At 39.9% G+C, this 139,938-nt stretch overlaps 1 protein-coding gene across 7 annotated transcripts; it reads right to left on the reverse strand.

Annotated features, from left to right (window-relative positions):
• Positions 1–11,140: 11,140 nt before the first annotated feature.
• ELAVL4 (ELAV like RNA binding protein 4) lies at positions 11,141–117,710 on the reverse strand. Of its 7 annotated transcripts, none has more exons than XM_030573453.1 (7): positions 117,634–117,710; positions 63,717–63,957; positions 32,761–32,864; positions 21,215–21,368; positions 20,463–20,688; positions 18,975–19,013; positions 11,141–14,629 (listed from the first exon to the last, which is right to left on the reverse strand). In XM_030573453.1, the coding sequence occupies exons 1-7, from the start codon at positions 117,649–117,651 to the stop codon at positions 14,302–14,304; spliced, it is 1,110 nt and encodes a 369-aa protein (XP_030429313.1). In that variant the 5' UTR covers positions 117,652–117,710; the 3' UTR covers positions 11,141–14,301. The 7 variants fall into 7 exon arrangements, with proteins under 7 accessions (XP_030429313.1, XP_030429309.1, XP_030429308.1 ...); XM_030573449.1 differs by lacking the exon at positions 117,634–117,710 and adding an exon at positions 90,233–90,428; XM_030573448.1 differs by lacking the exon at positions 117,634–117,710 and adding an exon at positions 89,807–89,923.
• Positions 117,711–139,938: the final 22,228 nt, after the last annotated feature.

Here is a 139,938-nt window from a genome sequence, read left to right on the forward strand (position 1 = left end):
GGCTGGAGCATGCTGTGGGGATGCTCACAGGAAGTCCAGTGACCATTAAAAGTTCTGCGAAGGTAGAGTGTGCCCATTGAGGATGGATTCAAGATATTTTAGAGGCAAAAATCTAAGACGTCACTACCGAGCACGTGCAAACTAAGATTTTCAAAGCGTTATAACATTGTCCGGGGTGGTTTAGGGTATAGCTCGTCAATTTACCCCCTTCCCCCCCCCGTGAAAGAAAAGGGAAAAAAACAGTTTCTTGACTTTTTTCAATGTCACCCTATGTCTACTGCATGCTGCTGGTAGACACAATGCTGCGGCAGTGAACAGCAGTATCCTCTCCCCTCCCCTCCCCGGTGGCAGACGGTACAATATGACTGCTATCCATCGTCGTCATCAGCCCGTGAATGCTCCTGGCTGGCCTCAGGTGAGACCAGCCAGGGGCACCGGGTAAAAATAGGAATGATTCCTGGTCATTCCCAGTAGATGGTACAGAACGGCTGGTAACTGTCTTCATCATAGCAACTGGGGACTGACCTCCATCAGCCCCCTCCCTTTCATGTGTAAAGAAAAGATTCTGTACTGCCTGGACTATCATAGCAGTGGGATGCTGGGCTCCTCTCCCCTGCACCGCTTAATGTCCTGCCTGGACTAATAGCAGCTGGAGGCTGCCTGCCCCTCATTTTATCTCATTAACAAGTCAAGTGTTTCTTATTCCTGCATTCTTTATTACTTCATCACACAAATGGGGGAACACTGCAACGGTAGCCCAGGAGGGTTGGGGGAGGAGGGAAGCAACGGGTGCAGTTGTTGCAGGGGCACCCCCTAGAATGGCATGTAGTTCATCATTTCTGCGGGATCTGACACAGAGCAGCTGTGCTCTGTGGTTCTCTAGTACTCTTGCCCCATATTCTAGGCAGGACTGACTATTTTTAGATACAACATAAAGGAGGGAATGACCCGGGGAGTCATTCCCATTTTTGTCTTTGCGCCCCCGGCCGACCTCAGCTGGGGGCACCCATGACAGCAGGAGACAGTACAGAAGGACAGATAACCGTCATCTCACTGCCAATTTACAATGGCACAGCAGACGGTACAGAACGACTGATAACCATCTCTGCTACCTTGCAAAGGCAAATGAATGCTGCTGTGTAGCACTGCAGTACTGCCTCTGTCAGCGGCATCCAGTACACATACGGTGACAGTGACAAAAGGCAAAAGAGGCTCCATGGTCGCCATGCTATGGCATCTGCCGGGGCAATCCAGGGAAAAAGGGCGCGAAATGATTGTCTGCCATTGCTTTCCTGGAGGAAGGAATGAGTGACAACATTTACCCAGAACCACCCGCGACAATGATTTTTGCCCCATCAGGCACTGGAATCTCAACCCAGAATTCCAAGGGGCGTAAGAGACTGCGGGAATTATGGGATAGCTACAGAATAGCTACCCACAGTGCAACGCTCCAGAAATCGAGGCTAGCCTTAGTACATGGACGCACACTGCCGAATTAATGTGCTTAGTGTGGCCGTGTGCACTCGACTTTATACAATCTGTTTTACAAAACCGGTTTATGTAAAATCGGAATAATCCCATAGTGTAGACGTACCCTGAGCTATGCATTCCTTAGTTTACTTGCTGAGACTGCTAACAGGATTGGCCCTGACTCAGCAGTCCATCCCTGTTGAGCAAAGCACTAAATCACATGCTTGAGAGCTTTACTCAACAGGGATAGATGTAAGCATGTGCTGGAGTAGGAGCGGGAGATTTTCAATGGCACAAATGAGGCAAAAGAGACTTCAGAAACCTGGATACATGTAAATAGGGGGAGCAAAGATCCAATCAGCTCCCATCTCCCCTGGGCTGGCCAATAGAAGGCAGAGAACCTCTGGAGGAGGAGGGGCCAGTCCCTGCACTCCTGGGCACTTGCTCCCCTCCTATTCTGAGTCTGCCTTCCAATCAAGTTTCCCTGCTGTTGAAATGGACACTTCCCATTAGATGCCCCTTAGTGACTATCTGTGAGTATCACTGAAGCTCTCCCCACCTGTAGTATTAGGTGCTGACATGGGATAATCTTAGGGAGGGCCAGAAGGAACTAGACTGAATCCTCCGTTCATTTGATTTTACAGAAATGCTCTCTATCTAAATTCATTTTTGATTCCCAGATAACTGATGCACCCAACAATAACTGCATTTGCTTTGAGCCACTTTCAGATTGCAGTCAGATTTATTTATTCAGACATTTTATTTTCTTTGGGAAAAATTGCAGAATACTCCCACTCTCTGTTTGCACTTCAGTAGTCCACAGATGGTCACCACTTTCCTTTTAGAAACATCCCATGGGGACAAATTCACTCTCCCAAGTGCAGGGATAACCATCCAGCTCCGTAGTCACTGCAGTTTCATTAAGTTTTATATTTAACTTTCTCCAAACATCTGGGACCAGAAAGAGTAGATTAGTGTCACAGAGCTGGAACACTACATTGAATTACCTTGTTGGTTTATCTGGTCCTAACAGCAAGAGAAATCCCGGTGCGATAGTTAAGGGTCTGTCAGTTTTTCCATTATAAACCCCTTATTCTCAAGTGCTTATAACTTGGCTGTAAAAATTTGTTCCACCGCCCAAAACTCAGTTTATAGCATAGCACAGAACTGTATTTCATATTTTGATATTGAAAACAGAAAGAGTTTGGTCATTTTAAGCTATATAAATACAAAAGCAGTTAAAGATTTCCCACCTGTATATACCGAACCACCAGTTTTTAGTGTTTTGGGTTTTTTTAAACTCGTAGCTGATAAGATCTCATTACTTTTGGCATTTTAATAGATACCATATTGTGGTTTGAAAATCTAACTCTGCCAGCACATGATATTTTCTAATATACATAAAATACAACCACTTTTAATGCAGCCTTGCAAATTGTTGTGAAAATGTACCAGGCCAGGGACAAAATCTGTTTGCCTGCCTTTTAATATGATTCTTGCTGATGATAAAACCAACTAAGGACATTTTACTCACCCATTCAAAACAAAAATCCCAGCTCTGCCCAGGTGATTGTACAAGAAGCAATTTGCAAGGCTTTCATAATGGATTCTTCCTTTATGGTCCATTAGTCAAATACTAAAAGATAAATTAGCCTGGTCCCATTGGAGTATTTGGGGATCTGGTCTGTTGTGAATCGAGCAAGAATGGGGAATGCGATGTGTATGGTAAGGAGGGAATATCATCACTAGGCACAGCCACGTATTAAGCAACTCTCCACATGCTAGTGATTCTCAGGCAATGTTTAAAACTCAGTGAACCAGGGGTGTGCCTCTCAGGGACAAAGGGCTCCCACGAGGAAGGAAGTACCAAACAATTCTCCAAATAAAAGTCAGCTAACCAATTCACTAATAAATCTGACGTGAGCTAGATTGAAGACAGCAAGAGGCACACGTTGTGAATGCGGGGACAAGCCGAGGTGGTTGAGAAGGAACTGAGGGCCTCATTGTGGGACACAAGGTTGTCTAGGGTGCCTGTGTAGGCTGAATGGACACTGCTAATGAAAATCTCCACTCGAAGGCATGTGAGGTAAGTGTGTGCCTGAAGTGGAGCACCCATTGGGACACTACTCAAAGAACCACCCTGTTATTCCAGACCTATACCACCTCATAGAACTCCACCAACACATCTCAGTCCCGACCGGCACCTCTCATAGCAATCCTGCTTGGAGACTCCACACACAGCTTAGCTCTGCCAGGGCAGCACTGTGCCACACCTGTTGTCATTACTGCCAAAGTCCAGGGAACCGGCAAAGATGGTCTGAGACATACTCAGGTTGGGGGAAGAAGATGACTGGAGCTGCTGACTGTTGACAGAGACTGAAGAAGGCAGGGCTCAGGAGCTAGGGGAGAAGGTGATAGTAGTCCAAGGGGGAAATCCTGGGGTTTGGCAAAGGGGACAGAGAGGAAGGAGCCATTTGAGAAATGCTTGGATGGGAGAAGCAACAAGATTTGGCAAGAGGCTGGATGAGGGGAAAGGCGGAAAGGGAACTGACACATCCTGGCACCCCCTTATTCACCACTGTCATATAATTAGGATATGTTTTGCACAAAGTATGCCTTGTGAGATATGATTCTAAAAGTATCTCGTTGGATTGTACGTACTATTGTCATATGTACGTGTTACTGAAACATGTTGTGAGGTTGAAAACACCCAGAAACAGCCTTTCAGGTACAATGGTAAAAAGGCCAATGTTAATGGCTTACTGAGGAAATGCACACAAACACAAGGATGACCCCAGGAACTGTGTACAACCGAAATCTCTCAGAGACAGCACAACACAATGGGAACTGTTTGGCCCAGGTCACAGCAAAAGAGCTTTCCAGCAAGTGGGAAAAAGATATAAAAAGGGGAAATGACATCATGACGGTACCTGAATCTCCCTACAACAACACACCTAGAAACATCTGAGGAAAACACTGAACTGGGGGAAGTGATGATCCCAGGCTAAAGGGATTGCTAGCCTGTGTATGAAAACCCAGGAAACTCAAGCTGCAAAACAAAGGCAGCTTGTACCTTAAGAATCCGCCAACCTGTTTATCACTCAGGGTTAGAATTTGCTAATTCATATGCTACCTATCTAGTACGTTAAGCTCAGTTTGCAGTTTTATTTATTTACTAGGTAATCTGCTTTGATCTGTTTGCTATCACTTATAATCATTTAAAATCTACTCTTTTGGCATTAGTAAACTTATTTTATGTTTTAATCCAAACTAGTGTGCATTTGACTAAGGTGTCTGGGGAAAACCTCAGCTTGGTTTCTAGAAGTGTGTATGGTTCTTTTCACATAGAGGGTATATTAAACCCATATACTGGCCAGATTTGACCAGGGCAGGATGGTACTGCTCTGGGGCCCTAGACTGGGAGTTAGAGAGCCTGCATTTAACTGCAGCTGGGTGTGTCCTTATCTGTGTGAACGCTGATGAAAGTGCAGGCTTGGAGGGCTTTGTAGCTTGTCACAGCAGTACAGTGTGAGAGGGGGCCCAGGCTGGTGGTTCAGGGGGCTCAGTGGTACCCCAGTTCCAGGTGGAACCTGTCACAGGAAGAGAGAGAAACCCTCCCTCATTGAGAGTGAGTGGCAGGGACGGTAGCAGCCGTGAGGGAGAGGGGAGAAGTTGAGTGTTTGCTGTGTTTAGTTTATGGAAACAGGAGGAGAACTCATTGGTCAACCAGGCCCCAAGCCAGTTACCTGACAGGAAAGGGAAGGGGGTGAGAAATTATCCTGTTCCTCACAGCTCTTTGCACAAAGGGAAAGGAGCACCAGTTAGAACAAGCCTCCTTAAGGGACAGCATTACTAATTGAACCAGACACTCTCATGACCCTCCTTGTCTTATCAGTCTGCAAGACAGTGTGATGTGGACTCTGAAGGGCAGAGGGTGTGACAGCACCCACTGGAGCTAGATCTTTGAGTCCTTATTGGCACTATGCCTGCTATTGGGTTTTTTGTTTTTTTTTTTCCACTGAACTCTATTTCTTGGCATGGAAACAAAATATTGGGCTCAATCTCCTGCAGCTGCACATCACCATGGCAGTGTTGCCTCCAGTGGATTTATAGCAATTTACACCAGCTGAGGTCTGGCCCAATGACTTTGAGGCACTTAAAAATGCAAAAAAGGGAAAAACAACAAAAAAATCAGCCTCTGAGCAAACAGCCTCTAAGCATGAAGCACCTGCAGCTCTTGTAGACACAGCCTACCAGTGTGCTCTCTTGGGAAGGATTACAGCAGGACTTCATGAACTCCAAAAGTATTTTTCTTGCAGACCCAGACTGGGTGCAGGCAGTGAGTGCAGCCTCGCTGAATTAGAGAGACCTTGTGTGAAGAGGAAGAGGCTGCGGAACTAATTAACCATGACTTTCAATGCCATGCGCTTTCTGAAGCTAAGTGCCGTCTCAAACAAAAAACATTTCCCTTGAAAACTCTGCTACCTAAACAAATTGTTCCTTGTACGCTCAGGGAAAGGCTTCTTCCAGCACCTCTGACTTCAGAGAACTTGCTTCCTGTTGGTTCACGCTGCCTACTAGTCCCACAGCCCATCACTTTCCCCTTGTGACGTAACATTGAGAAATGCAAGTTCGTACTGCACAGATTAAGATACTCAAGGACCTGCCCAGCTTCTGCAAGTCAGGTCCAATCTCTGCTCCTCGCCGTTTCGCTACCTTCATACAGATCAGCCAAGCCCTCCGGTTTCTCCCCATTCCTGTCCCAGCAATACTGCTGGACTTAAGCATGTGTTCACAAGAGACTGGATCACTCTAGCCTTCAGCTGCTTTGCATCTATTGCTTGAGATAGTATCCAATTGGATGTGGCACTTACTTTCTCAGAGGCTGCATAGCTCTTCTTGGGGGATGAGCTCACCTTGGCCAGCCAAACCTTTCGGAGGCACGATTTCATAGGTAACCAATTCCCTCTGGTACTGTCAGACTTGGCCTCCCCTTACCCTGGTACTATTCCATCACCATGGTAGGGCTCAATTCTCACTTTCCTTGTAACCATGCTGGCAAGAGAAAAAGCCCAAAGAGGAATGAAAGAGCCCATGGCCCAATGTTGGAGTTTCATCTGTATTCCATATGCCCTCTTTTGGCAGGCTTCCCACCAACTTCTCAGGCCTACTCAGTGATGGCTGGAAGCAGGTGACTCAGCAACTTAAACATCAGATCTTGTCCATTCAGCTAATGCCTGCAAACCTGCCTAGAGCAGTGGTGATAGGTTGGTACCCACACACATCATAATAGCACTGAGGCTTGGGCTCAGGAGCGAGGCCTTCTTAGGTCTGTAGTCGTTTTTTTTTTAAAACAGTCTTGCAGGCATTCATTCGATTCCATTCTTTCTATGAATTCACAGACAAGCGGTAACACTGATGCTGCATTTCTCAAATGCAAACATAATTTGCCTGAGTAAGGTGTGTAACAGGGGCTTTAACATGCAAGTTACAGAAAAATAGTATGCTCTGAAGAAACCTTTTCAGGTATATGAAGGGACAGAGATAGGTTAAAGAGAATGTAGCTCCTTAAAAAAAGGGTGTGTGGAGTAGACCCTATGTTGATGATGGATGCACATACACAATTCCAGCTAGCAATGGCCTTGATGATATTACATACATAGGTTTTGTGATCAGTCACGTTACACCCAGGTGTATATAGGCTTTGAATCAGTGCACACCACCAGAATGAAATGGTAACTATTGAGAATGCTGGTACATTTTCCTGAGGCTCCATTTCTATGATTTTTAAAGGCTTTGCATTTCAGTGAAACTTCACTGACGTAGTTACAATTTTCAGAATGCTGCAAATTGCAACTTGTAGGAGAGGCATGTATCTTGTGTGTATTTATGGGGATCAGATTAAGTGTTCATTTTGTGGGAAGTAAGAGTGCCAAGAACATTACAGGATCAGGTGTGTAGGGTAGTAGTTTTCTGTGAGATCCAAACCTCTCACATGCACCAAGGCATTTTACTGGCATATATCTGAAAGGAGAAGAGAATGGCTCTCAGGACAATGAGTTATATTGACAAAAACTGAGTCAGGATATGCACCTAAGTTCAAGAGATCAGACTAGGCCCTTCAATACCACATCTAGTTCCTTTACACATACAATTACAAGCTCAGCTTAAAAAAAAATCAGTATCTAGAACAATGAAGCCTCCAGTGTAAAAGAAGAAAGAATAAAAAAAGAACTAAGCTGCATTAGTGTCAAAATGGCAAAGATATTCCATGGATAGAATTTCTAATCAAGGCAACAGTAGCTGCTGATGTTTATTTTTCAGTTCTGTACAGAACAGTGTTTGTTGTTAAAATAATCCCCAAACAATTGCCATATTTGACAAATGCTCAAAATTATTGTTAAAGCTAACAACAAGAAAGTGTTTCATCTGATAGCACTAAAAACCTCAGAAAACCTGGTCCAAAGCAATGGAGCATTCAAAGTACTAACATTAATGATTTTATTCTGTTCAAATGGAAGAAATACGAAACATATCAGACAATCTGCATTATGAGATGCAAGTGTTATTGCAAATGCACCACAATAAAAAAACTGCTAAAACTGGCTCACAGATGGACAAAGCTGTTATTGTTTTCATGATCTTTTACAATGTGTTTGCAGGTTTCCACAGCCTTGTTTAAATTCAAGCAAGGACCTTTTTGCACCAAGTTTGCAGGATTTCATTTGTGAGTTGCACATTTAATCCTCCATGGCAGATGGTGATGAGTGGGAGTACCGCTGTATATTTGCAACAGATTCCTTATCATGCAAAATTAATTAAGTGCTTCTTGTGCTGCCTTCAAAATCAGAATTATATTGTTTGTAAAAAGCTAATTCCTGCATATAGTTTTGTTAGAACCTATGCAATTTAAACGAAATATAAAGATTGTGACATATGAGTACTACTTTAATGCAAATAGATAGTAGTAACTAAATTCAGTCCTTTCACACTGTAAAGAGAATGATCCTGTACATTTAAAATTCACTTGAAAATTAAAAAAAGTGATATTTTGGACTTCAGTGTTAGTTTCCCCAGATGCTGCTATGAAAAAGGATAATAAAGCAGTTAATCAGTGTCATTCAGACTTGTCTCTTTTTTCTTTAGCAGATTTTTTATGGAGAACTAATTTTTTTAAAAATTCACTTTTGTTTTGGGGCAGGGGAATTTTACCTTTGATTCTTACTAATTCAATCAGTCTTGTGCCTGTGTGAATGCTCCCGGAAATTGTCTCTACACACTAATGACCACTTACAACTAATATTTCTTCCACACACCCTGTACTTGTTTCATTAGAGAACAAAAAACTTGGAACAATTATGTGCACTCCGAACAAGTTGCTAATCTTTAAGCACCCTCTCCAATTCCCAAGGTGGGGGGAAATATATTCTCTGTAGAAATGTTAACACAAAGGTCTCTTGGCATGACAACAGAACACATACATTATGTGGCAAAGCATTTACTGTGACAAACATCAATTGCACAATATTTTGAAAAAATGACCAGACAAGCAAAATGACTCTACGGAGCTAATCTTGCGCGAGCAGAATTTTCTGTGAGACAAATTTAAGTCACTCATGCACACTACATGATCCAGCTGGAGACAGAGCACTGGAACTCTATAGGCAGAGATACGCACGGTGAAGTGGGTTAGCCTCAGTTTTCAGGAAGACTCATGATTTATCTAACCTGGCCCTCAAAAATATGACGACAGGCATCTTTTTAGTGAACTCCTCACTATGTGATCTAGGTGCCAAATATAAGAATTAAAAATCTGTGTTGTCCATTCAGGTACAAGCTATCTTTTGTGCTCCTCCTCCAATGAAAATGGTGTTTCACTGGTTTTCATGGGGGTTGGGAGGAAAGGGGAAGGCAGGTGGCTGGTTTGTTTACTGCTGCCTTTGTTGGGGAGGAAGCTTTTGCAAAGAGGTGTATCTTACATTGTGTTCTGAAGGATGCAAGATATGAAACCCATCCATTGGCAGAGAATTTCGATTGATGGCCATACATCAAGAACACCATATTCCCATCTCTGGAGAGAATAATAGCTATCATTGTCCTTGTTGACTTTGGTATGATGCACAGGCAGAGATGCCCCTCTCAGGTAGTCAGGCCCAATTCACGAAAGGTCTTCAGGATGAGCACTAGACCTTCACTGGGTATGGTATTGAACAGGATGCTGGGGCAATGCATGGAGGACCAAAAGGGATATGTTGCATCTGTCTCTTCCGCTCAAGAGAGGGGACGCTAGGTTGATCAGGCAATGAGTCAGGGGTAATCAGAAATGAAATTCTGGATGGTTGGGCCATCTCTTACACATAATGCACTCAATACAAAGGGAGCGCTGCACTCAGACTGCGCCCAATGTGAAGAGCTGAGAGGACTGTCCAGTTGTTAAAGCGCAGAACTGGAGTCAAGGGTCCTAAGTTCTATCCCAGTTTCTACCAATGATCACTGTGTGATCTTGGAGAAGTCTAACCTTTCTGTGCCTCATTGCTCTCATCTCCAGTGCAAGATGAATACCTAGCTAGCTTCACAGAAATGTTAGGAGGCTTAGTCAGCCAGCTGTAAAATGCTTTGAGCACCTCAGGTTAAAGGTACTACAGAGGGGTGCAAAGCATTATTTTTAAAACAGAAGGGTGGAGCTTTGCCCAACATGGCACATGAATCCCGTTTTACTGGGCAGAGCTAGTGCTAAGCACAGATTAATTTATTTTAAGCTAGTGCCACCCCTTAGCTCTAAACTCAAAGTGCCTTGCTGTACACATTTGGAAAAACAAAAAACAAAACACCTTTCGCTGCATTTCTCCATGGGTAAGTAGCAGTAGATCAGTCAAGATGTGTAGTAACATGCCAGTATTTTGAGATGAGAATGGGGTTCTTAGAATGAATGGTGATTTGGGGTTTGCTAGTGATTCTCACCGTTTTTCTTTCTGGACAGTATCTATCCGAATCCAATATGAGCAGTGTTTCTTTCTTTCTTAAAGAAAGCTTTTAGTTGCTACCAAGAAGGAAGAGCTAATTCACAGCCTATAATATTTAAAGGGGGGAAACAGAATGAAACAGACTAAGAGTGAAATCCTGGCCCCATTGAAGTCGATGGCAAAACGCCTATTGACTTTGATAGAGCTAGGATTTCACCTAGCTGACAGTATAATACAAGTACACAAAGCAGAGAGCACATAAGGTTTGGGGTTGGGGGCGAGGAGAGGTCATGAAAAGCACTAAAGTACTTTATTACTAACACTATTACCTGTGTATTTGTTTAAACTGAAATTTCAATTTTAGTTCAAATGGAAAAGGTCTGTACCCCTGTAGTATTAAAAATTCTTCCTAACTTTTTAGTAACTTCAGTTTCAAAATAAAATGTCAGCATTACAAAATGCTGTAGGAATTTGTTAGTCCGGATTATACATTAGGATATGTGACATCCTCGAGTATTTAAACTTTTTTGATTGTGTGAAGCTGTTAGAGGTTTTTTAGTAACTAACCTTTAAATAGAGCAAAACAATAACATTTACATTCTACTATATAATGCTCAGGTTAATTTAAGGATGAATCATGCAGGCTGTATATTTAAAAACAATCTCATTCCATGGCCTGAAATTAATTATTCTAACCAACATAGTAATTCAGTCATAAAAACATGAGTTTATTAGTAGTGAAGCAGCTGAAGAACTGCATAGTCCATCCAACCGGTTGATACATTTTTTTCTATACTCGGTTATGAAATGCAGTGTTGCAATTTTACAAGGTACATATTTTCAATTAGCAAGAGAATGTTACAGAACACAAACATGGAGTGAATATTTGTATTTAATGGAATTTAAACCAATAAGTCAACTGAAAGAGAGATCACCTCTGGCTATAAAATATGGTGAAAATCAAATTTTGAATGAATGTGGTAATATATAAATTTTAGAGCCAAACAGCAAATATGTATACCTCATACTGTATGACATTCATTGCATATCCATGTCAAAAAGAAAAGTCAAACTAACTGATGGCTTAAAATTTGTATAATTAAAACATTTAATATTTTTGCTTAATTTTGATATTGACTGAGTTAATACTTTCATTGTGTAAAAACATTGTGTACGTTAAAAAAATATCACAAATTAAAAAAATATTTAAGTACAATTACTCTGCTGCAGTTGATGTTAGTGAAACCAACTCAATTTGGCTAAGCTAAGGTTTTGGAAGAAAAACATATGAACAATGAATATGCTTCAACTGTTTGGTTTAGTACCTTAGGATCTCCCTTAAAGAACTTTCTACTGCAGTTAGACTATAATAGCTCCCTGCTTTATTGTGTGGCTGTGGTTACTAAAACATCTGAACACGTTTAAAAATCTGGAAAGTCCATAGCCATTCTACACACTTTCATTTATTGTCCGGACAATTAAAGTACAAATAATCCAAACACAACAAGGTTATTAAAAAAACATTTACAATACTTTCCCTCAGAAATGATCTAAACTAGCAAGGTTAACATGAAGTCATTCATTATAACTAAAGTATACAACCGCCTGGTCCTAAGAAAGTTTTTTTCTTTAAATTATTATTCAGCTAGTAAAACACGTTGTAGAGAAAAGATTCTGACATGCCTTCCCCACTAATGCTTGGCAAATGCATCAAAACTTTCCCAGCAAACTGCGCTCATTCATAGCAGATGATGTATAAAGGTTTCCCTGAACATTGAATGAGTGTTCTTTAGAACTAAAATATTTTAAAAGTAAAAAAACTGATAAAATTAGGATGCTTTAGTTTTATCTGTCTACTATAAAAGTTTGCCTCTTCAGTGTGGAAAAAAACAATACTTAATCTACGTGCAGTTAGTGGGTATAGCATGGAAAAAATGCACAAAATAAGCACAAGTTATAAATAACCATAACGTTTTATTACCATTAAGACTAAACTTGTATTGAAAAGATTTTATATAACAAGACAAGAAAAGCAATAGCAAATTTAACTATCAACTAGATTATGCATAGCGAGTAACTGTTTCTAGTACTCAGGGAAGAGCATGACCCTTTTTTGTTTTAAATATATAACCATACAAAGCACAAACATACTAAAATGATCAGTGCACTGGACATGGGAGAGCACCCCCTCAGTCATTTTGTTCCCTTAGCTCTGTTTTCCCCCAATCTGAATTACATTAAAATAAAGACCCAATTGTTTTCTTTTCTACTGTGCAGTAAGAAAAAAATATTCACAACAAACATGACAATATATCAAACAATATTTCTACACAAGTTACCTTGATACCTCTGTCACTTAAGTATCATAAGAAAACATTTTAAGACATATACAAACAAAACTAGCAAAGTGTTACAACTTATAATAAATTAACAAAAAGAAAAAATAACTTTATATATATATATATTTATATTATATATACACATACACACACAACAAAATGACACAATAATATGCTTCTTCCCATAGTTTAAGTAAACAAATAAGTAGACTAGCCAAACTAGCTATATTTGATTTTGGCCATATGCATCACATCGGCAATTAAATAAATAAGTGTTTCAAGCAACATAAACAGTGTTCCAAATGTGCCAACACAGCCCAATTTATATCAGCATGGGCTATAAAGTGAATTTGAAAATTCTTAACAAATTTTAAGCAAATTATTTTTTCTAAACACATTACATTTAACTATGATACTAAGATATGTAAATAATTCTGTAGCACCTACTGCTCAAACCAAGGAAGTTTTTGATCAAAACAATTATTTTTTTTAAACTTTTGTTCTGCTGATATCCCATACTGATGACTTAAAGAAAAACTGTCTTGCAACTCATCTCCTTGCTTTTGGGTTTTGACTGTGGGTAACTGTGTGCCTGGGAAGAACACTCTCCCGTACTGTATTTAATATTTTTATTACATGCTATGAAAAGATACGAAGATCATCTGTTTGTAGCCCATCCTTCAAAAAACAATCTACTAATCCAGTTTAAAACACACGTCTTGATCTCTAAAAAGTTACCAGTGCAGTATGAACATGACAAAGTTGTCAATTTCCCCTAAATTAGCCAGTCAAAATATTTTTTCTCAAATCCAGATTCTCTTGTAAAAATTCTTTATATTTTATAAAAATAGATTTTTCTTGAAACCCATTTTCAGCAAAGAGACCACCTCTTTGGCAACATTGTTAATGTTATTTAAATTGTTCTGTCATCAGGTATCCCCCTTTTACCCCATTCCCTAACAGAAGACTGTTTAGTTCACATGATATAAAAGAAAAAAGGAAAAATAAAAAAGGTTGCAAAAGTATGTGTTTGTTGTCGTTTTTTGCAATTTTTATTGTTCCTCTTTAATTTATATGGGGGGTTTACCAATCTGATTGGATCAACATTTGAAAAAAAAGAAAAATCTTTTTTCTTTCTTTTAATCCCATTAGTTTGTAAAAACTGTTTTTGTTTTTTATTTTTTTCAAATGAGTGAATGGTCATCTTAAAAAGAGCCACCTTCAAGGAAGGTAGTAAAACTAGCTGGCCGGGTAAAAATCCCTGCACATTGTTATCTATGTATATTATATTCAACAACGACAGCTATGAAAGAACATTCAATGCATCAAAGGTTTTTTTTGTTTTTGTTTTTTTTCTAAGCATTATAAAATCCTTTCCTGTTCATCACAGGATATCCAATGTTTTAATACTTAGGCAACACTGGCTTATAAAGTCCATGGTTGAATATAAGCCTTGCAGAGTTTTTGTTTGTTCGTATATATATTTATATATATATATATGTATGTTTTAGTAAGTAAGGATATGAAATTCAGGATTTGTGGGTTTTGTTGGTTTTAAAGGAAACTTGCAATACTCTGTCTCCTAAACGGTATCCATTAAGGCTGGCAATTGCCATGGCAGCTTCGTCATAGTTGGTCATAGTGACAAAGCCAAATCCCTTGCACTTGTTGGTGTTGAAATCGCGGATCACCTTGACGTTATTAACTGCTCCGAAGGGGCCAAAGAGCTGCCACAGCACACTTTCATCTGAGTCGGGAGACAAATTGTAGACAAAGATACACCATCCAGTCCCAGTGTGGCCAGGAATATTCATTCCAACCAGGCTCGTCATCCCATCAATTGTGATCGGGGAAAACCTACCAAATAAAAAGAGGGGGCTATTCTAGACATAGCGCTTAGCACAAATTACACGGAACTGAAACTTAAAATAAAGCTCATTAAGGTTTCATGATCCAGTCCATGGGATGTAAACTATATGTCCATCTTTGCTCTCAGTTACACAGGTGCCACTAACACCTACTGAAATGAATGGTAGCTGGGAACAATGTAACAGACGAGAACTGGGCACAATGACATTTCCCTTCCACAATAAGTTCTAGTTTGCTGTGTCTGAGGTCTAATAAAGGGAATTCTTAAGGAACATCTAAATAAGCATGGGCCAAAACTTGCAGTGCTAATTAGGAATTTCACTGAGTAAGAAATACAGCATTAGGCCTGATATTTCTATCAATAAAACAACTCAGCTGAAGGACTATGGATACAACTGCAAAGTTACCGATGATTTAACACTTTAGACCCTACCAGACCCTCATGGAAAAATGGATCTCTTAGAGCTTGGTTTTAAACGTGAATATGAAACATTGTCAAAATTCAGCACTCTCTCTATATTCAGCCTTTTTATATATCCTAAAAGCATCTGAGAGTTTTAGATGGAAAACAGGAAGTTTTGTCTGTTTCTAGTATATAGACTTTTATTCAAATATATTTTTAAAAATTCATTGTTGGTAACGTTATCTTAAAAATGTCTGTACATATCAATGGGCATATGTGTAGTAATTGTAAAGTAGGAAAACCAGTGCATGAAGACACTTGCTTGGTTAGATCACCTCCTTTAGCAGTTGATAAAACATCATCATTTTTTAGGCCATTATCAATGGATTACATTTAAAGTAACTGTTACATGTAAGAAAAGTCTTGCTAAAAATCTTATTTCCACACTTAATTTTAAAGCAGGCATCCTCAATGAATTTTAATTCCTATACTGAATAATTCTTATCTTTGTTTTGCAATGCAGATGTGCAGACTGCAAGCTCTCTATTAGAAAACTTGTAATAATATTTATAATATGTTTAGATGCATGTAGTGAATAGAACTCCTTAACATTACTCTACTGCAAGTGGAGGTGGACAGACAATACAAGGAATTTTAGTGTGTTGATTGCTTATCTTCTGTGTGGAATTGCACTTAGAGCCTTGACTGCCCTTTGACGTACATCCAGAACACTTCTGGATATTGCGCCTAAATTGAGAAATATCACTCACTTTTTTCTACAGCCTGCAAACACTTATGCAAATCAGCAACTTTATTCACACACATAACAGCTTGGAGGACTGGGCCCTCTGACTCATATGCAGGCTTGCAAAAGTGTTCATGGTGCAGTAACTACTCTTATTGAACTCATTGCAAACAATTCCTATTGAATTCCACTTTTGAAAAATCCCACCCAGAATATCTGTAATGCTTCCTCCCCCCCCATTTTTGTATACTTACACTAATTATCATACTGGCACAGTACAGTTTTGCTAGTGTAGACTTGTGCATTTCCTCAGCTGGTACAAAAAGACAGCAAAAGCTGTGCAAACAACTGATTTTTAAGTTTGCTAACAGTTGATTCTGGATTGAACTAAACCTTCAATTCAAACCAAAATATTTAGTTTCTGATTTTTACATTTTTAATTTTTTTTGTATTTCTAAAATTAAATTAAATTTCTAAATGAAAAGTTGTTTTGAATCAAAAAATCAAAATTTTTGTTTCAAAAATGTCCAAATGAATCAATCATTCTGATTTTTGGGGGAATTTTTTTGGGTTTTTGAAAAAAAAACAAAAAACACCCAACACTACTGAAGCAATTAAGCAAAATCAATACAAATATGCCAAATGTTACTGTCAAAACAAATCCACCGTTTTCAATGGAAAAAAAAAAACATTGTCTGAAAAATGTTATCAGCTCTAGATAAAGATGGAGCTATGTCTTTTTATACCAGCTGAGAATCTGGCCCAGTAGATAGTAAGTAATCTTCTCTATTAGGAATACATTTAAACAAACTGAGGGTACAGCTAACTACTGAACAAATTCCTTTCAGCCAGAACAGGCTTCTTTGAGTACAATTCAGAAAATGGGGTCTTGAAGTTTGCAAACTTTAACAGCATACGTAAAGGCCAGCAAATACTATTTATGCTGTTATACTTTATACAGAGTGTGTTTGTGTAAGAATGTTTGACTGTGTACTTCCATACAAATCATGTTAACAGACTGATTATATGGTGCACACACAGTTGTGCAATACTACAGTATGCTAGTTTTTTGGATCTAAGGTTGCCAAATGCACAAGAAATACGATTACATAATTAAAAAGACTTGTGATGCATATGCACCATAAGTCAAAGTTTCATATTCAACCTTAACATTATTGTTTTTTCCAAATGTTTGAGAATTCAACTGTGCAAACTTAATTTTCCCTTGATATAATTTTTAATAGAATTTCCTATGTTTATTTTTAAACTAAAATAAAGCTATTTAGCTATACATCACCAGAATGCCTTCTAGCCCTTTCAGAGTTCCACAAGAGAGAGCCTCTCTCATCCAAACCTCAGGAGCTGTGCAGCTTTTACCTGCTCATGAAACCTTAACTATATCAACTGCTTCATCTTTCACTATAATTTAGGCTGATGTCGTATAAAAGTTTACTGACATGAGTCTGGGATGGCATATTATTCACTAGTGGCAAAGCCGTGAATTATAGAACTCAACCCCAATAAATCTTTCATTCCATGCCAAATCATCCTGTATTTTGTACAGGATACATATTTTATAGCAAAATTTATCTGGGGATGTTTTAGAGATGGCTTCAGAAGTTTTTATTTATACATCCAACTCCACAGAGTTTTCTAGCAGGGTAAGTACAATTTCTTCAGGACTTGCAGGGAGAAGAAAATAACTAACAATTTTAAGAAACTTCAATAAAAACTGAAAAAAAAAGCTGTTGTGATGTTTAATGCCTGATGTCTCATGATCTATCAGTGCTAGAAACAAAAGCCTTTGAACAGCAGAAAGCAGATACCTGGCTCTCTAACGATATTAGTCTGCTTTTCCTTGCCTTGATGAGTCATATGAAATCAGAAATTAAACCTTCCACAGTCTAGGACAGAACATGGTTTGTCCTGTACCACAGGTCACTGTAATTCTGGGTAGGAAATTAAACATTTGGGAGAAAAAAAAATTCTCAAACAGTTATTTGTAAGTGGCAGCTGTTTGAAGCTGCTAAGAGTTTTGGAATGTTACTAGCAGGACTGAACGATGGGTTAGTGGGCAGACTGCATGCAGGTGAGGCAGTGAAAGGGGCACAATGAATTGCAACACCATGCAGCAAATTTTGATTTATGTGCTGATCATGGGACACATGATTTGGGGTTTTTTTGGGTAGATGTAAAACATCTAATTTGAAAGTTACTTTGGCGTACAAGTAATCTTATGATGTACATGCCATTACATTGCTCAATTGCCACTGCTGTAGTAGTTAAGACTTAGTCTACTGTCCACTTCTGAACAGTTTAAAGATACTTACCATGCCATGTTTGGGATGAGCTTTATAAAAGAACACCTAGTTTTCATGAATGTGCAGAGCTGACCATTCCTGACTAAGGTGCTTCCGCAGCTCATAGTGGAGGGCTATTGGCGCACAGCTCTGCATGTCAGGAATGAGACTATGCCCCTACAGTTCTGAAAGGTTCCCCTGTGTCGATGTGTGTCGTTAACAAAGTGGAAACACTAACACATCAACTTTTTTTTTTCAGATTGAACACGGAACACACTCATTATGGAACATGAATGTTTCAAAATCAGTTGAGCTTTAATTCCAATCTGAACACACAAACCTGTGTAAATTAAAACAAACACACAAAGAAACAAACCACAAGCACTAAGCAATATTTGCAACAATTGTTAAACCTGTAACAAAAGAAACTTAGGGCTGATTAAGGTGCATACAGTTACACTTTTAAAGTTAACTTTGTGGTAGGACACAGCTAGAGGAAAAGATGAGGGTATTTAATTCTATTTTCCTCTGACTATTTTCACAGTATCAAATCAGAGATTAGCAAAAACTTCAGTTTAATAGTTTTGATTCAGGAAAACATGCTATTTAGCAGCACTGTTGATGTTAGACTACTTATAGCTGTTGCACCTAAACCATCTGAGATGCCCACCTGTAAATAAAAGGTGAAAAAAAACCCACACACAACTTTTGAGTGTGGCCTTAAAGTAACAAAACCAACTGAAGTCCAAACTTAAAAAAAGAATTTGACATGCTGGTGGAAGAAAAGAAGGAATTAAAAAAAATAAAGTTAGTGATTTAAAAAATAAATTGTAGCACCAATCTGTGCCAACATGGACATCTGGCAATCTGTGGAATTCTAATTACCTCTTTACGCCATAGGCCATATTAAGCAAATTGTCCAGCCTGAAAAGAGAAGGAGGGTCTTTGGGTTAATGTCTCACAGATGGCAAGATCGCTCAACGGAACTATTATTAATAATGTTCCATTTTCAAAGAAGAAATGTTCAACAAGTTTCTCACACATCTAAGGAGCTTAGGAAACAGGAACTCTCTTGAGTTTCAGACTGCTTTCAAATTTCAACCACAATATTTAATGCCATTTTTAACATGCTCTGAGATTTCAGAAAGGTGAACTCTCACTAAATAGCTATATCTCAAGATTTGACTGGGTGTTAAAAATTCCTCTTTGATTTTTCATTTGTAGATTATATTAGTATGAAATTATAACATGTACAATACTTCAACAGTTCACCTTTCATTGCAATAAAACTTGTGTATAAAATGCTGCAATCCAAAATTAGAGGAATAGTAACATACTGGTTATAAGCAACTCTTGCTTCTCAGGTTCACAGAACTGTTTAGACTTTTTCTTTTGTTTAGAAACATATTTAGTAATAATGATCTCCAAAAGCTGTCAATGTCAATAACCACTGAATTTGGAAATTAAATGTAATCTACTTTATGTTTAATACCCAACATGAAAAATCCTTATCTACATAAGGAGTCAGTGGTAGCCTCAGTGGCTTTTATACCTCACCAAAGATGTTTTAAATATATGCTTGTTTTCATAAAAACCAGGCAAGTGACTGACCTTTTCTGTGCTCTTCTTTAATTCATTTCAGATTTTAAAAATTGCAAATTTCACAGTGAAATAAATTTAAAAGCTAATATTTATCTTAACCATGCCAGTAAGTCCAACCATTCCTATTTAATATTTTTTAAAGAGACCTTTTGCTAAAAATGCTAGGTTGCCTAAATGATATTATACATCATCAAAATAACAGAGAGAACCCAGTACTGCTAATACTGTGTTACATATGAGATACAAGCAGTACTTTCGAAATGTAAATCATAAAACATCACACAGCATCTCAGCACTCATATCAAAGACTACACAAGGTCTCTTTATACCTTGAGCAGACATCTGAAGCTAATAATGTAATAAAACTACTGCTGAATAGAACAAACATTCATTTTTTTGCCAGCCACCAGCCCTACACTCAATCTTAAATTGAAAATTGCATGAAAACCACAATAATACTGCAGAAAAAATTGAAAAAAAACAAAAACTAAAACCAGAAAAGTCATTTTCTATTTCAGTATCAATATAACCTTTTATTCTGTCATCCTTTACCTAAGGCCTCATTGATCTGATTGTATAGTTGAGATGTTTTAGTCAATATGGAATGACTGGCTCCGAGCAGATTTTCCTGTTCACTCACTTGGAAAGAACGTTTAATTTTACAGAGAAATTGAAGTCAATCTACAATTCCAAAATAAATTTTTAAGACAACCCCTACCCCAAGTCATCATAGCTGGTAGAGCTCCAGTTCTTTTGCAGATCTATAGTTACCTGAATCTCTGAGCCTGGTGGTGTAGCGGTCCAGGGTAGCGTCTGTTGGGAGACTGGTAAAGCTGCGAAAGGAGTGCCTGGCTTGTCTTCTGGCTGGGGTTATTGGCAAACTTCACAGTAATTGGTTCTGTAGCACCACTAGGTTTCTGGCCATTTAGTCCCTTTATGGCTTCTTCTGCTTCTATTCTCTTATCAAAACGGATAAATCCCACACCCCGAGAGACACCTGGGAATAAAGAAAAGACTTTTAAAAATAAAGGTTAAAAAAAAGTAAGAACAGCTTCAGGAGTCTTTCACATATCTAAGGAAACAAAACATGTTCAGAACACATTACTTTGTGATATAAAAAATTATTTTCCCCGTCAAGGAAAAAAGCCCTGTTCTCTTAAGATCATTTACTGAACCTTCCCTCCTACGTTATATTGTGATAATTGTAGCAGATGACAGACATACAAGTAGTAAATTGCTTGATACATTCCCTTTAAGTATTGATTATCAGTAATTTTTAAAAGATTCTGCATTTAAAAAAACACCCCAGTGCATTTACTTCCCCTTAAAGTTACATATATAAAGAACTGCGTATGTACAGTAACATCTATCTCTATATATAGGATTACATTTTATATCCAAAGTCATGGGTTCTTACTGTACATCAGTACAGTCTGCTGCTTCACTATAGCCATTTTGCTTCAAAAGCATTTAAGTTTGCCATTTTCTGAAAATATTTAAATTTTTAAAAAAGTTTTTTTAACCTGTGACTTGATCAACCAGAATTCGTGAGGTGATGATGCGCCCATATTGTGAAAATAACTGTTCTAGTTCTTTCTGGGTCATCGTTTTTGGAAGGCCACTAACATACAAATTCGCATCTCTGATTGATGCTGAACTTGGACGGGCGTATGACACCTAGGGGATTAAAAATAAAGAATTAATACACTTTCCATGAATGCATTTACCTCATACATTTAAATCAACAGATTACTTATTGTCTTTACAATCCGTAGCATTGGTTTAAATAACCCTGCAATTCAGATTTTAGCTGTTCTTTTACCTAGCAACAAGGACTAGGAAAATGTGAGGGAAAACAAAAGGAAAGCAGGAGATAACTTGAACAAATGTAAGGATAAGGGCTCTCTAAGTGCAAGCACAAAATAGCTACTGTACAGTGGCAGATTAATGCACAACTCCCCACGCACAGCTTTGTAAATTTATCCCCTAGTCTGTGGGTGTACAGATAATTTACTGTATTCAACACAACAACAATCTTTGAATATACCGAGCTTTCTGAGGTTCCAGTGTGTTTTGTTTCAAGCATATGAAACTGATCAGGTTAGTTGCAAAGAGATCTTGTATGCTACATCCCTTTGTATTTTCATTCTGAGCTGGCAACATCTTCCCTTGCTGAATTATAATGTACTAGTGAAACAGGCTAAATCAACATCTACTTCAGGAACCCCAAACACAGTGTATCCCTCATCTTCCTATCTGCCATTTTATTTCAAAAAGTCCCTTGCAATGTAAGCCTGAAACCAGACTGTGTAAAAATACTATGCCCAAATAAGCAAAAATCCAGTTGATGCATTACGTACATATTATGAAAAAAAATATTACACCAGATTTCTGTTAAGGGTTTAACGTTTTTCTACCAAAATGCAAACACAACCCAAACAGAATTTCAAATGGGTTTACATCGTACCACACTCATAAGCAAAACTTAACACTTATTGTATTCAGAATTCTTTTTTTATTTTAAAAGAAAAACACTCTCTTAAAAATAATCTACATCTTAAATTAACAAAGGCACTCCCTGATAATGGTGTTTCTTGCACGGCTAGTATGAAATAAAGATTGTGAAGAGATTTATTTTACAGCACATTTGAAACACTGTTCGCTCTAACTTTCTGAACAATTTGAATTTCATCTAATGCAATGTATTTAAATCTACACATCTATAAATTCCCACTGTCTACACATATGGTATACGCAGGTAGGCAGGGGAGGGGAGGTCCAGTCACGAATATGATGCATTAAGCAAGCCTGTCTTCCTCTCCCCAACACAATGATGGATGTCTTTATGTGCTCCAAGCCTAAAAATAGATGTTGACTCAACACAGAAAAGTATGTGAATGACTAATATTTGCTTCCACAGCCTTTTGCATGTAACAAGAGACAAACTCTCTACTGATTTTACATTGTAAAGTTCTTGGTGACTTTTTTTTTTTTTAAATAACTCAAGTGTTTGTACGTAACTTTTGTTAAAACTCATGTTAAATAGTAAGACTAAAGGGAAATGGATGAAAAGTAAGGAAAATGCTGAAAACAAGTGTAGCTAAAACATTTACACCCAAGATGGCAGGCACAGACAATGATATACCAAGGCACCGGCAAAAGTAACCAGTCTAACAGTTTTCAAATATCAATGGATGAGTATCAAAGCAGTAAAGAACACTGTAGGTGGGATATCAGTTACGTTCCCCCATGACTTCAGAGCTTGAATCCCATGGACTTTCAATGGGTCAAGTGCTCCTAAGTCACTTACAGGCCTTGCAAAACCCCACCCTGGGTGTTTAGTGTGGCGCTCAGAGTACAGTCCATGTAGCTCAGCGCTCCTTCATGTAATTCCTACGTGATGCCTGGTGGTTTGGTGGAGAGGTCCTAGGGTTTCGTAGACTGGCCTTTCATCTGTGGATAACACAGTTAAAAATCCTGTCTTAGATCACACATGAGTTTGGTGGTTTCTTATTCTCAGTTTATGTATAACCACAAAACCGCCACCTATTTTGGAGCAAGTTGTGGGATAACTGGCAGGCACTGCTTAAGGCAGATCCAGAATTAAAATAGCTGGGGGGGGAGGGGTCACATGCTAACTCTGGAGTGCACTTGCAGGGCAACATCTGGGAGATTTCACAGCACTTGTTCACACTACGCCAGGCTCCAGCTGGTATGATTAACCTCTGTTTTCAAGAGAAATAAACTAAGTCTTAGCATAAAATCCTGGCTCCACTGAAGTCAATGAGAGTTTTGCCACTGACTTCAATGGGGCCAGGATTTCACCCTGAATTTTCAGAAAGAATCTATAGAAAATTATTTTGAGGTAGTAAACAGCCTATCTTAGTAAGGGTACACAGTCAACTTTCTCTAGAATTCAACCTACTTTGGGGGGGAAAAACCACTTTAAATCTACCCTTTGGAAAAATCTCTCTGTTCCTAAAAACTGAGAACTGCAAGCCACACAAAATTCTTGGGAAAACTGCCAAATCCTGGTCCTGAGTTTCTTCATCTTAGCACATTCACCAACCCAGTGCCTTATTCTACCCTGAGCAGAAAAGGCATATGGAGAGAGGAAAATACGACTTTTTGGAGCATTGAAAGACTGTGATTCTTGTATACTTTAATCTCTGCTCTGTTCTTGTGAGCCATGCAGACAGGCAAAGTGGATGGGGAGAGAGGGAGAGAGAGATTGTGCAAAGTTCACTCTCTCACACAAACACATCCACCCACACCGCATGTAAACCACATCATTAACTGAGATCTAATTTTAGTTCCACCTGCCTTAAAACAGTCAGGTTAAAGGGGATTCTGGGCAAGGAGCTGCCAAAGGTCAGTCAGCGATCCTCAATCTCCAAGACATAGGGTTTGGAGTGTGAGATGGACACAAGGCTAGTGAAGGCTATTTCTTCTCCTCAGTCTTTTCCCGACTTCCCTCCCAGGTCAATCAAGTACAAATCCATTGGTTAGACAGACCCATTCTCTTAAGTTATTGTTCAATTAGTAGTGTGCACCCACACATTTTTATAAGGGGTTACAGGAAAAAATCCCAATGGAGACGTTCCAAAACAGGCTCCCGTTTTGTTACTGAAAATTGTAGAACACTCCGAGAATGTGTCGCATGAATTCTTTATGTTTACACTTATCTCCCATTAGGAACCTCAGTTTGCTTTTACCAGCATGAGGGATCTGAAATACAAAAGACTAGTTAAAAAAGAAAAAAAAATCCTTACTACTGCAAGTTCATATTAATGATTGCAAACAGGAGAACTGCAAGAGAAAGGTTGGTCCAGGCACTTTATAGCTTGGAAGTGGAGGACTGTTTCACCCCATCAGATCATTTTCAAGCTGCTTGGGTCAAATTGCCAACGGAGACAATGTGATGTTGTTGGGTTTGTTTTATGGCTCACCAGTCTCCAATGTTAATTTGCATACATATATGCAAAATAATTATGGAGAAAATATTTTTGCTAGACTACTACCAATCCTACAAGAAATAAAATGAAACTTGTTCAAAGGACTGTCTCTTCATTAGACAACCTTCCGCTCTTAAGAGACTGACCCAAACACTCTCTAAGAACTATGGGACAGATGCTGGCTCCATCCCCTTAGGGCTGCTCAGTGCTTTGTGACTCTGTCAAATGACACCACCGTACTGGGCGCTGGATCAATATACTTCTCTACTCAAGCCACTCAGGAATGGAGTAATTTGCTGCAGTCTCCCTTTGACAAGTGTGCAGTACAAACACCATGCCTCAGAGTTATACGTGTTCCAGAATTTCATGTCCTCCATGGATGAAATTACATAATATTTTCAGTCTGCTGGCACAGAAAAATCTTCAATTTCAACAGGAAGACTAATTCCTCCTATTTCCTCACAGCCCTCAAGACCCTTCAGAACATAAACTGATACAGTCTTGTCTTCCTATCACACAGAATCTAACAAAAGCAGTAAAGGAGATGTGAACTTGTTCATTTCCTGTCAACAAGGCCAGAACTCTGACGCTTAAGAGCAACAATTTAAATGCTGACAACCATTTCACTGCTGATACACTCAGCTAATGTGTTTATCTAGTTTCTGGACACAAGTCCGTCATATTTTGAGTATTTGTTCATCTGAAATAAGACCAGACAGTTTAAATTAACAAAATTACAGAATAGCCTCAGACTTCTTTTCCCCATTTGGTCTTTTAGAGGAATTTGTTCCTCTTGCACTGCAATGATGTTCCTTGTCATAACACAGTGGTTGAAGTACATCAGCTCATCTCTATCTGGCTACAAAAGCTGCTTTAAGTGACATAAGGTGCTCACTTCTTGTCAAGAAATTAGTGCACTGCCTCTTGCACTGCTCCCAGTCACTGTCAGTTTGAAGCTCGAGACTAGTGCTGAGCATTTAACCTGTGAATGTCGCATGCACAAAAAGGAACAGCTCTTATAGCACTGATTATTCAAATACCTGAGACACAGCTACCATCTTTGTAAGTTAAGGTACAAGCAATGTTTACTGAGCTGCCAGCTTCTATGACTCCCAGTGCAGCCCCGGGATTCTGTAGATTGTCTGTGAAATGTGGTCCAGTGACAAAGACAGTTCACTCTATAATGACCTTATTAACAATTCTGAAAGACTCTACTTATCCCTTAGATGGACCTAGGGAGAAAGGATGGTCTTCTGTTCAAATCATTAGACTGGGATTCCAAAAATCTGGAATCAGTTTTTGGCTCTGCCACAGCTTTTCTGTTTGGCCTTGGGCAAGACACATAACCTTTTTTGCCCCTCTGCTCTCCAGCATTTACTTCCCCTTGCCCAACCACTGTCTTATGTATTAGATTGTAAGCACTCTGATTGTAATTGTCCTTTATTAGGCATATGTCCAGCACAACAGGGTCCGATTGAAGTCTCAACCTGCTACTGGAATACTACATGCATGCCCACTCTCCCAAAAAATCCCGCTGATTTACATTCATTACTATCCACTTCCCTGTATTTCCATTTGTTACAATATTTTTTTTATAGCTGCCTTCACTTCACCTTTAAAATCACATTTTTTAAAAACCATTATAGCCTTCTTCTTGATTATGGGATTTGGGGCATCTCCTAAAGTGTTCTTAAATGATTGCCAATTATCATTCAATATGATTTCTTCATCCCAGTTGATTTGGCTCATAACTGTTTTCCATTTTGTGAAACTGGCCCTATTAAAGCACCAACTATAAATATTCTTGTTCTGGACTTTATTCTGACTGAATATTATAAATGTGATGAAGTCAGGTTCACTTGAACCTAAGCTAACGTTAGTTTTAGTTTGGTGATCAGTTCCTCTTTATCTACCTTTAAAGAATTTCCCCATGTTGGCCGCAACACTTTTTGAGTTAGGAAACTGTCATATATAATGTTTAGAAATCCCAAGAAACAGAACTCTTGCCTCCACATTTCCAGTTGCATGCTCTAACTCTTACAAAAATCCAGATTTGTGAAAATACCCTGCAGAACAAAAAACCCTACTGATTTGGCCAAATTCCTTGCATATTTGCATCATTCTTGTCCAAGAGCCAGAGCGTCATCATCCCATAAGATTACTCTATTTTCCTTGAGGTCGTGAGTTGTTTTACACTTGGCATTTCAATGCAGCTTTATTGAGATTAATTATGATTATAGATAAGAAAGAAGGGCCTGTCCCATCACTTCAGGGAGGCTATCCATAGACAATGACCAGGCAGCACTCTGGGAAACATCAAGAGCAGTGCTAAGAGAAATAATTTCTCATGATGCGTCGAATGGAAAGGACTCCTTGGCAAAACTGAAGCAGTTCGAAAGCAAGAGATCTCAATTAGAGCAGATGCACCAAATTGAGAGATAAAGACTCTCTGACGCACGTTGAATGCAGCAAAGCCAAATTAGAATCTTTGCTAACGAAAGCACTGAAAAGGTCCCTTTCGTTATAGCGACAGCGCTACTATGGGCAGAAGGGTGAAAGAGAATGTTAATAAGCATCATGAAGTCCAGAAGGTTAGACAGACAGAGCATCCCCTTGAAGACCAAAATATCAGTAAGCAAGTTAGTAAGTTTTCTGAGATCTGCGGTACCTTTAAAGCTTTTTGTTTGAGGTTTTTCACCATGGCTTTACAATCACAGCAGAAAGTCTCTCTTTTATGACTAATACTCATCTGCTACACAATGGAAAAAAATACACTTGGGTTTTCCCCGCCTATTCCTTTTAAAATTATCTGCCAAGTCTGCAACCCGTAATCTGAATTTTCATAAAGAGAAAGCAACAAATGCCTATTTGTTCCCTTACCCCTCCCAATACTTATAAAGCTTTCCTGGAGTTGGGGAGGAAGAAGTAGGGCACTTGAGTGCAGCTAAATGTACTCGACAGATTGCTTAAATGCACCTTAGGTGCTGTCACCCTATTTCAGAATGAAACATCATTATTCCAAGAGAGCATCAATTGGTATGTTCAGCCACCACTTTCCAAGGGAGCACCCTGCTGTAATTATCAATGGTTTTGTCACTTGGAGGTTAGATTACCGCCATGTGCTCTACACGGGGATTATATATTGAGACCATGTGGAAACTGAACTAGTGCAAAATGGAAGCACCCACTTATTTAGCAAAGCAGCATGCTGAAGGCACACATCGTCAGCACTCTGTAATTAGCATCACCAAGCTGCCAATAAATTTCTGCCTGGAGTTCGCTACGTTGGTTTTAACCCACCAAGCTCTAAATGGTTTGGGGTCTGGTAACATGAGGGACCTCCTTTGTCCTTGTAACATACTGCTGCAGCTATGACTAGAAGCCCACACTCAATCTGAAGGGGATTGGGTGCTGCTGACAGAGCATTTGAGGCTTTGGAAATCCTTGGTCTGCCTGAGGCGTCATTTGTTAACCTTTGGGCATGCTTCAGAACCAACTTTTCAGCATGACTGGGTGCGAAGGGGACTGGGGACTGCTGCTATTTGCTTGCCTGGCAGTAAGGTACAGGCAGGTCTGAGTGTGCAAATGATTTCAAAATCTGGCATGATGAAAAAAGCTAAAACAAATACATTAACATTTTAAAGTAATGCTGCCACATTCTGCTGTAGAGAAACAACAGTAAAGTAGCTAATCAATCTTTCTGGTCTTAGCCAATGTTTTAAGTTACCATCAACACCCCCAGCCCCGGGGACCAACACAAAACAGAGTTTAGCAATAGTAAACATTTCTAACTAACACGTATATTTTGCGCTATTAACTTCATTTTCAAAAAGCTTGAAATTGTAGTAACTTGAGATGCACAGAAAGCCTTTGACCACACTGAATGGTCTTGGGTGTTGAATCTGTCTCTAAGCACAGAAGTTTAAAACCCTGGATTATACAGGCAGGAATCAGGAATTTAGGCCAGGTTGGTTCTTTTTGCTAGCCCAAATTTGCCTGATAAGATGCTATTTGTCAGGACCTCCACCTGCACCTCTTCTGTTTGTTCTAATGAGATAGCACACTGCATACTTCTGCCAGGGAGGGAGGAAATCTATTTCTCTAAAGGTAGGGCAAGGGAAAGTGAATAGGACTGTGCTTTCAGTAGACGATACTTTTCTTTTGATTTCAAACCTCTCTTCAAAGTTCTATATCCCCTCCTTGTTCTAAAGCCCTTAAACATAATGCTCAGATATTCTGAATCATTTGAGAACATTATGAAACACTTTCGCCACATCCTCTTAAATGTTATCCATTTTATTCAGTGCTCAGGAGCAGAGTTTAAGCAATCTGCAGGCTATGCAGAGTACATCTTGCTTCCTTTCTGATATTTCATTCAACTTCTAGCCAATATTCAACATTAGCAGTGACCTTTACAAGTAGGCTTCTTCCACAGCACTTTCTTGGATGGACGTAATTAATCTTTTTAAAATGGACACCATCTCCAGCAGATGGATTTGTTTCAAACATGAGACATATCTTCATTCACCCAAAAGTGTTTTGTGGAACTACATAAAAGTTTTCACTGCAACTATAAATACTGTCCCCTCCCTCACAAAAAGATGACAATAATATACAACACCTTTGTTGAAATATGCACTATGATTAGTGGAATATGATTACCACTCATATAATCATCTACACCTCAATACATGAATACACATCCATTATCTGGACTCTTCCCCCAGAGCAGATATTCTGCTAAACAAACAATCTCCTCTCAGCTTTGATTATAAAGGACATTGAATAAAACACTTAAATATGAATATTTTAGCTCTTATTGATAAAAGGAATTACTACTTACAATACCAAGAAATTAAAGAGAAAAATTGAATTCAATTACTATATTCTGTACATTTGACAGCAGATTGTGCATAGTCAGTTTTATTGATTCCCCATGCAGTCAAAAACTTCTCTTGTTTACATGGGCCTCTCATAAATATCAGGTGAGAGAAGAACATTAAAAATAAACAGCCACAAAATTCTACTGTAAATCCATAAATATGAGAAGACTGGGATGTAGGGACAGGTGTAGTACCTGAACTAATTTTAATTTTTTTAAAAGGACTAAAATTCAATTTGTTAGTACTTTATTAAACACAAGATTTAAAGCCAAAAATAAAAAAAAAAAATTAAAAGAAAAACAACACCCCTATCGCCCTCCCAGAGCCTGAGGTCCACCTGGAATTCTGTGTAGATGGCTGAATCTGTAACTTTTCTTGTGTGCACAATATTTTTGCACATGGAATTCTACCTTGCTTTTAACAATGTGTCCGGGTTCAGAGTCAGATTGCTTCCCAGCCTTACACAGCTGTGCAGGGGCAGGAGAATGGGTGAAAACATTATTCAGCCACGTACTCCTAGACAGCCTCCCCAGACCTTGGTTCTGGGTGTAGGAGCACAGGAGGCTACACAAGGACAAAATCTGTGTTCGGTAAAGAAGAGATAATAAAGGAAGCATCTTCCCTGGGGACTTATCCAGCTACATACCACACCTTACATTGCCACTGACCAAAGGCTCAATCTGGCCCTAAATAGGTCTGATTACATGATAATGACTCCCTCTTGGCCTTAAAAAAATACAATCAAATCTATGACGTAATCCGAGAAAGTAATCAGTACTTTTGTTTTAAATGTTATGCTACAATTTAATTGAATCAAATTCATTTTCCAATCTGCAAAGCAACTGCGTATTAAAAATGTAATTTTTAAGTACTGACTGCATTATTAAACATCTGCAAATGGCACTGAGAGCATTAGGTAGGTGCATTTATATTTTTGTGCATTAATCCAATACATAAATAAAAAGAATAAATATAATAAAACCAAACAAAAGTGATCCTGTCTTAAGTGGTGACGCAGTGGGAAATGGTGAGCGGGATGGGAAGGACAAAGTAAAGTGGTCTAAAACTTTATTGCATATGATTTGCTGTTGCTTTGCAAGAGTATTTGAAATCCAAAGTGGAATTCAGAAGTAGTTTCCTCCAATATATTTAACTGGCATGGGAGTTGGAGAGGATACTAAAAATATATTTTTCACACCTCAACAACTTCAATTTTGTAAAGCCTCCAAACTGTGCTATACGTGGCAGAAAGGGTCTATTTTAAGAGAATTAATAAATACAGTAATAGGATAGGTTTACCGTGGCTTTAAAAGGGTTTGTGGGGATGGGGTGGAAGTTTAATAAAAGGCCATTTTGCTACTTTAAACACTTTTTGGGTGCATTTTATCTGCAATAGATGCAATTCCGATCTGTATTCAAACTGCTCAAAAAGTATGCATACCTTATTGTGTGTTATCACTTATATGATGTTGTTACAGTCAACAAAGCCTGGAGATTCAAAAGTAAGTTCCTTCAGATTAATTCTGATGACTTTGTTAATACCTATTTAAAATGTGTATTTTGAAGACTATATATGTTCTACTAATCCTTGTAAAACATATACAACTCCGATGCATATAAAACAGACTTGTTTCCTTGTTTACTATGAAATTTTAAATGCCTTCAAAATTCCAACAGAATTTCACTTGTGATATCAAAGTAATCAATAACGAATTTACAAGCATAAAAGAAACCAAAACCCAGTAAACTGTTTCCATACAATTAAAAAAACCCCTTATATTAAAGAAACACTCTTCCAGAAATGTGTGGTGTACCAAATTCCTCCCTAAAACAAAACTTTTACTGCAGAAGTTATAACTCCTTTAAAGAACACATGAATAAAATCACTGTGAATTTAAACTATTTATGAAAAGTTACAAAAGCATAATAAATTAAGTAGTTTCATGAAACACAGACATATTTAAAATGTTCTTTTGCAGTGAAATTCCCCAGCAGCACAGGAAACTCAAATACAACAGCACAGTTCTTCCTCAGGAGAACCAGAAAGTGAAAGCGATTAAAAATAGAAATGTAATTTAAAAAGAAGAATTTAATCAGATTGGACAAAGTGTCTAATATACAAATAGTAAATGCACAACATTAAAAGTAGGAAGTAAACTAGATATTTGAGTTTTAAATCTAAGGCCTTCAGAAAACAGGTAAGAATCTGTTTTTTAAAACTATGATATTTATCTTGTCAGTGTCCCTTTAAGATAAATGTAGAACATAACCTGCAGCTCAACTTTATAAGTGGAATGAATAAATTGCTGAGACTCAGCACTAAATTTCAATCTGCAGCAGTTGATAAGAATAGTTTATTTTATTGCTTTACTTTACACATTTGGATAAATTAAATAAATACAAACCTTAACGGCATAAAAACCTGTTGTAAGGATTTTGGTACATGGTATAAATACATGCATGTGTGATGGTCTTGCTCCTGCAAGATGAATTTTGGAAAGAATATTTTATATATAATCCCAATGATTAGTCTCTTGTTCTCTTAAAACTCAACACTTTTGCTTCTGATTAACTGAGCAGATCCAGAGACTATTTGAAATCAGAGATGCAGTAAGAAATTCTACAGTGCAAAAATTTGCTCGGACCACTAAGGAAACCGGGGAGAAACTAATGGCATGTTTGCATAACAAACTGGGTGGCTTCTACTTGATCTCTAGCCCCTTTGGGGGAAAGTGAATCAAACAAAGAACAGTGAAACTGGAAGAATAACCCTTGAAAGAGAGTACTGTGGTTTTTGAAAATGGCACCTAACTGGGAAGAAGTGTATCTTGATTAGAGGATGCCTTTTATGAACTGAATGTTTGATAATCACATGCCAAATTAATTGTAATTAACACAACATGTGTTGTGGTCATTTATGAATGATACAACTGTATATTTCACCTTTGTTCTATGGGTAATGTTCTCTCAATGGCTGTTTTATCCTAACTTCAAATCCTATTACAACGCTTTACAATACTTGACAATGGTTCCCCTCCACAATAAATAAAAATAGTAGCAGTTTGAAAGAAAAAAAGGTTCCATCTACCATACATCCTTTGTTTCAAGGAACAGCTAGTTAGCTGTGCCCTTTACATTGTCAGATTAAAATACTGATGAGATTTCCAAAAACTGTCTTAACTACTTACTGCTCTTCCTAAATTTAGCAAAAGGCTCTTTGTATTCTCTTACCTTTATGGTTTTGGTCTGGAGTCTGAGTCCATTTAAAGTGTTAATGGCTTTCTCTGCATCCTTTGGATCAATATAGTTAACAAATCCATACCCTAAACTCTGCCCTGTTGAAACATAAGAAACAAAACAAAACAAAAAAGGACTCAGTATCTTTTCAGCATATGAATGACTTCCAAATGTGGAATCAAAATTCTCTTCTACTGTTCGTTTTCACCACACTTCCACCTAGACTCTCTACATACAGCAGGGTGTCAGTTTTTCACCATTCAACTTTGTGGAAGCTAACAGAAAAATTTTTAATAGCCACTACAATGTACGTAACTAACAGGAAAAAAAAAGCTAAAAAAAACCCAAAAACTTTTCTATAAGTTATCTGAAAAGCATGTAATGTGTTGATATCAATGGAATTAGATAAACACAATTAATAGCTTTGTGTTGAGTTTGTAACACACTAGAGGATCAGCTGTATAAGCAACATGGTTCCCATTTAAAATGAAATAAAAATAAATGCTCCCCATGCCATTGTTTATAGAGTGTGTCTGGTTTTCATAATGTGAAAGTTCAGAAGCCTCATATTTTACCAGACCCCTCCAAAACACATTGCTCAGTTGGTTGTAAAATCAACTTAAACTTTCAATATTGTCTTATTGACCTGTGAATGGCAACGCAGAACTGAAAAGAAAGGACAGACTACCTTGTGCCAGGATAAGCTCTTACATTATGTTTTCTTTAGTATGTTGTGATGCCGGCAAAGACAATACGGTACAACTGCTGCTGCATCCGGATGGCAGGAGCCCATTTTAGCAGCCAAATCATTTCAACAGCTTCTGTTTTTACTGGTAATGTCTGTGTTTATGTTTGTAGTAGAAGGAGGAGACCTGGGTTAACAACTCGATTTAGTAACATGGAGCTAGAGATGTATTATTATTAATGCTATACATATACACACACAACGAGGGCAACTAGGTGTTTGCAATGGAGTAGGATAAGGATAACATAACCAAAAGCCACACCAAAGAATATTAAACCTTTCTCCCAATCATTTTACAATATGAATGTTGTTAACAGAACACAAAAGACTATAGTAACACACACGCAGATTTTGCACTCAGGCTTTCAAATTCGTCTTTCTTATGTGCCATATTTAAATTATTTTGGATAGTTGGAAAACACAATCATTTGTTGTATTTTTTTAAACCACAGACACTTAATGGGCATGCAGAAGTGAGTAGCAATAACCAGGCTTTAAAAAAAAAAAAATTCTCAGGAGGCAGGCACTTTCTTGAATCTCACCCACCGTTATGCACTTTTTTAATGAATTTTGAAAATGCTAGGTCCAAATCCTACCTGCACATGGGGTCAATGTGCAGAGGAATCATCCTGATTCTGCTCAAGAGGGGTAAGAGGAAGAAAGGTTGTGAAAAGCCCACACAAGGAGAGAGATAACTGGCTGTGAAAACTGTATTGCATAGAGTCAAGTATCAGAGGGGTAGCTGTGTTAGTCTGGATCTGTAAAAGCAGCAAAGAGTCCTGTGGCACCTTATAGACTAACAGATGTTTTGGAGCATGAGCTTTTGTGGGTGAATACCCACCAGGAAAGCTCATGTTCCAAAACGTCTGTTAGTCTATAAGGTACCACAGGACTCTTTGCTGCTTGTACTCCATAGAGGCTCTAACTGCAATAATGCAGAAGTAGCTACCCAGCTCTCTCTCACACTCCTGCATGGGGGAAGCAGCGGTCACAAAGCATCCTGCACATGAGGAGCTATGCACTGGTCTGGTGGAGGGATTCCATCTCTGCTACATAAAACCTTGTTACTTTGTCTTTGTGGGGAGCGGGGGGGAGGGGAAGAGCGTGCGTGAGTGCATTTGGCCTACTGTATTTGGGGGAAAAAAACATCTAGAAATGTTGTGCTGCATAATCCATACAATAATAGGAATGTCTCAGGTCTTCTAAAAATCAGATCAAGGTGCTCAATTTTTAAGGTTTATATGCATATTGCAGAACTCCTTTAAAAACCCACAGAAATGCTTTATTTCACTGCTACAATGACCACATGCAGCGTTACAGACAGGAAATTGCTATTTTAAATTACATACATCAAGGGAGCACTTCCATTCACTAGGTCTAGAAGTACAAGCATAAAACACACCCCTTCTTCCTGAATGGCTAAATCCATCTCAACAAATATATTCCAACCCCAGTTCGCTGGCACTAACCAAAAGTTAAACTGAGCAAAGAAGCAGGAGCATAAATAGCGTTAACAAATACTTCTGATGTCACCCCTCCCCACTCTTTTTTAAGTCAGTGGTTCTCCAAAATGGGTCGTGACCCCATTTTAATGGGGTCGCTAGGGACAGTATTAGACTTGCTGGGACCCAGGGCCGAAGCTGAAGCCCAAGCTCTCCCCATGCCCGCCCTTGGGCCGAAGCCCCCTCTTCCCCCACCCGGGGCGGCGGAGCTCAGGCTGTGGCCCACTCATGTAGTAACTTTGTTGTCAGAAGAGGGTTGTGGTGCAATCAAGTTTGAGAATCCCCAACCTAAGGTATTTATATAGACCCCACTGCAGCTGCAGATGGGCCCCTCCCAATCTTGAATGTGTTTACTCTCAATACCTCTGGCAAGTGGGGTATGCACTGTGGGCCAGGGACAGTCTTCACATTGTGTGTTTGTATAATGCCTAGCACCACAGGGTCCTGTTCCAGGACTGGGGCTCATAAGTGCTATCACAATACAAATAAATACAATAAATAAATAAATAAATAACTCTTATACAGCACTTTTCATTAGTAGAGCTCAATAAAGTAATTAGTATTTCACACATGGGGAACTGTCTGATGCAGAGGGAGAATAATGTCCAGATTTTCAAAGGTATTAAGGTGTTGCTCTGCTCAGCACTGTGAGGCCCAATTGACTTAGATGGCTACGTCCCATTCTGAAAACAGACAAGCTTTTAGACCCAGATTCTCAAAGGTATTTAGGTGCCTAAGTCTAATTGAAATCAGTGGGATGTAAGCTCCCAGGTGCCTAAGTCACTTTTGAAAATGGGACGCAGCTGTGTAAGTTACTTAAGTGTTGCAACATACCTCATATAACATATCTAGATATCTATAGATACCTTTAAAAATCTGGCCCTGAATGACTTGCCCAGAGTCACACAGGAAACAAAAATGGCCATACCGAGTCAGAACAAAGGTCCATCTGGCACAGAATCTTGTCTTCTGACAGTGGCTAAAGCCAGGTGCTTCAGAGGGAACGAAGAGAACAGATCATCACCAAGTGGACCATCTCATTGCCCATTCCCAGCTTCTGACAAACAGAGGCTAGGGACACTTCAGAGCATGGTTTTGTATCCCTGCTCCTCCTGGCTAATAGCCATTGATGGACCTAGCCTCCATTAACTTACCTAATTCTTTTTTGAACCCTGTTTTTGTCTTGGCCTTCACAACAGCCTCTGGCAGAGTTCCACAGGTTCACTGTGTGTGGTGTGAAAAAATACTTCCTTTTGTTTGTTTTAAACCTGATGCCTATTAATTTCATTTGGTGACCCCTAGTTCTTGTATTATAAGAAAGAGTAAATAACATTTCCTTATTTACTTTCTCCACACCAGTCTTGATTTTATAGATCTCTATCATATCCCCCCTTAGTCATCTCTTTCCCAAGATGAAAAGTCCCAGTCTTATTAATCTCTCCTCACACGGAAGCTGTTCCATACCCCTAATCATTTGTGTTGCCTTTTTCTGTACCTTTTCCAATTCCAATATATCTTTTTAGAGTTGGGGTGACCAGCTCTGCATACAGTATTCAAGGCGTGGGTGTACCATGGATTTATATAGAGGCAATATGATATTTTCTGCCTTATTATCTATCCCTTTCCTAATGATTCCCTAATGATTCCAAACCCGAAGAGCTCTGTGTGGCTTAAAAGCTCTTCTCTCACCAACAGAAGCTGGATCAATAAAAACATATTAGCTCACCCAGCTTGTCTCTCTCGTTTCTCAGAGACATTTGCATAAATACTTTTTAAGGAAGAGACTATAGATAAAAGTAACCCAAAAGGAACTTTGGGGAGGGGAGAGAATGACATGAGACAGCTGAAATAAGAGAAGAACAACACTGACCTGGAGACAAAGCTTCTCATGTCCCCCCATTCCTTTCTCTGGAGTTCCTTAGTTACATCATTAAGGTTACTTTGCACTGGCCATCTGCCATCCTCCACACAAGAAGATATCTACATGGATGTTTCCTCTAAAGTGGAAGGAGGCAATTCACATGAGCAAAGTTACTCCTTTGCTTGTTTGCATAATCTGATTCAAAGAACAAAATTCCTCAAAAGAAGTGATTGATAATGCACGTATAAAAAGCTATTCATAAACTTCTATTCCTAAGCTACTGATTGTGTTTTTATCACATGTATGCTAAATCCTACATCAGCGATGTTACATTATATAAAATTTCTTGTGGAAAGTAAAATCTAAACGGACTTACTCAACGTTCTGAACACTTAATTTCAGGGAGTCCAAAAAAGGAAAGTATCAGAGGGGTAGCTGAGTTAGTCTGGATCCGTAAAAGCAGCAAAGAGTCCTGTGGCACCTCACAGACTAACAGACGAATTGGAGCATGAGCTTTTGTAGGTGAATACCCACTTTGTCAGATGCACAAAGTGGGTATTCACCCACGAAAGCTCATGCTCCAATACATCTGTTAGTCTATAAGGTGCCACAGGACTTTCTGCTGCTTTTTCAAAAATGGAAAAATACTGTTTTACTATTAAATGAACCATTAAAGCTCAACCCACAACAATTTTGATGCAATTAGTTCAATCATCGAATTTTTGTTGCTGCATTCTGCCATATGATTTAGCAGTCTATACTTTACATCAAAGATGCTGAAGGAATAAAAATTCTACCTCAGTCAACAGAATATCGGCCAACATAGTCAAAAGGAAAAATCCACAGAAAAATAATTTTGTGAAAACCTATGCTTGGTCGTATGAGATGGCTAGCAGACACTGCAAATTTTTTAGTGTACTAAAACATTCACAGCCAAGAAATAAACAAAAATAAAATGGAACAAATTATGCTAAATATAAATTCTTTTCAAATTATTCTCAATAGCAATAAACCTCATGACAAAAAAAACAGACTCTAGATTCATGTGCACTGCAAACGGATACTGGAGGCGGGGGAGAGGATTTGTTCTAAACCATGGCCAAGAAATATGAGCTTTCATTTATTTGATCATATCCTTTTATTGCATGTTCTGAAAAAGGAAACCATTTCTTAGGCCCTGATCTGGCAACATATAGCATGCAGTTGGGCATCTCAATGGGGTTCTGAACAGGCACAGCAGGCCATTCACACATATCACATCACAGCACCACATTAAATTGTGAGTCTCGTTTTCTGTACTTGGGAATCCACTAGTTCATTAGATACCACTATTAGGTAGGGCTAGCATGTTGTATTTCTAGATCTTCGCACTACTACTATTCCAGCTTGTTGTTCTCTCTCCCCGCCCCCACCTCCCAGTTTCTAGTGCAGCCATTCCCCAAAGCAAAACGAAAAAGACATCATCATCCTCTGAGCCAAGCTGGGCCTCTTCAGGTTGGTGTCCTGCACATTGGATGCTCTTTTGAAGAAATCACTCTCTTTGGTCTTGAGACCCATCAATGTGTGAGCAGCATTAAGCTAAAACCAAAAATTTAGCCTCTCCCATTTTTTTAAATAAAGGAAATTTCGTCACATTCAAAGAGTGCTAGGTTGTCTGCACTGGATGCTGGAACCCTCTAGTTATTCACAAGACCAGGTATAATATGGATATTAGTAATGCCAGGCTCCCTACACCACATCTTCCCTGTACCTCACCCAATCTAGAGGTGAGACACTAACTGAAATCTTCAGCTGCTCTCCCGAAATCATCAATGTGAATGCCAGCTGGTGTTCATTACTTCTATGCTATTCTTGCAATGTAGTGTCTCCCCCTTCAGTAACTGGACCACAACTACTAACCCGTTTTACATCAGTCATCAGATGGTAACCACATTCAGTCACATGTCACCTGGGATTTAAAGAGACCCCTACAGATGAAACGCTGTACATCACACATTGCTTGGTTCCTTAAATCCAATCATTGCCCCAACATCTGTACTTAAACCTGGGACATTTAGTGAAGGATTTGTTGCCAAATTGACGTCCAACTTGCTTCCCTAATAGGCCTGCTGAGATGATGCCAATTAACCACTGGCCACTGTTGCATTTTCAAACAAACACCTTCATGCTTTCTCTCAAACTACCCGTTATGCTTTGGAGGAACTTCCCATAAACATCTGCAAAGCTCATAAGCTTCCTTCAAACTCTTCTATGCCAGGATACCTACAAAAAACTTGACAACCATTAGGCTTCTTGTATTCTGATAAAACTGTGTCATGCTGAACAATGTTGTCTCATTGTTTCATTGTACTACACTATCTGTGTCCATTTCTTGTCTTTTGCCTTATATTTAGATTGCAAGCTCTTTGGGGTAGGGATCCATCTTTTTGGTTTGGGTTTGCACAGCACTCAGCACAATGGAGTTCTGGTCCATGGTTAAGGTCCTTAGGTATTACCGCAATATAATTAGACAAATCTGAACAAGAGCAATGGATCTTTCCATTTTACAAGCTTTCAAAACACAGGTGCAAATCATAAATACAGTCCGCAGAAGTATCTTTCAAACTCACCCAGGAAAAGCAGAAGCAAGTTTAGGAAAAAGAGAAAAAAAAGTATTCCCCTCCTGCATACCATTTCTGGATAATAGTTTTCACTTACAAATCAGCAAAGGCAGAATGAAAGCCAGCAAGCAAACAAGAAAAATTATCAAATGGCCTTTGATATGTTTAAAAGAACCTTGCAAAATGCCACATTTCTTTTTCTTAACAAAAATTAAGAGTTGCTGGAGCATTCTCCCCCTTTAAAACACTAGCAATACAAGAGACCTAATTATATTTAGGGTTCCCATCCTGGATGTCTAGTGCTGGAGAAACCCAACATATTTCTAGAGGATTTTAAACACATTCCCTTTTTTTCCTAATTATTCTTTTAATAAGATCAGCTTACTTTATGGGGATGTGGAAAGAAGAGGGAGACCCAGGGAAGAATTAGGCATGGCAAAAATCTCATTAGAAAATGTATTTTGGGGGAGACGACATAGCATTGACAGAAGGTTACATGGATACTACAGGGATGGACACATTGAAATGCACAGACACAGATGTGCTGCCAAGTTCATCATCATTTCAGTTGCCATGATAGTTCCCCAAAAGGGGAACTGACTGCAATCATCTAAAAAGGGGAGGGAAGCCATGGAGAGGAGATTCAGACCAAGGGAAAGTAAACTAAGCATAGATCTTAGGCAATCACCAAGAAGCAGCAAATATGAAGAGTAGAGGCCCTTCAAATGTAAGTTTTATGAATGGTACTTCTTTAAGTTTCAACTGGTCAATAGTGGGGCTTCTAACAAGCTCTGGCCTAGGCCTCATCCCAGATTTTTCACAAGGAAATCCTGCATACCAAACTTTTTCACTCTAAAGTCTCATACAGCCCCCCAACCCCTCCAAAAAGGCTGCCGGGGGGATCATCTACCCTTAGGAAGAGAGCAGTGAGCTCTGCAGGGTTCTGGTCCTGAAGGTCAGTTGAGTAGCATTCAGTGCTCCAAACTGTCAAAGACAACACAGGAAAAATATCCAGCACCAGAAAAAAGTCTTGCAAGTTTACCTTCAAGTAGGCTCAACACTAAGAATTACATTTATTTAAGCCAGCTGGGCAGAATGAGAATGCCTTTCACCCTGTTTTGCTTCAGCTCTCAGAGGAGCTTTGAGAAAGCACGGAGGGTTCTACAAAAAGTCAAACAAATACACACACCGCTGTTAATTCTCATGAGCAACAGGTCCAGAAAAGTCAGCCTTTACTTTGGTATCAGCTGATGGAAGAACATCTCAGTAGGCATTTCATGGGCTGAAAGATCTTACATTAAACCATCCCTCAACAAACGTTCGCATAAGTATTTACTTATGGTTCATTGATTAGATGGCCTCCATGAGTGGTTATACCTACAGAAAGAGGAGGAAGCCTACTGATTCTCTGATAATCTTAAGTCACTGTCTACAAAGAGCTGTCCATATTCTTATTAGGAATAATCTTTGGAAGCGAGAACACTTCCTGTTCAGTTCACTTGTCCTCTGTATTCTTGCTCCTAAAATGTGCCCATTTTCACAATAACTTGATATGTCATCTGGTTTTACATCCCTTTCACAGAAGGGCAGAGGAAGCTGCTTTCATCCAAGGAATCTGTACTGAAAGAAGAGTATGGAAACACAATACACAATGCTATCAAGATCAGAAAATTAAGGTAAGCCCCTCACTGCTATAAGCCAATATAATCAGAGTGTGAAGGTCACAACTTGTCCTGTACCAGGTGCAGCTTTCTAACAGTGTCTAATTACCTTACAGGCTATTTAAAATAGATGTGAACTGCTTCAGAGTAAATAAAACTTTGTTTAGGGAAGCTGTTGCTTGTCCAAGAATGTAGAGAAAGCCTGTTTCTACTACAGTCTAGTGGTCACATCTGCTAGAATTTAGCAAGCATTTTCAGGGTCATTCTCAAAAGGGGGAGAGAGATAAACTGTCAATAGTTTGGTCCTTGACAAACAAACAAAGGTATTTTTGATGGGTGCAGAATGGTATCTCCTGAAAGAATACAGGCCATAGGAAATAGTCCAGTACTACTGATGCAATAACTCTGCTTCACTTTGAAAGTGACTTATAAGTGTTCACGTATCTCAGGTGTTACAGAAGGCAGGTTGGGCCCAAGCAGAGTAAATCCCAACCAACCTTCTCTGTGGTACAGTTACAATTTGAGAGTGCTGCCTATTGCTGCTTAAAATGGAGATGCCAGTAACAAAAATCTTAAGCTAGAAAGAGGAGTCTTATAGGTCAGGAATACCTGGGATTCCCAAGTAAAACAAGGATGCTGCTCCCTACTCTCCCCTCCCCCAAAAGTCACTAATTGTCTAGGAACATAATAAAAATCAGGAAAATAAAACTTAAGGGGAAGCTCATAAGTTTCATGGTTTAAGACTGCATCTAGCTGGAAGCTTCAGTAAGGCACCAATGTTTAAAACACAAACACACTGACATAAAATACTGCTCAGAAAGGACGGTATCCCTCAGAAAATACTTCCCTAAGGGCACTGAAGCCCTGCAATCAGAATGGCAAAGGCTGCACTCTCCCATAGGAAATCTCACAGAAAGTGAATTTCTAGCACTACCTAAACTCTAGTAATGCCAGAGGGAATCTGATAAAAGCTCATCTGCGCAGGAGAAGAAGCGGGGTGGGGACACTGGTCCAAAACTGTGAAACGAACTCTCACAGGAACTAAGGACCGTCGCAAACCTCAAGACCTCTCCTTCAGAGAGCAAGGAACACGCCTTCTCTAATATCATGCACAAACTGCTGTGTGTTTAAAAACAAAACCCTACCAAACAAAAAAGACACGACACACGTCCCAACCGTTCCCCCATGGCACATATTTTAGCCCAATTGTTTAATGCACTGCTGAAAGGTGTTCAGATAGTATGAGGATGAGGGAGGTACAAGAAGCTGTACAAAAATAGATAGAAAAAGACAGACAGACCAGATAGTAAAAAGACTTGTTCAAAAACTCAAAAGATATCCTCTAATCCTACATGAAACAAATGTTTAAGACTCACCATGTCAAAACCATCTCATGAGTTTTAGAGCCTCTAGTCTGGAGGGAATAACTAGGTCTCGAATATGGTGGCCCTAGATGAAGAGCTAAAGGAAAAAGACCATCCATTCAGAGCTGCACTAGGCTATAAAACCTGGCTTTCACAAACTACAAGGAGATTACAATAACGTCTGCTTTGTCAGCCTTCATATTTTTGACGCAATGTTTTAATGTAGGATAATAGCTTTTAGTGGCTTGAATGGCAGAGGTATTGGGCCCTGGAAGTGCCCAGTGAATTCAACTGGAAATTGAATATGCTCCATGCCTCTGAAACTCGGGCCATAGCTTTATACTGCACAAGGCTTTTCACCCTGAGGCATCAAAGAACACCTATGAAATGAAGCAAACTAACATATAAAATGGGCCTGACATTCAAGAGCACTCACTGCTGACCAGTTTTGGAAATCTCACCTAGTACGTATAGGGAGCACACAATTGAAACAGGGGTGCCGGAATGGGGGTGTGCGGAGAATAGCAGGGGGGTTGGGGCAAGATCTCGGTAGGAAGAGGTTGTTGTGGAAGCAGGGCCTCAGGGAAAAGGGGCAGTGCTGGAGGCAGGGTCACAGTTCGGGCACTGGTACCCCCCGCCACTTTTAGGGTCCTTCTGCAGCTCCTGAACTGAAATACAAACAACTTCGAGAATGAAGTGCAGTGACCAAGACACAATACAATCATTCAAAAGAGGAAATGAAGACCAGGGTGTCCAAATGGAAGTGTAAGGGAAGATTACTCCAGTTGGAATTTGATCAGGATACCAATTACAACATCCCCTTTTGCAGAAAGCGTCCCACGGTCTTTTAACGACATCAAGTATTTGGGATTTCTATTTTACATCTCATCTGAAATAAGTATGGTGCTGTAAGAATGGAGATGACTGTCTGTGATTACTGCACTAGTTAAGACTTGGAATATGCTGAACGCAGAGCTCAAAGAACAGACATGTCGGTTGGAAGCAGTTGCAGCCAAGTTGCTTGGAGACTGAATCGATCTATTTCTAGGTTACCTATAGGTTCCCACTATCTTAAGTGTCACAAAATTTTTGGTGCATTAATCCTTAAAAACACACTTGTGAGGTAGATAAGTACTATAATCCCCATTTCACAGATGGAGAACTAATCCCTGGTCTACACTTGAGGGGGGTGGGGGGAAAGGGGGATTGATCTAAGTTACGCAACTTCAGCTACGTGAATAATGTAGCTGAAGGTCCATATACTTAGATCGACTTACCGTGGTGTCTTCACTGTGTTGCCGCTCCACTGTCGACTCTGCTTGCACGTTTTGCGGCACTGTACTACAAGAGAGAGCTTGGAGGTCGATTTATCGCGTCTAGACTAGATACAATAAATCGATCCCTGCTGGATCAATCACTGCCTGCTGATCTGGTGAGTAGTGTAGACATACCCAAGACAAAGAGATTCTATGACTTGCCCAAAGTCAGGGAACTGAACTCACATCTTCCAAGTGTCAGGCCAACACCCAAACCATTGCGCCAACTCTCCTCTGCTTGAGAATGAAGTTGGGTTAATTCAGTTAAGCTATGTTGGTTTTCAATTTTTGACTGACAAGTTGACGTTTTCAATGGGAAAAAAACCCATTTTTCTGACCAGTTGTAATCTGAGGTCAGTGTGTTTTATTTACACTACTGCCTCCTTACATCTCGCTGGCAGGTTAAAGGACTTTAAAAGTGAGTGTAAAATTTCCCTTTTACCCTGCCACAGCAGTATAAATGAGCATCTAACCCAGTGTAGTTAAATTAAAAGGCACAACTGAGAGATTGAATTTTGGAAGTCTTAACCTTTAAATTCCTTCTCATAACAATGTCCTCGAATCTGGAGGCAGAACTGCTGTACTGTGAAAGAAATTAACACTAACAAAAACAGGATACACCCAATTTAATATTTGTGCTCCCCAGAATCATTTAAACAGTTTTATTTTGGTGATTCCCCCCCCCCCTCGCACACAGAGTGTGTCCCACCTGATCTGAGTCAATAATTAAAATCTATGATACACTAAAAAACTCCTCATAGGAGGTGGTTATGTATGGGCTACAAAAGGACTATACTTATGAGAGAATTTGGAGTTCATTTCTTGAGCAAATATACGGATCCCCCCGACCCCGTGCACTTTGTATTTAGCTCTCTCTACCTCCCCTCCCTATCTCCTTGTAAGAAGTATAGAGTCCTCTGGACTGGTGGAGTTTGTGTTCTGGAAAGAACAGTTTTTCCAAGAACAGAATTGAGCTACAGATGTCCACAAAAATCCACTGAACCGGAGTAATGCACAATTGGGACAGAAATCCCCATGAGTTATTACTTCTGTCCACAGCAGTGAATCCGACAGAAGAAAAGCCAAAGACAAGGAGATACAAATTAGTAACGTAGGCAGAAATAAAGTAAGATTCAGCATGGAAAGATGCAAACTAAAACACTGGGGGAAAATACTCATTCTCTCTCTCTCGCACACACACGAGGAGATAAAATGGGAAGCAATAATGCTAAGAGAGGCCTATAATGTGGGCAAAGCACAAACCAAATTACACGTGTTTGCAACAAAAAGTAGCTGCCCTCCTACTCCACCTTAAAGGGGGCTGCATAAACAAATGCATCACATCTTAGAGAAAGGAGGTGACAGCTCCCTCTCTCTACAGCTTTGGCCCAGCTAGACTTAGAATAGTGCACTAATTTTGGGACATGAGAAAAATACTGACAAACTGGAGGCAGATTTCAGAAAACAGCAATGGATCTGACCAGGGATTTGAGAATGACTTATGAGACAAGACAAAAAGAGTTAAATCTTTAAGTATTAAAATACGCTGTAGATATGTTGAGCAGTGAGTGACTAAAAGGAGGCATAACAGCCTGCAAATATTTGAAGTATGTAAAACGAAGGAGGGAGAGGAACCATTAGTGAGATATCTGTAGGTGTAACTGCAGGAAACGGGATGAAATTAAGAAAGGCAAAAAAAAAAAAAAAAAAGAAAAAAAGAAAAAAAAAAGGGTAAATTTCAAGAGAAAATCTTCCTGACAGCAATAACTGTTAGGCTATGGAACAGTCTCCCAAAGCAAGTGGTGCAAGCTTCATCACAGGGGATATGGCCTCCTCTGGATTCCTAAAACTCAACATTGAATGTGGAATTCATCAAACAACTTTAGCTTGTTAAGGTGAAACGCAACTGAATCCTCAGTTGTGAACACATCACTGTACCAATCAAGATGGAATGAAAACTGGAGACAGCACACAGAAGCAGATTTGATTTTGAACTTTCATTGGCCATATTCTGCGTAAGTAACTAATAAGATTAGTGTTTATAATTTACAGATGCATGGACTGCACAGTATAGGGGAAATTTTTTCAAAGCCTTTTACGACAAGAAGGGACTTAGAGCACTTGGGAGCCCAAATCCCATTTGCTAATGGGACTTAGGGCTTGTCTACATGTTGAGATAATGCTTACTATGCGATCTGATTTCTAAAGAGCACTAACAGGTTCCTCATTAATTGGTCTGCATGGATTCTGCAGGTTCACACTGCATATTCCCTACTGTGCTTTTAATACAGTGTTGTTGAAACAGTACTACATTAAAGCGCACTAGGGAACCTTTAGTGTGCATCAGCAGGGTCTACATGGGCCGATCAATGCACAACTCCTCCCACAATGGTAAGCATTACCACCATGTTGAGAAGACTTTAGACTCCTAAGTCACATCAGGCTTTCTTGACAATTTTATCCAGAGTCAAAGTTTGCAAAAACCCAACTACTCTAGTGATTAAATTATATGTGCACTATTTTATACAAGAGAAAAGAAAAAGGCATAGGGGTAACTAAACCAGGTGAGTGACACAAGTCCAATCACTGCAGATGTCCCTAATCACTGATCAAAGAATTGTCTTGGCAGAGCTCAGCAGAAACACTGTCTTGATAAAACATTCTGCCTGGTCTACAGAAGAGGGATTTTTGCTGGAAGGCCAAGAATGCATTCTGTCATGCAAGGAGAACAGGTAAGAAGAATCACCAGAAGAGAGGTAGCCATCTCAGAGCAGGAGGTATTTTATGTTGTGGTGGTGGCAGGGACACTTGCATCCAGAAGCACATAAAAGTACTGGAAAAAGAAGAAAATATTCTTTTACAAAGACAAGATTGCCACACAGTATGAAACAAAATATTCTAGTAGCCATATCTAAAATCTGTTTGGCTGCTAATTAAAAAGCCTAGTGCTTTTGTCATTAAATTATTGCATTCAGCTACATTTATGCAATGCTCCCTGTACTCAAACATCCTGCGTCAAACAACAACGGAAACGAGAAAAAGGAAAACAATCCAACACTGAGAAATTTCAGAGTAATTCTGAGCAATGACTCAGAATACCTATTCTGTTTCACAAACAGCCCACTAATTAAACTCTCTTATGAGCTCTATTAACCAGTTTTTCCAATGCACAGAGGAAAAATCATTTATTATAGACCGGAATACAAAATTTAATATTAACAACACAATCTGTATCTGCAGTATTTTAATCTGATCAACCTAAACATAAATACAAGCTGTAAACTGACATCTAAGAAGGTTCATCTGCAGTAGCTAGATTTATGTGGATTACTTTACATAGCATCTGGCAAGACACTGAAAGGTGATGCCGACTTTATCATATGTGCATATTCCAAAATATGGTTATCTATAAAATCTCACCATCCATAAAAGGGTAGACTACAATGAGCCTTAATTTACAAATACAATGCCCTGTCTAAGCTTTAGAAACAGCAGTACATTTTCAATCTTCATGAACTGTGAAAGAAAAGGGACAACTGGGGTTCTTCAAGTATTTATAATACTCTTTAATACAGGGGTTTTCAGGACAAATTTTTTGGTGGCCTCAGAGTGCAGCCACCAACTATTGCTGGTGGCCACTCTCACACTTTTTCCTAAAATACTTAACTTGCTTTAGGAAAAACAAATAGAAACGCACATATGCCTGTTTAAATCACTGTAATTTATTTATTGCTAGCTTGTAAGTCTGCTGTGAAAAGTGATATTAACAAGCATACAAGTATGCTTTTCACAGCAGACTTACTCAGCTCTGTCAAGCATGGGGACAAGTTAAGCTCTGGAGGGGGGTGAGGTGAGGGGGAGGCAGTGGGAGCTAGGGGTAATCAGGGTTGGAGGGGGGCTGGAGCCTGAAGCCCTGTGGCCGGAGCCTGCCGCCCTGCTGTCCCGTCACCTCAGGGCTGCTGAAGCTCAAAGCCTGAACTCCACTGCCCCTGGGAAGGTAGGGAACTCATCGGCTGCCTGGTTCTCCAACATTGTGCCCCAGGTATCTCCCCAGGGGGAGCAGGCCCAAACCACCGCTGGCAGCCCCAGCAAACCAACATCAAGGCAGTGCATCCAGGAGTAACAGGAAGGGGCCCGCTACTTTGCCTGCCCCTGTGCCCGTAACAGCCCAGGAGGCCGTGGCCGCGGCCGCAAGTAAAGCCCCTGGTGGCTGCATATGGCCACATTGGCCACATTTGAGAAACGCTGCAACATACTGAGTAATGGAGGAAAAAGGAAACATGCTAAAGCAGGGAAACATTGCCAGCTCATTGTCCACATGTACTAAAACTAACTAGGTCTATCACTGAAATTTATGGATAATTTCCGTGGAAAGTCACCCACTTCTCATTAATTCTACCTCTGTCTAACATGCAGGATTCAAAGTGATACTTTCAGCAAGTTTACTAAAAACCTCTTCAAAGAAGAAACTTTGCCTAATAGCACCAGCAACAACAAAATTCCCATCTCCTTCTCCTTAGACTCAGAATAACAGATTTGTTACCTTCAACTGTGGTCATTTGCTACAGGTACCACAATTAGAGTATTCAATTGAAGACATACCCAATGGCTAGCACTGTTCCCTTTCACAATGTTAACTTAAAATAAGTTATCCTGTTTAATTTGTGTTTTATTTTCCTACTTTGGGTCCCAATTCAGCAAGGTACTTACACAGCATTATGATTCCAATCTACCAGGAAGCAAAAAGGCAAACAATCTGTGTGAGTCAAGCCCTATATATAAAGCTTCCAGTCTACCCAATTCTTTTTAGAAAGAGAGGATTCAGGGATAGAAAGAAGTTTAAAAAGGTAGAAATATGTGGAAAAGAATAAATGGAAGTGAGGAGGCAGGTGCATGTAGGATTGGAGAAAAAAGGACTAGGAATAAAAGAATTACCAGGGAATAATTTCCCCTTGGCATATGTCCCTCTTCTTCCGTTGTGCAATAGGGACAGTGAGGATAGCCAAAAAATGTAACAAATAGTACCCGGAGGAGGGCTTGCCTTGCTTACAACCCCAGGATATGGTTAGCTCCAGCTGATGGCACTTTATACATTTGCGGAGACAACACAGACACTTTCTATGCCTGGGAAGTAGGTGCATCAGCCCTCTCAACTTAGGAAACCATGACCCCTCCAGTAGAGTGACAACTGACCATCTGGGGTGCTGGCACTCAGTTTGCTTGTAGGAGTAGGATGCAGCTCTTCTGCCACCCATTTTCGTGGCAGCCTCAAAACAGACAAACTGGCAAACTTTTCCAAACTCTTGTGACCACACATGTGAATGCCCGTAATAATGAGAGCACTCAATTCTATCCCCCCATCTGGTGGCTGTTTCCAGGCTGAAACAGCCACCTGAGGAGACAGTAGTTTGAAAGGGACTTCCAGGGGGTCAAATGGGAGACCCAGGACCGTTAACAAAAAAATAAATCAATCAGTGACTGATCCCACGAAAGGTGAAGTGTGTTCAGTACTTGTTCAGACCAAGATGCACTTGTGAAGGAGCAGGGATACCCATGTCTGACTAAGAAGATGGTCTGAAACGTGAGCACGATAATGTGCTCTCTCTCTGATCCTGTGATGATAAAGTCTCCTGGGCTGAAATGGATCCCAAGAGACTGGCATCTGTGGCTAGAGAAATCAGGAAATGGTGGAGAAGTAAAGAGAGATCCACTGTGATGGGGTTAAGTGGGAGCACTAAGTAATCAGGGGTGACAGGCTGTTGGTGAGAGAGAAAGATCCTCATAGGTAACATATACAGTGGTACCTGGGCAAAAGGAAGGCATATCGGGGCTTAAGATGGAGACAGGTTCAGAGAATCAGATCTACAATGGCTGCAAAGTAGCCTAAAAGATGAAGAATCATCTCTGTCTGGCGCGAAGGAGGGAGCCAGGACTTGAGACAGAATCCAATAGAGTCTGAAGCCTGTTCTGAGATGAGGGCCACAGCCATTCTGGAATCCAGGCTGATTTAAAGGTGCAGAAGGGTCTGAGAGAGAAGCGGATGGGACTTGTCCTGAAAGATTATGAAACCATGGGATGCCAGGTATTGCAGTACCCTGTTCCATGATCATTCTACCACAGGAGCACAGAGCACCTGAATCAGGATGTCACTGAGATAGGGTGCAGATGCTTCCATCAGAGCCATCAAGATCTTCAGGTGGTGATCAGAGAGGGTGAAGCAGAGAAAGCGCCAGTGGACTGGATGGTTGGAATCATAGAAGGTAGGCATGACAAAATTGAGCAAAGGAAGTCGGCCTTCTAGAGAGTGAAGAAAATGGACCCAGGTGGTTAGAGATCTGCAGGTTTAGGAGATGGAATAAGAGGCGGGGCAGAAGTTCCTCCTCTTCACAGGTTTGTGCACAAGGAAATAACAGGATTAAAATCTAACCCTTCTTTATCTGGACAGAGAAAAAGGGCAAATGCTCCCCTTGTCCAGAAAGTCCAGAGTTTCACAGCTCGGGGCTTAGGCTTCTGACATTTCCCAGCACCAAAGAGCTGGAAGAAAGCATTTAGACCTGGGAAGATGTTAATGCAGTGACAGTGGAACTGTCTCTTGTGTAGGCATCCTGAGAGAAACCTTGTTGAAGTGCTGAAGCCAGCCTCTCTTTGTAGAGAAGATGGAAATGGGGCTGGCTTGATCTGGTCAGGCTCAAACAGAGTAATGCTGTCATCCTTGAAGAGGAGACAATTTGAGGGATGGGGGCATCAGAGGGCCCATTCTGAAGAGACAGGCTATTTGCAGGTGCTGGGCTGCCAAGAAATCTGTGGGGCACAGAGAAGAAACCTGGGGATATATACTATCACAGGCAACAGATACCAGCTTGAGGAGACCATCAGGGAGCTGGGAACTCTCAGAGGCCCAGACAGAAAGAAGTCTGGTAGCGCTTCCCATGGCTGTAGAGAAAGTGTGTCAGCGCTTCAGGGAGATGTGTGGAGGAGAGGCGGCTGTGATGTTGGCAGAAAGGAAAGTTGCGTGGGACGTGGGAGCATTTCAGTATCAGTCACGCTGTTTTTGTGCCGCTGGTTGTGCAAGCTGCTTGGGATAAGCACCAGGGACAGAGGCAGGGGTGCAATTAAGCTGAGCCAGTTGCTGGGATGGATGGAGGATAGGTCTCTAGCATGGCAGACAGTGCCCCCACTGCAGCAAGAGGAGGATGAGTGCTGGGCAATGTAGCCTTGGTGCCTCAAAAGGTGGCAGATTTCTTGGTGCGCTGTCTATTGCTGCCCCTCTCGCATGAACCCAAGTCTCATTGGGAAGCAGAGGATTCAAAAGAGAGATTGGAGCTCCACTGCTTTTCTGGAATCTTTTCTGTCACTTTCCCTCTCTCAGTCCTTATCTTTCTATCCTCAGCTCTGGGCCTAGAAGGGAAGAAAAGAAGAAGGGTTAGGGAGAGGAAAAAATACCAGAAAGAAGATGGAAGACTGGGGACATGATAGATTCTTTGCCTTCTTCTTTCCTGATAGGTGGAGCCACATAATTCTTCATGTCCTATTTGTAGGATGAAAAAGCGGGCCATAAGACACAGATTTATTTCATTCAGTAGATACAACAGAAAATCCCTTAAAAGTAACATTAGATCCACAGAACATGATTTCAGAGGCACAGATCTGTACTTAGTTGTTGACCTACACTATTATTGCCAATCCTTACTAATTAGAGATGATGGGCAGGTGGAATTATTTAGTCAAAACAAACAATTATTACATAAAGAATAAGGTACACAACCATTATAGGTATTTAAAACTCTTCAAAACAATGTCAGTTTGAACCTGGCAAAGTTAATTAGGAAGGTCTTTCACAGCACAAGTCTCAGGCTTTCCTATTCCACCCCCACCCCACACACACACTTTCCCCACATCTCTTTTCAAATTTAAAGCCATGGCTTTTTTCCTGTAGTCAACAAATCAAAATTCTTTTGTTCGCCTGTGTAGAATATGCATAAGACTACTGCAGTGAGGCGATAAAGAAAATGACGGATGCAAATGTGACCGTTTTTCCTCTGTATTCAGAAGAGACATCAAGCCACACCAAATACGTTTTAGAAATTCAGCACTGTGATGCTGATTGCTATTTTTCCCCCCTCAAAGCTAATGAATATACTTCAGATACTTAACACAAATGTTTATTTAGATAATCAATATTTGGAGATTTTCTTGGATATGCAGCAGTGAGGCTAGGTTTATCTATGCTCAAGGACAGAATGCACTTGGGGAAACACAGATATAAAAGTGAAATAAACAGGGCACCAAATTAAGAACAACATATCTGAAAAAGAAGGTTGCTAGTATCAGTCAGTATCACATATTTAGAGGTTTAAAAATAATGCTGTTTTTAGATATAATGGATAATCCAAATTGTATCTCCACTATAAATATGTTAAGTATTTTTTGTAACATTTTAATAATTTTGACATACTACTTCAGCATTTCTGACTCAGGAATTACTCCCAGAACCAAGATGTTTTGGTACAAAAATCAGAGCATGTTCTGTACTCCATTTGATCCACTGTAATAATTTTCCTTGTTCAGTCCTAACAAATAATATTTTATACTTCAAACCTAGCCTTTTGTCCATCTGGGCACATCGGAGTTTTAGCTGAAGCTTGCCTGCACTCTTTTTGATCACTGTTTCATTCACTGCATTTCAACTGCTGACACAAAAACCCAAAACTAACATTTATAGAAATAGCCACAGCAACAAGACTAACCTACCAGTCACCTCATCAAAATTGAGCTAATTCACTTAATTCAGGATTTGTTTCCGGATAAACGGACTCTGGCAGAGTACTCACTCTGCTCGCCACAATAATGAAGTTCTTCTATTTCAGCAAATACTAATCAACCCAGAGTCCTATGTTTTCAACAAAGCCACATACAGAAAAATTAAATGTTACATTTTTCAACAGAATTGCAATCTGGCCTATTTGGGAGGAACTAAATCTGACTTTTAAAAAATAGAAACAAAAAACCCAACCAAACCATCATTCTAGGATTGTTAGCTAATTATATAATCACTTCCCACGGTGGTGGCACAAAGTTTCTTCTCTTTTCAAAGACCACTAGGTTTTAGCAATATTGTGACCTATACTGAGGGGCACTGGAACACAGTCATTGCCATACTGAATCAGATTAGTGGTCTGTCCAATCCAGTATCCTGTCTCTAAACAGTGGCCAGAATCAGATGCTTCAGAAAAAGGTGGGGAAAAAACCAAAACCAAAACCAAACCCATACCCATAATGGATGAAAATGGAATAACCTTAATGGAGTTTCCTTTGTAAATCCTGTCAATAGCTGGTTTATGCAATGAAGCATGAGAGTTTATATCTTTCTAAACAATTTTTAAAATCTTATCTAACGTAATCCCTATGTAATATAATCCCATCTACCTAATGTACTTAAAACAGGCCATATACTGCTGGAAATGGTAATCTCAAAAGGGAAGACTTCTTTTTTAAATGTAACCACTGTTTTAGTGATACAAAGTCTGAAAAATAGTTTCTATGCAAATTAGGGTTTCAGTTGTTTAGGATCAGATAAATATAACTGATTGTGAAGCACAGTACTGAAATATCTGCATTTAGCTCACGTATCTTTGTTCTTCCAGGATTAAACATTTGAGACAGTCTTTTTTCCAAGCGTTCTAGAGAAAATTTAAATAAAAAGCCCAAGATTACAAGCTCTGTGCTTGCATAACTTTCAGTCAATAAGTTACTCCTGGGAGAATTCTGCATCAAAAAATTAAAAATTCTGCATATTTTATTTGTCAAAGTAACACAAAACATGCTGGTTTCAATTATTTAGGTACGTTATTTCAAAACACCTGTCAGTAAGTATGTCTAACAATACAGGCAACAAAAGAGATCCCCCCAGGAGTAAAATTAAAGAAACCCCCTCTGACAACTCAGTTCCTTTTTCTGCTATGCTTTTGTAAGGCACCTCAGTCTGGGTGTGTCACACATGCCAGTTGGGCACATTTGGGGGGAAAAGTCTGCCTCTCCAGTCTTTTAGTCAATTTGTGTGTTTTCACACTGCACCCCTGTCATAAACAGATAAGTAAGAGTTAATAGACCAAAAGTACTTCATATCTCTTTTGCCTGTAAAGGGTTAACAAGATCAGTGAGCCTGTCTGTCACCTGACCAGAGGACCAATCAGGGGACAGGATACTTTCAAATTTTGAGGGAGGGAAGTTTGTGTGTGTGCTGTTAGTTTTTGGTGGTTGTTCTCTCTGGGTTCTGAGAGTGACCAGATGTGCAACTAGGTTTCTCTCCAATCTCCCTGATACAGGTTCTTATAGATTCAAAATAGTAAGTACCAGGTGATAAGGCGAGTTAGGCTTATGTTTGTTTTCTTTATCTGCAAATGTGTATTTGGCTTGGAAGAGTTCAAATGTGCATTTGGCTGGAAGGAGTCCAAATTTGTATTTTGCTTGAAGGATTTTAATTTGTACTTGTATACTTAGGCTCAGAGGGTATTCCCAGTGTCTATAGCTAAAAGACCCTGTACCTATTCCATTTTAAATTTACAAAGATAATGTTTACTGTTTTTTCTTTCTTTCATTAAAAGCTTTTCTTGTTTAAGAACCTGATTGTGTTTTTTTCTGGTGAGAGACCCCAGGGGACGGGGTCTGGATTCACCAGGGAATTGGTGGGGAGAAAGGAGGGAAGGGGGAGAGAAAGGTAAATTTCTCTCCGTGTTAGGATTACTTTCTCTCTCAGGGAGAGTCTGGGAGGGGGATTGAGAAGGAGGGGGGAAGGTGAATTTTCCTCTCTGTTTAAGATACAAGGAGTTTGAATCACAGTGATCTTCCAGGGTAACCCAGGGAGGGGAAGCCTGGGAGAGGCAACGGTGAAGGAAAGGGTTTACTTTCCTTGTGCTAAGATCCGGAGGGTCTGGGTCTTGGGGGTCCCCAGGCAAGGTTTTGAGGGGACCAGAGTGCACCAGGCACTGGAATTCCTGGTTAGTGCCAGCGCTACAGGTTCTAAGCTGGTAATTGAGCTTAGAGGAATTCCTGCTGGTACCCCATCTTTTGGACACTAAGGTTCAGAGTGGGGAAATTATACCATGACAATCCCATAGGGTTACCATATTCCAAGTTCCCAAATAGAGAACACTACTGCGGGAAGGGAAAGTATAAGGTGGTTTTTTTTTGGGGGGGGTACTAGAGGGGTATGTTTGCACTAGGAGGAGGTATTTGAGGGGTGTTTGAGGGGGCTGCATCAGGTTCCCATGGCTCAAACCCCTGCAACCCCTGCCCTGCAGAGCCCCGACACAGGCATCGCTCTGCAAAGCTTTGTTACTGTAACACTGGGCAGAGACCACCAGTATCTGCTGATGGGGGGTGGGGGGGAGTCACAATTTAAAGGTTCATCTGTCCCCATAAAAGTTCATGTCATGCCCTCCACTGCCTCAAGTCTTCCCTCCCCGATAGCAGTGGCCCCTCCCTGCAGCTCACAGCTGTTGCTCCTGCCTCTCCCCACAGGGCATAGCTCACCAGCTGCTGTACACAGAGGAGATCTGGTCACACCACGTAAGCAAGCAAGGCTGACAAACCCGGGAACAGCAGGCACACCTCGAGCCTAGGGAACCAGGCTCTGCAGCACCAGTTCTGCAGGGGAAAATGTAATTCTGCGCAGAACATTAATTCTATGCAAATTCTGTATTGTGCAGTAGTGCAGAATTCTTCCAGGAGTAAAGTACTCCACCTGCAGCTCCTGGAATCAGACCCCAAACAAACAGGAGCAGGAGGAAACACACCAGATTCAGATATCAATATCTGTACGATCTCTTTCTCCATGAATAAGAGAAATATCTTTCTCCATGATAAAGAAGCATATTTTTACCATTTTATATAAATATGTCTAAATAACGGAATGCTTTTGCCACAAAAATCAAGGCTTCAGTATAAAAATACTGAATTTTCCATTAATAAAACAAGAAGCTCCCATTACCTCTTTCTAGCAATATTATTCTAAGTACAGGCTTCACTATGGTATCGTGGTCTATCCGCATGCACTCTATTACCTAAAAGATCTTTCCAGTCATAACTTTAAAATACTATTTTTGGTACTGCTTTATAGGCTTTACATTTTGGGGTGTGGTTTTGTTACCTTCTTCAGAAAGTTCCCTGTTCTCAAGATGCACATTGTGACCACTTGCCAACCTACTCTACCATTCAACAAACCCTCCAATTAAGTTACTTAAAGTATGAACATCTCCAGCTGCAGGTGGGCAGGGTGAAACTGGAAGAACAATGCTTACTAGGAAATGACCTAGTGGAGTCTCCTTATTATCACCTGCTTGTTATAGCTCAGAAACTTCTCCCCTGCAGAAGAATCACCATTATGTAACACTTCTATATCTAGTTTTCCTCCTTTCTACTTCCCAGACTCTCTGTTGCAATTTAACGCCAACTAAAGGCTTCTGCTCTTGTGGCACCAGGACTCCTTATGAAGGCCCTAGCTAGGGCTTTCAGAAGCGATTAGTGATTCTGGGTGCTCAAACTGAAAAACTCGAAGGGGCCCAAGTTTCGGAAAGTGTCAAACACCCCATCAATAAAAAAAAAACAGGCTTTACTAAGACATCACCAGTTGAACACCAAAAAATTGAAGCATCCAAAACTACTAGTCAATAAATAAAATCTAGACCCGCCACTTCAACCACACACTATTTTCCTCTTGTGTTTGCTGGTGAGTCACTAGCAAAACAGATGGCCAGGAAAAAGAAAGAGTCACATCTGCTTGTCTAAGGAGTGATCACCTTAATAGCGCCAGCCTCCTCTTCTTCTTGCCTTAAAGGCCTTTTAATGCATGCTTTAATATCAGGTTACTCATTGTTTTAGTGCAGGGGGTCTCAAACTGGGGGCTGGGGCACTTCAGGGAGTTGGGAGGTTATTACATGGGGGGGGGTCACGAGCTGTCAGCCTCCATCTCAAACCCAGCATTTATAATGGTATTAAATATATTTAAAAGTGTTTTTAATTGATAAGCGGGGTTGCACTCAGAGGCTTGCTATATGAAAGGGGTCACCAGTACAAAAGTTTGAGAACTACTGTTTTAGTGTCTATGGGAAAGAACCTGGAAGGCAGCAGCATTGCTTGCAACAAAGCTTACTCGGTACCCTACAATGACACAGTACACACAACACACAATTGGACATTGCTTCCAATTTCCTCATGTAGATAAATTTGGGGCAATTTGATCAGAGCCTTTTGCTTCTTTCCTCCCCTCCATGTTATGGAAGGCGAGACAAGGAGAGGGGAGATTTTAAGGCCCATAATTTCTAGCTAGGATAGTAGAAGATACACCCAGTAACCAGACTCTAACCTTATGCAGATTAGAGCCTACTTCAGTGCTTTCACTCAGTGGCTGGTACATTCTCTCTTTTCATTTAAGCCATCAAGAGGTCAGTGGTTGAGACTCTTCCTGAATTGAAATTTTACAGCAACACTCGATAGATCCCAGTCTCTACCTCTGGTGCATATTAATAAACTGATATCAAATGACATGTGGCAACCTTTATGCTTCATTCACAGAGTTGGGTACAAATTAAAAAAAACTGGCGGCGGAGTGGGGTGGGAATGAACTTCCCGCACTGGAATATTCCTGATTGGACATCTGATTTCAAGATATAAACCAGGAATATTCAATCTGTCATATGCTGCATGTTTCCCACACAGCAATCCTGTGACACACATTTACTCTGTAATATGTCTGGATCATTACGAGATTTTACCAAAACAAAACCTGCACCTTGAAAATCACTTTTGAAATTTCTCTACAGATTAACAACAAATAAATCTATATATACCAGAAATACAGTTTACCCCCCCCCCCAAAAAAAAAAAAGAAAAGAAAAAAAAGAAACTGCTTTGGCCCAAAATTCAGCTTCAGATTTGGCATTGTGGGGATAGGCCAATTGTACATGTACAGAAGATTCTAAACAAGTGTTTGGTTTTTTTCCCTCTTAAATAACAAGCATTATGTGAGTCACCAGTAATAACCAATTTGGGTTGCCTCAAATAAGACTTTTCTTAGGGATGCTACATTGTTTGAAGAAAGGTCCAGTCTATGTTAGTATCTGGGCCATCTTCTTTCATATACTTGTCTTCCTTTTTTCCCTTCTTTCTTTATCCTTCCGCACTCTAAGGTGCATGCATATGGCATCCACGAGCTTCCATAGTTTATTTTGGTCTGATGCTCGTTTGGTACAGCCTTCTGAGTGTCACGCTGATAGATTTTGCTTCTTTCTCTCTTGTGCTACATAATGTTTCTGTGGGTCACTCTCATTTTCTCTTTCCAGTTGGTGTTCCTTTTCTCTTTCATGGAAGTCACATTGGTGGCATCCTTCTACAATGTCCTAAATGTTTATCATCGTCTTTTTTCTGTGTTTGATGGTTTAAACTGGTGTGCTCCACTTAGTTTTAAACTGTTTCCGATAGACTGAAAATCTTCTGCTGACATTCACTTTGGAATGAGTTGATTTTATCAATTGCTGTTGTGTATTTCCACGAGTTTGCTTTACAAAGCAGGATAGTCACAATGCCTGTGTTAAATGTTCATACTTTTGTATCAGTGCAGATCATGCTATTTTTCCAAATCTTTTCAAGTTTATGAAAATTGTTTGCTGCTTTTGATATTTGTTGCTTACCATCTAGCATAGCGTCACTATCATAGAACATCTTGGTCCCTAAATGTATAGAATGACTTACTTCTTTCAGTGTTTCTCCATCTATCCCAATGGTTGCTTTTGGAATGTTGATAGTCATATAGTTCATCCTTCCCCTCTTGATGAACAAACTAATTTGTTTTGCTATGTCTGTCAAAAGCTGGGTCTTTTCTTCCATTAAGCAATGTGTTGAACTGAGCAGAATAATGTCATCAGCAAAAACAAGGTAATCCAATTTCCCCATTATCATATGTCCATAAAATTCCTCTGTTGCCTTCTGTGGTTATTTTCCTCATGATGCAGTCAATGACCAGTGCAAACAGTGGGGGCATAATACACCCTTGTTTTAGCCCAGTTGTCACTGCAAATCATTGGCTGATGTTATCATCTCTGACCACACATTCGGCATCATACAGGTCTTGGATGATTCTAGTTATTTTTGTTGGTATTCCATAATAAGCCCTTATTTTCCATAGACTGCCTCATATATACTAGCCTTCTGGAAAGTTATACAATTTATTAAAAGAGTTGTTTGCCACTCTGCACACTGTTCTATTTATAACAGCGACAGTATTGGCTACATAATCTGAACGGTCTAAAATCTGCTTGTGTTCCCTTCTAAGCTGGCAATCTATTTCATATACTGCTGCTTCAAAATGTTTGTGCTATTTAGTTTCCCCACTCAAGTCCTTTCTTTTTCATTTTTGGAGAGCAGCTGATTAAACCTGAACCACCGGATTGTTGGACGAAATATGCTGTAGCTATGAAATGGTACAGCAGGGACCAGTTTTACTGTTAATTTAAAATGCTAGAATTAATTAGGTAGTGCAAATGAAGAATTTAATAAGCACACTTTATAACCACAAGTTCTGCTTTTATTAAAACTCCCTGCCAAATGATGGCAAATATCTTCGGTCTTTCTGTATTTCCCTGTCTCATTTCCTTACATTCTCCAGTTGAACTTCTCCCCCATAATTAAAATGTATGCCTGAGTTATATCTCCACTTTAAAATCATTAGTATCTTTTTAAAAAGCTACTGTATATTCTGCCTGTTTAGAAAAGCTACCAAACAAAACTGAAGTTCACAATTTTGGTTTTGAATACCAAATTAAAGGCTGTCTTGGAACCTGTCATTCCTGTTATAATTGAGTTCAGCGTACTACCAAATTATCATTTTTTTCAGTAATAAAGGCATATGCTTGTTTAAACACGTGTCTTTCCTAAGCAAGTGGTAACATCATGAATTAGTTTTCTTAAAAATCTTACGACTGTTCCAGAAGACCTGTATGAAGACTGAACAGATTATTATTGTTGTTGTTGTTCATATACAGTAACTTTAATCCCTATTAAAATAATGGCATAACAATCCTGAATATAAATTCTCTCAAGGGGATCTTGTACGTTTAACAGACTTTGTTTAGCTCTGAACTCCTTGTAAAAAATATTTCGGGAATCTAAATATTATCTGACTAAATTCTGTGCATTTCCTTAAGGTGGGGAACACTAGATCTTTTGCCCAGTTAAATGTTCACCCTCCTATTTGAGATTTTTCTAATATGATTTTGCTAGTCTAACAATTTTAGATCACATTTGAAATATGCCCTTTTATTTTTGTGAAAGCACTTGTTTAAAAATCCCTTAACCGCAACTTTAATTCAAACTTTGCTTTTACTTTAAATTCAACGTTATATTTTACCAGCAAGGAGAAAGCGATTTATTGTACAGTATATGAAAGAGGTCCATATTCTTCACAGAAACTGTGCCAGTGTTCGTTAAAATGACTCACTTATCAGTCCCTACGTTCTATAGTACATCTTGTATATATTTTTATGTTGTTTATTCACTGACAAAACAAAGAACTATCTACCACAAAAGATGGATTTTCTGAACAAAAATATGCAAAAATCCAAAAGCAGATTGAACATGAACTGTTTCAGAGCTTTGCTTAAGTCCACAAGCACGTCAAGAGAATTTACTGTGCACTGTTGTTAATTTTATTCTGCAGTACATGTTCAAAAATTATGCTGCCTGATATTGTTAATAAAGCAGATAATCATTGAAAAGGCAGACATTCTGACAAGCTCTCACTCCTACAAAGAACAAACTTGAAAGATATTTCAGTCTTATTTTTATTCATTTGCATTTCACTACTCAATACATGGGCCAAGGGTTGATCAAATTAACTGGGTCTGTAGTGAGCGTCTGGTCTTGTCTTTTTATTTGTTTATGCTCATCTTGATGAAAATGACAACTGTGTGTGTTGGTGAACCTCTTGGGAGGGACACACTTCTTATCTAGTGCTGTGTACCATGACCAGAGGCCAACACCCATAGTTTAGACATAGTTTGAGGAGTCTTATTTATTTCACATTCTAATCACTGGTACTCCCCAGGCTTCAAGGCTAACGGGCCTGGAAAAAATGTGTCTGAAGTAGGTGGAGGGAAAGAGTAGACTGGTCTTCCAGTCTTCTTGCTGGACACAGGGAGAGAAGACCAGTAGCTAAAACTGCATGTCAGATCCCCACTATTCTATTTGCTCCAAGGACTTTGTGATGTAGGGGAACCAGGTTTAGGTGTGGTGGCAGTTGTTTCCATTGCATAGTGAATTCAAGATGAAGAGAAAATAAAAACTCAGAAGAAACCATTATGGTTTTCTATCAGCATAATCAAAGTGAACAAGGTAATTTTGAAAATAACAGTCTCAAAAAAACAAGTCCATTCCCCAAACTTCAAACCACTGGGACTCTGAAATGGAGAGAAATTATCTGGTGTAAAGATTTGAAACGTGCCTAAGTTATTTGAGATCCTAAGTTCCATTTTCACACTTAGAAGCCTACTGACTTCCCTGAGGCTTTAGCAGCTAAGTGCATAAATCAGTCTGGAGAATGGGATGGAGGCCGTAAATCCCTTAGGCGCTTCTGAAAATTTTACTCCAATCTAATTTTTGGAAAAAACTGGTTGCACACAAATCCTTTCACAAAGAATGATCCAATTTATATTGAAAGAAAATTTCTAGGGGGACAACCACCCAGAAACATATCCAAACCTAGTACACGCACTTTCTTACAGCATCTACTAATGAGACAGAATCCTTGAGGCAGCACGAAACCAAGAGGAAACAGTACACACAGGAAAGAAAGTAAAGACTAAGACAACATCCAGGGTTCTCATCCCACCAATGAAATAACAGATGGCATTTTTCTACTCATCTAAACTCAGGATTTCATTTAGGGAAAAACATCACTAATTCTGAGATGTCTAGAAAGCTAAAAATATGCTGGTAGCTACTGAAAAATAGGATTTTTCATGATCAAAATCCAGACTGGAAGCACGAGACTCTAGTGGCACTTGATTTAAAAGTTATATTTGTTTGTCTACTCATATCTAACACACTTGAAGTTACATGTAATTTTAGTTCCTTAGATTAGAAAGAAAAAACACAATAGTTTTGTAACTAATTGACAGCTGTGCTAGGAAATATCCAGGGAAATATATTCTAGTAGAGTGTGAGGTTGCTGTACCATGCATGCAGCTCTGCTCTTAAGAAAAACACTTGGAACATTCCACAATCTAAATACAGCCCAAGTAAAGGCAACTCACTGCCCTTTTTCTAATCTTCTTCCTCGCACTTCTGTAGCTGTCTTCCAGTCAGGACATTCTGAGGTAGATACATAACGACTAATGTGCAAAAGAGAGTTTTGATTAACTACATTTTTGAGAATGCGATTTGCTCCAGGGCTACTGCCATTTATTATGTGCCTCAGTGTTAAATTTGAGCTTTGTTATACGGGAAAAAGGAATCATTCCACATTTAAAAGCTCTAAGTGGATCACACTAATACTGTCAGGGCAAAGGCTACGTGAGCGCTAGAGCAAAACTATTTGTTTATATCCTCATTGTCAAGATGATTGTCTCTTCTCAAAATGAATACTCTGGTTTTACATCCCACTTTCTACCCACAGCCCTCTATGTGTATGTTGGGGGGAACAAGTCTTTTGGGAACCCTTCCTTTTCCAAGACTGTCAAACCCTTTACTATAGTTAAGGAAATGTGGTAAGAGCATCTGTAGTTTCTTAAGGGTAGATCCTGTGCTGGTTTACTTAGAACATGCACAGGTGTGGCGCTAGCTTGTGCCTGGCTCCAGTACGCTACATAGCAGAAATGGAGTTCAGAAACTTGCAAATGGCTGAATATTACTCACACAGATCCTTGCATAACCAATACCCTGCTACGATCAGGGCATGAGGGAACATGATGTTTCAGTATAGTAGAGATTCTGGCAGTGACTGCAATCTCCACGTATGTATGCTACATCAGAACTATGATACTGGTGATGCACCAAACGGCAGCAGAAATTTCAGCCACTCCCCCTTTAGAGTGGGAATAATAATGCCACATAGCCTTCACAATCAGCCATAAAAGCTGATGGTTCATCCCACTGCCTTTTTAAATACAGGATGTGTTCCAGTGTATGACTATGGCTGCAGTTCTGCAGCAAAGATGGAGAACAGAGCAGGTATTTCCTCACCTGTTCATGTCTCCCCTATGGCTGGAAACGCACATTTCTTTTCTCTTTGATATAGATCTAGACTACGAGGGGTTTATTTCTGAAACTTCTGCAGATAATCCTATCAACAGATTTTACTCCATGAGAAAAAGGGCTAAGACAGGGCAAGAGTATCAGAGAACAAAGCTATAAATAAGACCCAATAATCAAAAAACACAGCACAAGATTTAGACTATCCTTTTTAAAGTTAGGGGAAAAATAAATAAATAAAATAAAGGAGGATAGGGGAAGTAAATGGCTTCAAATGAACTGTGAACCTCTACAAAATGCACCTCTCAATTATGTTTTATAAATACATGATGAATTTTTCAAAAATCTTAGTTATTCTTTTCCTAACTCTTTATGTGGCTTGGAACACAATTGGCTTCTCCTGCAATTTGTATATATCCAGTAGACACCACTGAAGACTGAAGGTTTACCACCTGCAGGAAGTTTACTGGGGTATTGGCAATATTTCCCATTCTGGGGATAAGCAGTTAAGGTAATTATTGTGGCGTCCACTGTATGCACTTATGCACAACTCAACAGATCTATGAATATTTTAAAGACACCAAAGTTGTGTTGCCCAAAGGATTACGTAAAGTAGAAGTGTGTATCTAAGCCAACATCAAAAATATTTAAGAGCATACCTGTAATTTTGTCTCTCACAAGTTTGCAGGATTCTATTTCACCAATGCTTCCAAAGAGACTCCTGAATTCCTCCTGTGTCATATTCTGGGGTAAATAGTTGACTATGAGGTTCGTTTTGCTGTCATCTGTGGCAGCCCCTGTCTGCATGGGGGAAGGACAGTTTCTACTGTTGCTGGAGGGTCCATTGGTCGTATTGGATGTAGGGCCATTCGACACCTGAGGCTCCATGGTGCTAATTATCTAAATAAAAATAAATAAAACAAAAACTGCCTGAAGTTTCACATACAATTGCTATTTTTAAAGATACTTGCACATCAATAAGTAGACAGCTTTCATGGCCAATTCAGACACTTTAACAAAAAAAAAAAAAAAGAAAGAAAAAAAGAAAGAGACATGAGCTTGATTCCTGTGTTACTGTTGTAAAGTAGGTCATGCTAGTCTTTGGCTGTGAGCATATACTAAGAAGCAGTGAAAAAAAAACTCCCTTTTTTGGTTAATGCAAAGCTAATTTCTGTTTTTATCACACAACATTTTCATAAATGTATATTTAAGCATGAATTTAATTATAATTTAAGGTAATAATCATGATTAAAATCACAGTTCCATTAAAGCAGAAGAGGTAAATATAGAGCTCTATACTGAAAAGGTAAAATATATTGCCTATTTAATAACTATATCACAAAGTGCAATGACACCAAATTAAGTGGGAGCATTGCAAATGGTGGTTGTTTGGATCACCTTCGAGTAATAACCCCCGATCACACAAAACACACCTTTTATTGGCTCCAATGATTACTTGCATTCTCCGGTAATATTTTTCACTAGTGGACTAACTCCTCTTTACAGCATCAGGCCCTGAACCTGCAAACTTCATGGATGTGAGTATTCTAGTGTTTGCTGTAATCACAAAGGGCCTTTTGGATTCTACCACAGCTATTACTTTCAAATGGCTCACAGGGTAGGAATACAGATAACAATCAAAACACCTCTCCATCTTGAAATTTAAGGCCACAAAAACAGATTCGAATGGTCTTTTTTTAGTTACAAAGTAAGAGTATAGTCTTGCAAACACTGATGCATCTGAGCTGCCAGTGGGACTAAACACACAACTGAAGTGTACGTACGCATTTGCAGATCAACATCTAATAATACAAGAGCTTTTCATCTGGAAGCTCCATTAACTTCAGTATAATTTTACCAGTGCAATCCCGGGTATTGATGAGGAAAGCCAGGATTTACACTGGTGGATACTACCTTAATAGGGGTAAAGTCTACCAGTGCAAACTGTGTCTTTCTCTGTGTACTCAAGGGGTTGCACTGCTGCAGCTAAGCAGATGGCTGTAATCATGGAAAATATCCAGTGTAGGCAAGGTCTCTGTTTCTGAAAGACAGCATCAGATATTCAGTGATCTAAAGTACTATCAAGCAGGAAAGACTCCCACTAACACAGGGCAAGGAAATTTAAAGATAAAGGAAAAATCCAAGAGAGACTTAAGAGTACTGAGATACCATACAGTTTGAACCCTGTGTCGATCTGATCCTATAATTACAATAATTACCTAAGACTTAATTTTGGTTTCTTTCTTTAAAGTCAGGAAAGTACATATTGTGACAAGATAGATTTAATAATTCCCAACAAAACTTTGGAGAGGGAAAAAAAAAGTATTCTAAACTAGACTGGTACCAGGTGAATTAATGTTTTCTACTTGATTTAAATTAAAGGAAGCACTAGAAATAACCAAACCAAAATGATTGTGAATTTATGTGTTTCAGTATTGCTTCTGATACCTCACCTATGAAATATCCCCTTTGATTATAACTGGACATAAACAGATTTGAATGGCTATTTTTGAAGTATTTGGCACAGCAAGTAACAGCAAACTTTGTTTAACAGTTTTCAACGAATGAAGACCTTTCACTATGGCTAACAAAAAGGCACGGCAAATATATGAAATAGAACTACACCGCTACCCCGATATAACACGGTCGTAGGGAGCCAAATATCCCTACCGCGTTATAAGTAAAATGCCATTATATCGAGGTAGCAGTGGCAGGTCTGCAACGGTGATTTAAAGAGCCCGGGGCTCCAACCGCGGGGAGCCCCAGGTCCTTTAAATCACCAGCGAGATCTGCTGCCGCAGCTCCGGGGTAGCAGTGCCAGGGCTCCAGCAGTGATTTAAAGGTCCCGGGGCTCCCCGCAGCAGCCCCAGGCCCTTTAAATCGCTGGCAGGCTCACTGCCGCAGCCCCAGGGTAGCAGCGGCAGGGCTCCGGCGGTGATTTAAAGAGCTCTGGGCTCTGGCGCTGTGGGGAGCCCGGGCCCTTTAAATCGCCAGCCCAGCCCCGCTGCCGCAGCCCCAGGGTAGCAGTGGCAGGGCTCCAGCGATGACTTAAAGGACCCAGGGCTTCCTGCAGCAGCCGGAGCCCTGGACCCTCTAAAGAGCCGCCTGAGCCCTGCTGCTACCACACTATATGCAAACCTGTGTTATACTGGGTTGCATTATAGCGGGGTAGCAGTGTATTTGGAAAGTAAAATCAGAGCATGTAGGTAGGTGATGGCTTCATAACAATGGCAACTTCTTAAAAACATCAACAGATTCCAGTCAGAACCACTACTGCCAAATCACATGACCAGAAACTGCCTAAATCTTCAGATAGCCACACTGAACATTTCCCCATCCACTGTTCTGGACACTTACCAACCATCAAGTATGTTCCCTACTTCAATCTAGATGATATCTATTTCAGAGGCATATTCACCTATACATGCTATTAAAGGATTTAAAGAGAATATGTTGTACTCCATTCCATTTCTGTACCTCTCTAAGCTTAAATCCAATACTTATTCCAGTCCCAGTAAGGTTTGCTGGTAGTCTACTGTAGAGGTGGTTATCTCTCGCTTTGCTGAACAAATGTATTCTGGGAGTTACAGCTCAATTGAGCATAATTCTTTCATCTATGTTGTATGAACATAACTGCAACAAACTGATTTAAAAAAACACAATCTTGGTTCATACTTTCTACTGAGATGCTGAGCAAACTTAACTCCAAGCCCACAGGAGATGACGGAGCTCTGCAGGACCAGGTCCAATGTTAACATTTTAACTCAGTTTTAAACATCCACAAATATTAGTGACGTAGTCATCCTCTTCTGATAAAATAGGTTTATTTTACATACTCGTTTTAGTTAACATCTATCATTTCTCCATTTTCACTGGTTAATTTCTACACCGTGCCTTCTAACACGGGTTATAATAGATCTGTGCTGTTACAAATGTTTATATCAACCACAAAATTCAAAACCCAATATTTTACCCAATGAATAACTGAAAATTAATAAGATAAATTTAGAGACTGGAAATTCTGAGTAGGTATGGTTAACTAAAGCACTTTATGGATATATAAACCACTGCAATAGATTTAATTTAAAAAATAGGCTGAAATGTCAGATAAATTGTTTTAAGGCTTGATCCTACACTACTGAAGTTAATGGGAATACGACCATTGATTTGAATGAGAACAGGATCATGCTCTCAGAGCAGTGCATTGAGAAGTAAAGGCTGACATTCTATTATTAGTAACACAAGCAGGAGGCATGCTAGTTACTCTTGTTAAATATGTACCCCTTGATCTTTTTTCATCTTGATTTTAAAATCCATACAGGATGATAAAATTCAATGTTAGCTATTCTAGTGGTTAAAAATGTTGTACAAAGTGTTATATTCTTTAAAATTTTATATTCAACACCAAGCAAAATATATAGCTCACTCTTAAGATTTTTAAAATTACAACATAATGGAAATTATAAAGTCTGAGTTTGAACAAATACATTTTCCCTTTAAGATGTTTTCCTCACTGCCAGCATCTCAGCATTCATTACTCTAGCATCTTAGGGCCAGATTTTCTTCTCACTTACTCTGGTTCAACTTCATTAACCGTCAAAGAAATGTCTCCTCATTTTCACCAACGTAAAGGAAAATCGGGCACAAGATTTGCTTTCTGCTGAAATACTGTGAGAGTTTCTAAAAGTAACTTTGCCTTCTTATTCTCTACATGAGAGAACAAGAAGAAAAAAAACCTGATGGGAACTCAAAATATATTACCAGAAACGTTCATAACAAACATCTGAGGCACTGATTTTTCATTAAATAATATAAGACTTTCCTTCATGTGGAAGAGATTTTTGAGGATTTATGTATAAAAGCAGTTACATATCAGAGAAAGCACTGCGAGTTCTTATCAGCATGAATGGATAATGTTTACTTAGGCTATATTCTCTGACAAACCATTTTAAAAAATTTAAAATATTTATGACAACAAAAATAACAGTCCTAATACTTCTTTTCAGACATACCCCCACTGAACACTTCTAAACTCAGACGTTCTGTAGGTTAGTTCTGTGTGTTACAAGCTAGCTATAGTAGAGCTTACTATCTCTTCAATATCAAAATGTTGTTGGAACCTATTGTGTGTTACTTAAATTATTTATTTTAAAAAATGCTCTTCATCAACCCACTTATTTACACTCACTGAAAAAAAGAAGTTAACTTATTATTCACCACATCAACACTCTAGAGAAGGGTCTCCTGTTATTTCCTGGACACACCTTTTGCTTTTCCACAGTGTTTGAATTACTACAAAGGTCCTTGCATTGGATTATTATTATTTTTACTGAAGTCATCTCTTACTAGAGCAGAATCACTATGGAGATGTAGCTCATTTCCACAAATGTCTTGCAGAGAGAAAAACCATACCTTCATCTTCTCAGGTCTAAAGGTCTATTCAAATATTGACAAAATCAATGCAAAAATACAACAGAGTCTCTCTTATCTCAAAATCCCCTCTCCCTACATACACTTTCCCTGAAACCATGTTTTACATAGTTATGTTTAAAACTTAAGCCACTGATGTCTATTTCAACATTTCTGTTGTTATTGTACAATAACTTATTTAATGCAATTTAGGCAGATATTGTTGGTCTTAAAGTTTTAGTTACACTGCAAGAGCAATTCCCCATATCTACATTCACACAAATACAGGTATTATGAAGTTATTTTCTTTAAGGAATTGGCAGTCTGGGCCATCTCTAACAATATTATTCTCCATACATTGATTAACAAATATGTTCCTTAAAAAAAAAACTGTCACTACAAAGATGCCTTTTAAAAAAGCTATTGGTTATAGTCCAAGATGAAGCGCCCTTCAAAATAGATGAATCCTGGTTGGGTTTTTTTTTGTTTTGTTTTGTTTTTCCAACTGTGAAATGACCCTATATCCTTTGTCTCTAAATTATTCAACTTTATGTTGTAGTCTTCTGGTATAGAAACAATACTAGAGATATAGAATTATATTAATTCTATATGTGAATAACATCCTAGAAAAAAAGAGTTATATTATAGGTACTGTATACATTTATAATTTAGAAACCAACATTAATTTGAATATTATCTATGTAAGAATAAGGCAAAGTTAATTTGATTTATACTAATCTTCCATGTGAGCAAAACAGGATTTCAAGTTTGATTATTATTTTATGTCTATCAATCTATTTCAAATAAAGGCAAGTCTTGTCCTCAATTCAGGATGTGTTTTATCAGACCTCCAGTTTCTAAAATTATTTCTTGGTGTACTACTTTTCTCAGTATGGTGATATATCAGCAAACTACAGGGTATTTTAATTTGACAGGTTGCACAAAGAAATAGTTTGTTGCTTGGGAAGACTGCATAAGCTCTGCCAGTGTTTTGCAAAGCACAGCTAATCACAAAGTGCGGTATAAAAACCCCAAAGAACGTCAACAACAACAAAAATCCACCACAGCAGCTCCTACATTCTAAATAATATTTAAGAAATACTTCTTATGAATCTTCATATCAATATTTCTAATGAATACAGTGGATTTAATCTTCCTGCTAAAATATTAGTTTCACCAATAATGCAAAGAATACCTGCATGTCTAATGTAAATAAAACTATTATAATGCTCAAACAAGCTACTGGTAACTGACATTAATCTTTAGTTATTAGTACAGTAAATACGTTACATCTATCTACCATTACAAAGAACAGTTAATGAATCATTTAGAAAACTACCCACAAACAGATTAAGAGAGCCTTATCTTCCTATTGCATGCATAAACAATAGCCAATGGCTCAATAAATGTAAATATACATTTTACATTTACAAAATTTGTTCTCTGTAGTCTCAAAAACAGTCCATGTGTTGAACTGAGAAGAGTGTTGCATACACTGAAAACTCTTTACAATAACAAATCATTTCCTTAAAAACTCACTCTTATCTGAATTACGTGTGTACACACTTTCTATAGGTAATACCCTGGGAATCTGCTATACACAGGAAACGTACAATAATTAGAGTTGCCAAAACTAAATATTTGTTTATAAAAACCAAAGGGCAGTGTTTTGCAAAGATTCCACAAAACAGACTTTTCCTAAGAAAGCAAAATCAGAGAAAAATTCTAAGAACTATGGAAAGTATCCAGTTCATATGGACAGATTATTTCTAGCACTCAGAAGTCAAAAATATTATAAATTGTTCACAGCACCTAAATGCCAGGAAAAATGATCATGGTAAATTATACCTCATGAAGAATTCATGAGGTCTAATTTTATATTATTTCTAAGCGTTCATTAATGAACAAACTCAGAACACTCATCCATAAAAGAGAATTTAGATAAATAATGCAAAACTCTTAGATAAAATAAGAGAGCACTTTAATTAGCATTGCAAGTTGTTTGCTTTACATGTGAAAACAAATGATGCTATGGTGAAGGTCCCATAGCCATATTTAAATAAAATGTTAGTAGACATTTACAAGGAAAACTGCTTGACATGGGATTACATCAATGTGAGCTAAGCACCTTCTTGCTCACTCCAGCGGGTCCATATGGGGCAATTAAAGTGCAACACTTTACAGCGCTCTGCAATTCACAACACCATAGTCCAGACTGCGGTGCCATGTACACAAGTCCTTAGTGAAAAACAGTTTTTTAAAAATAATTCCCAGTATACCAACAGTGTCGACAGCAAGGATTTTTGCATTGTATGAACCATGATCCTTCAAGAAGCTTTCCCCAAGTGCAGGGACCCAACTGGGTTTAGCTGCTTTTAGGACTGGAGTCTTATGCCCCAAACCAACAAACACATATGTGCTTAACTCTACACATGAGTATTCCCACTGAAGCCAAACGGACTACTCACAAGTGAAAAGTTAAGCATACATAGTAAGTATGTGCAGAATCGGGGCCAAAGGCACTTACACACATGCTTAACTACACTGCCATAAGTAGCTCCATAGATTTCAATGGGACTATTCATGGTAGTAAAAGCAAGCAGTTACATTAAATGTTTGCAGGAATGAGGCCTTAGATTGTAAACTCTTCCAGGCCAGTACTGTGTCTGCCTATGTCTTTATACAGCACATGGCACAAAATCCTTTTGGCACAACCACGATAATAAATAGTAATTAAAACTATTTGTTTTTTCTAAAGCACAGACTGGCAAAAATCGGAATTAAAAGCCAAATGCTACCCCTTGGATGTACATGCACACTTCCCTCACAGCTAATCTTAAGAGAAGCAAGGAAAACATCTTTGTGGATCTTGAACACACACATTTTCTTCTCCGTAACACAACTGTCAAATTTCACCGTCAATTACCTTTTTACTAAAGCTTATGTACTACACAGCTAGACTTGTTATTATTTACCTTATCAATACAACATGAACATGAAATAAAAGAGGAAAACTAAGCTATAGAGCAATTCTGCCTCAAGGGACATCCAGTACCCCAGAAATGAATAATGATCTAATGATCTAATCCTCTGTATTTTGACATACCCCCCCTCAACAATTTTTACATGCTTTATCTTACCCCCTCTTCCTGTAAAAGATGTAGGTAATATTTACACACCCATGTAGCAGAAAGGATTAGCCTGGAAAATAAAGTGCATTAAATTGGAAGTTATTGTTACCGCCATTTTATTTCACATGACAAAACCTTAGTTTCATTATAAAATTTTGTTTTCAGAGTACAGTGCAGTAGTTTTAAAACAGTGTTCAAATACTTTTTGCAAGTTCACAATTACTGCATGCCATAATTTTACTGCGCACAAAAATCATGCTGACAAAATGTCAAATTCATTAATTTTAAAAGAAAAAGCTTTGTTTTAATAAAATTGTTTTCTTCTTTCTAAATGGCTAAACTTGTTTAGGACAAAAATGTCTGTAACATTAAAATGATACACAGAGGTGCAGAAGGGTTTTCTGTTTATTTTTACATTCCTATCATCTGTGATGCACCTACCAGTGCAAAGAAAATAAAATTTATTAGTAACACTATTTAAATTACAGTAGTACCTGAGGATCTGAGATCAGAGTCTTCTCATACCCAACACTGTACAAACACAGACAGACTATCCTGCCCTAAACATACAAGTAGTAGTGTAGGAGTGAAATAAAAAGTATATTATCTTTACCCCCGCATTTTGCAGAAGGGGAAACCAAAGCAGAAAGGAATTATTAAATGACCTGTCCAAGGTCATTGAGAGAGTCTGTGTCAGAGATAGGATTTGAATCCAGAACTCCCTAGTTCCAGTCCAACCAGTGTCTTAATCACAAGAGCATCTTCCTCCAAGCTCTTTTCAAACAATGGAACCAACGGGCAAAAAAAAAAAGAAAAAAAATGGGCCAAATCTGGCTCTTTATCTTCAACATTTGTTCCTACTATACATTTCATTTTGTGTGGTTCCCAAAGGATGCTGTCCTCTACAGATACTCTGCCTGTTTGAATAGGATGGAGAGTCTAAGATTATCAAAACTACCCTGTCATTAGTCAACATATTACACAACAGATAAACTAGTCAAAGAAGCCATTCTCAAAGGATAGGATACATGTCCTGCAACTATGTAGAGGAGAATAAATAGGTACATCACACATTCCATATGGCTTCTACCTCTCTCCATAGAGATTTTGGGGATGGCCAAGAAGTACAAGACCAGGGTTACTCAAACAGGGGTCGCCGCTTGTGTAGGGAAAGCCCCTGGTGGGTCGGGCCGGTGTGTTTACCTGCCCTGTCTGCAGGTCTGGCCGATTGCAGCTCCGGGCCAATGGGAGCTGCTGGAAGTAGCGTGGGTTGAGGGACTTACTGGCCGCCACTTCCAGCAGCTCCCATTGGCCTGGACCAGCGATCCGCGGCCAGTGGGAGCTGCGATCGGCCAGACCTGCAGACGAGGCAGGTAAACACACCGGCCCGGCCCACCAGGAGCTTTCCCTACACAAGCGGCGACCCCTGTTTGAGAAACTCTGTACAAGACTCTGCACATGCTATACAATTCCACACAAGTCAGAACCCCAAGTGCTATCATCAGCCCAACTGCCAGAGATGGGGTAAAACCACTAGTCTAGCTTTCCAACCATGTGCTACACGTGCCCTGTCATGTCTGCGGCGATTTCTGAAGACATGCAGAAACCTACTGTTAACTTACAGCTTTGCCTATGTCTGACAATAAAGCCTTTGTTTTCTTCCAAAGCAGGATGTGACTTCTGCTGTCGTGTGCCATTTAAACCTAGCAGAATCTCTTTTCTTCTCCTTACGTGCCTCTATTATGCAGGATATTAATACCCATTTGCAACAACATCTTTTCTTGATGAGGCCACAAAGAGTGTCTCCATTCTTCTAAAGTCCCAATTCTATGTGGTTCTATTTTTAGTACTCTGCAAATGCCCAGTTTGGATTCGAGCATGAAACAACAACTTTCTGAACATTTCTGGGGTTTTGAACATTATGCAGGAAAGAATGGCTGAGAAGTCATAATGGGTGACCTACCTGCATCTGAACCAAAGTTAGTCACTCTTTTCACCAAGGCAATCTACTTCATTGGTGGAAAGCAGAGTTTGAATTACCTTTTCTATTTGGACTGGTTTCACTGAAATTTGCCTTCCATCTTTTATGCCACTAAGGTCAAAGATGGAGAATACAGCCCTGATTTTATTGGAATTGAGGTTTAGAAGAGATGCCACAGCTAAATACACAGCATGGCAAAAAAGGAGCTATCCAGACTGTGATAACAGTGACACAATAACTCAGGTTAAAATCCCCTACTCTTATCATAACAAAATGCCACAGACATAACAAAGCTGACCTGGTTTTGTGTCAGGACACTTATAACAATGGTTACTCTGCCCTAGAATCTAACCACTTAGTTCTCCCAGAAGGTCATGGGGCTACCCACACTAAAAGTTCCCTACATTTTATCATCAATTAGAACAAAGGAATCCAAGGTCGGGTTCCACTGCCCCTAAAGCAAACCTCATTCTTCTTCGATTATCTTTCTTTCATTTTGCTAAGCCTGCATGCTGAAATCAGGTTAAGCTTTACCTAAGAGTTTTATCAGCTTTTTGATCATACCATATCGCACCTCATTTCCCTCCATTTTTTTTGTGTTTAATATACTACTTGTTCTTTCAAGTTGCATCTGAAGGACAAGAGAGCTCTGGGAAAAACCCAGAAACAAATAGTCTCATAACCAGCAAGCCAATTTTTCCTTGATCAGGTGCTCCAAGCCACACTGTATCCTGGGATTCCCCCCCTCTTCCCCAAAAGATTATACCTGTGTTAGAAAGTGAATGTTACAAAGGGAAAAGAGGTCTCCTATTGACTATATGACTCCTTTTGATCTATCCATGAACTCTTAAAAGGCTACATTAACCAGAAGTGTATTTCCACTCTGTGCTTGCTAGCAAGGTGGTAACCTCAGGTACAAAACATACCACAATAATGGCTGCACTAGACATGAACTTAGGCAGACATAACAGCTTACCTAGCTAGACAAGTAAATAAATACAAGATTGTGCTAGAGCAGGGATGGGCATTCTATGGCCCAGGGACCGCATCCAGCCCTTCAGATGTTTTAATCTGGCCCTCGAGCTTCTGCCAGGGAGCAGGGTCTGGGGCTTGCCCTGCTCCAGCCGAGGAGCAGGGTCGGGGGCTTGCCCCACTCTGTGCATGCTGTGGTGCTACGTAGCTCTCGGAAGCAGCAGCATGTCCTCACTCCCGGTCCTATGTGGGGGGGTAGCCAAGGGCTCTGAATGCTGCTCATGCCCCAAGCGCCACCCTCGCAGCTCCTATTGCCTGGCAACTGCAGCCAAGGGGAGGTGCAGAGACGGCGCCTGCAGATGGGGCAGCATGCAGAACCGCCTGCTCGTGCCACTGTGTAGGAGCTGGAAGGGGGACATGCCGCTGCTCCCGGGAGCTCCTTGAGGGATGCGCCCCCAGAGCCTGCACCCCTGACCGCTTCCCACACCCCAAGCCCCTGTCCCACCTCTGATCCCAGTCCCACCCTCCAAATCCCTTGGTCCTAGTCTGAAGCACCCTCCTGTACCCCAGAGCCCTCACCCCTAGATGGAGCCTTCACCCCTCCCGCACCCCATCCCCCAATTTCATGAGCATTCATGGCCCACCATACAATTTTCATACCCAGATGTAGCCCTTGGGCCAGAAAGTTTGCCCACCCCTGTGCTAGAGACAGAGACACAAGACAGGTCTCTACCCTGCAGTGCTTACAACCTAAATATATACAAAAGCACAGGGAAAGCAGCAGGACATTTCATTCTTTTTGGTTTTCTTTTAGTTTTTTTGATACTAAGCTGTTATGCATTTGATTCTTAATCTATACTGATTAGTTCAGTTTCCTGTTAGTTTTTAATTAAGTTACCAACTTTTCATATTTGTTTTGTGTGTGCGTGCATGTTGCACAAATATAATGGGCCAGGTCCCCGGCTGGCAAAGACTGACAGAGCACAATTGTGGTCCCAAGTTTTTTTATCACTTTTTTCCTTTTAAGAATCGTCTACTCTAAACTCTTTCCCTACCCACAAGTTTAGACCGAGAACCCCATATTATACAGCTATATAGTTTGGGTTTTAAAAGTTTGGAGAGATACATACTAGCCAGAGGCCAACAAAGAACACAGGACTCAGAAGAGAATCGTAGGACTCGAAGGAACCTCGAGAGGTCATCTAGTTCAGTCCCCTGCACTCATGGCAGACTAAGTATTAAAAAGGCCAGCTAGAAACTGCTACCTAAGCACCAGCGAGATTTGAACGCACAATCTTTGGTTTACTAAACGAATGCTCTAACCTCTGAACTGTGGAAACAGGTCCCAGGAACCTGCTAGGTCCATGAGCATCATCTTACTAAGAACCCCTGCTGCTGGAATTAATACCCAGGTGTACAAACAAAAGGTAAATTTTCAATATCTCTTTTGTGATTTAGGAACCTAATTCTACTTCAGTGGGACATGGGCTTCCAAGTCACATAGGCATTTTTGAAAATGTTACCCTTATGTGTTTCATTTACATGAAGGCCTACATTATGCAGAAATTGATGGTGTATCCACACATGCCCTGCACCACTTCTGTCCAACATAGTCTAAACTTTACTTTCAACAGAGCCTTAATGAAAACATAGCAGTAACTACATCTAAAGAACTTTAGTAGATGTGTGAACTTTTTTCCCTCTTGCAACAACTACTGCTGCTTTCAGGTCTAAGAGGTGGAGACTGGGGCAAAACAGGACATGATCTGATGCAATGCAAGTCACATCTCTTCCATCAGGAAAGTTAGCTTGTCCTGAATTGGCAGTACTCTTATTTGTTCAACATTAAGGAATGTAAACCTAATGAATTAGCTCTGTAGTAGGAATATATTTGCTTTTAACTTCCATTGATAATGCATCCATAAGGCAAGGATCTCGTGTCATGCTGACGTTGCTTGTGAAACTGATGGTATTTTTATGGAGAAGGATTCCTGCTTCTGGGGGCCCAAATTTTTAAATTTTGAATATTGTAAATAAATATTGAAGCTATTGCAAAGCAAAGGGTCACATACTGATAATCAAAAGCTGAGTATCTGAGGACTATCTGGTGGCAAAAAATACCTAGAGATACCCTACCATTACATATATCCCCTATGTCTAGGTTCATTCTCACAATCTATACTATAGAAGAAATATTTATAGTATACACTAAATGAGAAGAATTTAAAGCCACTGGAATGTAAAGCACTTCAAGGAGAAAAATATTTTATTTATTAATGTTTAAAAATCATACACACGAAAGAAATCCTACAGTAGGCTGTAAGCAACCTTGGCATCATTTAAAGATATATTATACTATCATTAAGAGACAACACAGTGGCACATACCTCCCTAGCCCCTACAGCTCAGGCTAAATAATCATAATGATTCCTTCTAGCCTTAAAAATCTATGATTCTACATACAGCCACCAGACAGCGAAACATGACAGAAGCCATATCAAAACCTCCCCTCTCTCAAATTTCCAAAGAAAATCCCACCCCCATCACCTCTGCTCTCTCTAAATATCTCCTCAAAAAGGTGGGCTTTGCAGTACACCGTGAAGTCAAAAAAGTTAAACTATTTCAAACTATGGGGAACAGTAAAATTTCAAAGTTGAGCAAGCCTCAGGGGAAAAACAACAAAAACAAAACCCTGCAGGGGGAGGCTTCTCTTCTACACTAAAGGGCCTCCCCCAGCACTTCTGTTGATCTCAACTGTGAGAAAGAGGCATAGCCTTAGAGATACTGGGGTCCCAAGTCATTTAGCAATTCACAAGTCAAAGGCAACATGCAAGATCTTATGTGGAAGTCAACAGGCAACCAGTGCAGTTCATAGGACACCAGCCTCCTGTTCATGATGGGATACTGTTTTGCAACATGCTGCTGTCCCTGAGCTAACTGTAGCTTCCAAATGGATTTATGGTGTAGCTGCACGTGAAGCATGCTCTATATAAATATATCAGGGGGGTTAACGTTAGGGAGGGAGAGGAATTATTTAAGTTTAGTACTAATGTAGGCACGAGGACGAATGGGTATAAACTGGATATTAGGAAGTTTAGACTTGAAATTAGACGAAGGTTTCTAACCATTAGGGGAGTGAAGTTCTGGAACAGCTTTCCGAGGGAAGTAGTGGGGGCAAAAGACTTTCCTGGCTTTAAGACAAAGCTTGATAAGTATATGGAGGGGATGTTATGATAGGATCGTTAATTTGGGCAATTGATCTTGGATTACCACCAGATAGGTCTGCTCAATGGTCTGCGGGGAGATGTTGGATGGAATGGGAACTGAGTTACTGCAGAGAATTCCTTCTTGGATGCTGGCTGGTGACTCTTGCCCACATGCTCAGGGTTAGCTGATCACCATATTTGGGGTCGGGAAGGAATTTTCCTCCAGGGCGGATTGGCAGGGGCCCTGGAGGTTTTTTGCCTTCCCCTGCAGCGTGGGGCACGGGTCGCTTGCTGGTGGTTTCTCTGCAGCTTGAGGTCTTCAAACCAATTTTGAGGATTTCAATAACTCGGTCCTGGGATAGGGGTTGTTATAAAATTGGATGGGTGGGGTTCTGTGGCCTGCCTTGTGCAGGAGGTCAGACTAGATGATCAGATTGGTCCCTTCTGACCTATGAGTCTATGAGTCTATGAAGCACTTGTCAGAAGTCCAACCTAGAGGTGACTAAAGCATGAATCAAGGTGGCAAAGTCCATATCCAAGAGAAAGGGTGCAGCCAGGTGCATATGGAAAAGAGCAGACTTTCACTGCTGCCACCGGATCATCTAGAAGCAACGGGGAATCTAATCAAATACATCCTATATTCTGCCCGTCTGCCTATCCGCTCCCAACCAAAAGAAACCTTTGTGCCCCATAAAAATGCCCATAAATAAATTAATATGTTGCTGCAATTAGGTGCAGTTTCTGCCTGGTATCGTAACAGCCTAGGATATCACATCAGGAAGCAACCTACTGAAGATCATGATACCTTTTATCTCCAGCAGGTGGAGATGGAAAATATTTTTTAACAGTGACATTTTTGTAACTCTTTGTCATAGAAAGCTCAAAACCACAAAGCCAGGTTCCTTTCCTTTGGTTAACGATGTCAGTAACAGTCCAGTAAGACTCAAATGACCCTTCGGTCTCAGCCAGCTGGACTATTTGAAGTTGTTTACAAAGCCTGGGCAATCAGGGTGTTTCACCCTTGTGGGAAAAGGAAAACAAGTCAGGGCAATGTAGGTGGCATAGCATCACTTAAAAATATTTTCTATCTCTGCCTGTTGAGGGTAAACAGCATCATGCCAGCATCTAAGCTGGTGCAAAACCATTACAGAAAAATTTTGGTTCCTGCATGACTAAAATGGTTGTGCATTAATGCTCCAAATGATGTTCTAAATGTTGATAATCACAAACGAACAAACTATTATAAATTTGAATACAGCAAAGATGGGTTGATGGCAATTAACCCCACTTCCCCCCCCTTTTCTTTTTTAAGTAAATGTCTTAAAATATATATGAATATTTCCTTCAGTAGTTAGGTCATAAGTACTGACAATAAAAGATTCTAAAAATACTTTTTTTCTTGGATTAGTGTATTTACAGTTAAATATAAACTATGCTCTATAAATTATCAAACACAATGTCAAATTCTGAAGTGCACTCAGGAAATCTCTCACTGAGTATAAGAAACTGCAGAAAATATTAAGTTTGTCCTGCCCCAGTTATTCTAAAGAAGAATAAGTTACTCTGAAGATTAAAGAATTAGTTTCCATCACTGGTCATATTAAGAACTGCTGCAACCACTACAGTAACTCTGTATTGAATTTTTCAGGATTTTCCATATCAAGCAAAGAGATCATTTCCTGGAACAGCTGTTCTTACAATAAGGAAATTAACAGCAATATTGCCACAGCATAGCTGGCACATGCACATTAGGAAGAGTTTCTAGCATTCATGAATTCTGCTAAAATGTATCTTCCCTACACACGTACTGCCAGGATCTTCATTTGGAACAAAGATCTCAGTATTAAAACTGCATTTATTTATGAAGTATTTGTGTATATACACATTATTATTTCTACAGTGCCATGAGCGTGCACAATGCTTTAAAAGACAGGTGCCCAAAAGTGCTTGCAGTCTATGTTGGACAAAGAAGAGCAAGGAAGTTACTGATTAGCAGTAGAAAGTTAACTTATCAATAGCAAAAGATGAATACAAAGACAGTAATAAAAAATTTCCCACTTATGAACAATTAATTCGGGTATTTGAAAACTTGAAATTATTTCCTATTCTGAGTGCATAATACTGTGTTAGCACTTCAGCACAATGTAAGAACTTGGTAAACATGGACTTCTTAAACTGTGACCATGGTGAACGTTTTAGGACCTGATCCTGAATCGCAGATGTCAATGGGAATTTTGACATTAACATAACAGAAACAGGAGTAGGCCGCTGGTTAGTATACAACTAAGTAATGCAATTCATTAGTATTTTGACTGTGCATTTTTTTGTTTTAAATCAGAACGACTGTAATCAGGTTGATTTCTAGCCTTATAAACATAAATTAGATATGAAGGTTTAAAATCAAACTGTCCACTGAACAAAAATGCCCATAAAGTATGGCTAAAGTTTAGTGACTCTTACATGAACCTAATGTGTATATATATATATATACACTAAATAGAAGAGAAGGAGTCACTTTTCACACATGAAAAATAAATACAAGGGAGATCAGCTGTTTAGAAAGATTACTATAAAGACAATAATTCTGACAGTCACAAATTTCACTTTTGTTTTGGCATTACCGGAAAAAAGTGGACTTCTGGGATTTGTACCGTCTGTATGATAATGTGGCGACACAGATAATTAATATTAAAGACTACAATTCCCAGAACTTTATATTCTGGTTGGGTGCATTACAACATGATATTACAGGATGAGTCAGTTATAGTTAAATTACGAACTGTGGGAATTGTAGCCTTTCGCCGTTTAAAAGTGCTGTAAGAAAGAAAGAATCATTAGGAAAAAAAGAACAAACTTCCTTCATCCACCATCCAGCTTCAGAAGCTTTTAAATATCACTTGCTGCTGTAATTTACCAGTATGGCTCTATTTCTTACTGCTAAGTCTTCAGAAAAAGACATCTTAAAAAGTTCAGATCAGTCTGTTGTTTTTCATATGCATCCTAGAAAGAAACACTTAGGGTCTTTGATTGGCTGCTTAGAAAAACAGACTGTTCTAAATGAGTATAAACATACTATGGGCCAACATGCAAAGCCCATGGCTGTTAAACAGTATGATTCAATTACCTGCTCTGCTAGAAAATTTCTAGGTCTCTACACAATGGGTGAGAGAGGTCAACATTCTCATCAGCTGTTTCTCAGAGACCTAACACTAATGGAAGGTGTTTGAGTCTCCTTCCACCATTCTACAGATTCACCCACGATGCTGTGAAATGACTGGAATTATAGGACTTTTGCTATTGGAACGCCTCCAGAAGCATCACTGCCCACGTTCAGAATCACTTAGGTGAACAGGAAAGCTTTTTGCATAGAACTTTCTTGCATAGAACTTCAACATTCATTTACAGCTGTTTCAAAGCAAACATATGACACAGCACTTCCTTCATTATCAAGATTTATGGGTGCTGAAATGCCACTACACTGCTACCAAGTCTTTCATGATACAGGACCAGTACCAGTGCATGTCCCCAGACAGTGAAAAGTGCCAGTGACATCCTATGAAATTTTTACTAGCAATATAAACCACTTAAAATAAAATTTTAAAAAGGTACTTCTCAGACCGACATTTTTTTCCCAATCACAGCAGAATGTCTGACACAACTGTGTGCGCCTTAGCAACAAAAGAGTACTACAGCATTTGATACATCACCACTCCAAATATTGTCAAAGCCTGCCTTGCATTTTACTGTGTAGCTGCACAGTTTCCAGAAAGCACCCCCCCCCATTTAGCTGACCTTATTTCTTCAACATTCTCACTGTCTTTTCATCCAATTTAATTAAGAATTCCTTACTGTTTCTCTGCATTTCCTGGCTCTTATAGATTACCTTCTTCACTGAGGAGAAAGTCTTCGTGCAAGACACAATCAAGGGCAGAACAATGGGTAAGAATGCCTCTCCGCTTCTTCCTTGCTTTATGGGGCCCCAAAGAAAAGATATGCATAAAAGCTCTAAAATGGCTGGGGCAAACACAGATTGTCATTACAGAAAAATAAAAATAAACCTAACAGCAGCACCACACAGCTAATTCTTAATGAACATATGCAAATATTGTAAATGTTACAGTAAGACAGTATCAAGTGGATATGAAAATTAAAAAGCGTATTCTTATTATAATCAAATTGAAACTACTTGATTTCTAACACTGATGTTCCAAAGCTATTGTGAAGACTGTCTGAATACTTAATTACGTAAACAACAAACACAAGGTCTCATCTCTGATGCTCTACGCTATCATCCCAAACTGATTATAATTAAAGGTGTGAACAACAAAGTAAGTAACAAACCTGCAAAGTCAAGGTTCTGAGAAATTAATGGGCATCACCGCACTGCACTAGTTCAAATTCATCACTCATTATTTCTCAGACTAGCAGTGTGCAGTTTCACATGTTTGTGCCTCATTCTCTTTCCTTCAAGCCTTTCCTTCCTTTTCTAGATGGCTAATTTTAGACAATTACTGTCTGTGACACACTGAGACTCTTCCTCCCCCCTTTTTTCCCCTCCTTTTTCTAGTTGTAAAGCTAATGACCTATAAAAGCCCTGTGCACCTAAAATACTCCAGGATTTTAGAAAGTGAAGATGGATCATTTGAAATAAGGGAACAAAAGAAAGCAAAAAGTATTTGAATACCCCTTTCCCCCACCACTTTCCCTTTGCATCATTTCAATGGTTAAAAACATTCAGATACAAAGGGCTGGGTACACATACACAGTAAAAATACTAATTTTACTAGGACTAGACATACTGTACTTGCTGAAACAATGTTCCGATTCTGAGTTAATATTTTTGCAAGATAAAATATGCACCTCAGTTAAGCCTTTCAGGTAGTGTAGAAGTCAGAGGTTTATGTTAACTATGGCCCTTTGCACCATATGAACAAAAATTTACGACATTTAGAGAATGCCCTTCCCGTTTTCAAAAAAAACCTGGTATTTTTTTACACTATGTTGTAAAAATGAGGTGTGACAATACACACATGCAAACACGCATGTATAAATACATGCACACTCATCTCTCTTTCCATCTATCTTGGAAAGAGAGTGAGTAATAGGAGAGGGGTGACTTTCCTTTCTTACATGGATTAGCAAATTTCGTGAAGTATGGCCTATCATCATCAAAGGTGCCAGGCTATTTAATGTTGACCTGCTTACAGTAAGATTGCTTGCGCCCCTTCTCCCCAAAAACCCCAATGACATTGAAAAAAATACTGCATTGCAGTATTTGCCAGTGCATCGGAGTGTATCCAGTCAGCTGTCCCACAGACAAACAAATGTACATTTTAATACGTCCAGGCATGTAAATTTGTTGTCTGGTGGCCACAGATTGCTGAAACAGACAAGCGGATTTGTCAAGATCTGTGCACCTCCACATACCTATATATAATATTCTCTATCACTGTCCATGTCTTACCTGGGGTGTTTGCTGAAATTTTCTGAAAGTGCAAATTACCAAGGAACACGACAAACTCCCCTATCAGAATATGGGAAGTACTAATAACTTATTTCATACACAATCTAGAACCACTGTCCACCACAAGCTAATGTTCAAGAAGTAGGACTATTATGTGCAGAAAATAACCTTCATTTCATGAACATTTCCAGCAGCATTCTAACTAGGGAAGACTTGAGAATGTAATGTAGCCTAGAGGACAGTCCTTTAAAAAATTCCTAAGTAAAGACTAAAAATATGCAAGATTTCTGCAACAACTAGATTTTCTCCAACAGGAATCAAATATTTAACAGGACCAAGTCTAGAAGGTCAAGACTATTTCACACCCATTCAAATGGCATTTTCAAACAAACACTTTGCAGTTCATTTTTAACCTTCCTTTGTCAATAACAACTGGGGTTTTCTTCATCTGAGAAAGCTCAGAAAGGTAAAATTAATAAAGATAAGGAAAGCAAAGGAGGTTATCAAGCCAGTCAACTGTGGAGGAGCATATCTGTTTCTAACATGGAAACCTGATTAGTAAGGTGCATAGTAATCGAAAGAATTGTAAGCTGGTAGCTGGTGTTTCTCTTCCATCAACATCTGAATGCAAAACCCCTTTTTTTAGCGAGACTACAATTTCACATAAATGACCATGTTGAAAAGACAGCTACATATTCTCCAATTTTTGTTTAAATATAAAAGGTTTTATGTTCTATGGTTTTAGTCTTACTATTATATATCTGGCAATCTTACATGAAATTTCACTAATTTAATAGCTATTTTCCTACTTTAGGGTCTACTATGTGATCTTTCATGTGAAAGAAGAGAAGACTGACACTATCCACATGCGGGCTGTGTTCATCAATATAATCTTAAGACAAAGAAAAGAGAAAGAACAGTGGCAGAAACACGTGCCAGGAAACGTACATAAAAATACCAAATTGAACAAAAACGTAACTGTATTAACTGCTGCCGACCCTCATTCTAATTTATTCTAATAACCAAATTCAGCAGCTTTAGAATGTATCATCAATGTTTTGGGTACAGAATTAAAATTTTAATCTCTCTCCTACATATATTCTTGTATATACTATATTTATATGCATGCACTCACAGACACAAACACACACACACTTATGATTTTTCTTCCCCTACAACGAAAAGCTGTGCAGTTTTCAGAGGGTCATTCAATTACCTCTCTATAGAACAGACTGCAGCAGAAGCATTACTTAAGAGAGCAAATTAAAAGGGTGATTTAATTTCTCATATATTCTTTTTAAACTTCCTAATATGAATATTCTCATTTGAATCAAATGTTCTAAGTAATCACACATAGAAAAAAGGAATAAACTAAAAATCTGAAATTTTTAAAGACAGAAGGGTGTGTTCTTTGCCCATGGCACGCATCTCTTGTGCCTCCTGATGTGTGACAGATGAACGCTTTCCGGGCAACCACATTTTTTTTATACCTTTTACGCTACCTTCTATCACCTACAAGTCTACTATGCTTTTTAAACACTTCCGGCACCCACAACCTTGTTTAAAGATGCACTTCTGCTATTCCACATTACTGTGTGCCCTATATCATGAGAGATCATAACTAGCAAAATATAAAGCTTTTCTTTAAAACCTAAAGCCAACACAGCTTGAAATTGAAAGTGGATATTGTTATAGCGGGCAGAGGTGAGGCTAGTGAAGAAGAGTACACCTTCATTATTTCAGGAAATTTCTGCTCAGCGCACAAACTGCAGGATATGATGAACTCCCTTGAACTGATTATTCTGCCATAGAACCATCTGACAACATAAAAATACCAATATCACTTAACACAAAATCACTGCTTAAGGTAAATTCATTCTACCTACTGTTCTCATAGGGACATTTGCTGGAAAATTCTAAGAAATGATTTGCAGAAGCTATCAGCTGTGGGAGTTCACTATTATACCTCTGTCAACTTCATTCAATATAGTTTACATTTTTTTAAAATACTGCCTCACAGGATTCCTCACTATTTTTTGCACATACAATTTCACAGCAGGAAGAGGGGAAAAAAAAGACAACCTTCTTTTGCAAAGAAGAAAGAACAGATGCTTAAAAATAGATTTCTAGAAATCACTGTAAGCCGGAGCCAGAAATGTAATTAACGTCTATTTAAAAAGAATAATTAAAGTTGTGACTGCCACAAAGAACAGCAAAGATAATCGAGGTAGCCCCTGCCTTTTTTTTTTTTTTTTTTTAAACACTGTTTGCAGTATTCCCACATGATTGCCACCTGCTCCCCCACTCAGCTTCCCCTATGCTCGTTTCCCCGGCAACCTTTCATTGGCTTTTCCTCCCAGCTATCGCTTTCAGTTCGGCTGCTCAGTCTAATCTTATTTGTTTTACACCCATCAAAACAAGCAGCTAGACAAAAGACAATCCTATAAGAATGTGAAAAGACCGTAGCTTTGTATCCCAGTTATAATAAATATCCAAAGTGAAAGTCTGCAGAATGTTTAATTGAAACAAAACTAGCAAGAGTGATTTGAATTTTGAAGATTTTCCCCTCACTGAATAGCAGTGCTCTGTAAAATTCAAAGTCTGTAAGAGTTGTATTTGATCATGCCATTTTGCACAATCTGTAAGGAAAACATAAAGGAGGAATGAGTCGCCTATTTCTGATTCCTCTGCCAAAAGAATACTCTAAAAATAGAAATGCTATTTTTACATAAATGGATTGCTTTGACTTCCTTCAATATTTAAAAAAAGAAAAAAAAAAACCCTTCAAAACACCATTCTGTTTCACGATACTATTAGCTCGTAAACAAACAAAACACCTCATTTTTACATGCAGTTATTAGATCTGGATTTAATTTAATACTCATGTAACACAAATGACGAGGAAAAGGCATGAGCTGCTGCCTGATCTGATGGTCATACAGCACAATGACACCGTGACTGTCAGTCGAGACCATCCTTGCTTGACTGAAAATGTCATGTTCAATGGAATCAGCGTGCAGGGCCATCACACTTCGATACATTAAAAATAGATAGATGGATCCTAAAAAATAAACAACGACTTGTAATTTTATTTATGACTCACAATCTGCTATCCTGAACAAAAGAAATTCATGAGGCACATATAAGCTGTATGAAACCTATAAACAGGCTCTCAGCATGCACTTACCATTTTCAAGCCATTCCACTCCATCTGTGATCACAAAGATGGACCCTTGCAGCCCCTCACAGTGTCAAAAGCAAAAAGAACGTTATGTAAAAGCTGACATTCCTTCTTACAGTACTGCTACCCAACGATGCAACAAAATCGACATATACTAGGCGCTGCAACACATACAAGCCTCCTCCTCTTTTTATGAGGTCATGACAGGAAACTCTTTGAAATACAATATGCAGCATTTACTGAAGCTCATATAAATCACTCTCAAAAATTACCATACCTGCTGCGCAGTCCACCAAAACAAAATTACCAGTCTTGAGGCTTTTTTCCAAGGATTCTGCTCTGCATTTGTATTTCCAACATGTGAATGTGGAAATTAATTACCTCCCCACCCAGAACAACCCCCTCTTTTTCAGCATTTCAGTTCGCCACACACAGCCTCACGTTAGAAATCAGCTCTTTCTTTATTCTGAGAGAAATCACAATGACCTTAAAAATGACAAAGTACATCCTTTATTAAAGGATATGCAGACATTAAATAGGAGAGAGAGAGAAAAGGGGAGAGAGAGACGGAGATACATAATGTAGAAAGAAACCAGTCACAGCAACTAAACTCGTGAAAACAAACTGATAAAGATGCAGATTTGGGGAAATCTATGTTATATATCTATCTATCTATTTATATATAATTACTATAAACAGATTTTAAAACTACTAATACCTACCATAACCATTCTTAATGGCAAATATTGGGTCTTGAAAAGCTTCAACTCTTCTAAGATTTGCTATGGTTTCAGGGATTTAATATTTTTTTTTGTAAAAAAAAAAAAAAAATCCACAAAGCACAGTGCAGACGTTTTGTGCAGCAAAAGAAGAATAATCATAAAAAGTGCACTGTGTTGAAGCCCCCGATTCTAGGATGTAGATAAGAACAACTGAACAGAGCCTTACTGAAATTGGCTTGCAGCTTCTCCTTTTTACATCCATTTATGGGACCATCTGTCAGCTGAAGCCAGGATCTGATTGGCTAGGGAAACTAAAGGAGGCGTTGCAACATCAGGTGCTATTGAAATTAGCTACTCCCAGATTGACAATGTTAATGATTTGGTGACCTCTACAACAACAGAGACCAGATTTCTGAACTGCTGCTTGTGTCTAGTAATTAAGGCCCAGTTGAAAAAACAACACATATACATGCATTTTATCTCTCCCTGCCCCAGAAGTACAGTAACAGTTACAGGCCATATCTACAGTTTATATACCTCCATCATGGAGGTGCCATACCTCAGCCATGCTTCAATGACTGCAACCTCTTACCTCTTGCATGCGTGGCTTTGAGGTCTGGAGTATTTTAACCACCTTATCTTTCTCGACAGTTGCTTTCCGGAGAAATGCATATTTAATGATCTGCCTCTAGGCTTAAAGATATGACAAAAGCACTTTAATGTGCATTTTAACCGCATTTATTCTCAGGTACTATTGATTTTAATAAACAAACTTTTTTTTCCCTTTTGCAGTAAGAAACTTTCAAATTTATACATAGTTTTAAAGGCAGGTTTGATATTACTTGCACTTGATTATATGTCTAAAATATAGTATCTACTTACCAGCACATTTTACCAGAACAGAAAGAGTATTTTATAATTATCCAGGTATCTCATTTCATTGCTCGCTTGCTTTACAAGGAAGTGATAAATAAACCTGGGCATTTAAATGAAATTATTTTTCAACTGTAATAAGCAACATGCTTTAACTTTGTAATAAACACACTCACTTATCTTTTACTTGCTTCCACAGACAAAGCACCAAATCACCAATTATAAACAGCAATATTTCACAAACTTTCCACTACGGCAACTTTATTGAAAATTCTCTTAATTAGGAAAGATTTATATCCCCATCTTCTTCAAAAAAGAAATATTTTAGGGGTATGTTGATTTTACACATGGTAGCCAAGATAACAACACATAGCATCCTGTTTTCACATCTAACCTGAGAATAACGTTTATCTAATCTAAAACTACCAATTTTAATTCTATGTAATATTGACATTTAAATCGTTTAGTTTTATCTTTGATGTGTACAGTAAGAAGAAAATTTTTTAAAAATGTCAAAATAATTATTAATATTTCTATTTTGGAACAGATAGAAAGGTAAAAGCTGCGGTGAACGCTGGCATGGCCCATGATATATGCTCATTTAGCTCTTCACTGCATAAAATAAGAAATGGTTTTATGAAACACCACAAACCTACCCCACCCCAATATATAATTAACATTTTGGGAAAAGTTTCTTTAAAGTACAAATATTAACTCAAAACTGTTAATCTCGTAAAGGGTACTCTGTACGTTTTAAAATTTCTTTAAAGCATCCACATGCACAAAAAACCCAAGTCACAGACTAAACAAATAGTACAATGTAGGAAATATATTTATCTTTTAAATAATGTAGATACAAATGGATCATAGAAGCAGAAAACACACATTAGAAAAAACATTTAAAATAAATGAACCCTTCCTACCCATGGAGTGAACACCGAATTCAATTAACATCTATTATGGATAGTTTAAATGGCTGCAGAGGATTTCTCTTATCACACAATAGTTTTAAAAACATTTGAAGCTTAGCAAAAACTAGCAAAGATTACACCGGGTTGTAGGATAGGTTTCCTAAATCAATCTATGCAACTCAAACTGAAATACTAGAGTGAATTCACTAGCATCAAAACACTGCATAACTCGTACATCATCATATGTTCTGGTCCCAAAACACACTGAATATTAGTTTCATTTGTAATGCAGATTTTTACTTAAGGTCTCTTCAGGGGTTAACAAAATTGAACAAGGGATGGAGAAATCTTTTTTTCAGCCTTTTCAACCTCAGCACACTTTGTTAGCTATAAATTAATGTTATGCATATCAAAAGATTCAGCCATTTTTCTGAAACAATCTCACATTGCAGTCCTAAACAATTAGCTGTTTTGCAAAACTAAAATTTCATGTACTTTGTACACTGATCACTTTAAAAAAAAACAAAAAAAACCCACAAACCCACACACCAAATCTTTCACAGGAATACTGAAACAAACGCACAAATGTCCTCAGAGGCCTCTCTCTAAAGACAAAGGCAGAATCCTATTGTTGAAAAAGTCAACCTTATTATCGTGTTTCCAATAGTACCATTCATCTTTCAGGGTAAGTGGCAGACCACTACATCAGAGTTGTGACACATTTGTAAAGCATCAAATTCTCAATATAGTCTCTCAGAATCAGCCAGTAAACCTCTGAGAACAGCCTTATTTTTATGCGAGCCTCCGTCCCCACAAAAAGAAACTTTAAACACCTAATCCAATATCAAAATGAAATCACAGGGCTGTTTGTCCTGTCCCCCCCACCCCTCTCTCCTTACCATAAATGAGCAGTTTCTTGACTCATTAATGACAGTTTCCTTTAAAAGAAGTGATCTCATATCACTGAGCCCCCCTACACCATGCATACATCCCAAAGGTTGCGGGTATCTTTGCATCAGTAGCCGCCAGCAAGCTCTCTCATACAGAGCCCAGATGGACTATACCAGAAGCCAATTCAGCGTTAATAACTACCTACTCTGTGCAGTTTAGAAGCCTTACGTGGCATAATGTCCTAGGCAACAGCAGCCGACTGAAACCGCAAATAAAGACAACCCAAATGTCCAAAAGCATCAAAAGGAAACAAAATAAGTGAAGAATGATTTTTTAATCTCTTACTTTCATATGAATAAACGGAATCCTTCATAAACATATTAAAAAAGGTGGGAAAAAAACAGATGCTGCCCAGAAAAGTGACAAAATATTACCTCATTATTTAACAAAGCAGCATTAAGCGTCCTGCTGATTTCAAACATCTTGCCACAGATTTTGGTTTAAGAGAAACAGAAAGAATCCTTTGCAAGCCCTCTGTCTGCAAAGGGTTCTCCAATTTTCTTGCGCGCAACAGTATAGTCAATATGTTATTTCCCTAGAGTTGGCACATTAAAACATCTAGTCAGTGAGCTGAATTTTCTCCTTATCTCACACACAGTACATTCCTGTTATATGCACTGCTCTCTTTGCAAGATCAGCCTGCCCCAAACATGGCTGTTGTTTAAACTATTCTGTGAAGTAACAGTTCACTCTATAACCACCAGGTGGGCAGTGTGCACAGATTCAAATAACCATCTTAAAAGATTTTTCTTGGAACAGTCTTTAGTTGTGGTATAGAAGCCAAAAAGTGCCCATATTTTGCATTTTTTGGTCAATCATCTGCTCCCCATAAGACAAAGAAACAAGCCAATGAACTTTCAGTAGCAAATCATTTAAAAAAAAATCCTAAAAAGGAACCTAAAACACAATTACACACAAACCTTTCATGTGGCAAGAATGAACTTAATGAAAAAACCCAATTAGCACACAGGATGAAATGTACTTTACAAGGGAACACCACCAGTGCAAATGGTCTCTTGACAGAAGACAGCAAAAACATTGAGCACAGGATGATAAACTGGTTCAAGTAAACACGAACACAACATTCATTTATAGTAAACATGGGGGGGGCCCGCATGAGGGAAGTTGGAGAAGAGACAGACTACAACTTCCTCAGGTAAAATAACAGATTACCTAACCTAATATTGTGATGGAAACAAAACTAAACCAAGAGTCAGAAAATGCATGATAAACTATCAGAGCACAAGTACCAGACTGATCATCATTTTCAACAGCAATTTAAGAAGACTTAGAAATGCTTACTACATTCTCCTCATCAATATATTTCTATAAACTTAAGAATTTTCCTTTGTTTTACTTTAGATCTGTTACAACATGGAATGTTTCTATTGTCATACAAAGTTATGAATTCACTCAATACTCTACAGCAGTGCCCAAAAGCCTCAATCAGATGTGGGGCCCACTGTGTTAGATGCTGTATAAACATGTAACAGAATCATTGGACTGGAAGGGAATTCAGAGGTCTTCTAGTCAGTCCCCTGTACTGAAGGGAGAACTAAGTATATCTAGACCATCCCTGACAGGTGTTCGTCTAACCTGCTCTTAAAAATGTCCAATGACGGAGATTCCACACAGACCCCTAGGTAATATATTCCAGTCCTTAACAACACTGACATTTAGGAATTTTTTCCTAAATGTCCAATCTAAACCACCCTTGCTACTACTACAGCCCATTGGTTCTCCTAGCCTCAGAGGTTAACAAGAACAATTCACCTTCCTCCCCCTTGTAACAAAATGTTATGTACTTGAAAACTTATGTCCCCTCCCACGTCTTTTCTTCTCCAGACTAAACAAAGCCAATTTTTCCATCTTCCCTCATAGGTCATGTTTTCTAGACCTTCAATTATTTTTGTTGATCTTTCTGGACTTTCTACAAATTGTCCACATCTTCCCCAAAATGCAGCACCCAGAAATGGACACAATATTCCAGTTGAGGCCTAATTGGTGCGTAGTACAGTGGAAGAATTACTTCTTACGTCTTGCTTACAATACTCCTGATAATACATCCCAGAATGATGTTTGCTTTTTTGAAACAGTGTCACACTGTTGACTCATATTTGGCTTGTGATCCACTATGAGCCCCAGATCTCTTTCTGCAGTACTCCTGCCTGTGCAGTCATTTCCCATTTTGAATGTGTACAACAGATTGTTCTTTCCCAAGTGGAGTACTTCACAGTTGTCCTTACTGAATGTCATCCTATTTACTTCAGACCATTTCTCTAGTTTGACCAGATCATTTCGAATTTTAATCTTATCCTCCAAAGCACTTGCAACCCCTCCCAGCTGTGTACTGTCAACAAACTTTAAGTGTATTCTGTATGCCATTATCTAAATCACTGATGGAGATATTGAAGAGAACTGGGCCTAGAACTGATCCATGAGGGACCCCACTCAATATGCCCTTCCAGCTGGACTGTGAACCACTAATAGCTACTCCCTGGAAATTGTTTTCCAACAAGTTATGAACCTTATCGTAGCAAAGACAGTCCCTGTCCTGAAGAGCTTACAATTCACATTTTAAAATTTAAAGCATAAATTGGTGGTGTGGGGAAGAATGAAAAACAAAGAAATCACATATGAGTGTTATTTATTATGGGTCAGAACTGAATCCCACTGAAATCCCTTTGCAACTGGCTTCAGTGGGAGCAGGACCTAATAAGGTTATTTACTGAAAGTAAAGGTCATGTTATTTTCCAAATGTTCTATTTTATTAAAATGTGACAAACCATATGAACACGTGATTTTGACTTGTCAAATACATAGTATTACCTACATTACTATATTTCTTCATACATGGATGTCTCTATGAATACTTTTCAGTGGGTTAAGTTGTGTGTGTGTGTGTGTGTGTGTGTGTGTGTGTGTGTGTGTGTGTGTGTGTGTGTGTGTACACATACACACACAAATGATATTCTGTTTTGCCTGTTAAATAATAGTAAGTGATGCAGCTATGATTTAACCTTCTTGAATATATTAATTTTCCACTCCACTTTCTATATGGGGAAGAAAGGTTATTTCCACCCATTTCTGGATTTATGAAATGAGCTTATTTTCTCACTCACCGTATATCTTGAATATTAATTAAAAATGTCACTTCTTTTCTAACACTTTAACGTAATCATTTAGTAAATAAAATGATCTTGGCTTTCTCATCTTAGAGATAATATATTTAAGGGTTTCAGGAATGTTATTTTTTACTTGCAGATAACTTCAGTATTTTGATTACCAGCCATTCCTCTGATTTAAACAGAAATATTTTATAAATGTATTTTAAAAAAACAAAACAAAGAACAAAAAAAGGACCTGAATCACATTTTTAAGGACCTTTCCTCCTACTACCCTGAGGCAAATTCAACCAATCAATAAGAAACCATTGACATGCCACCATCTGCCAAGCTGCAGAGAAAAGTGACTAGAACAGACCTCTTATAGAGCAGCAGTAGTCTCATTTTCAGTCTATTAGGAAAGCACCAGAGCTTTCATGTGCAAGGACACAAAACCCGAACCCAGACTCTTTTCACACTAGTTTCAGAATACATTGCTGCAGAACTCTAACATTTATGCTGCGTGAATTTTGAAGCTAATCATCAAAGGGGGGAGGGGGGAAATCAGTAACAGTCTATTCTAGTGCAGTGTAAAAAATAAAGAATTTGGTGAATTCTATCCTAATATGATTATAGCAAGCCACTTAAATACTGCTATCTGTGAACTACAACCTGGCATTTTCAACTGACTCTTCTTTTTCCACTCTTCTACAGAGGACTAGGTAGGCAAGCTTAGAAGTATATGAATTGTTTTCTAGGATATTTCTATTATAACCATATAAAATCAAAGATTTATTTGGGATCTAAGGATATTAATTTGTTTCTTGGGGGGGAGGGAAGGTGGAGTAGAGAGAGGAGGTTGAACCACAGTGATTCAACACTAAACAACGGACTTGGAAAAAGAGATACACAATGCAAGCACTAAGGTTTGCCCTATGCTGTCATTGGAGAATCTGTGTGGAAATGCAGTATCTATGGGAAAGATCTCACATGTCAACACTATGTCCCCACCAGCTTCACACCAAGAATTTAACTTGAAGAAAAGTGTTCAAGGGCCTACGATCCTGGAAAGATTCTGAGCATTCGCAATTCTGCAGATTGTGGGGTGCTCAACAGTGCTCAGCGTCAGGTCCAAGACGAGCCAGAGACAACTCAAATGGATACATGCACTGACTCATGAAGAACACATCACCATAGATGACAAAATTTTAACAAAATCTGCACTACAGGATCAGGACAGGTACCCCATTCTCTTCCAAATATAAAAAGACAAAATAAACATGTTCAAAAGGGATGAAAACTTCTTATATACACATGCACACTTGCTCAGCGGAGACAGGTCTGCCTATTTTAAAAGTCATCTGCAAAGTTTTAAGAAAGCTTGAAAAAACTGAGTATGCACATGACAAATGGTGAAAGCCATCAAATTGAGTATAAAACCAAGAGCCTAAATGTCAATGGTATCTAACCCAAAATTTGATTCCAAACAAAGTCAGTCTGCATTAAGAACACAACACTGGAGAGCTTGTGGGGAAGGGGGAAATGGATTTTTTTAGACATGTCTAAAAAGGACACTTACATATATAACGGAACCATGAATAGCTAGAGGTTTACTGCAACATCCAAAAGCTTTAAAAAAATTGTGAATTTGGAGAGAGAAATGAATAGTCAGGCAACAATTACAAAACAACAAATAGGCTGAGTAAAAAAGCAAGCAACACATACAACAGTGAGATTTTTTTAAATTACGGTTAATTAAACCATTAATGTACAGTATAGAGCTATAAGATAGTGTAATTTAACCACTGAATGGTTTAAATAAATAATTGATTGCCCTCTGGAAACTAAGTAGAGATCTAGGTAATGAAAAACAATGCACTAGGCAATGCTAAAATGGTTTTCAGGTAAACTGTTCTATAACGTTAGGGAATTTACATGGATTCAAGGAGGCTGAGAAATTTAGGACTAGTCTATGTATAACTACACCACGTATTAAAAAGAGGAGGTTTTGGAATCATCTAAAACACGGTACATTGTAGAATTCTTGGCTTAGAGTAGAAGAAGCAGCAGGCAAAAGAAAGTAAGATTGTATTGGGAGTTTTGTTTATCTGCACACTGCTATGTAAGAAGCCATTATTGCCTCTCATTGTACCCCAGCTGTGGATCGTACAAAACAGCTGTGCAAGCTCTGATAGTGATGGAATGTTACGTCAGGTGCACAGTGATTTCTCTTAGCGTGGGAGAGAGAGAGAGAAAGAGAAAGAGAAAAAGATCCTAGGACTCCCGCTGGAAATCCAGTTGCTTTGCTGTGGATACAGAGCTACCTGATTCAGAAAGTTCTGAATGTAAGGATATTCAACCAACCCCCCCCCCCAATCCTATATAAATACAACACTAACATAAGCATTTGGACAAACAAAACCGAAGAAATTCACTTACGGTTCCCACAGAAACCACAACTCAGCTTCTTTGCACATATGTATCATTTAGTGTTACTGTATTGGGTGTTCATTTTATTCAAGAGATGTATGTAATTCAGACCCTTTACAGTTGCTTCAGGTACGAGGGTGCAATTTTTGAATGTCTGTGTATGTGCAAGTCCCCCAGTGGGTAGTTATGTTTAAGTGCTAGTGGAAGATTGGAGCACATGAGATTTTCAGAGGAGACTGATGGGCACATCCAGACCACGTTCATGACAAAATGGAGATAATGCAAAGAGATGGGACAGGCGGAGTGGTCTCAGGGATAAGTGTCAAAAGCCAACTTTCAGAAATGCAAGATGGGCATCCAGACTTAGGCCAGGTCCACACTGCAGCGTTAAATCGATTTAAACAGCGTTAAATCGATTTAACGCTGTAACCGTCCACACTACAAGGCACTTAAAATCGATTTTTAAGGGATCTTAAAATCGATTTCTGTACTCCAGCTAAACGAAAGGAGTAACCCTAAAATTGATATTACTAAATCGATTTAGGGTTAGTGTGGGCGGATATCGAAGTTATTGGTCCTATTCTTTTACTGAGCTACCCAGAGTGCACCGCTCCGTAAATCAATGGTACCCTGGGACCATGGACGCACACCACCGAAGTAATTTGCCCTAGTGTGGACGTGTAAAATCGATTTTATAAAACCTGTTTTATAAAATCGATTTTACTAATATCGATTTAAAGCTGTAGTGTGGATGTAGGCTTAGATGCACACATGCTTGTGACAAAGTGGCTATTCGGCCACCAAAGCTTATGCTCCAATATGTCTGTTAGTCTATAAGGTGTCACAGGACTCTTTCGCTTTTTACTTGATACTAAACAACATGCTTGTAGTGACGCAGGCATGCATCATCCAGAGATACCGGTAGAATTACCGGTAGAAGACACCGGTAAAAGTACTCCTCAAATCACCCTTCTTTGGATGCTGTGTATACTGCTTGGTTGCAAGAAGCAGCAGCACAACCCTCCCCACCCCTCAGCTCCCTAAACGCATACATCTGAACAAGAGACAAGGAGAGAAGGAAGTATTCAGGAGGGATAATGTTGCAGGAAAGAGACAGACGTGGATTTAGGGGCCAGAGATGGGAACAAATCAGAGAAGATGCTGGGGAGGGTGCAGCAAACAGGAGTCAGGGAGAGGAAGGTGAGGAATAAGCAGTGATGCTGAGCTCACATATTAGGAGAAGACTAAGGAAGTGCAAATGGCAGAAGAGGACACACCTTTATCCTTCACATAAGGTCTACCAGCCATACAAGTGCTTCCTGAAAATATCAGAGGTGCAAGCATTGCAAAAGTACAGGCTGAACAAGGTGATGGTCCTCCATCTCTGCACTGAATGATTGGAGAGCATGATCAAGCTCAGCTATTTCCTCCCGGTGCCAATTAAGATCAGCATGGTCCTTGGTACTCCATCTATGGACTCATCTAAGCAGACTATTTAGGACACCACTGGTATCAGCCATTCTGCAGCATCCTTACATCTGTAGTATTTCCTTGTAATACTGCTCAGCAAGATCAGTAACCAATCAGTGTCCCCATGGACAAGCAAACACAGGAATAGGCCATGCAGATCTATGCAGTTGTGGCCTCAGCGGATAGCACCAACATCCATGAGGCTGCCCAGACAGCATCATGCCACCTGCAAAAAAAGGAAAATCAGCATACTCCAAGACCATTGTCACCAAGGTCAATTTCACTGCTGTAAAGTCCTAGTCTCCCAGACCCTGCCAACTCTCGTCTTCCTTGGTACAAATGACTGCCACAGTACTTTGAGGAATGAGATCCATGGAGGCTGGCTACTTGGCAAACCTCTCCCTCTCACGCATCCTATTCAATGTCCTAATAAAGCACTAGGGTTAAACCCTTAACAGGGGCTTATCCTCTGCTCCCATTACTTTTATAGTCCAACCCTAGATGAGAACTACAGGGCTCTCTTAAAAAAAGTCACTCTAACTTTCACAGATGGAACTTTGCCCACGCAGTATTCTCAGCTAATTTTCAACCAATCTAGGAACTCAAAAAACATTTTGAAATCTCTATTTTCCTGCGGGTGCACAGAAAACTAAGGACATCATCTGCCAATTTAGATGCCTACATTTATCCATCTAAATATGTTGTGTTATTTTTAGAGATGAAGATAATGGAGGATGTACATATTCAACAAGGGCTGCATGTGATAAGCATCTCTGGAGAAAAAATAAATCACACCACTTATTTGGGTACCTAACCCAAGGCCTTTGAAAGTGCAGGAAAGATTTATGGATAGCCTAATTTAATGTGTGGCACATCACTTAACATACCCTGTGCTCAGTTCACCATCTGTAAAAAATGGGTGCATTCATTTAATATATTAATGATTGCAATGGGCTCAGACACTATGGTGATGTGGGCAAAGTGCCTACCTATACAGACTGCCTATATGCAGCAGAGTATGTCAGAAAAGAGGTCTTTGAAAACATGGGTCCATACCCATAATCCTGATCATCAGTGTATAGTAAATAATAATGCTAACTCAGGCCATGTCTACACTACAAATTTGACTTGACCTAAATTACATCAGCACACAGCCACTGCAGTTTTTAAATTATTGGTGTGTGCGTGCACACTTGGCTCCCTGTATCGGCAGTGCGCATCTTTACCAGGAGCACTTGTATCAATGCAGAATGCAGTGCACTGTGGGGAGGTATCCCAATGTGCACTCGTTACCTTCCAGTGCAGGGTCTTCTGGGAAGTTCTTGAAATGCCTGATGGGGTTGAAATGAGTTGTGCAGGGGTGACTGGGAGTATGAGATCAACTTCCCATAATACTGTGTTCTCCATCACATCATTTAATCCAGAGCCCATAATATTTCCTGCCTTCTTTTTGAAGTCCCACAAACCCGTGCATCACTCCTCACTGTCTGCCAGCTGATAGAAGCATGGAGCATGCACAGCTCTTCACTATTTTCATGAGTGCTGCAAGCAACAGGTACCTGATCCTGCAGTATTTGTAGACCTGCAAGAGGAGCGGTGGGGAACATGCCGATTTTTTGGAGGCTGAACTGCTGTGGGACACAGAAAGAAACAATTCAAGGTTGTTGGTGGAGTCCACAGAGCACCTGGAAATGGCTGCGCACCGGTTCTGGGCCCAAGAAACAAGCACTGACTTGTAGGAGTGCATTGCAGTGCAGGTTTGGGATGACTAGCAGTGGCTGCAGAACTTACGGACGCACAAGGCTCACCACAGCCGGTCAGCGCAGGGACACCAAATTTAGAGTTCCACTGACAGTTGAGAAGTAAGTGGTGATTACACTGTGGAAACTTGCACTGCCGGATTGCTACTGATCTGTCAGGAATCATTATGGAGTCAGGAAATCCACCTCAAGGGCCACTGTCTATGAGAGCTGCTGGATCACCAGGGATGCTTTACCAACATCAGTGTGGGCTGGTCAGGGAAGGTGCATGACACGTGCATTTTTAAGAACATAAGATTGCTCAAAAAGATGCAAGGAAGGTCTTTCTTTCCTGACCAGCAGATTATCATTGGGAATATTGAATTGCCAACAATGATCCTAGACAACTCAGCCAACCCCCTCCCATGGCTCATGAAGCTGTACACCAGTCATCTTGACCGCACAAAGGAGCACTTCAACTACAGACTCAGCAGGTGCAGAATGACAGAAGAATGTGCCTTTGGTCGTTTGGTTACTGAACATAAGAAGGGCCATACTGGATCAGACCAAAGATCCATCTTGCCCAGTAACCTGTCTTCCAACAGTGGCCAGTGCCAGGTGTCCCAGAGAGAATGAACAGAACAGGTAATCATCAAGTGATCCATCTCATCATCCATTCCCAGCTTCCAGCTAACAGAGGCTAGGGACACCATCCCTGCGCATACTGGCTAATAGCCACTGATGGACCTATCCTCCATGAACTTATCTAGTTCTTTCTGGAACCCTGTAATAGTCTTGGCCTTCACAACATCCTCTGGAAAAGAATTCCACAGGCTGAGTGTGTGTTGTGTGGAAAAAAAAAACTTTCTTGTGTTTGTTTTAAATTTGCTGCCTTTAATTTCATTTGGTGACCCCTAGTTCTTGTGTTCTGAGGAGGAATAAATAATACTGGCATTGTTCATTTACAAGACTGGATCTCAGTGAACAGAATAGCTCAATGGTTATAGCTGCCTGCTATGTCCTGCATGGTATCTGTGAAGCAAAGGGGGAAAAGTTTCCCCGGGATGAAAAGTTTTCCCCAGCTGCAAAGGTAGACCAGCTGTCTGCTGAAAATGAACATCCAGACAGAAGGGCGTTTAGAAGAGCTCAACATGGAGCTATATGGCTCAGGGAGGCTTTGAAAGATCATTTTAATAGTTAGCCAGAGCAGTGTGCATTGTTGTAATATGCTCTACATGGTTTCTCTCTTTTGTGGCCTGGAATGAATCTTGTAGTGATGGCTGTGTATGTAGTAATCTAACATCAATGCACCTATTAACATTGTTTGCAAATGGTGTTATGGGTTCTGTGACACTGTGAAGTAACAGGAAATTGATTGCTGTCAGACCAGTTCGTCACCAGCCAGCACAAGTTGTGAACTAATAAAGATAAATTATGTTCCAAAAATATAATTTTATTCCATAACATGAACCAGGCAAATAAAAAAAAATAGAACTTAATAAAACTTAATAAATTAACCGAACAGAACTTATGAAGGGGAAAGAACAGTCATTTCCATTTCAGGTACACGTACACCAACCGTGTCTTTCACAGATCAATGCACGTGAAGCTGTTATTTTCAGTAATGTACCCTTGGAGGAGTGATAAGGGTAGTGCACTAACCCCTGATGCCATGTTGAATGTTGTTCGGGGGAGGAGGGGAGGTATAGGAAGATCATGATATAGAGCTTTCTATATTCTGCAGAAGGAGGCGAACACAGGTGTGTTGAACCTACAGGTCCACCAGAGTTTGCAGCATCTGTTTGCTGTCTGAGAAGCACAAGCATCTCCTGATGCATGCCCCTCTCCTTTTCTTTTCTCCTCTCTACTCTAACCTTGTCCATGTTGTCTGCTAGGGTGATTCTCCAAGCCCTGTGCTCGTTCCCGGATGCAGCAATGGCTTGCAGGATCTCCTGGAACATGTCATCCTGAGCCTTCTTTCTTCTCCTTATCTGGCTCAGGCATTCCGTAGGTGTGAAGGGGAAAGATTCTGAAGGCCGTAATGTCGCAGCTGCAGATACAGCACACAGAGCTACCATTGCCAGTGTATTCACGATGGAAATCAAAACTTATGATACTGAACTCACACCCCTTGCTCTCCAGAAGTTGTAAGCACTACAGTCTTGGGACTGATAGAGCATAGTGCCGGTCATAGCACCAGCCATGGTGAGTATGGCCCTCGGGGGCAGGGTGGTAGGGCGAGTTGGGGAAATGAGAGGAGAACAGCTCGCTGGCATGATTGTAGGTGTATATGCCAATGGAACAGATTAGGGCACCATTTTCCACATAGGCAGTAGTGATTTCAGCTGATCTCTCACTCCTGGCAGAGAACACATAGCTGCTGCTGGCACCCCGATGTCACCCGGATCTGAATGCTGCTAGCCTATGGTGCCTGCTGAAGTAATGGCTAAGTGACATGGGAAAGGGTCCTGCTGTGGCAGAAGAAATAAGGCAGCCCTTCCCAGAAACCTTCGGCAGAGGATAGCAGACCACCTCCATGGAAGTTTCATCAAGAACTCTACAGAAGATTCATGGGACATCTTGGTGCATATAAACAAACTGCTCCATGTTGCCCCACTACCTAACACTGGGGGGGGGGGAATGAAACGCAAATAGCAACTCTACCTCTGGTTTGTTTCACTCTCTCTTCTAGCACAATTAAAAAATGAGCAAATCAAAAGATGAGTCCTGCTACTTTGGGTGTGCATTCCTTCTAATTTCAAAGTAAACAACACACTCACCAGAAGTTCCTTTCCCATGCATCTGGCTCACCCATGCTCAATTGTCGGGACCAGCTGAACTGCAGCAGAGTAAAAAACAGGTCCTGGCTTGCTGCACAGCTGGATCCCCAGTTGCCTGACCCCCATACTCCTCCTCCTCCTCATCTATCTCTTCCTCCCAATTGTTCACGGCAGAGGCCTGTGACTCGGGCTCCTCAGAAGTATCCACAGTGCTCTCTCAGAGGAGAGGGTGAGGTCTCTGCCCAAGATGGCACGTAGCTCTTTGTAAAAGTGCCAGGCCTGTGGCTCTGCGTCAGATCAATTGTTGGCCTTCCTGGCCTTCTAGTATGCCTGATGTAGCTCCTTGGCTTTCACGCGGCACTGCGGCTAGTCCCTGCTGTAGCCCTTCTCCTGTATCCTCTGAGCAATCTGCTCAGAGATGTCCGGCCATAGAAATGTGGGATCAGAACTGCATCTCACAGCCTCTTTTCCCCACAAACCCAGGAAAGCCAATATCTTCTATCTATTCCAGGCAGGAGAGTGTCTGGAGTGCATAGCTGGCATGGTCAGCTGGGAAGCTACACTTAACAATGGAGAGCTATCATATGCACTCATCAAGCCAGGCAACCAGGAAAAGGAATTTCAAAAATTGGCAGGGCTTTAAAACAGAGGGGCAGCTTCCTGCCTACCTGACCTGCCTTGCGTCGAACTGTGTTGTGCAGACCAGGCCTCAGTCATATTGTTTGTCTTTTATGTCTGGTATGCATTTAATATGTTTTATTAAAGCACATAATTCAAAAGGAAACACAGGAAAACAAGATGTAAGTGATATAACTAGCCAAGTTTAATATTGCAATGAGACTTATAAATTCTTCCACTTCCTAACCTTTTAACCTTAGTATTACAAGTAATATACATTTTTATACTTTCATTTCCATGGGTTTTTTTTTTAATCTAGAGCTACTGAAGCTTGGATTCACCAGCAGACATTGTAAATGCCACAGTTTGCCCTTCCAAGATTTATAAGCAGAATGAACTCTGCCAGTAGAGAAAGCCAAAAACTTTCTGTATAGATGTTAATATACTGTAGCAAGTACTGCTGTTTCTCCTGTTGGCAAAGTACCTACAGTGCACAAAATGAAAAAGTGTTCACAGGTATATCACTGAATTGTTTTATAGATTCATAGACTCTAGGACTGGAAGGGACCTCGAGAGGTCATCGAGTCCAGTCCCCTGCCCTCATGGCAGGACCAAATACTGTCTAGACATTTATCTAACCTACTCTTAAATATCTCCAGAGATGGAGATTCCACAACCTCCCTAGGCAATTTATTCCAGTGTTTAACCACCCTGACAGTTAGGAACTTTTTCCTAATGTCCAACCTAAATCTCCCTTGCTGCAGTTTAAGCCCATTGCTTCTTGTTCTATCATTAGAGGCTAAGGTGAACAAGTTTTCTCCCTCCTCCTGATGACACCCTTTTAGGCCACGTCCAGACTAGATATTAAAATCGATTTTAGATACGCAACTTCAGCTACGGGAATAATGTAGCTGAAGTCGAATTTCTAAAATCGAGGTACTCACCCGTCTGGCGTGCATCGATGTCCGCGGGTCTCCGTGTCGATTCCGGAACTCCGTTCGGGTTGATGGAGTTCCGGAATCGATGTAAGCGCGCTCGGGGATCGATACATCGCGTCCAGACTAGACGCGATATATCGATCCCCGAGCAATCGATTTTAACCCGCCGATGCCGCGGGTTAGTCTGGACGAGGGCTTAGATACCTGAAAACTACTATCATGTCCCCTCTCGGTCTTCTCTTTTCCAAACTAAATAAACCCAATTCTTTCAGCCTTCCTTCATAGGTCATGTTCTCAAGACCTTTAATTATTCTTGTTGCTCTTCTCTGGACCATCTCCAATTTCTCCACATCTTTCTTGAAATGCAGTGCCCAGAACTGGACACTATACTCCAGCTGAGGCCTAACCAGTGCAGAGTAGAGTGGAAGAATGACTTCTCGTGTCTTGTTTACAACACACCTGTTAATGCATCCCAGAATCACATTTGCTTTTTTTTGCAACAGTATCACATTGTTGACTCATATTTAGCTTGTGGTCCACTATGACCCCTAGATCTCTTTCTCCCATACTCCTTCCTAGACAGTCTCTTCCCATTCTGTATGTGTGAAACTGATTGTTCCTTCCTAAATGGAGCACTTTGCATTTGTCTTTATTGAACTTCATCCGGTTTACCTCAGACCATTTCTCCTATTTGTCCAGATCATTTTGAATTTTGACCCTGTCCTCCAAAGCAGTTGCAATCCCTCCCAGTTTGGTATCGTCTGCAAACTTAATAAGCGTACTTTCTATGCCAACATCTAAGTCATTTAATGTATCTGCTTGTAAATAACTAAATGAACTAGTTATCAAAGAAATCTAGACTACCAGAAAGATTCACATGCAAAATTCAGTCATCATTTTTAATCTGAGCAAAAATAATTTTCTTGAAGTGTGAAAAGTCCCTCCATCCTAAACTTATCAAACTCAAGAACAGCTTCAGAGATTTAGCCTATACTTTCCCCAAAAATTCATCTTTGGGCTCAGAACAAAAATGGAAATGTCAGCTAACCTAAAGTGATAAATTAGTACTCTATAATACCTAAACCAAGAAATCTTAGTAATGAGGACAGAGCTGAAGACTGAAAATTGGGACTAATGTCCTGTTGTTCACAAGATGTAACACAGTCATCAAGAAAAGATTCCAATGGAAAATACTGGAGGGAAAGAAATAGGATGCCCAGCAGCAGGATACCAGAATACATCAGAAAAGAGGGACAACAGAAATCAGAAAAGATTGTCATGCAGTGTGCAAATGGCTAGCAAGGCCACATCTTCAGTATAGGAAGGATACTGGAAAAGATACAGAACAGAATACCAAGGATGATAACGTGCCTTGGGAACTATGTACCTATGAGTATCCTGGAAAATTAATAATACTTAGTACTTACATAGCATGTTTTATTTATATTCATATATATTGTATCTACTGTAACGAAATCTTACAATTGTGTATTAAAAAACAGCTCACAACCACATCTGGGTCAACCTCATCATTGATCCAATAAAAATCATTGTGTACCCTAAAACTAATGCAAGTCATTTTACAGTAGTGAAAAAATAAAGTTTTTAAATGGCCTAATTGAACAAGCCTTACACTGTGTCTCAATGTGCACCAATCTTATTGGCAAAGCACTCTTCAAGCATCAATTAAATAATCCGCCCACCAACCTTTATTATGTACAATTTACAGATGGAAATAATGGTAAAGATTAAGAGAGTTGTCCCAGGGTGCAGAAGATCAGCGTCACAGGCTAGATTAGAACTCAGGAGTCCAATACTCCGACTCCTATGAACTAACCATGCCCCCCCGCAGTTTTTCACAGATCAGATTACAGAAATGAGGCGGCATGATTGAGATTTTCACAGGAAACAAAACAGAGATGGAAAACTATGGCAAATCCCAGGTACTTCTGAACTTTCACAATCCATACGTGAAGGGTACGAGTCTTCCAGGTTGACCAACATAGGACGTTCCACCAGCTGTATGACTACTCAAGCCGATTGGAGGGCCTCCATCTTGAATTTTTTGAATTGGATGAGCTGATTTAACCACTTGAAGTTAAACCCTGGTATTGTGCTTTCCCTCACTTTCATGATCTTTTTGGAAAGCTTGAAACAGAGATGGTAAATTCCTCTTTCCTCCTTAAGTGAGTAAGCAAGTGCTCTGAGCTGCGAAAAAGTATTGCCTTTTCAGAGGACAGGAAGGACCAGATTATGTATAGCAGTCTTGGTTTATGACAGACAGCATCGCAGAAGATTAGGGTTGGAAGAGACCTCAGGAGGTCATCTAGTCCAATCCACTGCTCAAAGCAGGACCACCACCAACTAAATCATCCCAGCCAGAGTTCTGTCAAGCTGGGCCTTAAAAACCTCTAAGGATGAAGATTCCACCATGTCACTAGGTAACCCATTCCAGTGCTTCCCCACCCTCCTAGTGAAACAGTATTTCCTAATATCCAACCTAGACCTCCCCCACTGCAACTTGAGACCATTGCTTCTTGTTCTGTCATCTGCCACTACTTAGACCAGCCGAGCTCCATCCTCTTTGGAACCCCCCTTCAGGTAGTTCAAGGCTGCTATCAACCCCCACAACCACAGTCTTCTCTTCTGCAGACTAAACAAGTCCAGTTCCCTCAGCCTCTCCTCATAAATCATGTGCTCCAGCCCCCTGATCATTTTCGTTGCTCTCCGCTGGACTCTCTCCAATTTGTCCACATCCTTTCTCTAGTGGGGGGCCCCAAAACTGGATGCAATACTCCAGATGTGGCCTCAACCGGTACCGAATAGAGGGGAATAATCACTTCACTCAATCTGCTGGCAATACTCCTACTAATGCAGCCCAATATGCCGTTAGCCTTCTTGTCAACAAAGGCACATTGCTGACTCATATCCAGCTTCTCATTCACTGTAATCCCTATGTCCTTTTCTGCAGAATTGGTGCTTAGCCTGTTGGTCCCCAGTCTGTAGCGGTGCATGGGATTCTTCTGTCCTAAGTGCAGGACTCTACACTTGTCCTTGTTGAACCTCATCATATTTCTTTTGGCCCAATCCTCCAATTTGTCTAGACCCTATCCCTGCCCTCCAGTGTATATACCTCTCCCCACATCTTAGTGTCATCTGTGAACTTGCTGAGGGTGCTATCCATCCCATCATCCAGATCATTAATAAAGATGTTGAACAAAACCGGCCCCAGGACCCAACCCCTGGGGCACTCCGCTTGATACCAGCTGCCAACTAGATATCGAGCCATTGATTACTACCCACTGAGACCAACAATCCAGCCAGCTTCCTACCCACTTTATAGTCCATTAATCTAATCCATACTTTTTTAACTTTTGGCAAGAATATTGTGGGAAACCATATCAAAAGCTTTGCTAAAGTCAAGATACATCACGTCCATTGCTTTCCCCATATCCACAGAGCCAGTTATCTCATCATAGAAGGCAATCAGGTTAGCCAGGCATGACTTGCCCTTGGTGAATCCATGTTGACTGTTCCTGATCACCTTCCTCTCCTCCAAGTGCATCAAAATGGTTTCCTTAAGGACCTGCTCCATGACTTTTCCAGGGACTGAGGTTAGGCTGACAGGTCTGTAGTTCTCCAGGTTCTCCTTCTTCCCTTTTTTAAAGATGGGCACTATGTTTGCCTTTTTCCAATTGTCCAGGATTCCCCTGATCGCCAGGAGTTTTCAAAGACAATGGCCAATGGCTCTGCAATCACATCAACTTCCCATTCTCCTTACCTGCACCTCTGTTCATCTGTTAAATCTGCAACAGGGATCATGTGAGGCATGAGCCCCCACATTAGCTCTGCAGCACTGGAGAATGACCCTTATGCTGGGCTGGTTTTTGCAGGCAGAGTATTCTGGTGTAGGTGGGCAAAGTAGGTATGCTCAGGAAGGAGGCTTCTTATCTTGAACACTCACAACCTTTCCGTAAAAGCAATCTCTTGTTTTCTTGTATTTGAGGATGCAAAGGGGTTCTGAGGTTTTGTCAAGGGCTTTAACAGCTAAATATATTAAGGGCTGATGGTGTTTTTAAAGATTATTTGGTCAGGATAATGTGAGCTCTGTGGGCAGAAGAAGAGGCACCCACTTTGGAAACTTTCACACTTGCACTTTCAGTATATAGGTCCATATTTGAAAAAAAAAAAAAAAAAGCTTGAATTTAGGCTCCTAAATAAGTGGCCTGATTTTCAAAGAGTTGAGTCCTCAGTAGTCCCCAGAAATGTCAGTGGAAATTACTGGTTAATATTTTCATTGCATTTTACATTTATATGATGCCTTTAATCCAAAAGGTCCCAAACCACTTCAGAAACTGAAATTTTCATGTTAGCTAGTAAAGCACACTATTGTATAGTGCACAATCATACTGCTTGGACAGAAGGTAAAAGATAACCTACGCAGTTTCAATTTCAGGGAAGAACTGAGGGGAAAAGAGATTAAGTACGTTCATTGGAATTTTGCTGAGGCATCAACACTGAAAGTTTTTCTCTGTGAAAAGTGCTGTAGGATAATTATAGATTTCTCTTGTTAAGCCAGCCCTTTGCTTATGGAAATTTTAAAGACAAACTAACATCCCCTCTTAATATTAAAGGTTTTTTAAAATATAAATGTTCTTTACTTGGTAGGCCAACAGCTGTTACTGGCTCTCCCATGAAACACATTTTAAAAAGTGTATTTTCACCTGATGCATAGTAATATTTTTAGTTTCAATTGCCCATCTTTGGAACAATGTTAAAAATAGAGCCTTCTAGTTTGCTAGGTGAGTTTTAAAGATCCCTTATTGAGCAATGTCAGAAGTACAATTAAGTTTTATCTGAACTGATCAGTGTATGTCTAGGCACAAGTTACAATGCATCTAGTGATACTATCAAAAGAAAGATTGCTTGTTGTTGCATTGGGGAATCCCTATAAAACTTCCAGAAAACTGCCAGAAAGAATATAAATGCATTCCAGCAATGGGAAGAGATATGTTTAACCTATGCAGCCACAAGCCACTGCCTTCCAGTTTTTCAGCGTTGCTATTTTCATGTGATTGTTGCCTTGGACAGTCACAAGTTACAGTGGAACTTATTTATATTTGGGGCTCCTGCTGTTTTGCAGCTGTGGAATTTGCTGAGAATTGTGTTCCAGAATCCAAGCTGCTCATTTTAAAACAAAATTTATGTTTCTAACCATCATGATTGTGAAGGAAGCTTTGATAACAAGCCACACAACCTTATCTTTGGAAAGGTGGGAAAGCAGCTTGCATCCTTCAGGACTAACCCAGCTATTACTAGAGCTGCTCCATTGAGATCAACCTAAACTATTTAGATTTCACTTGGAGGATGCAATACAAGGCCGCACTGAACGACCTTAGCTTTGCCTTCAATTCTTTCTTCCTTCTATCAGGTGTCACTTCTATGGATCACAGATCTTGAAAAGAACGTAAACTGTTATAAAAGCCGAGAGAGATGAGGAAAATATTAACCCTTGTTCTCTTGGTAATCCACTTTTATTTTGTTGCTATCATGAAGGCTGTTGATGTATAGAATAGCATTAAGACAGGCAAGGCTTGCCATTTCCTGCTGCTCACCTTCCTAGTCTGGAGATTTTTGCCTCTGAACTTCATTTAAAGATTCACTTTCTTCAAGGAGATGCCCTCCAACGTGACTTAGATCATGTGGTAAATACCAGGGCCTCAGTCTCATTTGAGAACCAGAGAAGCCAAGAATATTCTTGAGCAAGAGCTCCTAGTGCATGCTTTTCTTGGTAGGTCCCCAGGCAAATTCCATCCTAAACTCTTCAGATTTTGTTACCTCAAGGGATGTTTACATTCCATCAAATACTGTAAGTGCTCCACCAGATTTAGGACAGCTTTAGAAAGAAAGGCCTTTTTCTCTCTGGAGAAAAGGCCCCTTACTCCTGAATGAGTAGGAGGAGGTCTCCTCTGCTTGGTGGATGTGATTATTCCCCTTTATTAGGCACTGGTGAAGCCACATCTGGAGTATTGCGTCAGTTTTGGGCCCCCCCACTACAGAAAGGATGTGGACAAATTGGAGACAGTCCAGCGAAGGTCAACGAAAATGATCAGGGGTTGAGGCACATGACTTACAAGGAGAGGCTGAGGGAACTGGACTTGTTTAGTCTGCAGAAGAGAAGAGTGAAGGGGGATTTGATAGCAGCCTTGAACTACCTGAAGGGACGGGTTCCAAAGAGGATGGAGCTCAGCTGTTCTCAATAGTAGTAGATGATTGAACAAGAAGCAATGGTCTCAAGTTGCAGTGGGGGAGATCTAGGTTGGATATTACGACACACTATTTCACTAGGAGGGTGGGGAAGCACTGGAATGGGTTACCTAGTGACGTGGTGGAATCTTCATCCTTAGAGGTTTTTAAGGCCCGGATTGACAAAGCCCTGGCTGGGATGATTTAGTTGGTATTGGTCCTGCTTTGAGCAGGAGGTTGGACTAGATGACCTCCTGAGGTCTCTTCCAACCCTAATCTTGTACGAAATCCCAAATGGCACATTCATCCTAAACTGCATTTTTGGCTCTCTGTCCATTTCAACCCAGCATAAGAGAGAGCAGGCTTCAGCAGGAACAGCCTGCACAGAGCAGCATGAGAATCAGGGGAGTGCACATTAGTGAGAAAGTCACCTTTGCACATCACCTGGACTTTCACTGTGGATTGGGCCCAATATCTCAAGTTCCTTCGTAACGTCTAGCTTGTACCTCAATTTATCCTCATCAGAAGAACAGGTTCTAACACACTGAGGAAAACCATTTCCTCTCTTAAATGAGCGTCTGAAATTTCAACAGGAAAGAAACCAGAGTCTACTCTGTCCCTGTGAAAAGCTTTACAGGAAAGGGTTTCAAACTTCCCTTCATCTTGCTGGATGGTGGGATTGTAAATAAGAATATATCAACAGAATGGATAGGGAGGAGGGAATCAAATAAAACCATCAAGAGAAGCTTAAAAAGTGAAAGGCATAACTGTGCAGACAGGAAAAAGAGCCTTTCACCATGGACAGGAAGTGAAGAAACTTGATTTTAGAGAACATGGATGGTAGGAGGACAATAATCTGTATACACTCAATCTCTGGAAGCGTTTAGTGGATGATTAAAATTTAACTTTTTATCTATCCTATCTTCAAACACCCCCCAACCCCAACACCTGGCGGGGAGAGACCATCTAAAAGTCTTGAGAGAAAACTTTTTTTTTTTAAGACCTATAAATCATCCTACATCCAGCTCCTGCATTTACTTTTTGATCTGATTTTAAAAATATAGCTATGGATGTTATGTTAATCACCCTGATTCACATCTCTACTTCCTTCAGAAATTTACTCATTAACTAGACCACCTGCGTAAAGGGAGTGGAGGGGTGTGTTCCATGCTGTCACAGCATACAGGGTCAGAGCATAACGGGGGGTGGGGGAGGCCAGAAGCCTGGCTCTTAAAGCTTCCTTCCCTTCTACTACCAGAGGAAGATATCTGGGCCAGGCAGTGAGTTTCTCACCCCCTGCAGTCACTCTGCCAGCTGTGGGAAATGTGGACAGACAGTAAGTTCTCTTCCTTTAAGGTCCTGCGGATGAAGTGGGAAACCTGACTAGCCTGAAAGTTAAGGTGCATCTACACTGTACACTTCTTTCAGCTGTATGTAGCGTACATACACCAGCAATGCAGACAGTGAGGCACAGCTTAGGAGTATAAAGGTTGTGGGCTACACAGTTCTCTCTTTGCCCAAGCTGTGCCTCTCAATCAACACTGCTATTTTTAGCAGCGCAGTGTCCTGCTGCAGGAGCCTTTCTCCATCGCGGGAAAACTCCAGCAGCGGAGAAAGGCACTGGCAGGTGGGAGGAAGTGCGAAAGGTTCTGCCAGCTCCCTGCTGCTGGAGCCCTCTCTCTGCTGCAGAGAAACTCTGGCAGAACAGAAAGGCTCCAACTGGTGAGAGGCTGAAGCCTTTCCCTGCTGTCTCCCCTCTGCCAGAGCCTTTCACTGACACACACAGCTACACACCACAACATGGACGCAGTGGGCGTTTCACTGTGGCGTGTAACGACACATAGCCTTACTGTTGAGTCAGCACACGATGGTGGGAAAATAGGACAGATCAGAGAAAGAAGAGATGTTGAGTCATTTAAAAGAATAAAAGCAGATTTCACAGGCAATGGAAATTATTTGATGGACCGAAGCTCCCCAGCACGGCATGAAGTCTCACTCTACATTGGCAGGATTTATTGCTGCTGAACTTCTCACTCACCCTTTGGCAGTGTTATACAAGACACTGACGGAAATACTATTTCACCTCTACATAAACCCATGTTTTAAAGGTTACTTGCATATAATATTGCAAAATCCAGCAGCTTTAGAATAATGCTCCAAAGCCAGATGACCTGTGTAAGAGGAGCATTCAGAACATTACTAGTTTGAAAAATACTTTTTTTTTTTAAATCTCTGAAGCTGCAAGGTCTTCGCTGATCTCACATGAGTAAAGAGGCACCACCAATCAAATTACTCCAAAGGTTTTGGCACTCTCTCTTTCATATTCACTAGACTTGAGCTTCCTCACTATGGAGCAAATTGGAAAAACATGGCATTGACTCTCCTTGTACCAAGATTGAGGCCTCTCCTGACCAACCAGCAAAGTACACTTACTCTCAACAAGATCTCTGGGAACCTGTGAAGGCCCACAAACTTGAATTTATTTCTGTCTGTGTATATCCAGAGGGTGCTTTTTGCTACCATTACGATAACTGTATTATGGACGAAATGAAGAGGGGTCCTGGAGCAGGCCACAATATTATCACTTTTCAGTTACCTAAGGCCTTTCATCCAATGCTCTCAAACGCTCCACAAACAAGATTCTACATCTTATAAACAACTCAATTGGGATGCAGAGGGTCAGAAAAATCACACAAGCCTAAGGGCTAGTCTACTCTGGCAACACTAAAGCATTGCTATGGCAGCACTTTAACGTGGCTTGTGTGGTCGCAGCGAAATGAGAAGCGTAGCTCCCAGCGCTGGTGCATTGTTTACATTGGCGCTTTACTCGGATGGGTTTGTTTTTATAGTGCTCTAATTTGCTGGTGAGCGTAGCAAGTCTGAGCACTTTAAAGCTCTAGTGTGGACTGGCTCTGAGTGCCGGAAGCTGCACTCGGAGCTAATCCCCTCATGGAGGTGGATTACCAGGAGCGCTGGGAGAGCTCTCTCCCAGTGCTCGCATGCGACCACACTCGCACTTCAAAGCGCTGCTGCGGGAGTGTTCCTGCGGCAGCGCTTTGACGTTTCCAGTGTAGACGTACCTTAAGTCTACACATGGGCTTCCATCGGCATAGCTATGTTGGTTAAAAAGAGAAAAATATATCATTCCCCTAACATAGTGATGCTGGTAAAACTTAAGTGCAGAACAGGCTTAAGTGACTTGTTCAAGCTCCAAAAGAGAGTCTGGGAAAAAGTCAGGAATAGAACCCAAGAATCCCATCAGTCCTATGGTCTAAATCTCTATTTTCTCCCTTTTAACGTGGCAAACATCATTTTTTTCACCCTTTTAACTGAAACCAGAATTTATATGGCATTTTTGCTTCCTTTCTAGTATACTGGAAATAATGTCAGCACAGCTCTGAGAATACTACTGTTAATTAACTACTGTTGCTACATAATCAGAGAGAAAACAAGAGCGCAAAATATAGTTTTTATTTTACCTTTCCCCCCCAGTGTCAAAGCAGTGTACTAAAGCAAAACACATCTGAAAATGAACTTTCACAATCCCCAAATCACCAGCTTATACCAAATTTAAAATCACATCAGGGTACTGAATTGCTCACATCATTATTTTTTCTAATTCTAAATCAGTACTGAATGTGTTCTTTTGAAAATGTTTTATCTTTTAAAAATAAATTTATTCTTTCAACAAGACTACCAGATGCTTTTGCACAGTTTTGGAATTTCACAAACCTCCATCAATTATGTGAATAAACAACTGTAAAACTTTGTAACTGTCACCTTTTGATAATGGGGCACCAAGCCGACTCAAAGTCATGCTCTTTATACTACACAGTATACACTGACTTTCAGCACGATATTCCTTCTTTCAAGAGGTTAAAAAATGTTCTATTTGATTTCATGTTACATCACCAACAAACAGGTATTGGAGAAAAATAAGCAGACAAAAATAGGTTATAAACAACAAATATAGTTGTTTAGATCCTCCACTGTAGCCCTCTTTCCCTGCCAAAGAAAAATAAAACCCAAAACCAAACCACTGAGGAAACTCGAGAAACTCACTAGCATTTTGGTCTGGTTTTAAGTACTCAACATTTTAAAGTTAATCTATGACAAACTGTAGTAGGTCACTGTAGAACATTAAACGTCTGTTTGTTGAGCTATCATTTCCAAAGAGTCTCTTTTACTGGCACCTGGAAACAGAACAAGCATAAGGCTGATCATCATTTCTTTTAAACCCAAAGGAAAACTACCATGCAAGACCTCAGAGAAAGATCAGTGCTGTATTAAGGCAGCATTTATAAACAGAACAAAACCTAAACAGGTAGACCATAATTATCAAATACATTTTCTAATTAAAAGTTGAGATGTAAGAAAAATCAGCTAGAGCTATTTTAAAAAACCCATTAGCATACACACAGTACTTTCTAAGAAAAATAATTCTGGATCAGATCTATAAAGCACACATGCTAATTGTAAACAATCAGTAAGTTCTTTAGTCACTATTAGTTTTCAATCATCATTTTCTAGCTTGCTGGTTAAATCCTCAGGTTTGTTTGTTTTGTGTTAAACATGGGGTTTTTCCATTGCAAAATCATTTAAAGATACGGCAGAACCAAAGAGAATTGCACGTAAATTTAACTTCATGTGATAACATGACAAATTATGCCTTCTTGAGACTAGTTCTCCTTTTATACAGCCATCCTTCTGTGCTGAACAGGATTACTCTATTATGATGTATATAATTATAATACCGTTAACACATACTGAATGGGTCCATATTTACTATTCATAGATGCTGATATCTTTACATCTCATCAATGATACTGAATTCTGCAAGATGTTTTACCATTATCCAGGTAGCTAGGACAGCTTAGAAAGCAGACGATGTTTCACACAGGTTTACTGTTGGGAACGTACTTCCCCTAAAATTGAAAGGCAGCACAACTAAGAGGACTTCAACTCTGAACATTAGAGTTTTACTGCTCCACCTACAGTGCCACATGGATACATTCACATTCAAAGTACCTTTGCTGCTCTTCAAAACTGTTGCCATGCCAATTGTTTATACAGTATAACAATTAATACTGATGGAAACTCAAACAGAAAAAAATAAATAGCAGAAACAATATAAAATTATTTAGAAAAATACACCATGGATGTTATTCTACGGGGGTGAGGGGGCGCACATGAAGAGCTATTTCCTCCTCCTTTGACTGCCAGCTGTAATAGCCCCAGAAGTCAGAGTGGGAAAGAAGGGAAAGCTCCACACACAATATCTGGATACTACTGCCAAAATGATCAGCAGTGAAATAGTTAACTTAAATGTCAACATTTTATCTTCTGATTTTAGCATCAGCACCCAACTGAGCAAAATGGGGAAACCTGCTATGTCTCACATCTATTGTTTCTATCTAGATGCAGATTTAGTACTAGTCTTCATTTGGAAAGTCATCTCTGCAATCACAAGGGCCAGACACTTACCTTTTAAAACTAGTAGTCGTAAATTAGCAGACTGATGGATTCCCCAGAAAAGTTTTGGTTCAGTACACTGCCACATACCAGTATAACCTGACTTCTGAGCTAGCAAGAGCAACAGTGATTATGTCACAGGTTTCACAAGGCTGCAGAGTTCACACTCAGGCCCTTCCTGCGAAGAGTGGGAGAATCAGGCTTTGAAGCCAGTTACCCTTCACAAAGGTCATACAAAATAGGATTGGAGCTGCCATTTTGTTGTTCTGGAGTTATGTCACTTCCACAGTTCTTTTGCATTTATTTCTCATGAGGGATACACAAGTGAGTAATCTCCCCCAAAACAAAGAAATGACAGACATAGATCAAGAGTGCTATCAACTCCATCTGATCAGGTCTCCCAGGAGACAATCAGCCACAGCTCTTCCATCTCCAAGCTTGAATTCCTTATCAGCCCCGAACAATGGTTGTTCTCTGTATTTCCCCCCGCCACAAAGTAAAAGAGGTCCCAGAGCCAGTAGCAGCATTTTTGGTTCCTTTGCAAAGACACCAACTTGGGGACACCCCTCCGCCCCCCAGGTTTACAAACCAGTTAGGCAGATTGTTTGGAGCAGACATACCTTACCTTCTTCCTCCTCACCCAGGCTCCCACGAAGCTCATATTGTTTAAACCAGCCCTGTAGCCATAGGTTTTACTTGAAATTCTACTTACTTCGGTTCTAGCTTCTAAATCTGAGATATTGCTCTTCCAGCACTTAGGAAATTGTATAAGTTTATTACTTTCCAACATTTGGTTAAAAAATGTTAACTAAAACCCCAAGAACCCTTGAAATATAAATAAAAATGTATGTACATAAGCTCAGTCCCTTGCTACCAACACCAAATCTGGGGCTGGTGACTAGTGTAAAACACCCAAACCACCACCATCCATGGGAGCATTCATACCCCCTCATGAATGGAAAGACCTCCCCACTACCAAAGTCAGATATTCATTTTGCATTTAGGCAATTTTTTTCTACACAGCACATGGAGTAAATGCTTGTTGTTGCGCAAAGGGCTTTTCCTCTGCATAGCAAATAAGCTTCACAATATAACAGATTTTTTAAGTGTCACATTATTTTGGTATGATTTCTCTTTCCTTACCTGTTCCTAAAACACCTCAGAGTACAATCAATTAAATAAATGTGATAACTTTCTAACATCTTCAAACATGACTTAATTTAAAAATCTAATTTACTTTTCACCATTTATGCTTACTTCATTGTTCTGCATTTCACTCAGCTTGTACAGTAAAAGCAGACTATTTCATTTTCCCTTTGAGTCTGTTGCATGTTCTGCTTCTCATTTATGAGCACAATGCTCTCCTACTTAAGATTCCAACAATGCAAGGAAACCAACCATAAATATTAAAAAATGGAAAGAAAACATTTTTAATTTTACAAAAATAACATCTTAAGCTGCTCCCTCCCTGGCCTCTTTAAAAAAAATAATAATAAAAAAAAAAGGCTACATTTTGGCCCAAAATTGAACAGCCAGTATGGAATACATCAGTGGTTCTCAAACTTCATTGCACTATGACCCCCTTCTGAGGGAGGGAGGGAGGGAAAAGCTGAAGCTCAAGTGCTTCTGCCCTGGGTGGGAGGCATGTAACCTTCAGGCTGGGTGGTGGGGCTCAGGCTTCAGCTCCTGGCCCCAGCAAGACTAACATCAGCCTTGGCAGCCCCATTAAACTGGGGTTGCGACCCACTTGGGGATCCTGGCCCACAGTTTGAGAACCTCTGTCTGAAACATTATGTGGTCTTCCATATAATATAGAAAGCTAAAGCAGAAACCTTAATAAAGTCTCAGAGTGAAATATACAAAAGAACTTAACTCCCAATGAAATCAGCAGGAGCTGTGGTTAAGGACTGACCAACTTAATGAACACACCCAGGAATAAGAAATGTGTGCTCCCTGGTAAGATATCAGACATGAATTCTGCCATCATGTGCAGCTCTACTCAAAGTTTCCATAGTCAGTAAGTGAATAGTGGTGTGCCCAGATCCTGGCTGGGGTGGAACCCAAACCTGAAGAAAAGCTCTGTGAAACTCAAAATTTTGTCTCTTTCATCAACAGAAGTTGGTGCAATAAAAGGTATTACCTTATTCACCTTGTCCCCCTTAAATTTAAATGCAAAGTTAAAAAAAAATCTTCCCATTGAAAGTAATCTTTCAGACTTAACAACAGAGAGGACTGGAGACAAATCTGTATCCTCCAAACAAGCATGAATGGGCTTAACTTGAAGAACTTTAGCACACAGGAATTATTCCTGTGTAAGAGTTTATAAGATCGGAGTCTAAATTAACAAACAGGTTGAATTTATATTCCTGAGTGATGGAAAAGGGGTAATGGCTGGGTCTGGTGGCTGAGATCACCATCCTGTCACATCAGCAAAATTCTCTTCCACATACATTCTGGAACAAGCGGGCTATTACAAAACATGGTGGGGCAAGAAAAAAGAAGTAACACAGAGGCTCCATCAGTGAAATTAAATGTTCTCTTAACTGTTTTTTTAAGCTCATCAGTGATCTGGCAAACAAGTCGTTGCAGGCATAAGAGGAGAGCACCTGCTGTAGCCCTTCTGCTGGCTTCCCCTCCCCCTTACAGAAAGGGGCATGAAGGCCAGGAGAGCTAGGGGGGAGTTTCATTAAGAAAAAATTTTTAAAGTCACAAGAGGGATTCCTGCAGAGGTGGGAGGCCATCTGTAAGGTGGGGGTGGGTGAAGAAGGTTGGTTGGGGGGGGTTCAATCTGCACAGGCTTTCAAACCACATACTCTCCCCCCAATACGTTTTAAAAATCCTCCCACCCCAGTATCTGCGTGGGAGGGCGTTAGACGAGCAATACAGACGCCCCCCTTCCTCCCCACCCACAGGGGACTGGGTTGGGGGGGTGCTCGCGGCACGGGCCGCCCGCAGAGCCGAAGGGGGAGGGGCGTTACCTGGGTTTTAAGACGCATTTTTGGGAGGGAGAGTCGGGGGTTGCTCTCGAAGGCTACAGAGCGGCCCAAGGGCGCACGTGGCTCGGCGGCCGACAGCGACGCGAGGTTCCGGAGCAGCGGGGCGTCACGCGCCGGGCTGGCTGCGTTCGGCGGCGGAGGGGCGAGCGAGGGAGGGAACGTGGAACGCCACAGAACGTTCGCAGAGAGCACGTGGACCCGGGGAGGCGAATGAGCGCGTCCAAGCGCAGCGCGAGGTCCCAGCGCCTGCCTGGGGAAGGGCAGAGAGAGCCCAGGCTCTGGGTGTCGGGGGTGGGCGAGGGCGTAACCCGGGAAATCTCCCCTCGCCACACACCAATCATCTCTGCTAACAGTGCGGCCTTCCCAAGGGCAACGCGTCCCCTTCCCATCCCACCCGTACAGCATAGAGCCAGTTTCCTGGCCGCTCCTGGCGGTTTGCATGAGTGTGTGTGGGGGACTTGCCTCCAACCCGACAATCAGTTGAGGGAAGAGGAGAAAACAAAACCCTGGAGACAGAAGAGGGAGACAGAAATACTGACAAAATGTTTACCAGGAAGACTCCCTGGGGATGATTTCTCAGACTGGTGGCAGTGAGATAGATAGATAGATAGATAGATAAAAAAATCATGATGGTTTTATTTCATATGAGCAGGGTAGCCAGTTAACAGGGAAGGCGGAGTCAGGGGGCAGAACAGCAGCTGAAGAGAATTTTCCCCAATGGGCATCAATATTGAGTAACTGCCCTTGATTCAGGAGAGTAGTTAGTACTGAAAGGTGGTAGATATACACATGCAGACATTGCTCATGGTCCACTGACTTTGTAGCATATGCACAAACTACTGCCCTCCCTCCATAGCGCAGGAAGAGCTGACACCACACTTGAAAGTCTGTTCAAGCCCCGTCTTCAGGGCACAGTTTTATTCTTCTAACACAATGCTATTTTCCTATCCTAACCAAAGCAGGCTGCAGGGGCCCCGGAGGCCTTTCCCCTTGCTCTAGGGCTTGCCACAGGAGGCTGCTTCCCACCATCCTCTCCAACTGAGCTCACTCAGCCTTTTATAGGAATCACCTCACCCTATTCCCAACTAAGTCTGGAAAGTCAGAGGCCAATTGGCTCTTGAGAGGGCAGATCACCATGTTACAATACTCCACAGACAGTGTCTATTTGTATTTCTATTCTGTGCTAAGTACCTTAAAATTTCTAAATAAAAACCAACAAAATCATCATACCCTGCATAGGATCATATTTTCTCTCTCTGCCTTGTATTTGAAGAGAGGTCCCTTATTTAGTGCCTAATGTGCTGTAAGGATCTACTAAGAAGCATTTGAGTAGGTTAAAAAACCAGTTTTCAAGCAATGCTCAAGGAAAGAATGAGACACTGTGACACAAATGTATGATCTTATGCTACAAATAGTAAATTGTGGGAAGCTTTCCCTTAAATGTAAGCTTTGCCTTATATTTTCATGCAGACATTTTTATCCTTACCATCTGAGTAAATTCAACACATATTTAAGAGGATACACCACCACTGAAAACAGTTCTTATAACAAGGCTGAATTTGGCTTACAATTTCAACAGGCAGAAATGACATTATACATGACACACATAGTACACAGATGCAGTAAGTAAAGTAAGATGTACATGTTTAGCAACTTGTTCATAAGGAGCCTGATTAAAGAACAACAAAACCCCTGCCAGTCTTCATATTAAAACAGAATGTCTCCATAAAGTTAAAAGTTTATGATGTGGCACACATACACCTCTACTCTAATTTAACACTGTCCTCGGGAGCCAAAAAATCTTACTGCATTATAGGTGAAATTGTGCTATATTGAACTTGCTTTGATCAGCCGGAGTGCACTGCTCCGCCCCTCCAGAGCGCTGCTTTACTTTATTATATCCGAATTCGTGTTATATCGGGGTAGAGGTGTAGTATGCTTTCCACCACAAAGTGAGGAGTGTTTAATACCCTAACTTCTCAACCTTTTTGAAGATCTACACATGTAACCTGCAAATAGTAGTTTGATCTCTTCATGTGATAAGGGTGGTGGAACACTGATTACGCTCTTTGATTTTCACAGTTCTTTGTGTATTAATGTAATTGTAGAAGGGGTTATCAGAGCCAGATTGTTCCCTATATACTATGCATACATGCAGACTAGAACACATGCACGATTCCACATCACGTTGGCACTGAATTACACTCACTACTGAAGATTGGATCAAGATCCATCTATTTCAGATATTAGCATAGAAACAGTTTATTTGTTTGGCTAAATCTGTCTGTTAGTTCAGTCAAAATCCTCCCTGTTTTAGAGATTTGACATCACAAACAGAGATAAATTGTGATACGCTTTCTGCAGAAAAAGTAGAGAATGGAAAATGGAAGAATGCATTACAGGGTGGCATCCCCAGTAATGCATAAATTATTCTAACCTGTGGATATATGAAGTGTGATTATCAGGGCAGAATTTAGCCCAAGTTAAGGCATATTTTTGTTTTGTGGCCGTGAGTCTGACCTTTTCAATATACTTCAATATTTTATTATGTTATAACTACCTTATACAACTATACGGAGAATTCATACTAAAATATTTCTTTCTGATCTGAAGTTGTTTGGCCATACTTGTGGATGCGTTGATTTTTTTTTTCTGTGCATTTTGGCAGCCAGAATTATGGAAATCCTTCCCAACCTTTAGCCTCTATAACTTTTTTTTGAAGGGGGATTGATATTTTTAAAAATTGAGAAATCTAACCTCAAATAACAGCCACAAGAAGGACACAAACCCATCACATGATTAGGCATCACCCCATTAGACAACAGGTTTTCTAAAATCAGTTTACATTCAAATCCTCTCACGTTTAGCGTTTTTATTGATAGTATATTGAGTTTGCATTGTTCAACATTTCATTGTTTTCCCTGGATTTGTAAGGTCTCTTGAAAATCATTAAAAAACTCCACATAATACCTCAAAACTATGTTTAGTCCTTTTCAATTCTTACTGATTCTGTTTGCAGCAACTATTTCTGTCAATAATTTATAAAAGGTCGACAGTGTCATACAACCAAGGAGCATTCTACAGAGAAATGCATTCCATTGATCATATCATTTTAAATCTGTATAGTATTACATACTAAATGTATTACATATCATACTGAAAATCTTAGAAGATTATTCTTTACTATCTAAAACAAGTTCTTCTCAAAATTATGTTAACATTATAGAAAAGAAAAATGCTAATATAAATGCTGTTCAATTACAGACATGCAAATTTTAACTAATATATTTCTTCTGACTAGCTACTATTAGTGAACAGTTTGGAAATTCACTATTTAAGATTTATTTACTCTTATAATCTTATAATCTGACTTTTGTATTTTATTTATATAACAAAAAACAGCAACAACAAAAATATCTTCTTAAATGAGAAATAGAGTGAAAACTTACATTCCTCCTTCAGAAAACAAGTCCTGTATTGAATGGTTTTGAAAATGCTATGAAGTCCAAATTCAGTAGCAAAGGATTTGAGTGATCATTGTGCACCTGAATTCGAAACGCACCTGTGTTTCTTTGTCTATATACGTTCGTCTCTACCTGAGCATTTAATTTGCGTTACTCCTCCCACAGTCTGCCCCATTTCTTTGTCTAAGCTGAGCAATTGAACAATAACATCTATATGATATCAGAAATCTGGACTGAATGAAAACAGCGTGATTTACTACCAATAACTGGCTTACCTGTCTCACAGTTGAAACCTTATAGTAAAGTATGAATTTTTGCTCATACCGTCATCTGATAGAGCAGAGATTAGATAGTGAGTTTGAAATTTCATGAACACAATGAACAAATTATATATTAAAAATATACCCCAAATCATGATGTAATTTCTGCATATCACACAATTTTAGTGTGAATAGGAAATGTAATGTTAAAAAAAACTATTTGTGTTTTAAGCAAAAAGGAGAGAATATTCTACAAGTTTAAGGCAAGTTTGGAAGCTCATTACAATTCTTGTCTTTGCAAGTGTGAGCTATAAACTATACACACATCAAATATTTTGAGGACTTCAGTAATGAACTTTAATTCTTAGTACAGTCAAACTCCCACAGAAGCCAATGGACAAAGAGAGGAACTATGAGTGTGAAACTCAAGTGGTCTATTATACTAGTGGAACTCAGAATTAGGTGTAGTTTCACTCACAGAGGTTTTCTTTTATGGCATTTTACCTATTTGTTGGATCAGGAAAGATTTAAAACAAACATGAAATCTAAAGGTAAGATTGGTTTTAGATTTGTTGTTACCAAAGAAAAATCTTCTAAATGTTATCTGCATGTAGCATTTGATTTCATGACAGCAGCTCATTTTTTAGTTGGTGGACTTGTATCATGATTAGGGCTGGTCCAAATTATTCAATGTGCCATGAACATTTTTGTCTAAAATTCTAATTTCAGATTTCAACAAAAAAGGGGACAAAATGTCCCAATTTTCCTCCACACATTTTTTGTCCAACTCTGACCACGAGAATGGTTGGCTATCATATGGCTGGTTTTAGTTATCATTATGTTTTTATTTTTGTAAAGCACCATACAAATATTTAATAATAATAATTTGGCCAACTATCAGATGTCAGCAAAAGCAAGGAAATATAAACTGAGTGGATCCCATTGAGTGATGTGTTCCTAAGGGGTCCTGCTGGTTTACTCGGATTCAGAATAGTAGGAGTGATAAGAAGATAAATAAAACACTTATTTCACAAAGGAGGTAATTTTCTCATAGTTTTGTCTTAAATCTAGAGGACTCAGTATTTAGCAGTCCTTCAGCATTCTGAGGCAAATATTCAATATTTGTATTATATATATCATCCCAATGGAAAAGCAGCATTTAGAAATTTGTGCAATTAGGAACAGCACATCCAACACCCATTGAACACTGGGAAAATCTGGATCCAGCTCCTGGGTGCTGATTGGCCCAATTTCTAGTAGTAATACTGTATCTCTGTTTTTCATATAACTATTTTCCCCTCTGTTTTCAAAATGCTGCATAGATATTTTACTGAGTCAGTAAGAGTCATTCAGTTGCTTTTTCACACAGTTTATTGGATATTTAAGGTAAAGTCCTAATCTCATTTTTGGATTTACAAATGTTTATCTTGGATTAGGCGTTTATCTGCTAAGGATTTTGACCTATATTCTACAGTTCTGCTGAGCTATAGATGTGCATGAGCCTATAATGGCATATTAGAATGGATTGGCCATGTTCATATATACACATAAACTTCATATATGGTCTCTTTTCAATCAATATTCATATATATAAGTTAAATAAGTACTTAATGTGCACTATGTACGGAGGACAAGCTGAAAAGCTCTCTTAGCATGCTGCTGAAACCAAACCATACTTAATTCGGGACAGCTTAAAATCTCAGTCCTCACAGCCAAACAAAGAAATTGAAATGATTGTGAGCCAGTCTGTCCTCAGTTACATAGTTACACTATTTGTGTTCTGTTCTTTCCCTTTGGAGCACCTGGCACTGGCCGCTGTTGGAAGACAGGATACTGGGCTAGATGGACTTTTGGTCCGACCCACTGTGGCCGTTCTTATTTTCTTATGAAACTCAGTGCTTGATTATTTTCCCCACTCTGGGTACTTTGGTGATCCATTCCTGCGTGCACTTTTCAAAGCGTAACATTGGCCCCTGAATGTAATGGCAATCCTTCTGTTTTTCACAGGAATTTTATAACACCCTTCTATATAAAGAGGATCATCCTTGGTGTCCAGATTGAAAGTCACCACCAAAGTCATCACCACTCACCGCCAAATTGGTTGCTTCAATCTTTTATGAGTTCCCCTAAATTTTTTTTGCAAGTTCTGTTCAGTTTATCTTGTGCTTATTCCAGACGCATTCACTCCACCCAAGCATCCATATTATCTATCCTCTAATCAGGGCCGTCCTTAGGATTTATGGGGCCCTACGCAGTATTGTTAAACTGGTGCCCCTATGCTCCACTGAAGGCGGTCCCCAGCCAGCGCTGCTGACCCCAATATGTCAAGGGAGCACAGCCACCACCCCTGCTTGTGGATTCCCAGAATCCCCCCCATTGCTGACACACACCGAGCTTCGTACGCAGCAGACACTGCGGCAGTGGCTCATGTGGCAGGCTTTGCGCTCTCATATGGGGGCTGCATCTTGCCAGAGCCCACAGCCCCCCTGCAGCTCCTCGCCACTCCTGGCTCACCACGAGCATTTTGACAGGAAGTACCAAGCTGTAATAACAACAACAATAATACAAGTGTGTATGTGTGTGCACAATGGGGAGTGTGTGTGTGTGTATGAGAGAGCCCAGTGCATGTGAGAGAGCCAGTGTGTGTGTGACTGTGACTCTTGAGAAGTAAAGTGTATGTGGCTGTGAGAACCAGTCTATGGGTGAGAGAGACTCTGTGTGTGTGTGTGTGTGTGTGTGTGTGTTAGGGAAGTGTGAGAGACAGTGAGCGCATTGGCACTTTAATTCCTCCCTCTCTTTCTCATTCAGCCTGACTCCCCCTCCACCCCACCCCCGCTGACTGATATGGAAGTTTTGATCCTCCTGTTCTGGCCTCGGCCCAGCCTCTGCCAGAGACCAAGTGGCGCAGGCAGGCAAGGTCCAGGGAGGGACTCCACTCTGGGCAGCAGTGGGCCAGGCCGCTGCACTGCCGGTACCAGCTGCGCCGCTCTGGATTCCCTGGGGCTGGGGCTGGGGCGGCAGAGCCAGAGGCTGGAGCCCTCAGCCTGCTGGCTAAGGAGCGACTGAGGGAGGGGACAGGGAAGAGAGAATTCCAGCTGCGGCCGGCTAGGGGAATGGTGCCCCAAATTTTCTGGTGTCCTATGTATCCTGCATATGCCTAAGGACGGCCCTGCCTCTAGTTCAATGATCCCCATTTTATTTCACCCTAGTCAAGGTGGTCTTCATAATTCACCATACAATGTGATGTTCTATCCCACACTGGTTATGGCTGGGCCACTGGTAGAGGCTGATGAGCCTCCTACAGCTTTGGCTAACAGGAACAGATCTTTTAGCTCAGGCAATAGATGCTCATATTTTAAGCCCAGAAGTCACAGGTTCAATCCCCATCCAGGAGCACAAAGTTACCTCTTCCTTTAAGCAATTCTGACATTAAGAGATCCTAGTAAGTCTCTTAAACGCAGCTTATTCTCTTTGGTACATGCAGTGGGTTTATATTGCAATTAGAGCTTACAGCAGAGGGGAGCTCCCCAATCCCTCCCTTGTCTGGATGAACAGCATTTTTTCACAGCTCCCACTCTTCCTTGGCTGGTGCAATGAGAGCTCCTCCTCCCTCCTGGTTTAATCTACCTTAACCATTAGTTGCAACCAACATGGCAGGTGCTTCTGGGCATGAGATGCTGAGAGAGTTGGATTGTGATAGGTCACTATATTTTTTTCTTCAGGTTCAAGTGTATTCAGGCAGTTTGTGTGCAGCAATTCTTCTGAAACAGTCTACTGATGCTATTTCTCAAACTGGAGCTCATGTGTGGCCATTTCCTCCCAGTGATAAAGGTTTTTCCTTCATTATGCAACAATCCTTGGTTAGTATTACTTAGCTAGGTTATTTAGATTAATGCATTAATGAGAAATTTGTTTAAGCTAGACCTTTCTGATTGGCTGTTAATGATGTAATACCTGTATCTCTAATGAGCAGTAAATGCACAGATTCAAACTGTTTTCCCTATTGACACACCAGCTTATGTTAGTGCACTTCGGGAAGATCATTGCATTTCTCAGGGGCTCAAAGTCACTTGGCCTTTGGCCTTACCTTGTTAACACCACCAAGCATACTCTAGTTGCTCAGAAATGCACTCCTAGTTATGGTTAGATGCTTAATTATATTATATATTTTGAACAGTTACAAAATCCTATTTTGACATAACATTAAGGTTGAAATTTTAATTGCATAAAAGTTAGAGAATTTAAAGTCAAGTTTCCCACAACAATCTTAATTTTGTCTGTGTCTGTGCATTACAACAGGGTCTTCTATCATATGATCAAATCACTTGAATAATGCTAAATTCTACATATCAGCATTTCAACATTGCTGAAAAAGAGTAACAAAGATAAAACTGTGCACAGTCCAACATATTTACACAGTATTACTGGAGGAATAATGCTGAGAAAGTGTGGTTCCATTCCAACATATTCATAGGGGAGCAGAGTTAAGGCTGCAATGGAAACCAGCTTCAAAATTCCTAATTTTTGTCCCATTACAATCCTGTTTTTACTGAGGTGGCTCCAGATTTCTAAATTCATATTTCTTCACAATGTTATATGACAGAACATACTTCTGTTTCTGATTTTTCATCACAGCAAATTATCCAGGAAATATGCTGGAACTGGTGGGCTACAATAGACAAAGGAACGTGTATGAACTTGTAGGCCAGATTTCAATTATGGAGAAAAAGAGAGATGCAATTGATGAATGACTAGATGAAGCAAAGAACTGACAAATGGCTAAGTGCAGAAGACGATTAATCTACCACAGCTAAAACATTGATGATTTAACTACAACATGAAAGAGAAAAGATAGAATTCCTCTTTGATAAGGTGCCTGATCTGGAAAATTTCTAAGGGGAAAATGTCTAGAATTTCAAAAGAGAAAGGTGGCAGAATATAATGAAGATCTTGTAAACTTTGATACTGTAGACTTTTGGTTAAGAGTTAACAGGACTTGTGTTTGAGATTAAATTAGCACTTTTGATACCTCTGTGACAGTCTCTGCATTAGTGATTGACATCTAGACTGGTGTAGCCGATCATAATTAGGGTTCTGGGTATTCTGCAGCTGCAGAACGTGTTGCAGAATTCACCTGTTGCCACTCCAGAATCTCAGGTTTAATTTTTTTAATTTTAATTTTTTTCTCTCTCGTGACTGTGGAGAGAAATTTTAAAAATCCAGATTGAGCAGAGATGCTTGTCTGAGTCTGCAGAGGGCCTGAAACAATAGTCTTCAAAGTTGTTCGCTGCCTCATTCATTGCATTCAAGGCCCCACAGGCTCCATGATTCTGCAGCTGTGAAACTCCACATTTTTTGAAAAGCTATGTAATTTCAGCTTTTTTTGTTTACCCCAGGCTCCTGACATTTGCTTTCTGTCTCCTAGCCATCCCAGGAGCTGCCCGCATCTTCCTCTATAGATTTCCCCACAAAGGAAAGTTAATTGGAATACAGTACATGTTCCCTATGTTGTTCCATGGAGCCAGGCAGTGCGTGGTCAGGAAGCCAGAACTGGAGTTTAGTCTGCAACCATGCAGTGGGAGTGGGAGGAATCCAGAAACATAGGCTAGCATAATGAGATGCATAGAAAATAGTGCAGCAGCCAAGGTTCAGTTGCTGGAGAGATGAGCTTCTGAAGCTTGATACAAGCTTCCCCATCTCCTTCTTAGAAAGCATAGGGAGAAGGAGGTTCTGAGCTGGACTGCTTAGACAACATTGCAGGAGCCAAGAGCCAGAGAGTGGACCCAGCTATCTGAAGACTGTAGTGGGAAAACAGAAATCCTTGAATATAATCATTGATGAAAAATTCATCAATGAGTATTTTCAACTACGAACCATAAATGTGTGTTTTTGTGTGAAGGTGGCAAAGCTGGGAATTAAGGGTGTTTCATGGCAATAGAGTACTTTTAAAGTAGCTGAGGCATGTAGGGATTGCCATGAAATATAGGGTGTTTTGTTGCAGATACAGTCCCAATGTTCTGTGGAGTATACAGGGCACTGATCACAATGTTGCTTTTGAGATACAAGGGTTGGGAAGTTACGTTATTTTATTTTTCTCAGCATTAGTTCACACCTTCAGATGCATTATGACATATAGAGGGATAGGCTGGCAAAGTCTACAATATATAAGGTTGTTGGTGCTTTTCTTCAGCACTCTAGATTGTGAATAGAGTCCAAGAGGAAGACAATCACCTTTTTTTTTTTTTGGTTAGTGATTTGACCCTGTCACTACAGGAATCATCTCCTTATAGATTTTTCAGTCCTGGTTCGTAAAGGATGCTATTGCTCTCTGGCTGGAACTGGAAAGTTCTCTCAGACCATAGACAGCTTGAGGACCACTGGCCTTTTACAATTACAGATCACAGTTTTACCTTTGTGGCATTTATAGTATTGAACTATTGTGATGAGCACTATGGAAATGTCTATAAATAAGCAAAATGTGTTTAACATCTTTTGTTTTTGCAAGGATGAGGATGGAAGTTTCTGGTACAATACAGTATAATGGTTCTGTTTTATAAAAATATATATCTGTTAATGTGCAGTTGGGATCATAAAAGTGCTTGTTTTTTTGGAAATGGCACCTACTTTCTTAATTGTATCTTTCTAGGTGTCATTGATTCATATCTGATTACATTAATGACTATATTTTTTGCTCCATGAAACAGCACATGCTGCTATAGAAGAGTAAGGTGGATTTTAGTTCCCCAATGCACCATCAACACAGTCAGTTAAGTTCTGACTTTAGAATCATTATTTACAGAGGAGGATGTAAGAATTTTGGTTTTAACTCACAGTCCTGTGGAGGGAGTTTCAAAGGAGCCAACTGGGATCCATTTCCATTGAATTTCAATAGGAGTACGACGCCTAACACCAAAGGACAAGTCTACGCTAGGGAAAAAGGTATATTTTTAGGGGTGTGCAAGGGATATTTGGAATAGATATGGCTTGAATGATTAATAACTAATAATTCCTTGTGGCCCACCAAACAAACAAACACAAAAATAAAAAAGCTATCCACCTCTCTTTATCCCAAAATAGGCTCCACCTATAAAGACAATAAGAAAATGGTTCACATCATGTGAGACACTTTGTCTAAGGACCCACAAATCAGCCAAGGGCAAGGTTGGGCATTCCCCTCCCCATGCACAGAAACTAAAATGGCTAAATGAGGGTATTGTTAATCACCTAGGCAAGAATCTTTCATAGTTTACATATGTATAAATCTCTCCCTCCTAACTCGGCTAAAAAGAACTCCAAGAAATCTGAGCCACATAGTTTCACCCCAAATTATAAACTATATATTGTTTGCTTATAAATCATATACACTGGAATAATGTCTTTCACCCCAAATTAGAATCTGCACATTTGCTTGCCTTGAGAGTCAGTTCTACATCCTTATGAACATGAAAAATGACTCTTTTTAGTAAAGAGATGAGATGGATGAGGTAATTTCCAGTGAAAGGTTTTACCTCACCCACCTTGTCTCTCTCATGTGCTGGGACCAACACAGCTACAAGAACATTGCAACAACAATGGGTGGGAGTGGTGACATAGATGACTGGGAAAAAGATGAGTTTATGAACAGAAAATAAAATTATAAAAGAAAATTAACAAATTATAGAAATATATGCAATCTGATTTATTGGGCAGATGTTTGTAAATGGAAAAACATAGGCAATGTAAAAAGATATTAGAATTTACTTGTAAGATTAGTTATCTAATACAAAAGCTATAGAGTTAAAGCTAGACCAGGAAAAAAATATTAAGGTTAGGGGACAATGGGCTGATTCATACCAGGAACTCTAGACACCAGTTCCTATTGTTCAGCATACTATGCAGGATTTATTTTACTCCTCCTGGAACAGCTTCATATCATCTGTAAGTCACTATTCCAGGCATGAGGAACATCAGGGCATCTTTATAATAAGTGTTTTCAGATAGCCCCACTTAGTTTTATTCTGGGGAAAAGTTGTTGATTAATTATCTAGAATTAACAATCCTGGGACTAGTCTAAAGGTTTCATTTAATTTTTTTAAAAACACATATGTGATATTTCAATGAATTTCTTGCCGGTGGCCAAGAACTGTGTTGCAATATGCCGGAAATCCAAACATCCACCCACACCTAACGTCTTGCTGACAGATTTACAATGACTTCTTCTTATAAAATCAGAGGGAAAACCAGAGAATTCTGCTTAATCTGGGAATTTAATTTCATTTGCAACACTATAAAGTTACATTCTTGTCTGAATATTATGTAGTTACAGGTAAGATATAAACTTATTATAAATGAAAGACTAGAGAGAAAATGATCTATTTTTGTAAACGTACAGTTGTCTGCCCCTTGTGTATAGTCATTTTCACTGTTCTCCTATACATTTATGCCTGGCTCCACAAAGGCACTTAGGAACTTTTAGGTGCCTAGAAAATCACTGGAACAACAATGGAATCACAAAGTCTGAGTTAGGTGCCTAGACTGCCTACACTGAATGGGGAGAGATAGACACCAAAGAATAGGAACCACAAAAGCCAGCATGATAGGCAAGAAGCTACCCCATCATGCAAAGGGGGGAATTAAACAGGGGTCTTCTATATCTCAAGTGAATATCTTAACCACTGGGCCAAAGGTTATAAGGGAGAGCATTCTCCTTTGAGCATTCATACTAGATTAGGCCCTATGGGGAAGACTGGCATCAATCCCTCTGCCTTTCTTTTCCTGGTCTGAAGATCAGGCTGGGCCATAGGGATGAGATAGGTGTCCAGATGCTTAGAGTGAGGGAGCAGTATGTACTCTCAGAGGCAGCAATATAGGCTTCCAGAGAACTTTTAGAGTGAAAATTTAGGTGCCAAGTGAGTTTAAGTGCCTTCAGGATTAGGCAGCAGCCAAATGGGCATTTTGTGGATCACTATGGGTACATCCACACAAGGATAAAAACCCTGCAGCATGGTCACAGCTGGCCTGGGTCAGCTGACTTAAGCTGGGTGCGTTTGTGTGTGTGTGAGGGAATAAAAATTGCTGTGTAGATGTTTGGGCTTGGGCTGCAGCCTAGCTCTGGGATCCTCCATTCTTGCAGGGTCCCACAGCTGGGCTCCAGCCTGCGCCCAAACATCTACACAGCAATTTTTCAGCGCTGAAGCTGGAGCCCTATGAGCCTGAGTCAGCTGACCCAGGACAGTTATGTTTTTTTTAAATCTCCGTGTAGACATACCCAGAGGTACCTAAAACTGGGACTTGGGCACCTATGTCCCTTTGTGGATCTGGCTCTTAGGCCCAGAAAATTTATTGACACTCTACAAAGGTGTAGGCATCTGCACTACTAGAGCCTGATGCAGGTTTTTTAAAAAACTCAGGTCAGACTTTGTAAGAGGTGATCTATTAGAAACTTGATTTTTTTTAAAAACATCAGATTGATAGGGTCCTTTAGTTAGTAGACATTGATTTATTTAATCTCTTTTATGTCACAGTCAATATATTTAGATCAATAATGTTTCTCTCTAAAAATGTGAAAAAAAAATCTATCATTTGTTTGCCTAACAGATTGCCCATCCCAATAGTGCTTCTGTTTAATATGCTGTATTTTATTCACATGTTTAATTAGCTAATAGCTGATCTCACTGTAAGGTCTTGATCCTCCTTGCATTTGTTCTTTCATCTTGTATAGTCTTTTAGTTGTATCACGCTTTCGAAGTTGTCTTTTTCTTTGAAATTGTTCTTGTAACTTTTGAATCTAAAATGCAATAAATGAAATTATTAAAAAGTTTAAAATTTTTGCTTGGTATGACATTTTGTTAAAGGATACAGCTTCCGAAAAATTCATACTTTTGAAGCTAGATTTTCCACTTGGATTGTTGCAGACATTTGTTCTTTGAGAAAATTGTGTGTACTTTAAAAGAATATTTTAAAAAATTAGGATTTGAGTATATTTATATACTATTGCTCAGTATGCACCCAACTCATAGAACTGAAATTGCTTGAGGGCCTGTGACGGGGTGTCCATGGCACACTTGCCCTGAAGGGGTTAATGGAGGCCTGATGGGTCAATTAACCTATTATGCTACAAGCTGGGAGAAATAATGCTGAGAGGAAAGCCCTAATTAGGGGAAGCTCACCTGTGCAGGAACAGACAGGGCTTCTATAAAGCCAGGGAGCAGAATGTAAAAAGGGGCTGTAGGGAAGTTGTCTGTACCTAGGAGAAGGGAGGTGTGTTTGGGACTATAGCTGCAGTTAGTCTATAGTTACTCCCAGGAAGGAGGAAGTTGTGAGGCTGACAAATCCAGAGAAGGGGAGAGATCCTGAAGGTATGGAAGAGGCTCAGGGAAAGGCAGCAAAGTCTAAGAGGAACGGACCTTGCCTGCTGAGTAGAGGGTCCGTGAGCTGAAGCCCAGAGTAGATTGGGGGCCCAGGTTCCCCTACCAGCCACTAGGGAGGAAATAAATGTAGTTTCCTAGCCAGAGGGTCAAGTAATGAAGAGGGAGCACCCTGAGTTGCAGAGACGGTGGGAGAGAGATCAGCAGGATGAGCAGTACAAGGGGCATTGGACCTGGAAAAAGCTGATTCTCAACAGCAGCCAGAAGGAGGAGTGAATGAACTCTGTGATAGGGCCAATGTTAGAGATTACAGCAAATGTACTTTAGTTTCTGCACTAAAACCATTTTACAAAACAAATGTAGGTCTCAGTACGGTTCACATTAAAACCAGAAGAGATTTCATGGGTTTCAGCTGGAGTAGGACACTTTGAGAGAAATTTGTGTACCCTAAAGATCAGGCTGGAGAGTCCTCCATGGACGGAGATCTCCCTTTCTAAACAGAAGGGTGGGAGTATCAGCCACCTCTGTAAGCCTATTTTTCTGGTCCCCTGTATCCCACAGAGAAATATTAATGTGTTCAGGGATCCATGAGGTGGGAATAGATTGTGAGCAGGCAGGTGTGATTGGAGTGAAGGAGTGGGCAGGGCTGTGGTGGAGATGGCACCCATTACCCCATCACTCAAGGGACAAGGAAGAGAAAAGTTAAAATAGCAGAGGCTCCTTTGCTCTGGGGCAGTTTTTCCCAAACTTGTTCAGTTGCTTGTGAAGGGAAAGCCCCTGGCGGACCGGGCTGGTTTGTGTACCTGCTGCATCAACAGGTTTGTCCAATCACGGCTCTTAGTGGCCGTGGTTCACCGCTCCAAGCCAATGGGAGCTGCTGGAAGCGGCGGCCACGTCCCTCAGCCTGCGCTGCTTCCACCAGCTCCCATTGGCCTGCAGCGGCGAACCGCGGCCACTGGGAGCCGCAATTGGCCAAACCTGTGGATGCGACAGGTACACAAACTGGCTCGGCCTGCCAGACGCTTTCCCTGCACAAGCGGCGGAACAAGTTTGGGAACCGCTGCTCTGGGGAGTTGCCAATTGGAATGACCCTGGCAACATGGTTCCAGTGCAAATGTGCTGCCAGGGACTGAGGGTAGAATTACAGTGTCTCATAGCTGACGCAGAGGCTCAGGGTCTCCACACAGATGGCCCTTTACCCCTGCGGGGGTTGGGATGGACCCCCCAGCTCTATTCTGTTGGAATAATTCTGAAAAAACTTAACAAGGTGAAGTTGGCAGGGTTTCTGCATGCCTGTATGGATATTTCTGCATAGAGGTTTGATTTGTCCTCTAATTTGCTTCAGTTTCATAAACCACATCAAAATACTGTATATCTATATATTTATTTTAAATCAGGTTTACTTGTCTGAAAGGGATCTTGTCAACTAATTTAAGGTAAAACAAAATATGACCTCCCAGGCTCAGATTCCTCAAGATTCTCTGCTCACAGATGTGAATGGGTGTGAGGGTGCCGAGAACTTCAGAAGAATGGGCTCATAATTTAATAATAAATGAGCTCCAGTCTGGTGCTGCATGCTGGGGTGTAATCTTCTCTTTTCTGGCTGATTCTGCTGCTGTCAGTTGCTTAATCAACATTGAATGGCTGTCAAGCTTCAAGCACTAAAGAAAAGTGGTTAGATTGTTTTAAACAATGCCACTTTGACCTCAGGAACATGTTATTACTTAAAGAATGGCATAATTGACTTTTTTTAATAGACAAAATATTTGTTCTTGTGGCTTTTGTCCTATAATGGAATAGATTATAAACCTTATATCCCAGTCATGCAGGCAAAACTCTATATTACCTTAGACCTGCTGTTTAATTAGCTTGTAGAATTGGACATTGTTTATATCTCCAATAAATGTTGCCTGAGTAAAGATTTCCCCTCAACAAAATCACCAGATTACAGTAAATGGTTTTTGTGAAGGTGCTTAAATACTAAAGTAGTACCAATATTGTATTTATAAGCATCTAAAATATACACTATAGAATGTTATTTTCAAGTGAGACCACTGATGCACTCAGGAAGGGTTGTTCAGAGTATGATATTGTAATTTACAGAAAGGCTGGATCATCACAAATGGGATACAGGGCCGGCTTTAGGCCAATTCCACCAATTCCCCCGAATTGGGCCCCGCGCCTAAGAGGGCCCCGCACCCAGTGAGAATCCCTTCCCTGACTAGAGGCGCCTTTTTAATTTTTACTCACCCGGCAGCACTCCGGGTCTTTGGCAGCACTTCGGTGGTGGGTCCTTCACTCGCTCTGGGTCTTCAGCAGCACTTTGGCAGCAGGTCCTTCAGTGCCACCGAAGACCTGGAGTGAGTGAAGGACCTGCTGCCAAAGTGCCGCCGAAGACTCAGTGCACCACCCGGTGAGTACAAGCCCCATGTGGGTTTTTACATGGTGGTTGTTTTTTTTTAATACAGTCATCCCTGCCGGGGCCCTGTCGAAACTTCGAATTGGGCCCCGCACTTCCTAAAGCCAGCCCTGATGGGATATGATACTAGACAGTACTGGTATTATGGGGCAAATCCCAGTTGTGACTCTATAGATCAGAGAGTTTTTACTTCTAAGATCCTTATTCTGGAGCGCTTCTTCTGTGGAACCATCTACAGGGACTCTTTTAAAGCCCTATTTTGGACCCCCTTCTAATAGATTAGATACAAGTCAGCTTCCTTTGTCTGGTATAGTGATGTTCATTGTGCACTCTCCACACAAGCTATGTTAATTAATCATCTCAAAAGTGATAGTGCGACATTATGCAAAAAATGTGAGGAAAGGGATGTGAAACTACAAACAGAAATATTCCCTCATGCCAATCATAGTGGGTTTGTTGATTAAGCCAAAACATTAGTCCACCTGTTTTACACTATATATCTTCATTTAGAAGTCATGCTTAATTAGTAAATACATTTTTACCATGTTTTACTATCCAGTCTGTATGGGAGAGTACTTTTACTTCTATAGGGGTGTCCTCATTTTAAAGTTATCCTTGATTTCAAGCTGTATTGGGAAGTAATTAAATTTAATACATTATATGGCTTCTAGTCAAATATATATGCTAGTTTCCTTAAGGGCCAAATTTAAGGATTTTCCACAGCTACTAACCTATTGCAAGGGAAGGGGTGGGTGCGGGGACTGTTTATGTAATGATTGCTGGTTGTGAAGCTCTGGAATGTAAAAAGATATATTGGATGCAAAACTTTTAATAAGATACATGATCAGTCACTTTTACCACAGATTCTGCCCTCAGGACAAGGGGAGTTAGGGGGAGGAGTATGCCATACTGAATACACATTTGTTGGCAATGCCAGTTGAAAAAGGGAGACTAACTTTGGTAATCACAATGATTTAAATTTAAAATATAAATTGTAAGTATGACATTAGCTAGACAAAATATTGATATTAAAGAGAGGCATGAAATGCACTTTATGTAGTGAAACATTCAAACTGATTTAAAAAATAAATGTGAACTTTGCTCTTGGTACGATGACTTTCTAATCATATTAGACTAAGAACGTTTGGACCAAGTACTCTTGTGATTTTTAAACATTGGATCACATTCAGTACACATAGTTTACGTTGATGTAAAGTTATTTCATCCAACAATGTGCACTCTTCTTGTCTTCAGTGAAAAAAAGGTAGCTTGCACATGGTAAACTAACTTGTGGCAACTAAAACAAGGTACAATACTAGAGAAGATAGGCCCTTGTAATTTTAACATGTTAGCAATTTAAAGTAAACCCTAGGCTCCCCTCTAGTAATTTTTTCCCCAACCTGTTAACTTGTAAAAACTACAAACTGTTTTATCTTCACTAGGATTTTAGTATGTGTTAGTTAACACCTGGTAAGAAGACATCTTTCTGCTTAGTGTGGATGCACCCTTAGAGTTCATTGCTGTTTTAAAGTAAACTACTGCTATAATTTTAGAGAGTGTCTAACAGTGATTTACGCCACCTTTTATGGTACCACTGGAATTTAAAGAAACTGTAATTGCAAATAAAAACATAATTTTGTTTGTATTAGAAATTATACATAGGTCTTAAGCCTCTTACGAGTTGCTTTTTTCCCTGAACAACTCCTTTTCTGTTATAGGGTCAGTAATTAGTTTTTCAGGACAACAATCAATGGTTAAGACAGCACTAGGTCCTGGTCACCTTAAAATGTTTACTGAGCTGCATCTTTAAGGACTTTTACTCAGTAGATGAAAGGCTAGAAAGAATGTAGAAGGCAGAAGGAAAATTTAGGCTTCATGCAATCTGAAAATACAGTGCATGAAAACAAATACATAAGACAGTCTTGAAACTTACAATAACAACAATATAAAGATTCTAGGATGCTGAAAAGATAATACAAAGGAAATCAGTGTAAAGAGCACACAAGATACATTTTTACTTCATTTTCTTATTAAGCATGGTCATAGTAGTCACTGCTTCCATGAGAGGTTTGAGATCATATGGGGCTCTTGAAACATCTGAACAATGGCTCTCCCTCCTCCCCCCACACCCGAGTTGCACAACTAGTAACTACCTGCAGGCCCTTTTACCAGCGAGGGGCCCTGGGTACTGGGGATTCCCTGAAGCCACAGAATCTACTGGTACTCAGGCTGGCCCTGAATGGTATAAAACATTTTTTCTAGGTTAGCATACATTTCATGTTTGAAATTCCTAAACTGTCTTGACCCACACGTTCAAATCCCAGCAGAGCTGACTCAGCCCTTCATCTTTCCCAGAAGGGAGAATTCTCCGAGAATTTAAAAAAACAGGTTCTTTATGTCCTGCAAAGCTATAAAACATTCTTGTTTGTAAAGTAGAGGTTTACTTCAGTGTTTTTAGGGAAAATTTCCTCTGTCCAGAGTGCTGACTTCACCCCCAAGATTCTTCCTTTTCTCTACAGTATGGATGAGATTCAGAGACTATTTTCATAAGCCTACACTGTGGTTTACCTTGTGAAAGCTTTGTATTGCTCCCACAGAAACCCCTGTCTCAGGAGCAGGCTGGAGGAGGAAGGTAGTGTGAAGATGGTGGTCCTGTGCCCTGTCAATCTCCTGCTTCAAGTTTCATAGGCGCTATGGCAGTGGGAAGCACAAGCTAGACTGACCCAGAGACCAAACCAGCCCCCTCAGCTCTGTAGTCACAAGTTGCTTAAACACTGCACCAGTGCTGTGGGTAATTTGCCCCGTGTCTGTAATTTCTCAACTGGGTAGCTTCAGGCTGATATTTACTCTATATAATTATACAATATTTACCCCAAAAGGACCATATTTATGAAGAACAAATATTTCAAAATATGGTCTTAATGTGGAATTAAAAAATATTTTCAGGAATAAAACGAGTTGGCCTGTTGCATGTTTGGATACAACTTGATCCAAGTTCTGCAGGCACCCTGTCTCAGATTTCATATCAGTTGCCTTAGCACAGTTTTTGATTTATTCTAAAGCTACGTATATTGTGAGGGCAGACATAGCTTGACTTTCCTAGAGTTGCTACGTTTTGATTTTTCCCATGACTAATAATAACAGAATAAATCCATGAGGTGATGTTGTTCAGAGCACTTAACCGTGTGCTAGATTCATTACAGAGCACACAGCAAATACTGTCCCAACACAAGACACTTACAATCTAGTTTTAAACATTATAAAACCAAAGAGAGTATTAAATAGTAGTGAAAGAGAAAAAGGAAGGATGATTGTGAGGTTACTTAGGTACATTGTGTGATACAATAGTAAGATTGTGAGGTTACTTAGGTACATTGTGTGTATATCTTAATGGCACAACTGCTTAATTTTTCTACATTACACCCCTCTTTGAATTTTTCCACTGGCTCCCCCTTCTTTTCTGCATCTAGTTCACACTGCTTGTCATCACCTTCAAGGACATAACTTTATGCCCGTCTACCAACCTAGTCTCTTATCACCTTGCATGGCACTCCTTCTGCTCCATCCTTGATGCCGCATTTATCTGCTTGTCTTTGAAGCATCTTTATGACTTTTTCCTCACCACACCCTATCCAGGGTCCGCAGAACTGATCCACCAAGCTGCTACTCATTCAAATCGAACCTTAAAGGTCAGCTGCAAATGATTTTTAAAAAATTGAGTATTTGCCTCTTTTGTGATGTATTAAAAAGTCTCTGTTTAACCTCAGGAATGTCAAATCTGATCTTTCTTGATTATGCTGGAAAATCTCTGGAGATCCTCAATATCATGTGTATCATGGGCAGTCACACCTTAAGTGAATGGGTAGTGGTTGAATCTGTAACACAAAGTACCCTCTCTCTGAAATGTTCTTAGTCATTTGAGTTACACAGGTATTAATAAAGACAAAACCCAAAGCATTTTAAGCAGTCTGATGAAAAATCCCTTCCGCTCTCAGCTTTTTAATCTCTTCAACCTTCTGACATTTTTTCTTTTTTGTCTGTCACCACGTGGCCTTGTGAGATGGACAAAAATGGAAAATGTAATGTTTAAAATACAAGGAGGGTCTCCTGCTACCAGTACTAAAACATCTTTGGAATTTCTAAATATTATAGATGACAACTTTCTACCTCAAAAAGTGTTGCATCCAACATGAGGAATTCTATATTAGACCTGGCCTTGACAGGTAAAGAGGAATTGATCATGGACCTAAAAATTAGTGGTAATTTAGGTATAAGTGATCATGATTCGATCACGTTTGTTATGTGCAAACACAATAAAGTCTGACCAGTAATATATCTACTTAGTGCTTTAAAAGTGCTATTTTCACAAAATTGAAGACAATTACGAGCCAAATCAGTTGGCAGAAAAAATTTAAACAGAAAAATGTGAATGATACACTAACTGTGAATTTTTATAAACATTTTACTAGATGCCCCAAAAAACCACATTTGAGAAAAAAGGCCACACTGCTTAAAAAAATTAGCCCAGCTTAGAGTGGAAATAAGGGTAGCTATAACAACAACAAAAAACAAACAAACAAAAACCAAAAGAAATGGAAGCAATAATAAGTTTGTAGTAATTCATATAAATCAGAAGCTATTTCCCTCATCCTCTCTTAGACCCTGATCCTGCAAATTACTCTGTGCAGATGGGTCTTTGTTCCCATAAGCCCTGTCTACACAGGTAAAAAAGGTGCTTTTCCCATTCAAGTAAATTTGGAAAGTCCCCTTATTACCTACACAGGATTGCCAGGTGTCCAATTTTCAATCGGAAAGTCCAGTCAAAAAGGTGACCTGGCAGTGTCTGGTCATCAAGGTAGGGGTATGTGGGGGGCAAGTGGCAGCATATAGTCTGGCCCTTAAGAGGCAGCTTCTATGGCAGCACGCATGCACCAGATCAAGCGGCCCCTTTGAGGAGCATGGTTTTCAGGGCTGTGGTGGAGGACAGATTGCAGGGGCCTATGGCAAGCGCGTGGGGGCGGGGGTAAGGGTCTCCCAGCAGGCATGGAATGTTCCCTGGGAGAGAAGGAATGCAAGCTGCCTTGCCACCCAGTGCTTCCCCAGGCTGCACTTTCAGGTGGCTCTGGGGCTGGGAGGGCTCAAGTGCGTGGGGAAGGGTGCTGCTGAGTGGGAGGTGCGGAAGGAGGCTGCCAGTTGCTATGCAGGAGGGCTGCATCTTAGATCACCAATGAGGCTGCTTGGCTGCTCCCATGCGTGTGCAGTGCTCTTCTGACTTGCACTTCCAGGTGGCCTACTGGATTTGGGGTTTGCAAGTCCATTGGGGCTGCTCATGCTTGAACTGAGGGAGGAGAGGAGCAAGTGGGGGTGGACTTGGGGGAAAGAGGCAGGGTGGGGGTAGGGTCTGGTATGCAGACATTAGGAAATTGGCAACCCTAGTTTAATACCTTTTCAATTGTGTTGTCAGACCGGGTGGTATTCTTGGCTACAACAGGACCCACTCATATGACTTTGTTTAAAAGATGTTAAACTATGTCTACACAGGTGATAAGAGGGCTTTATATTTGTGTTAACTCAGTTGAGCTATCTAGATTGGAAAAAAAATACTTTTCCCTACCATGCAGAGAGGGCTGCTGACTTCAGTGGTGCACTGTGTGGGTATGGAGTAACTTGAAATGTGGGACACTATATTACACGGGGTTACCGAAGGCAGATGTGATACAGAGTGCTGTTTGTAACCCTCATGTGAGAAGTGAGTCTAAGAATAATTTGAATAACATAAGGAAGGAGGCCTGAAGGAG

Source organism: Gopherus evgoodei, chromosome 8 (genome assembly GCF_007399415.2).
Source record: "Gopherus evgoodei ecotype Sinaloan lineage chromosome 8, rGopEvg1_v1.p, whole genome shotgun sequence".
Lineage (NCBI taxonomy): Eukaryota > Metazoa > Chordata > Testudines > Testudinidae > Gopherus > Gopherus evgoodei.

Bases quoted from the DNA above. Each gene is read 5' to 3' on its own strand.
- ELAVL4 (XM_030573448.1), bottom strand. From the start codon at position 89,923: ATGCAAAGATACCCGCAACCTTTGGGATGTATGCATGGTGTAGGGGGG. The intron at 63,958-89,806 runs GTAAGGAGAGAG...ATTTTTATTTAG, and splicing joins CAAGAAACTGCTCATTTATG to ATAATTAGCACCATGGAGCC. The intron at 21,369-32,760 runs GTAAGAGAATAC...TTAATCCCCTAG, and splicing joins TCCAGACCAAAACCATAAAG to GTGTCATACGCCCGTCCAAG.